Below are 144,179 nucleotides of genomic sequence, written 5' to 3' on the forward strand. Positions count from 1 at the left end.
GAGTTACCGAGGAAGCAAACACCTCTTGTTGCTGTCTCAAAAATGAGCAGAGGGAGCTGAAGTCCCCTCTGCACAGGGGAGACACCCACCAAGAGAGTACATCCATCACTGACAAAGGCATGGCCCCACAAACCTAACAGTTAGAAGTACTATGGAAGTTTGTATACAAGTGGGCCCAGGACAGGAACACATTATCCTGAGTTTGCAGTCCCGGTAGGATCATCGTGCTGATCAGGAACAGCAGAATTATTCGCAGTGGCTCCATTCTCAATCTGTGGTCGCCGATGGAAGACAAGTCAGGTCTTCAGTGGTTCCTCCGGGTTGGGATGGGCAGTCCAAAGTCCCTTTTCCTCTGCTGCTGTCTTGAACTGGGTATGGTGAATCTAGGGAGTAATACCTGCAACTTTAACTGCAGTGGGAGTGGTTAGTACAATTGTGTATGGCCCTTTCCAGGTGAGTCGGGACAGCATCTGTTGCTTCCAATCCTTTACCCATAGTAAATATCCTGCTGAGTATGGGTGTACAGTAGTGTCTAGAGAAAATGGAATTATTTTTTAACATAAAGGGTGATGTCACAGATCACCTTCCCCAACTGTTCCAGTTGCTATAATACCTCCATCACTTCTCTTTGTAATAAATTTCACTTTACTTCCCAAATAAGTGAGGGAGGCCTCCCGAACATTATCTCATGGGGGAATGCCGGGAGCCGGCATATTGCATATTGAGTGCATATTGCATATTGAGTGCAGCACTTTCCACAGCATCATCTTTCAGGATCTGAAATAGCTCAACTGGAATTCTATCACTGCCGGGAGCCAGCGTGAGGAATTCCGCCCATGACAAAGGTCATGAGGAAGGAGGCTCGGCATACGCAAAGGTGGGATCGAGCCTCAGGAGTCCCCCTGGAAATTCTCGAGCATCTACCCCGAAAACCAGAGTCTGCCTACTTTCTGCTTTGTGCTTTCACCTACACCTCTGACTTTACGGGGAGCTGTCCCCCACTACCTCTCTCTGAAAAGAGAGTTAGCTTACAGCTCCAGTTAATAATTCCTGGGTGTGACAGTGTTTCAACCTACAAACTCCTTTGGAAATCCTCTAGCCTGCCTGAATGGGTTTTTCCGGCCACATGTGATTGTTCAGAGCCTCCCAACTGTGAGAGGCAGGAGATGTTCTAAACTGCCTAAACACAGATTCCTTTGAGTAGTTAAAAGATTGATTAGAAATTGTATTGGTGAAGGGTTTTTCACTTGTTGGGCCAATGTTTCCTGCTAAGTCTCCATACTCCTTACCTACTGTGTCCTTGGCAGTGTATTGATTGATATAATGGGTGTATAGAAATCTAAAATGCAGCTTTGTCCAATGCTTTTTGGGAGGCTGGTGCCTGACTTTGGAATAATGACCTTTAGAGAAAGATAAGTTTCTTAAAATGTTAACAGGCCTCCTGGCCAGAAGATGATGTCTATCACCTGAACTTTTGCATATGATAAGTTTACAGGAAAAAAGCCTGGCTTGCTGCATGACTCTACCCCTTCCCCCATTATCCTCTATGCATAACTTAAGGTATAAAAACTACTTTGGAAAATAAAGTGCGGGCCTTGTTCACTGAAATTTGGTCTCCCCATGTCGTTCTTTCTTTCACCTTCTGGCTGAATTTTTGCTCTGAGGCGGGGAAGCTCGTCAAGCCTACTAATTTTGCCTGGGCTTCTAAGATCTGACCGGGGAGGCCTTAGTGTCTCCTCTCCTTCGGGAGAACGGGAGGACGCCTGCGGCCTTCGTAGGTGACGTTATACCCTGCTTTGGAATTTTATTCAGCCTCTTTTCTCCACTGAATTTCCTCACTGAGCTATCCTCATTCTATTACTCTTTAAATCTTTGATAAATATTTATAAATAAATAGGTCGCCGACGCCGTCCCCGCTTCGAATACCCTGGATCAGCCGGGGCTGGACCCCGGCAGGGGAATACCCGTGCAACCAGGGGGTCATCCTGATCCTCACTAACACTAATGACTGCACGTCCATCCTCGGGGGGGTGCCCGTTTCTTGCACCCATTTTGCCAAAGTCACCTTGATGGTCCAGTTCATTCTCAACCATTCTTGAGCTTTGTGGCCTATACGCTGTATGTAGTTTCCATTGAATATTTACTGCTTTGCAGACCAGTTAGAATAATTCAGCCACAAATGCGGGCCCATTATCTGATTCTATACTCAGAGGGAACCCAAACCTAGAAATAATGTCTCTCAGCAAGAATCGGGCCACTTCCTTCGCTTTTTCAGTCTTGGTGGGATAAGCTTCTACCCATCCGGTAAAAGTACATACCATCACCAGCAAATATTTGTATCCTTGGCATGGCTTTACCTCAGTGAAGGCCACTTCTAGATGTTTAAATGAAGCTGTCCCCTTTAATTGTATTCCAAGAAGCCCAGTCTCCTTGAGAGATGGGTTGTTCTTGGCACAGGTTAGGCGTCGGAGGCTTACATCTGCACACAAGGCTATTAGATATGGTATGACAAAATATGAAGCTAAAATCTCATTCAGTTCGTGCCCAGGTGTTGTTTTGTCCTTGTCTTAGACTGGGGCCGCTTGGGCGGTTGGTAGTCTAGACACCGCAGGTGTCACCGTAAGTTTGGTTGCTATATTGTTTGGGGAAGCTGCCTGTTTTGCCGCTCAGTTGGCCAGACAGTTCCCTTTCTTTTGAGGCGTGTCCAACCACTGGTGGCCCCTACAAGTGCATTACCGTCACTGCAGCAGGTTCCCACACTGCTTCCAACAGCAGCAGAATTTTATCTGTATTTTTTATCTCTTTGTCAGTTGCAGTTAATAGCCCCCTTTCCTTATATATGGAGAACAGCTGGTAGTAAAGAGCAGTGGAGCCAGGATGAATATGCCAGTCTGCAGTGCCACCTGGACTTTCCTAAGAGGTATCTGCAAACCCTTTCTCTCTTGAGGTTTCTTTGTAGACCTCAGATGCCTAGGAGTCCCTGTCGTGTAGGGGAGGAAGTGGGAGCTCCTCTTCCTCTGGATCATGATATATATTTTTTCAGTTTTTCTTGCCTGGGTTCTGCCTGAGCCAGCAAAATCTCGCTTTCTTTTTTTTTTAAGGTAACATACCCAGGCCCAGGGGAGTGGGTTTTGCACAATTAGCAGCCATGAGTCAATGTACAGAAACTGATCTGGGTGGCCTGGCTGCCTGGTTATCACAGAGTACACAGCCTGAACTTTGTCCAACTTTAGGGTTCCCTCTGAAGGTCATCCTACCCCAAGGATGGCCAGTCTATCCACAAAAGGTTTTAAGCTTGTTTGGGGTTAACTTTATGCCATAGTCTCCTCCAAAGCCCTTTCTGAAGTCTTTAATCATGCATTCAAAAATGGACGGCTTAGATTCTCCACCACTCATCCTGTTTTTACTTTCCTTTTATCACTTATGGCAAGTTCAACTTCTATTTCGTCGCTCCTTTGCCAGGCTCTTATATCCCAGCCACTGCCAATGTCTCCACTCAGAGAAACAAGACAACTGCCACTTTACCTCAGCTATGACTGGGGTGAAAAGAGCTTTACCTGCTAAGTCTTTCAATGATAATACCTCTCATGCTTTTCTTGCTCTCTCAGCTGCCAACCAGATCCAATCAATTAAGGCTTCCACGTACTCTTCTCTGCACAAGTCTGATTCTTCCAAAATCCAAGACGGTCTCATCACTGATGTAGGCAAACACATGTCCAAAGCCACAGTTCCCAATCTGGCCCCAAGCAATGCTCAGGAGGTCCCTGAGTCCTTAAGGAGAATGGGAGGGTGTCGCGGCAAAGGGGACAGTCCCTTGGAAACCAAAAGATACGTCGACAATCAGTACAGGCATGGTTAACAGAGTACCAGTTATTTCAATAAACAATTTCTCACTGAGCCTATGAAGACACAGCCACCATAGACTCATCCAGCCCCAAGAGGTTGATCAGGCCCCTTTTTCCACTATTACAGTGAGACCTACCTGCGCACTTCCCTTCCGTCGTCCACAGTCTTGTGAAGTCCACCTGGAAGGACGAGTCACTAAAACAAGAGCCAATCTGGAGGGGGAGGCACCTTCCTTTCCCAGAGGCTCTCGTCCCAGCAAGTTACAGGCAGAGGCTCAACGGGCCTGTCTCACCAAGGGCTTCCCAGCCAATGCACCAGAAATGTGGAAACTGCAGTCGCAAAACACACTTGAGTGTTGCAAAGGACACTCAAGACAGTGGAGTACAGTTTATTATGCCAGCGGGTCCAGGGGAAGCCGTTCCCAACAAGGACCCTGATGTTTCCAAGAGGCCCAGTTTTATACTCCCCACTACATGACTGATTACATGTTGGCAACCTCTTTGTTGTATATGGTTGAGTTTTGCAACAAGTAGGAGCTAGGAGAACAAACAATTAAGGTTAAAGGCAGGGAACAATGATTATACATCAAGGGGGGATATCTCCATGGTTAATCTAACAGGGGCAGCCTGACCTCAACTACAATCTCCGGTTGTCATCTGTGGGGGAGGGAAGTCTCCAGGAGACCTGGTTTTCACTAGCAACAGTTTCCTCACTCTTGGGCAGGGTTCAGGCCCAGTTCACATCCTGTCTTTAAGATGGATGACAGGCTTCAAGATGGAGTCTCTCCTGCTTTCCTCACACTGGCCCCAACATTCCCCCCTCTTGATGCTCATCTTGATGCATCACCCCAAAAGGTGAATCTCAAAAGCATTATGTTGAGTGAAAGAAGCCTATACTAAATAGGTGCATACTGTGTGGTTCCTTTTATATAAAGTTCTAGAACAGCAAAGACTGATGTATGGTAAAAAACAACAACAACAACAACAACAACTAATCAAAACAGCGGTCAGTTCTAAGGAGCAAGGAGAGGGATTGACAGGAAAGGGCAAAAAAGAACTTCTAGGGCAATTATTAGTCATCAGGAAAACACAAATGCAAGTTAGAACTACACTGAAAACTATGCAGAAGGACAGGTGTATAGATTGATGGAATAGAATTGAGAGTCCAGAAATAAACCCATATGTTTCTTTTTGTTGTTCATTTGTTTGGTCATGTCCAACTCTTTGCAACCCATGGACAGCACCTCGCCAGGCTTCCCTGTCCTTCATCATCTCCCGAAGCTTGCTCAAACTGATGTCCATCGAGTTGGTGATGCCATCCAACCAACTCATCCTCTGTCATCCCCTTCTCCTCTTGCCTTCAATCTCTCCCAGCATCAGGGTCTTTTCTAAGGAGTCAGTTCTTCACATCAGGTGGCCAAAATATTGGAGCTTCAGCTTCAGCATCAGTCTTTCCAGCGAATATTCAGGACTGGTTTCCTTTAGGATTGACTGGTTTGATCTCCTTGCAGTCCAAGGGACTCTCAAGAGTCTTCTCCAGCACTATAGTTTGAAAGCATCAATTCTTCAATGTTCAGCCTTCTTTATGGTCTAACTCTCACATCCATACATGACTACTGGAAAAACCATAGCTTTGACTAGACAGGCCTTTGTCGGTAAAGTAATGTCTCTGCTTTTAAATATGCTGTCTAGGTTTGCCATAGCTTTTCTTCCAAGGAGCAAGCATCTTTTAATTTCATGGCTGAAGTCACCATTTGAAGTGATTTTGAAGCCCCCCAAAATAGAGCCTCTCACTGATTCCATTGTTTCCCCACCTATTTGCCATGAAGTGATGGGACAAGTTGCCATGATCTTAGTTTTCTGAATGTTGACCTTTAAGCCAGCTTTTTTACTCTCCTCTTTCACTTTCATCAAGAGGCTCTTTAGTTCCTTTTGCTGTCTGCCATAAGGGTGGTGTTATCTGAGGTTATTTATATTTCTCCCGGCAATCTTGATTCCAGCTTGTGCTTCATCCAGCCCAACATTTCTCATGATGTAATCTGCATATAAGGTAAATAAGCAGGGTGACAATATACAGCCTTGACGTATTCCTTTCCCAATTTGGAACCAGTCCTCTGTTCCATGTCCGATTCTAACTGTTGCTTCTTGACCTGCATACACATTTCTCAGGAGGCAGGTCAGGTGGTCTGGTATTCCCATTTCTTTAAGAATTTTCCAGTTTGTTGTGACCCACACAGTCAAAGGCTTTAGCATATTCAGTGAAGTAGATGTAGATGTTTTTCTGGAATTCTCTTTGCCTTTTCTATAATCCAATGGATGTTGGAAATTTGATTTCTGGTTCCTTCATCTTTTCTAAAACCAGCTTGAACATCTGGAAGTTCTCAGTTCACAAACTGTTGAAGCCTCACTTGGAGAATTTTGAGCATTACTTTGCTAGCATGTGAGATGAGTGTAATTCTGCTGTAGTTTGAACATTCTTTGGCATTGCCTTTCTTTGGGATTGGAATGAAAACTAATTTGTGTTCAACTGTTTTTCCACAACAGGACCAAGATAGTTCAATGCCAAGAATAATTTTCAACAAATGATGCTTGGACATCTGAATATTCATATACAAAAGAATCACTCTGGACCCTTATCTCACACCATACACAAAAATTAAGTCAAAGTGGATTATAGACCTGTATGTAAGAGCTAAAGCTGCAAAACAGAAACAAAGGTGTAAATATTTATGACTTTGGATTAGGCAAGGGGATTTCTAGATATGACACGAAAACACAAGCCAAAAACAAAGAAAAATAAATTGGAATTAGTCAAAATTGCAAAAGAGTCAAACATGACTTACCAACTAAACAACAACAACAAATGAATATTCTTATAAAATTGTTTTTGTGGAGAACAGTGTTGACTCAGTAGCCCCAGGGTAAGGAAGTTCCTCACCAAGATGATGTAAAGTTCTGGTGCTGCTGATTCAGTGTGAAAGTGAGTGTGTTAGTCGCTCAGTCGTCTCTGACTCTTTGTGACTCCGTGGACTGTAGCTGATTCAGGGGCAGAGTTAAACCTAAGAATTACTCTTTGGAAATCTTTCACTACCAACTATCATGAATGATTAGTAAATCTTTTAAAAAAGACAAACTGATATTTACTGAGTACTTAGTATACAATAGGCACTGTGTTACATGTCTAATCTCCTTTTGTGCTTATTTCACATGCCAGCAAGATTATGCTCAAAATCCTTCAAGCTAGGCTTCAGCAGTACGTGAAACAAGACTTCCAAATGAACAAGTTGGACTTAGAAAAGGCAGAGGAACCAGATATCAAATTGCTAACATATGCTGGATCACAGAAAAAGCAAAGGAATTCCAAAAAATCATCTACTTCTGCTTTATTGACCTCGCTAAAGCCTTTGACTATGTGGATTACAACAAACTGTGGAATATCTTAAAAAGATGGGAATACCAGACCACATTACCTGCCTCCTGAGAATCCTGTATGCAGGTCAAGAAGAAACAGTTAGAACTGGACATGTAACAGTGGACTGGTTCAAAATTGAGAAAGGAGTATGACAAGGCTGTATATTATCACCTTGATTATTTAATTTATATGCAGAGTATATCATGCGAAATGCTGGGCTGGATGAAGCACAAGCTGGAATCAAGATTGCTTGGAGAAATGTCAGTAACCTCAGATATACAGATGATACCAATTTAATGGCAGAAAGTAAAAAACTAAAGAGCCTCTTGATGAAGGTGAAAGAGGAGAGTGAAAAAGCTGGATTAAAACTCAACATTCAGAAAACTAAGATCATGGCATCTGGTCCCATCACTTCATTGCAAATAGTAGGGAAACAATGGAAACAGTGTCAGATTTCATTTTATTGGGCTCCAAAATCAATGAGGATGGTGACTGCATCCATGAAAGTAAAAGGCACTTGTTTCTTGGAAGAAAACCTATGACAAACCTAGACGGCGTATTAAAAAGCAGAGACGTCACTTTGCCAACAAAGGTCTGTCTAGTCAAAGCTATGATTTTTCCAGTAGTTATATATGGATGTGAGAGTTGGGCCATAAAGAAGGCTGAGCATCGAAGAATTGATGCTTTCAAACTGTAGTGCTGGAGAAGACTCCCGAGAGTCCCTTGGACTGCAAGAATATCAAACCAGTCAATCCTAAAGGAAATCAGTCCTGACTATTCATTGGAAGGACTGATGCTGAAGTTGAAGCTCCAGTACTTTGGCCACCTGATGCAAAGAACTAACTCCTTAGAAAAGACCCTGATGCTGGGAAAGATTGAAGGCAAGAGGAGAAGGGGACAACAGAGGATGAGATGGTTGGATGGCATCACCGACTCAATGGACATGAGTTTAAGCAAACTCAGGGAGATAGTGAAGGACAAGAAAGCCTGTTGTGCTGCAGTCCATGGGGTTGCAAGGAGTCTGACACAACTTAGCAAGTGAACAACAACAAGGCTCCACCAGAATCCTAGAAGGAATGTAACAGTAATATTGCTTTTATTTTACAAATGGAATAAATAAAGCTCACAGAGATTAGTAGCTTGCCCATAGTCAGCCAGGTAAATATGTGATTATAAATGCCATAGTTAAAAGAAGTAAGTCTGTCTCATTTATCCTTGGGTTCCCGATGTCTAAGCACATATTGGATGAATGGCATCACTGACTCAATGGATATGAATCTGAGCTCTGGGAGGTGGTGAAGGACAGGGAAGCCTGGCATGCTCCAGTCCATGGAGTCCCAAAGAGTCCGACACAACCCAACGACTCAACTAAACAACAAGCACATATTGAGTACATAATTTTTATAATGATTATATAGATCATGCTAAATGATGGAAGACTTGACTGTCTAACCCTGGAGAACACACTAGTATCTACTCTACACCAACACTAAAAGCCCTATTTTTTTGAAGTTATCACTTTTAATGGAGCAATGAACAAAGCCACATTTAACTTGTTTGAAATACCACTTATTGCATATAACAAAGCCTTTTCACTTAGGCTTTCTTATTATCAGAAGCAAGGAATAGTTCAATTAAAAACACATACATGTGTACATATGTACAGGCACTCCCCAAAATATAACAGCTGCAGTAATTACTAACAGCCCTATTTTTAAGGTATGTTATAATTCAAAGCTTTGTTTTACTTTATAGATAGACACTATAGAGCTTTAGCTTTGACAAGCCAGTGAAATTTTTCTTTCAAAATTCTAAAATGCCAGCAGGACCCCTAAAATTAACTTACTAAAAATGAAACAAAAATGTAATTACTTGAAGGAGTCAATACTAATGATTCTACCAGCGGGGTAAACAATTATAGCAGAGGCATTTAAAAATACCCATACTAGTTAAGGTAACAGATACACCCTAAAATCTCTTAAGTCTCAAGTAAATAAATGTTCCCCCTTCACCATACAGCCTATGGAAGTCATCAGGTTATTGGGCTCTGTTCCACACGCTCAGTCATGGAGGTTCCTTAAAAAATTAAAAATAGAACTACCATATGATCCAGCAATCCCATTTCTGAAAGAATTGAAATCAGGATCTTAAATATCTTAGCACTTCTATGTTCATTGTAGCACTATTCACAATGGCAAAGATGTGAAAATAAATGTCCAGTGACAGATAAACGGATAAAGAAAATGTGATTGATATATACACACAAACACAATGGATGCTCCACCTTTAAAAAGAAAGAAATTCTGCAATATGCAATAAGATACATGAATCTTGAGGACATTATTTTAAGTGAAATCAGCCAATCATAGACAGATGACTGCATGATTCCACTTATAACAGGTATCAAAAATAGTCAAATTCATAAAATCAAAGAATGGAATTGTGAAGGGCTGGGGGGTGAGGGAAATGAGGACTTAGTTCAGTTCAGTTCAGTCGCTCAGTCGTGTCCGACTCTTTGCACTCCATGAATCGCAGAACGCCAGGCCTCCCTGTCCATCACCAACTCCCGGAGTTTACTCAAACTTATGTCCATAGAGTCAGTGATGCCATCCAGCCATCTCATCCTCCGTCATCCCCTTTTCCTCCTGCCCCCATTCCCTCCCAACATCAGAGCCTTTTCCAATGAGTCAACTCTTCACATGAGGTGGCCAAAGTACTGGAGTTTCAGCTTTAGCATCATTCATTACAAAGAACACCCAAGACTGATCTCCTTTAGAATGGACTGGTTGGATCTCCTTGCAGTCCAAGGGACTCTCAAGAGTCTTCTCCAACACCACAGTTCAAAAGCATCAATTCTTCGGCGCTCAGCTCTCTTCACAGTCCAAATCTCACATCCATACATGACCACAGGAAAAACCATAGCCTTGACTAGACGGACCTTTGTTGGCAAAGTAATGTCTCTGCTTTTGAATATGCTATCTAGGTTGGTCATAACTTTCCTTCCGAGGAGTAAGCATCTTTTACTTTCATGGCTGCAGTCACCATCTGCAGTGATTTTGGAGCCCACAAAAATAAAGTCTGACACTGTTTCCACTGTTTACCCATCTATTTCGCATGAAGTGATGGGACCGGATGCCATGATCTTCGTTTTCTGAATGTTGAGCTTTAAGCCAACTTTTTCACTCTCCTCTTTCACTTTCATCAAGAGGCTTTTGAGTTCCTCTTCACTTTCTGCCATAAGGGTGGTGTCATCTTCATATCTAAGGTTATTGATATTTCTCCCAGTAATCTTGATTCCAGCTTGTGCTTCTTCCAGCCCAGCATTTCTCATGATGTACTCTGCATAGAAGTTAAATAAGCAGGGTGACAGTATACAGCCTTGACATACTCCTTTTCCTATTTGGAACCAGTCTGTTGTTCCATGTCCAGTCCTAACTGTTGCTTCCTGACCTGCATATAGGTTTCTCAAGAGGCAGGTCAGGTGGTCTGGTATTCCCATCTCTTTCAGAATTTTCAACAGTTTACTGTGATCCACATGGTCAAAGGCTTTGGCATAGTCAATAAAGCAGAAATAAATGTTTTTCTGGAACTTTTTTGCTTTTTCCATGATCCAGCAGATGTTGGCATTTTGATCTCTGGTTCCTCTGCCTTTTCGAAATCCAGCTTGAACATCTGGAAGTTCACGGTTCATGTATTGCTGAAGCCTGGCTTGGAGAATTTTGAGCATTACTTTACTAGCATGTGAGATGAGTGCAATTGTGCAGTAGTTTGAGCATTCTTTGGCTTTGCCTTTCCTTGGGATTGGAATGAAAACTGACCTTTTCCAGTCCTGTGGCCATTGCTGAGTTTTCCAAATTTGCTGGCCTATTGAGTGCAGCATTTTCACAGCATCATCTTTCAGGATTTGAAATAGCTCAACTGGAATTCCATCACCTCCACTAGCTTTGTTCATAGTGATGCTTTCTAAGGCCCACTTGACTTCACATTCCAGGATGTCTGGCTCTAGGTGAGTGATCACACCATTGTGATTGTCCTGGTCGTGAAGATCTTTTTTGTACAGTTCTTCTGTGTATTCTTGCCACCTCTTCTTAATATCTTCTGCGTCTGTTAGGTCCATACCATTTCTGTCCTTTATCGAGCCCATATTTGCATGAAACGTTCCCTTGGTATCTTTAATTTTCTTGAAGAGATCTCTAGTCTTTCCCATTCTGTTGTTTTCCTCTATTTCTTTGCATTGATCGCTGAGGAAGGCTTTCTTATCTCTTCTTGCTATTCTTTGGAACTCTGCATTCAGATGCTTATATCTTTCCTTTTCTCCTTTGCTTTTCACTTCTCTTCTTTTCACAGCTATTTGTAAGGCCTCCTCAGACAGCCATTTTGCTTTTTTGCATTTATTTTCCATGGGGATAGTCTTGATCCCTGTCTCCTGTACAATGTCATGAACCCCAGCCCATAGTTCCTCAAGCACTCTATCTATCAGATCTAGTCCCTTAAATCTATTTCTCACTTCCACTGTATAATCATAAGGGATTTGATTTAGGTCATACCTGAATGGTCTAGTGGTTTTCCCTACTTTCTTCAATTTAAGTCTGAATTTGGCAATAAGGAGTTCATGATCTGAGCCACAGTCTGCTCCTGGTCTTGTTTTTGCTGACTGTATAGAGCTTCTCCATCTTTGGCTGCAAAGAATATGATCAACCTGATTTCGGTGTTGACCATCTGGTGATGTCCATGTATAGAGTCTTCTCTTGTGTTGTTGGAAGAGGGTGTTTGCTATGACTAGTGCATTCTCTTGGCAAAACTCTATTAGCCTTTGCCCTGCTTCATTCCGTGTTCCAAGGCCAAATTTGCCTGTTACTCCAGCTGTTTCTTGACATCCTACTTTTGCATTCCAGTCCCCTATAATGAAAAGGACATCTTTTTTTGGTGTTAGTTCTAAAAGGTCTTGTAGGTCTTCATAGAACCGTTCAACTTCAGCTTCTTCAGCGTTACTGGTTGGGGCATAGACTTGGATTACTGTGATATTGAATGGCTTGCCTTGGAAACAAACAGAGATCATTCTGTCATTTTTGAGATTGCATCCAAGTACTGCATTTCAGACTCTTTTGTTGACCATGAGGGCTACTCCATTTCTTCTAAGGGATTCCTGCCCGCAGTAGTAGATATAATGGTCATCTGAGTTAAATTCACCCATTCCAGTCCATTTTAGTTCGCTGATTGCTAGAATATCGACATTCACTCTTGCCATCTCCTGTTTGACCACTTCCAACTTGCCTTGATTCATGGACCTAACATTCCAGGTCCCTATGCAATATTGCTCTTTACAGCATTGGGCCTTGCTTCTATCACCAGTCACATCCACAGCTGGGTATTGTTTTTGCTTTGGCTCCATCCCTTCATTCTTTCTGGAGTTATTTCTCCACTGATCTCCAATAGCATATTGGGCACCTACTGACCTGGTGAGTTCCTCTTTCAGTATCCTATCATTTTGTCTTTTCATACTGTTCTTGGGGTTCTCAAGGCAAAAATACTGAAGTGGTTTGCCATTCCCTTCTCCAGTGGACCACATTCTGTCAGATCTCTCCACCATGACCCACCCGTCTTTGGTGGCCCCACAGGGCATGGCTTAGTTTCATTGAGTTTTTGGGTGTTAGTTCTAAAAGATTTGTCACACTAGGACAAGGCTGTGGGCCTAGTGTGATCAGACTGACTAGTTTTCTGTGATTATGGTTTCAGTGTGTCTGCCCTCTGATGCCCTCTTGCAACAGCTACCGTCTTACTTGGGTTTCTCTTACCCTGGACGTGGGGTATCTCCAGCTGCTCCAGCAAAGCGCAGCCGCTGCTCCTTACCTTGGACGAGGGGTATCTCCTCACAGCCGCCCCTCCTGACCTTGAACGTGGAGTAGCTCCTCTAGGCCCTCCTGCGCCCGCGCAGCCACCACTCCTTGGGCGTGGGGTAGCTCCTCCCGGAGGCCGCCCCTGGCCTCCGGTGGGGTGTAGCTCCTCCTGGCCGCCACCCCTGACCTCGGACGCAAAGTAGCGTCTGAGGACTTAATGAGGACTTTAGGGGCACAAAATTTCAGTTAAGCAAGAGGAATAAGTTCTAACCAACAGATCATTGGTTGAATAGCTCACGGATGTCTGACCCTTGGCAGAGAAGCCCTGAAAACAGAGTGGTGGGGTGCCTAAAATGTCTCAAAAAGACACCTCTCCTGCCACAGGACACCTGGTTGGAGGTTGCCAATGCAGACCAGTGCACAGATGCTGATGTGAAATGAAAATATCTCCTTCCATATCAATAAACAAGAAATGTCACAGCCATCAGCAATTTCTGGCCTCCAAACATGAATGAGGGCTCCAAAAACTGATTCAGAGGATGCGGCCACGGCCCACGGTGATTGCTGTGGAGCTGGGAGATGAAGCAAGGTGAGCAGGGAAACAGGACCGGACCAGATAGCTGAAGTGCATGAGAAAGGAATGAATTCAACGAGCCCAGAGGCTCGCATCTTCCCATACACAGAATGCTGAATTCCTTAACTTGATAACCTGATCTTTGATGTTTAGACCGCCTGCTCCCTTTGTTGCAAACTTGTATACAGCCTGAGTCCCCTCCTGCCTCCTTTGGAGCAGTTTTCTCAGAGCTACTGAGATGCTGTCTGCCTGACTCAGAGTCCTAAACATTCCCACCAAATAAAATAACTCTCTACTTTCAGGTTGTGACTGTATTTTTTAGTCCACACTGGGCTGAGGCATAGGTAGCCCGGGTGCTGCTCAGGGCTTGGGGAAGAGAAGGAACACCTGGCTCTTTGTTAGAAGACCCCACAGCAAGAGTTACGCTTGATAGAATAGCATCTTTGCAAAGAAAATATTGTTAAGCAGTTGATCTCTGATTTAAAAAAAAAAAAGCCCAATTAGTGAGCAAACTATGTCCATTAAAAGATGAACCATGGCCTTTACATCCTTGGGAACCAGGTTCCTCTAAAGTTGACCTTATCACACTGAAGCTGGGAGTGATGCCTTTATGGACTAAGGATTGTCAAAAGGATATGGCAACAAAGTACAAGACTGTCACATCCTAAAATATACTCCAAAGAAGAACCATAATGGGAAAATGGCAGCCCTAACTGTAGGAAGAAAAACTGTATCACATTTCTGTAAATCTACATCTATATTGGAAATTTACTGGAAGCTTGACTTGCTGCCAGTATGGAAAGTTAAAAACCTTTCATAATAACAGACAACACTGTCATTAAACCAGACATTCCTTGTTATGCTGCTCATTTTCTCCCAGACAGTATATGAATGTCACAACAAAAATCATATTGGTAAAGGCTTTTGAGGCATCATGAAAACATGGGGATTCAAAGGCCAGAATGGCAACCCACTCCAGTACACTTGCTTAGAAAATTCCACGGACAGAGGAGCCTGGTAGGCTACAGTCCACCGGATCACAAAGAGTCAGACATGACTGAGTGACTTCACTTCACTTCACTTCACTACTACTCATGGTCAAACAAAAATCCACAGAAGTCCTAGAACAATTTCAACCAGTGATGTTGCCAGAGTCAGCCTGGAACTAAAATGCCTGGACATATGGGAAGCACAGATAGGACAGCATATGGACTGAAAGCACAATATAAGCTATGTAAATGGCTCTTTCAGTTCAGTTCAGTTCAGTTCAGTCGCTCAGTCCTGTCCGACTCTTTGCAACCCCATGAATCGCAGCACGCCAGGCTGCTGTCCATCACCAACTCCCGGAGTTCACTGTACCTGGACATAAAAATTGCTCAGAGATGCTCAGAGATTCTAAACTGCTCACAGATAAAGATTACTATTAAAATTTATTACTCCCTATGTATTTTCCTCATGGAGATGAAGAGGAACAACCATAAGATTTGTAAGATAAAAACATGTGCCCACCTAGCACACCTGCTATTATATTTGCCTATCCTCACTGGACAGGTAGAACCTCACATGTTCTTTGAGTTTTGATGGGCCAGGACAATAAAATTAGCCAGGATTTATATTCTCTGTTCTCAAGCACAGCAATACCATACGTGTTATCTTTGTCAAAGGCATAAATATATTACTCATTCTCCAACTAAACTCTGTTAGAAAAATTACTACTTAAAGGATTTCAACCCTGAATATTCATTGTAAGGACTGATGCTGAAGCTAAAGCCCCAGTACTCTGGCTACCTGATGCGAAGAACCAACTCACTGAAAAAGACCCTAATGCTGGGAAAGATTGAGGACAGGAGGAGAAGGGGGCAACAGAGGATGAAATGGTTGGATGTCATCACTGACTCATTGGATATAAGTTTGAGAAAACTCAGGGAGATAGTGAAGTACAGGGAAGCCTGGCATGCTGCAGTCCACAGGGTCACAAAGAGTTAGACATGACTTAGTGACTGAACAACAACAAATCAGTTAAGTAGATTGGATATGCCAAATTTAGAGGAACTGGCAGTTTGCATACTAGCAAAATCTTTGTAATTTGAAGGATTCATTCTTTTTTTTACTGCATATTTCCCAAGTTATCTTAAAGTGTTTGTAAATTTAACTTCTTGTATTTAAAAGAAAAATGAGGGAGTGTGGTCAAGATGGTGGAGTAGGAGAACCCTGAGTTCACCTTCTTCCACAGGCACACCAAAATTATAACTACTTACAGAGAAACTATTAATGAGAAAGACCTGGGGACTAGTAGAAATGATCTCTTACAACTAAAGATATAAAGAAGGAACCACAATGAGAGGGTAGGAGGGGCAGAGACATGGTCTAGCCAGGATTCATAGCCCTGGGGTGGGTGACCCACAAATAGAAGACAGTTACAATTGCAGAGGCTCACCCCAAGGAACACAGGGTCTGAATCCCACATCAAGCTCCCCAGCCTGCGGGTTCTACACCAGGAAGAGGAGTCACCAGAATGTCTCATGCTGAAGGCCAATGGGGCTTACTTTCTGGAGACCCACAGGGTTGTTTGAAATAGAGTCCACTTTTAAAGGGAGAACACAAAAGCTCATATACACCAGAGCTCAGGACAGAAGTAGTAATTCAAAAGAAGCCTGGGTCAGTCCCACCAACTGCTATTGGAAAGCTTCCTGGAAAGATAGGAGGCAACTGGAGCTCACCCTGGGGACAGAGACGTTGGCAGCATCCACTCTGGGGAATCATCTACCACGAGGACATTGTGCTGCCAAGTGCCATTTTGGAATCCTCCCTCTAGCTTATTAGTACCAGGACTAGGCCCACCCACCAGCCTGTTGGCATCAGTACTGGATCAAACAACTACCAGGCAAAGATTCAGCCCCACTTATGAAGTGGAATACTACTCAGCCATAAAAAAGAATGAAATCTTGCCATTTTCAAAAATGTGGATGGACCTAGAAGATATTATGCTAAGTGAAATAAGTCACACAAGAGAAAGACAAATACTATATTATTTCATTTACATGTAGAATCTAAGAAACAAAACACATGAACAAACATAACCAAATAGAAACAGAGTTATAGACACAGAGAACAAAAGCGTGGTTGCCAGAGGGAAGGGGGTGGGCAGAAGATAGAAATAGGTGAGGGAGATTAGGAGGTACAGAGTTCTAGATGCAAAATAAATGACTCATGGCATGAAATGTACAGTGTGGAGAATATAATCAATAATTACATAATATTTTTGAATGGTGACAGACTGTAATTAGACTTATTGTGGTGATAATTTTGAAATGTATAGCAATATACAATCACTATGTTGTGTATAATAACAGGAACTAACCTAGTGTTGTAGGCCAATTTTACTTCAAAAGCAAACTCATGGAGAAAGAGATTAGAAATGTGATTACCAGAGGCAGGGTGGGAGGAGGGGGGATTGGATGAAGGCTGTCAAAAGGTACAAACTTCCAGTTATAAGATAAATAAGTACTAGGAATGAAATGTACCACATGAGAAACATAATTAACACTTGTATGTTATATATGAAAGTTGTTAAGATAGTAAATCCTGAGAGTTCTCATCATAAGAAAAAAATTTCTATTTCTTTAAACTATATGAGATAATGGATGTTTGCTAAGCTTACTGTGGTAATCATTTTATGATGTATGTGAGTCAAATAATTATGCCATACACCTTACATTTATACAATGCTATATGTCAATTTTATCTCAATAAAACTGGAACCAAAAAAATTAAAAACATGAGTCAGTTCTAGAAATCTGCTGTATGACTATTGTACCTGAAGTCAACAATAATATATCAAACACTTAAAAATTTGTTGGGATTCCCAGGTGGCTCAGTAGTAAAGAATCCTCCTACCGATATGGAGTTTGATCCCTGGGTTGGGAAGATCGCCTGGAAAAGGAAATGACAACCCACTCCAGTATTCTTGCCCAAGAAATCCCATGGACACAGGAGCCTGGCAGGCTATAGTCCATAGGGTTGCAAAGAGTACGACACAACTGAGGGACTGAACATGCATGTGAAAATTTGTTAAGAGGGTAAATCTCATGTTAAGTGTTCTTTCCACAATAAAATAAAATACAAAAGTAATTGAATTGCCAAAGAATTCTAACTAATATCAGGGTTAGTCAAGACCCCAAGTCCAGAACTCTAAAGTGTGGGACAGATACCTTGCCACAATCATCAGATACTAGACTTGGGGATTTAAATTCCACACACTCTTGCTCAAAACTAAGCAGAAGAAGGAAATGGAACTATAAAAAGAAACATGAATCAGATTTTTGGTCAGCTCTATGGTGACATTAAGGCACAACAGTGGACCGATTCAATTCACAAACTTCCCTTTGGGAACAATACTAATGAGTAGAGAACCAGTGAATTTCCTCCCTACAAGTCAGTGTAATATCCTGACCCTTATACCTAACACAGTACAATCACACTTGGCCCTTTTCATAGCAAGAAAGGGAAAGGAAACACTCAGAATCACTTTAGTTTTGAATCTGCAGAACATTCCATACGTTCATATTCAATGCATGCTCCTTGAAAAAACAAACAGTACAACATGGTAAATCAACTATACTCCAATATAAAAATTAAAAAAAAAACAGTGGGACAACAGTATATAAAGTGTAGAATATTATAAAGTCTTTGCTCCCCACTTTGCTATGTATCCCTATACTTTGCTATCACTTTAATATGTACCTTCCCAGTGTGGTGTGCACACACACTCACGTGCACATGTATACACACAGTATTTGAAATAAATGGTGTTATCCTAACCACACCATTCTTCAATTTGTTTTCCTTACTTAAAATTTGTATACATGGACCTTAGTTTTTCTAATGACTGCCTAGTATTACATATGACTAAGTAATCACTCACTGAGGGAATACTTTTTATTTTATCTCCATTCTTGTTTCCATTTTTAAAATTTTTATTTAAAAGTAATGCACATTACTTGTTTTAGAAATTCAGACTGTGCAGAAAGTACCTAAAATGAGAAACAAAAATCTCCCACAACCAGCCCCACCACTCCCACTAATTAAACATTACTCAGAAGTTTAACTGTGGTGTTGGAGAAGACTCTTGAGAGTCCCTTGGACTGCAAGGAGATCCAACCAGTCCATTCTGAAGGCGATCAGCCCTGGGATTTCTTTGGAAGGAATGATGCTAAAGCTGAAACTCCAGTACTTTGGCCACCTCATGCGAAGAGCTGACTCATTGGAAAAGACTCTAATGCTGGGAGGGATTGGGGGCAAGAGGAGAAGGGGACGACAGAGGATGAGATGGCTGGATGGCATCACTGACTAGATGGATGTGAGTCTGAGTGAACTCCAGGAGTTGGTGATGGACAGGGAGGCCTGGCGTGCTGTGGTTCATGGGGTCGCAAAGATTCGGACACGACTGAGCTACTGATCTGATCTGATCTGATCTCAAAAACACTATATACACTTTCTTACATATCCACAATATTCTGGTTTGTATTTTTTAGTTTCCATAATTTAGGTTAATGAGAAATTAATGCTTTCTTAGGATGCCCTAAGAAAATCAAGTTTCTGAATCCGATGCACAGTGAACTCACTAAGGTAAAATGCCTTACGTAAATGTCTCTTCCAGCAGTCACCAGAACCCCTCTGTCTGAACGTGATTTTAATGAGTGGACTACAATAACCAGGGTCCCTCACCTCTAACATGCACAAGTCTATTCAGACTTGTGTACACATGCACAAACGATGCACACACACACATGACCAAGGGGAAAATGAAGTGACCCCTTCTACACAGTATAGTAATTGGTCACTGTAGCAATACTGGTAGGCTATCAAGATAAGTAGGGATGCTACCTATACAGAGAGCACAAAATCTATGCTGGCTTGGAAAAGGGTAAATGAGAACATCAGAGAGCTAGGAAAGTACCGGCTTGTTGGGAAGGGAACTGAAAACCACAAGCCCCTACCAACAGAAGCAGTATTTCATTCCAGGATGAAGTTCTGCTGGTTCCACCTCATCCCTTCTATCCTGGTGTATAAGACTCTCATTAACCTCCCCTTGCCTTCCCTATCATAACCAGTAGCGTCCTCCGGACTCGTGGGTCCCTAGGGTAGAAACTTCATAGGAAGTCCTCTTTCCCATCCTTCCTCTCCATCTTCCTTACTTCCACACCTCCCCCACAAATGCCTCTTCCACTAACTCCCCAAAGTTTTAACTTTAAGAACACACTTGTTTGGCCTAAAGCATATTCAGCACATAGCACAGTGTGTCTCATTTACAACAAATTCACACGTTAGAATCCTAATGCCCACTGATGTGATGGTGTTAGAAGCTGGGGCCTTTGGACAGTGATTGGGTCATGAGAGTGGATAAACAGGATTAGTGCTCTCATAAAGGAGAGCCCGCTGAGCTTCCTAGCCTCTTCTATCATGTGAGAACACAGTGAGGAAGGGCCAGCTATGAACCAGAAAGAGGGTCCTCACCAGAACACAACCATGCTGTTGATGTTGGACTTTAAAGCCTCCAGAAATGTGAGAAAAACATTTCTGTTGTTTATATGCCATTTGATTCATGGTATTTTGTTATAATAGTCCAAACAGACTAAAATAACCTGCTAAGAAATATGGGTTGGGTAAATGGATGATGAGTGGTTTAAATGAAAGGGTAATACTTCAAGACCTATGTGAGTTTTGATGGAACTCTAATATGACATGGAAAGACCATTCACCAAAATGAGTAACCAGTTATAACAAGCAGCTAATCACCCAAAAGATTATAAAAGTGAGAATGTTACATACACACCTTCCCCACCACCATCACCAACCAGCAAGCATAGAAGGGAGAAAATGTCAGAATGGAAAGATGATGGGCACTTGGCTCAGACAAATTTTGACTCCACCATTCTCTAGTTGGGAGACTTATATGGACAGCAGTGCACCAGGCAACAGGCTGAGGTCTGCTGTGGGGCTGGTTCCTCTGTTCAACAAATGCTTTTCGAATACCTACTATGTGCCAGGCAGAGGACCAGGTACAGGAGACATAACGGTGAGCAAACAAAGGCAGTCCCCATTCTCATGGAGCAGAGAGTCTAAGAAGTCAGTTGGAGGCAGCTCTTAATCAAATAATGTCACTAATGAAAATAAAGTTACATAGTGAGACATTAGCACATGGAACAGATGGACTCATCTAGACTTGGAGTGCTATGAGTGCCATGGGGGAGAGTGGCTCCAGAGTCTATCTACGATTAATTAGGTAAAGGAATGGTGAGGAAAACCATTCCAAATAAGGCACCTGTGCTTACAAAGGCTGTGATCAAAGTCTCAAACAATGCAAGTTCAGTGTGGCTTCCTGTTAGAGTGCCTGAGCTAGGGGTGGAGGGGAGGGTGGAGACTCAGTCAGATTTCTATTCTGAAAAGACCAGTGCATTTTAACAGGACCCCTGGGAGGTTGGGGCAGCCACAAGCAGAGCACTCTGTGTGTTCTGGGACCCTGGCTGCACCCCATCTATATGAGGACAGGTAGGCTGCCTTAACAGAACATTGGGAAGCAGGGACTGATGGACCTAAGAGACTGAATCCTCCAGCTCTGCGCTAGGAAGAGGCTCACTGATATGTGTGCGTGATCAAGCAGAGGGAGAATGCAGTAAAATCCCTAACTTCTAACTAGCAATGGGTCTAGATTAGGGTCAGCAAACTACAACCCAAGAGCCAAATCCAGCCAGCACCTATTTCTGGGCAGCCCACAAGTTAAGAATAGTTTTCACATTTTTAAATGGCTGAAAAAAAATCAAAAGAAGATGAATATTTTGTACCAGGTGAAAATTACATGAAATTCACATTTCAGTGTCTATAAATAAAGTTTTATGGGAAAACAATCATGCTTACTTATTTACTATCGTCCATGGCTGCTTTCACAACACAGCAGCAGAGCCAATAACTGCCACCAACACTAGGGTAGTGCTGCAAGGCTAAAATTATTTACTATCTGGCCCCTTATAGAACAAGGTTGCCCGTTCTTGGGCTAGTCAGAAGAGCCTATAAATCTGAGCGTGTGGTCAGACAACTGACAAATGAGCTTTAGTGGGAACAAGTGCAAAGTAATGCACATTGGGATAAAAATATACAAACTATTTATAAAATGAAGACAAGGCTCTGAGCTATGAGGTCACAGCTCAGAACTAAGCACAATGGCAAAGACTGAAGGCAGCTAGAGTAACAGTGTGTGAATTTCCTGCCCCATACTATAAGAATCAGTACACAATGCATGGGGTTGGCTGTCTGATGACACCCCTGGGTAGAAGCCTGGGGAATGATTTCAGGACAACTAAGCTAAAATTCAACCTAGAAGAAAGGCTATATTATTTTGCACTTTCACTTAAAAGTTATATACAGACATAGATAATGACAGTCTGCATATAATCTCCAGAAGAAATTAGTGATAAAGATTTAGAATGTGTGGTATTACTACTAGGCTACTGGGGGATGGGTTATCATCAAGACTTTGTCTTGTTTAACTTTATAGCCCCAGTCCCTAGTTCAATGACTGGCATATGATAAGCGTTCAAACAATATTTGTTGAATAAAAGGAGAGAAGGAAGGAAGAAAAGGAAGATGAGAAGGAAGGAGGGAAGGAGAGGAAGAGAGGGAGGACGAAGGAGGGAAAGAAGGAGGGAAACTGGATAGAACCTATAGAATTTGAAGGCTGAACAGGAGTTGAACACCCTCCAAGAATGGGGAAGAACATCCCAGTGGGAAAACAGAAGAATAAGAGGCCAGGAGAGACAATGAGGCTTGGAAAATATATCACAATAAAACTCCCTGTCACCTTTGCTCTATCTCCAAGGTAACTTGGTTTCTCATACCATCGGCCCTGTGAAGGGGCCAGGGCCACAGGAGAGGTGTGTCCTCCAGGACAATTAAGGTATCAGCCACACAGTAATTTCCTCAGGCTCTCTGGGCAGTAGGGCATACACTGATTTCTTCAGCCTGATACTCAGAGGTAGTTCCCACACCTGCAAAGCTGATAGAATTGACCTGGGACCTTGGCGGCTCTAGCAGGGTCATTGGGGGCCCTACCTCGTGTGGCCGCCTCCCTCTTGGACACCTCTGACCTCTTCCATTTCAAGGTAACAGGATTCACGTCTGGAGAGTTCCCAGAGAACACCCAGCCCCATGTGCTGCAGGCCCAAAAGGAACAAGGTGCCTTTCTCAGGTAAGATACTCTACCTGCCTGACAAACACTCAGCCAGGGCTCCAGAATCCAAATGTTCAGGGTTCTGGAATCTATTCTCGCTGCGAGGGAAACTCATCCTAGTAATGTGAAAGTCCTAGGCCCTGGGAATCCCCTCTGTCCCAAGCCAACCAGGACAGTTGGTCACCTGCCAGATGGATTCCTCATTTAATACACTGGGCTGGTTGGGGAGGAAGAAATTTCCCTCTGTCCCTCTTGAATTCATGTGGCTGGACTTAAAATTGATTGAAAACAAGAAACAAATTTAAATTCATGCCCATGGAAGACCCATAGAATGAGACCAAAGAAGTAGCCAAAGTAGGCAGGCTTTATACTGTTTTCTCTTTGGCTACACTGGGTCTTTGTTGCTGTACCCAGGCTTTTTCTACCTGTGGTCGCTAAGCCATGTCCACCTCTTTGCAACCCCGTGGACTGAAACCCACCAGGTTCCTCTGTCCATGGGAATTCCCAGGCAAGAATTCTGGAGTGGACTGCCACTTTCTTCTGTAGGAGGATCTTCCCACCCAAGGATCAAACCTGGGTCTCCTGCGTGGCAGGCAGATTCTTTATTGCTGAGCCACCTAGGAAGCCCCTCTAATTGCAGCGGCAGGGGCTACTTTTCCTTGCTTTGTGCAGCCTTCTCCTTGCAGTAGCTTCTCTTGTTGGGGAGCACAGGCTCCAGGTGCACGTGCTTCAGGAGTTGCAGCACACAGGCTCGCGCTGTATATGGCTCATGAGCTCGAGAGTGTGGGCTCAGTAGCCGTGGCACACAGGCTTATCTGCCCCACAGCATGTGGGATCTTCCTGGACCAGGGATCAAAACCATGTCCCCTGCACTGGCAGGCAGATTCTTAATCATTGGACCACCACTGGAAGAACTGGTGCTGAAGCTGAAGCTTCAATACTTTGGGCACCTGATGCAAAGAACAGACTCATTGGAAATACATGATGCTTGGAAATACTGAGAGCAAGAGGAGAAGCGGGTGACAAAGGATGAGATGGTTGGATGGCATCACTGACTCAGTGGACATGTGTGTGTGTGTGTGTGTGTGTGTGTGCGGGTGTTAGTACCTTAGTCATGTCTGACTCTTTGCAACCCCATGGACTCTAGCCTGCCAGGCTCCTCTGTCCATGAAATTCTCCAAATAAGAATACTGGAGTGGGTTCCCATTTCCTTCTCCAGGGGATCTTCTTGAACCCACGTCTCCTGCACTGCAGGCAGATTCTTTACCATCCAAGTTTGACCAAACTCCAAGAGATACTGGAGGACTGGGAAGACTGGCATGCTGCAGTTCATGGGGTTACAAAGAGTTGGACACAACTTAGCAACCGAACAACAACAACAACCAGGGAAGTCCATACTTCATACTTTTTAGACAAACTTTTTTGTGAGGAATTGACAGGACAAAGAAACTTAGGTTCTGGGTGCCCAATTCATGAAGAATCAAAACAGAGTTTTGGCTTGGAGCAGTAAGCTAAAGAAGTAGTGAAGGTTTGTTTACCTAGACTTCTCAGTTCCAATTCCCTATCTTTGGTGATAAGGTGTCCTTGTACCTGCAGATGTAGGGAGTGTAAGTTTCACAAGAAGAGATTTATTTCCGGCTTTCAGGAAGACAGAAGGTTCCGAGTGCCTCTTCTTCAGTTGGCCATAACTTTGATTCAAAATAAATAATATGCCATCGAGGCATATTTTTGGGGTGGCCTACCCAACAGTCTTCTTGTTCCACTGTTCGCAGACCTCATGTGGGCCTGCTCCAGAGAAACTGCTGCCTCCCAGAATGTGCAGAGTGGCTCCTTCTGGATCAGGGAAGGGACAGCATGGGCCAGTTGGGTCACTGGGAACAGAAGAGATCAAGAGGCCAAGGAGGAGGGGTTCCCGAGGAACCTCAACTATTGGAAACTTGGATCTAGGACTCTCATTTTTTATCTGGTGTCTCTATGTGTTTCTGTGTAAACAATGAGGATGAAACAGTACTTGGTATCAGGGCAAACCTTCAACATTTACAATGTTTGAAGACAGGGAAGAACTTTCAGGAAGACTGCCTGAAACATTCTTTGTGAGTAAGCAGAATGTGAGTTATTAAAATATAAATAACAAAGAGGAATATATAACTTTGTTGGTCAGTATAAAACAGTTGTAATAATTACAGTAATTTATATCTAATGACCATGTAGCATAGTGATTATGAGGCATTACTGTGTCATGTAAATCATACACAAAGATCTTTGTGATTAGGGTACTAAATTCTGCTCAGTCATGTGTGCACTTGTGGCCAGCTTAAAACCATTAAAAGTAATTTAGGTTGACTTAGTCTGGTTTTTTTGCTTCAGGGAATACAGAGAGTGAAATAGTAGGTGAACTTGTTTCATTTGATTCAGCAAGGACCAATATAAAGATACTTTAAAAAAAATAAACACCATCTTTATTTGTAAAAGAATTCTGGAAAAAGTCAAAGCACTTTGTAGATTTTAATCTAATCAATCCTCACAATAACCCCAGGAGGGAGTTTTTACACAACAGCTTTCTTTGTTTAAAGCCACCAGTTGTCAGAGGCCACAAAAAAGTCCCTTTGTCTGCCATTGCTTCTTTGTCCCAGTTTAATTCATAAATGTTGTAACATTCTTTGAAATGAGTCTAGTATAAATACAAACTACTAGCATATTAATAATCTCTAGTCATTATGAGACATATTGACCTCCCTGGTAAGAATTTCTTACAAATGACTTTACACACTAGCTTAAAGACATAGAAATATTTGTTAGAAAGGAATTTAAAGTCATGGATGAACTCTCTATAACAAAAATATTTTCATCTATTAATTCCATGTATTTACAGTGTTTCTGCTCTGAGCACAATGTCAGCTACTAAGGGCACACAGAGCCTAGGAGAGAAATAAAGTAATTGTAACAGTGAAACATATGTGGTGGTGATCAAGAGGTCTAAGTGACTCAAAACATGTTTAATAAACCAAAAATGGAGTGTAGCAATCCTAAGAAGGATATCAGATGACCAGCATTCGCCTGTACCCTTGGTTTGCAATTTGATTTAGGTGGCGTGGTCTTTAATAGTTCTCACTAGCAAAGTAGGTTAAGTGGATGTTTTACATAAAATCTCATTGGATTCTTAGAGTGTCGCTATGAAACCGGTAGGACAAATTTTATTTTCCACTATTAACACACAAGAAAATGAGCTCAGCAATAGTACACTGCTAGAGATCACAGTAAATAGATGGCAAAATTAGAAGCTAAAACCAGGTTTTCCAAATTCCGCCCTCATCTTCAAGTTTCCCCAGCCCAGCCACAACCTCCAAACTCCAGGACTGATGCGCTTAGTTCTTTTTATATATATACTTTTTTTTTTAAGTTGATATGTTGTATTTTTATTTTTATTCAGTTCAAGAAATTTTTTTTTTTTTTTTTTTTTTGGCAGAGCAGCATGAAGGATCTTAGTTCCCCAACCAGGGATCAAACCTGAGCCTGCTTGCAGTGGAAGGGCAGAGTGGTGAGTCTCAACTACTGGACTAGAGGGAAATCCTATGCTTAGTTCTTAAATTACTGTCCCAGCTGGGACCTCCTATTCCCTTTCATTTCAGCCAGACATGATTAGAGAAATCCATAGGAATATTTAATTAAAAATTTTTTTAAAAAGACAGAAACAAAGATATGAAAACTACGAACTTGTTTGAAAGTAGGTTTGGCTCACAGGTTGGTGAAATGGTAGATGGTCTCTAGAGCCAGAAATCTCCTTTATCTCTTCCCTGGCCAAGAAGGCAACTGCCTGTCCTCAGGTAATCTATTTCTGGTATTTCTTCTCCCCTGGAGGAGAGGTTAAACTGAATCTCCAGCCACTGTGTTACTGAGTAATCCACGGAAAGACGAAAGCATTATCTTCACCAGAGTTGTGTATCACATCACTAACTCTTGTTCATACCCATCCAACAGCTTTCATCCCCTCCTAAAAAAGGTAAGGGAACATATTCCAAAAACATCCTATAGGAACTTCCTACAGCCACATACTCCAACAGACAAAAGAGTTCTCAGGATGGGGAATATGCAGCATTTGAACCTGTCAACTGAGTAGATGAAACACCTTTTCTACATTTCAATTAAAAAAAAAAAATTTTTTTCCCCTTCCATTCCCAAACAGGATTTCACAGGACAATGCAGAGGTCTCAAATTGTTGGCAAATCTTTAATATATGAAACAGAGATCTCTCCTAATATATCCCAAGAAGTCTAGATATTTTTCTGCAGATTATTCCATTTTTATGCAGAAAGAAACCAAGAGGGATAGTGTAGAGTGATAGTTAAGAGCTTGAGCTCTGAAACCAAACTGATCTGAAATTGAGTTCCTGCTCTGTTTGCAGCACGACTCTGGCCAAGTTACCTAATCTCCCTGAGATTCTATGTCTCCATCTACGTAAAAAATAGTAATCACTGGCATTGATAGAGTACTTACTATGTGCTAGGAACTAGGTATGCTAAGTTTTACATGCTGTATATACATTAATCCTTATTAAGGCCCTGTGAAGCAGGTATGATTATCACTTCCACTTCATAGGTAAGAAAATTGAAGCACAAAGAGGTTAAACAGTTCGCCAGAGATTATATGACTCTAAGTGGTGAAACCAGGATGCAAACACAAGCAGTCTGATTCCCACATCCATGCTTTGTATCACTAGTGATTGTATCCTAATGATGCTGTAAGTATTAAATGAACTCAGGTAAATCAAATCCCTTGCCTAGTGCCTGGCACATAAACAAGCCTTAAGTAAATGTTAGCTGTAGTATTATTTTTAGCACTGTCATTTGTTCCAAGAGATATCTGGGCCAGAAAACAGGTTTTGACATAGGATATTTTGCATCTATTCCAGTTAACTGCCCTGAGATATGTGTCCTGAAATCGAATTGACCGGTCTCTGCTATTACCTAAACCATCTGTATGTTATAGGTTACCTGGTTGAGAGATAGGCTAAATGGTTGACAACTTTTTCCATTTGCCCAGGCAAAGTATTAAAAAGTATTAAGTCTCATATAAAAGAATGGCATACTGATCAAGAGCTAGAATACTTGCAGGAAGCACTCCGCTCATAAACGGGTTATGTTTCAAAAGCTGATTATCTATTGTTATAAATTCTGAATATGTAGATATAAGGTTGAAAATGGTAGTTACCTTTCAAGACTAGTCACAGAAATCTATTTATTTAGCCCCCTTTAAAATTCAATGATAGAAATCATGCCACTAACTCAAGGCAGGCCTAGGAACAAGAGTTCATGTGATAAAAGAATAAGAAAGGTGTCTTTTCTGGAACAGAGGAAGGTTGATATCGACTATATTAGTCATCTATTGCTGTGTAACAACTTATCCCAAAACTTACCATATTTTAGCTTTTCCCAACAAAGTTTACTGTAAATATCAAAAACAAACAAAACACATGCTCTTGCCTCATCTTGTTTTTAAAAACGTCTATCTCCATTCCTTAATGGAATCTCATTTGCAAAATTTTTATTAAAGAGTGATCACATTCCTGAAATACTTTATTCATTTGTTATTTCTCATTAGTAGGATTTCAGGCAATATAACAAACTAAAAGTACTAACAACAAATAAACTACTCCCAATCTGGATGGATGAATATTAGAATTAAGGAAGCAACCTTCAGGAAAATTTCTTCCTTCTGTTGATAATGACCGAGGTCCCCTGGTTATTAAATACTCTGGGTCTAGGGAACTAGGGGATCACTAATCCAGTTTTCCTAACCTGACTCCCATGACTGCAGTTCTGTAGGAATATTGTGGCCATTCAAAGGTGAGTTGCAACTGAGACATGCAAGATTCTAAAGTGTCATCTGGATCTTCAGAGGAAAATGATGTTTATATGACTTTTTATTGTATTTTCTATAACTTAAAATGTGATAATTTATATAGATTGTTGTTAAAATATATTTATAAACACTGGATTAATGGGAGTTTGCACTAGTCTCCTAACACTGCTGTTGTTTTAATCTTATTTGAGTCTGAAACCCATTTGAGAATACGATGAGGGCTAACAGACTTACTCAAGAAAATACATATATCCACAAAATTTTGCATGTAGTTTTAAGGCCTCCAAATCCCCTAAGACTCACCTGGAGAATCGCCAGAGAAGCAGAAGGTGGGGCTTACTGTCATTTCATTTTGTCATTAAAATTAGATCTAAATTAGAAGCTACTACTAAAAACTTAATTCTTTTTAAACCTTGTTGTTAAATAGAATCAACAGCCAGTACAGATACTTTTACAGTAAGTTTGCTACTTACAAACAAATTCCATTCTGCGAGCATGTTTGCAAGTCCAATTTGTTCCCATTAGCCTAGGTACCCAACTAACACAATGGGCTCTATAGTTCAGTTCAGTTGCTCAGTCGTGTCCGACTCTTTGCAACCCCATGAACCACAGCACGCCAGGCCTCCCTGTCCATCACCAACTCCCAGAGTTCACTCAGACTCATGTCCATCCAGTCAGTGATGCCATCCAGCCATCTCATCCTCTGTCGTCCCCTTCTCCTCCTGCCCCCAATCCCTCCCAGCATCAGAGACTTTTCCAATGAGTCAACTCTTCACATGAGGTGGCCAAAGTACTGGAGTTTCAGCTTTAGCATCATTCCTTCCAAAGAACACCCAGGGCTGATCTCCTTCAGAATGGACTGGTTGGATCTCCTTGCAGTCCAAGGGACTCTCAAGAGTCTTCTCCAACACCACAGTTCAAAAGCATCAATTCTTTGGTGCTCAGCCTTCTTCACAGTCCAACTCTCACATCCATACATGACCACAGGAAAAACCATAGCCTTGACTAGACGAACCTTTGTTGGCAAAGTAATGTCTCTGCTTTTGAATATACTATCTAGGTTGGTCATAACTTTCCTTCCAAGGAGTAAGTGTCTTTCAATTTCATGGCTGCAGTCACCATCTGCAGTGATTTTGGAGCCCACAAAAATAAAGTCTGACACTATTTCCACTGTTTCCCCATCTATTTCCCATGAAGTGATGGGACCAGATGCCATGATCTTCGTTTTCTGAATGTTGAGCTTTAAGCCAACTTTTTCACTCTCCACTTTCACTTTCATCAAGAGGCCTTTTAGTTCCTCTTCACTTTCTGCCATAAGGGTGGTGTCATCTGCATATCTAAGGTTATTGATATTTCTCCCGGCAATCTTGATTCCAGCTTGTGTTTCTTCCAGTCCAGCGTTTCTCATGATGTACTCTTCATATAAGTTAAATAAGCAGGGTGACAATATACAGCCTTGACATACTCCTTTTCCTATCTGGAACCAGTCTGTTGTTCCATGTCCAGTTCTAACTGTTGCTTCCTGACCTGCATACAGGTTTCTCAAGAGGCAGGTCAGGTGGTCTGGTATTCCCATCTCTTTCAGAATTTTCCACAGTTGATTGTGATCCACACAGTCAAAGGCTTTGGCATAGTCAATAAAGCAGAAATAGATGTGTTTCTGGAACTCTCTTGTTTTTTCCATGATCCAGCAGATGTTGGCAGTTTGATCTCTGGTTCCTCTGTCTTTTCTAAAACCAGCTTGAACATCAGGAAGTTCACGGTTCACATATTGCTGAAGCTTGGCTTGGATAATTTTGAGCATTACTTTACTAGCATGTGAGATGAGTGCAATTGTGCGGTAGTTTGAGCATTCTTTGGCATTGCCTTTCTTTGGGATTGGAATGAAAACTGGCCTTTTCCAGTCCTGTGGCCACTGCTGAGTTTTCCAAATTTGCTGGCATATGGAGTGCATCACTTTCACAGCATCATCTTTCAGGATTTGAAGTAGCTCAACTGGAATGCCATCACCTCCACTAGCTTTGTTCGTAGTGATGCTTTCTAAGGCCCACTTGACTTCACATTCCAGGATGTCTGGCTCTAGGTCAGTGATCACACCATCGTGATTATCTGGGTTGAAGATCTTTTTTGTACAGTTCTTCTGTGTATTCTTGCCACCTCTTAATATCTTCTGCTTCTGCTATAGTACTGTACTGTAATAGGTTTATAATACTTCATAATACTTGTTACACAAATAATGCATAAAAACAAACACAAAAATAAACATTTTTAATCTTATAGTACCTTGAAAAGTACAGTGGTACAGTACAACAGCTGGCATACAGGGGTTGGCACTGAGTGAACAGGCAAGAAGAGTTACTGACTGGAGGGAGAGGAGGTGGGAGCTGATGGTGCTGAAGGATTGTCAGCAACAGGAGATGGAGGGCAAACTGCAATTTCACTCACACCTGACATTAATGGCACAGGTTCCGATTCCTTGCTGGATTCAAGTCTATCTACATTCTTGAAAAAAAAAAAAATGATCTAGTGATGTCTGGGTAGTACTATATACCAGCTACATCACTGCTGCTTTTAAACCTGCTTCCTGACATCCTGAGCTTAAAGTAAAGATACTGTAGCACTATACTCTATATAGTATCATACAGTAAAGTACACAAAAGCACAACCACTTGTAGAGCATGCACATATATGATAATGTATGCCAGACACGTGAACTAACCTATGTGATTAGACGGTGGGAAAGCATGGAAAGCATGTTCGCATCTTTGAAAGTTCACATCTTTGACCGGTCATAACCTGAAGGTTGGTATGTAGGGGACTTACCGTACTATATATAGTTCCTGTGCTTGGGTTTAGACCATACTGTAAATACCTTGGCGGCAAAAGGAACCTGATAGGGAGCACGCAGATAACACGTATTTGCTGAAAAACAACAGTAAATACAAAGCAGGACACTGAACTGCTTGCGACCACAAGCCTTGCCCTCTCCGAGCTGATCTGACTGTGCAGCAAATTTTGCCAACCTGCCAGAGAGGTAGCAACTCTAATGGCAGAAAAGCTGCTCAATTTAGCAAGAAAGGGTTACATTCTCCTATCGCCAAGCATCCGAAACCCAGATCTCAATCAAAGATTCTCTAGGCCGTCCTTCAGCGGAGCGAACTCCCGGCAGCAACGCCCAACCTCGGGTGGGCGGGACCGTAGAAATCTACTCACTAAATCCGAGGACTCCGGCTCTCTCCGACCCGGCCTCCCAGCCTCGGGAAGTGGAGAGCCGGTTGAGAGGCGGGGGGACGTGGCGCGCGCCCCTGCCCTGCCCCGCCCCTCGTGTGCGCCTCTGCCGGGCGCGCCAGGCCTGCGTGTCCTCGCGCCCACCCCTCCCTGGCGCGGCTCGTCCGCGGCCGCTCCAGCGCACGCGCGCGGCTTCGCGCAGGGCGGGGAGAGGCGGCGGCCGTGGGCGCCCGGCCCCGAACCTGTCAGACTCGGGAAGCCGGCCTGGAGCGGCGGCGCTGCAGGCTCGAGGACCGCCCCGCTCCTTCGCGGCCCCGGGCCGAGATGCGCGAGTCGGCCCCGCGGAGCCGGCCGGGGGCGGGGAGATGAGCGGCGGCCCGGCAGCGGCACCCCAGGTAGAGCGCTGCCCTCTTTCGGAGCCCCGGCGCCCCCCGCCGCCCCGGGCTTCGGAACTTGTGGGCTCTGTCGGGCCGCCTTTAATTTATAATGTGTTTCGTTTCCCACAGAATGAGGAGGGACGCGCCGCAGTGCCACTGGGAACTGGCTTTCGAGTGAAGTAGGAGTCTCCGGCCGTCCGCCTGCACCCAGCCGCTCGGCGCCGCGGCCGCTCAGCCAGTGCTATGGCCGGATCCGGCGCGTGGAAGCGCCTCAAATCAATGCTGAGGAAGGATGATGCGCCGCTGTTCTTAAATGACACCAGCGCCTTTGACTTCTCGGACGAGGTGGGCGACGAGGGGCTTTCTCGGTTTAACAAACTTCGAGTTGTGGTGGCCGACGATGGTTCCGAAGCCCCGGAAAGGCCTGCTAACGGGGCGCACTCGGCCCTCCAGGCCGACGATGACTCCTTGCTGGACCAGGACTTACCTTTGACCAACAGTCAGCTGAGTTTGAAGGCGGACCCCTGTGACAACTGCAGCAAGCGGAGAGAGTTGTTGAAGCAGAGAAAGGTGAAAACCAGATTGACCATTGCTGCCGTTCTTTACTTGCTTTTCATGATTGGAGAGCTTGTAGGTGAGTTGTGTTGCCAACTCACTTTCCACTTACCTTGCCTACTGCTTTGGGGTTTAAACTTGCTTTTTAGGAAGCTTGTTATTTATCGAGATACTGATCTGGTGATGTGCCGAGGCCTCACAAACTGCAGATCAGCCTAGGTACAACATAAACTTCCAAAGATAACTTTGACATTTTTTCTAGTTCTCTGAACACCATGTCATCTACTGTAAAGTTAAGGACATTATCTTCATTATATATCATGAAACTTCCTGTTTCAGAAAAAAAAATCTGATAAAACACTAGGTTAATTTTTGCAGCGTTTAAAATAGCAAATGATTCTAAAATTACTTAGAAAAATAACATTTTACAGTGTGAAGGGACCTTACTGAACACCTGCTCCACCTTTTTTAAGAGATCTGAGGGCACAGAGGTTAAATAGATTATGAGGACACTTAAGTAAGTGAAGATCTGCCGTCCCATTGTCTTGATTTTTTTTCCCTCTGCCATTGAATTTAGTGGTTGTTTACTATTTCCTTTTGTATTTGTATCCAGGAAATTTGCATAGCTAAATACTACTAACTAACCTCAAAGTTTTTCATTTTAAGGAGGATCTGAAAGCCAGACGTCTTCCCCAGATTTTATGATTTTGGCTTTTTCACTTTTTAATTATTCAAGTAATGCAGTTTTACTATAAAATACATTCTCCATTTAGAGATTAATTTGAGTCACAGTAGTATAACTGCTAACTTCTCTAAGAGATAATTGATGAAGTTACATTAAAGAAAGGAGATTATTCTCTTGTGTTCTCCTTTTTTATATTTTGCCACGCCCTGGGGCTTCTGGGATCTTAGTTCCTGGACCAGGGACTCAACTTCTCAGGTAGTCTGAACCACTGGACTGCCAGGAAATTCCCTCCTGTGTTCTCTTAATGAAGAACCATGATGAGAACAGAGAAAGCCATCTGGATTTAAGATGCTGGCTGGAGGTTATGTGCAGAAAAATTATGTACGTTTCCTAAGTCGTTTCATACCACTCCTCCCCAGTGCTCACTTCAGCCGTGCTAACCTTCTTTCTCCCTTTGACTCAGAAAGCTCTTTTCCTGCCCATAACACCTTCAAACTGACTGGCCCCTCTACATCAGTGGCTTTCAAACTTTTTTGATCTCACTGTAGTAAGATACACGCTTAACATAGTAACCTATGTAGGCATGCATGCATACATATGTAAGTATGTTCAGACACATACACATATGTATAAATATATGTATAACTAAAACAAAAGTTGCACATCATGTGATGTGTTCTACTGTTTGTTCAATTATGGTCCAGCCCATAATTGATTTCATGGTCTAGGAATGGGTCACAGCCCGCAATTTGAAAAACACAGCTTTATATGGACTGCCTTTTCCCAAAACATTCTTGGATGACTTCTTGTCATTATGTCTCATCTCAGAAGATACCTCTTAGAAACCTTTCTGACTGCCTATAGGTCTTTTCTCCCCTGTTCCTTCCCCCACTTTAAAAGCCCTCAGACTATCTTGCTTGTATATTCACTTGTTTAGTATCAGCATCCACTGAAATATAAGCTCAGTTACCAGCACACAGCACAATGACTAGCAAAGAGTATACATTCAATAAATTTTTGTTTAATTAATAATTACTGTTTGAGAATTATAAATGTTTACACTGTAAAGAAAGGAGTAGAAGCTGAGATCAGATAAGGTATGCTCTCAGCAGACTGATGCCCAAATTCACATGAACAGGGAGTCATTCAGTTAATATTGAATATTTGAAGTTAAATCACATTTAATCACAATTTCCCCCTTAAAATTAGAGTTTACACCTATAAAAATTACTAGGATATAATTGCCCTGACATTTTTTAAGTCTCTTACTTGGTAAATGATGTTTTGTGAAAGGTACAATAAGCATTTCTTTTCAAATACTAACTTGATTTTCAAGTATGAAAATCTTGTCAAACACTGTAGAGATGCTAGTACTTAGAATAGACGTTAACAATATTATTCAGAATGTTCCATAGAATTAAATGGTAAACAGTAGAGCATTTATTGCAATATGTCAAAAGCATTTATTTAGAAATAAAACATCTTATATGTGAACCGTGAACTTCCTGATGTTCAAGCTGGTTTTAGAAAAGACAGAGGAACCAGAGATCAAATTGCCAACATCCACTGGATCATGGAAAAAACAAGAGAGTTCCAGAAAAACATCTATTTCTGCTTTATTGACTATGCCAAAGCCTTTGACTGTGTGGATCACAATCAACTGTGGAAAATTCTGAAAGAGATGGGAATACCAGACCACCTGACCTGCCTCTTGAGAAATCTGTATGCAGGTCAGGAAGCAATAGTTAGAACTGGACATGGAACAACTGACTGGTTCCAAATAGGAAAAGGAGTATGTCAAGGCTGTATATTGTCACCCTGTTTATTTAACTTATATGCAGAGTACATCATGAGAAACGCTGGACTGGAAGAAACACAAGCTGGAATCAAGATTGCCAGGAGAAATATCAATAACCTCAGATATGCAGATGACACCACCCTTATGGCAGAAAGTGAAGAGGAACTAAAAGGCCTCTTGATGAAAGTGAAAGAGGAGAGTGAAAAAGTTGGCTTAAAGCTCAACTTTCAGAAAACAAAGATCATGGCATCCGGTCCCATCACTTCATGGGAAATAGATGGGGAAACAGTGGAAACAGTGTCAGACTTTATTTTTTGGGCTCCAAAATCACTGCAGATGGTGACTGCAGCCATGAAATTAAAAGACGCTTACTCCTTGGAAGGAAAGTTATGACCAACCTAGATAGTATATTCAAAAGCAGAGACATTACTTTGCCAACAAAGGTTCGTCTAGTCAAGGCTATGGTTTTTCCTGTGGTCATGGATGTGAGATTTGGACTGTGAAGAAGGCTGGGCACCGAAGAATTGATGCTTTTGAACTGTGGTGTTGGAGAAGACTCTTGCGAGTCCCTTGGACTGCAAGGAGATCCAACCAGTCCATTCTGAAGGAGATCAGCCCTGGGATTTCTTTGGAAGGAATGATGCTAAAGCTGAAACTCCAGTACTTTGGCCACCTCATGCAAAGAGTTGACTCATTGGAAAAGTCTCTGATGCTGGGAGGGATTGGGGACAGGAGGAGAAGGGGACAACAGAGGATGAGATGGCTGGATGGCATCATTGACTCAATGGACGTGAGTCTGAGTGAACTCCGGGAGTTGGTGATGGACAGGGAGGCCTGACGTGCTGCGATTCATGGGGTTGCAAAGAGACACGACTGAGCGACTGAACTGAAGTGAACTGATGTAGGAAGTATGGAGTAATTTTTAAAATGAAATAATTTAAAAATCTGAAAGAGGATACTTGATTTTGAATCTTGGGTTTGCTCTGAGACGTTCTTTCCATTCAGAAATGGAAAGGTCAGTTCTTTCCATTCAGGAAGTATTTCTTGGTATATTTACTGTGTATCAGGCAGTGTGCTGTGGTGTTCCAGATATACAATGGAGAACAAAACTATTATGATCCCTACTATCTAAAATACTTAATCTAATGTTTGGAGGACATTATGTCCTTATGTCCTTTCTTTCCATTCAGAAAGGTCAGTTCTTTCCATTCAGCAAGTATTTCTTGGTATACTTACTGTGTACCAGGCAGTGTGCTGCGGTGTTCCAGATACACAATGGAGAACAAAACTATTATGATCTCTACTATCTAAAACACTTAATCTAATGTTTGGAGGGCATTATGTCCTCCTGTAATGGAGAACACAGATGTTAAACATGCAAGTAAATTTAAAATGCAAGTGGTTTTAAGTACTGTGAAGAAAAAGAACAAGATACTATAGGACATAGTAATCAATAGGACATGGTTTATATATGAACCAGATACAGTTAAACCAAAAAAAGAATATTAGGAGTTATTTAAGAAAAGGGAATGGAGGAGGACTTTTTTCCAAGCAAAGAGAACAGCAAATTCAAAAGTCCTAAAACCATCAGTTCTTTAAGAGGACCTAAAAAGAAGACCAGTTGGCCAGAATATAGTAAGCAGGAAAGAAGTAGGGGGCCCAGATCAAGTAGGTCCTGACAGACCATTTTAAATGAGTCTATTCTTTAATTCTAAGTACAGTGGGGAGCCAGTGATGGCTTTTGAGTAGAGACTGACATGATGGGATTTACTTTTTAAAAAGATAACTCTGACTCTTATATGGAGAGTGGATTGGCTGGTACAAGAGCAGAAGCAAATATATTTCACAGAAGTCCCAATAGGAAGTGATTATGACTTGAAATAGAGTGGATGGAGAAAAATACACTGATTGAGAAACATTCTAGAGGTAACTTTGGCAAAATGGCTAATGAGTTGAATGTGAAAGTTGATGGGAGAGCAATATCAGGAATGATTCTGAAATTTCGTACCTCACCTGCTTAGTGTATGTAAATGTGTATCATTTATGAAGCAGGGAAGGGAGAAAATACAGAACAGGATTTAAGCATGGGCTCAAGGGTTGTTTTAGACATGTTAAGTATTACATGTATGTGAAATAGGCATGTAAAAATGTCTAGTGACCTATTATGTGTAAGTCTGTCATACAGAAGGGAGGTCAAGGTAGATGCCATAGGAATAGAAAAAATTATCTAGAGAGCCCAAGTCTTGAGTAACTACAACTTTAGAAGTCGGGCAGAAGGCAAACAAGTATCCCAGAACTGAAGAAAAGAGTATTTCAAATTGGAAATAAATAAGTTAAAGCTGCTGAGAGGCCCAATAAGATGAGAACTAAAATATCCTTTGGATTTAGTAACAGTTACTGACTGCTCTAACAGCTGCATGGGAATGAAAAAGATATATGTATACACACACACACACACACACACACACACACACACATACATATATCCACATACATATATGGAATATATATATATTATCTCCACACTGCTGCTGCTGCTGCTAAGTTGCTTCAGTCGTGTCCGACTCTGTGTGACCCCATAGACGGCAGCCCACCAGGCTCCCCTGTCCCTGGGATTCTCCAGGCAAGAATACTAGAGTGGGTTGCCATTTCCTTCTCCAATGCATGAAGGTGAAAAGTGAAAGTGAAGTAGCTCAGTCCTGTCTGACTCCGAGCGACCCCATGGACTGAAGCCTACTGGGCTCCTCCGTCCACGGAATTTTCCAGGCAAGAGTACTGGAGTGGGGTGCCATCGCCTTCTCTGTATCTCCACACAGATGGGGAAAACTGGAAAGGAGACAATAGCAACACAAACTAGAAAGGAATCATGTAAAGATGTAACTGTATTAATAGGCCCATGAAAGCCAATTCCTAAACAAGCAGTGGGGAAAACCAAGACCCAATCCAGTTTACGCTAGTGCATCAGAAACACCTAGATAACTTGTTAAAACACAAATTGCTGGACCAGAGTTCCTAATTAAGTAGTTCCGGGGTAGAATTTTCTAAGAAGTTCCCAGGAGATGCTGATGCTGCTGATCCTGAGTACTACAATTGAGAACTGCACTAGAGAATACTAAGCAGGACTAGAATTGGTTGTATCAGGTACCCCTCTAAGTGGGTAAAGAGGAAGGCTAAAATAAGGAAAGTTTATGAAAACTTGTTTAAGAGCTAGTCAGATATAATAGTGTAATAATGGAATAAGTATCCATAGAGATAAAATGAGATCATGAATCTATGAAACAGGAATAGGCTATTCTTAAAAAGAAATTCAGAGTAGAAAAATATATTTTGAATAATAAAAACATTAAAATATTTTTTAACTCCAAACAAATTAGCAGATGAATTAAGATAGTCTCCTACAGAATAGAGCAGAGAGATAGAAGATCATGGGAGAAGAAAGGCAAGAAAACTAGTATATGAGTTCAAGTTCCAAATAATAGGGGTTTGGGGAATAGAGAAAGCATAAGAAAGAAATTATCAGCAACATAGTTTAAGAAATTTCCCTAGAACCAACGGATATATAATTACAGACAGAGTCAATAAAAGCCCAAATTGGATGAAAATAATACCACACCAAGGTACGTCATTGTAAAATTTCAGAAGACTTATTTATTGCTTCAGGCAACTGGTGTGTTAACAACTGTCTCTGATTGTTTTCCACAGACATTCACTGTGGTTTGCACCAGGGCCAAGTTCCAAGTCAAATCAAATAAAAAGAACCTTGCAAGTATAGTCTCTGAGGGAATCACCAGACAGGTCAAATAATGACAATTTCCTGGCAGTGGGGCTTTTAATGACCTCTAAGTCCATCCAGGATGTCCCTGGTAGCTCAGATGGTAAAGAATCTGCCTGCAATGCAGGAGACCCGGGTTCAATCCCCAGGAGAAGAAAATAGCAACCCACTCCAGTATTCTTTCCTGGAGAATCCCATGGACAGAGGAGCCTGGCTGGCTACAGTTCATAGAGTCACAAAGGATCAGACACAACTGAGTGACTAACACTTTCACTTTCAACTCCATCCTATTCCTTACAGTGGCTGCCAGGCTGAGGTTTTCACTGTGGTTACTGCTTGTTAGTTTCCAAGGCTACCATGGAATTGAAGAGGGAGAGATTGGGTATAAAGCAAGTTAAAATGCCACAGAGCTACTGAGCTTCTTATCAAGGTTGAGCCTGTTTCCTTGAATAAATGCTACCTGTATCAGCCTTTGTTTAATTAATGTGCATAGTTTTCAGAAAGCTGGTTTGGACCATTTTTGCCCATGTTCTGTGCCTTGTATGGAGGAGATGATTTTCAGAGGTCCTTACTCTGCTTTCTTTGCTGGTGATCGCCACATGTGGCTCTTTAGGCTGACTAAATTAAATTCAATCCCTTGGTTGCTCTAGCCATATTTCAAATGCTCAAAAGCCACATGTGACTTGCGGCTACTCCACTGGCCAGCACTGATAAAATATTTCCATCATCTCAGTTTTATTGGACAGTGTGGCTTTAAGGTATTATCCTCGTTTTATAGATGAGTAAATTGAAGCTCAAAAATGAGTAAGTAACTTGCTCAAAGTCTCTGAAATTTCAAAGTCCTGGAAGCCTGGCATGTTGCAGTCCATGGGGTTGCAAAGAGTTGGACACGACTCAGCAACTGAACTAAACTGTTGCTATTAACCACCAAGCTGTATTTTCTCTCAGTGATTTTCAGCTTTTTCATGTCAAGGAAAACATAAAAAAAATGGTATTTGTATAGACAACACTGGGATAAATGGATGTGTCTACAAGACCATCAGCCCCACTTCTGCTGCTTGTGGCTCTGCACACCCATCCTAGGAACAGGGGAATCAACAGCTCAGCACATTTATGTGTCACAACATCCTGATCATGAAGTTCTGCAGTACACCATAACAGGAGTCCTCATAGTGCGGTTCCAAAACCAGAAGCATCACTGACGACCTGGGAACATGTTAGAAATGTAAATTCTCAGGCCTCATCCACATCTACTGAATTAGAAATTCTGGGAGTGGGGTCAAGACGTCCATAGTTTAACAAACCTTCCAGGTGATTGTGATATACATACAAGCTTGAATACTCTGTATAATAAAAATTTATTCTCTGAATGGTGATAGGAAAATTGGTTGACCATAATGGAACGAAATAAAAATAATAAATAGTGTACATGTATTATGTGTGTGTGTGTGTATATATATACACACACACACACACATATATGTAATAAATATAAATTTATATATACAGACAGATATACACACCCAAATATATGAAATATATACATTATTATTTACTGGAAAACCAGTACAAAAAAATTGTATTCTAAATGCCATCTTTTATCCCTCTATTAGGAGACACTGCTATTTATATCTAAGAGAATCAGTTATTTTTTATCTTTTGTTTTGAACTATTGAATATCTTATGAATTTCTTTAGTTTATGTTCAGGCCCTCCCAAATTAGTGAATACCTTTTGTTCAGCTTTATTATAATATTTAGATATGGTGGTTATTAAATTCACTAACAGTACTTAGCAGTAAAGAATATGACCCAGGTTTGATCCCTGGGTCATGAAGATCGCCTGAAGCAGGGCATGGGAACCCACCCTAGGACTCTTGCCAAGAGAATCCCATGGACAAAGAAGCCTGGCAGGCTGCAGTCGATAGGGTCACAGAGTTGGAATCAACTGAAGCAACTAAGCGGCAGCAGCAGAATTAGTAGGTTGAGTAAAAGCTGAAGTGCTAAAACATAAAACTTCTCTTGTGTTAGCCCCCCTTTAGTGCCTCTTAACTTTTTTAAGGTCATTGATTCCTCAGAGAATCTGTTTCTAGAAATGGACAGTCTCACCAGAAAAAAATATATGCATAGTTAATGTTTTACATAAAATTTCAGGATACTTTGACTTAATTGCAATAGGATAATTATTTAGTTAACTTTAGTTGTAAGTTCATGTTTTGTGGAATATTGTTTATTTGGGGTTTGATTGCTTATGTTTGTTATTTTAATTAACTTATTCCTTCTTTCTTGTCACCCTTACTCTAAGGTGGATACATTGCAAATAGCCTAGCAATCATGACAGATGCACTTCATATGTTAACTGACCTAAGTGCCATCATATTGACCCTGCTTGCTTTGTGGCTGTCTTCAAAATCACCAACCAAAAGGTTCACTTTTGGATTTCATCGCTTGGGTAAGTAATTGGGCATTTCTGTATTTATAAAATTTATAGTAAAATCACAATGAACTGTATAACCTTTGATTAACTAAAGTCTTTCTGGTGATAGCCTGTTAGAACAAAGCAAATGAAAATAGACAAATAGGAACATCTCCAAATGCATTATGTGTTATGCATTGGCTTAGGAAATAAAGCTATTCGGATATATATCTTTAGATATATATCTTCCAGGGTACATTCAGATATATATCTTCCAGGGTACATTCAGATATATATCTTCCAGGGTACTAAATAGCTTACACATGTAAAATTACATGGGAATCAGGTACTTCACTGGCATCCCAGTGGTTAGAACTCTGTGCTTCCACTGCAGGGGGCACAGGTTTGATCCCTGGTCAGGGAACTAAGATCCTGCATGCCATGGCACAGCCAAAAGGAAAAAATTATATGATGATCATTAATCTTCAAATGTTGTTCCCTGTGTCCTGAAAATGTTAACAGAAAAAAAAGTTTACCTTCAGTTTACTGAACCAAGTAGAACTATATGTATATAATTCATCAGTGAGTGTTAACTTCTTTCTTTCACCTCAGGCTTTCCAATCAAAGCTACTGTAGTCCAGGTTTGGGGCACTACTGTAATTTTTATAACATACTGTATGGCTGACCTTCACTGTGGCCATTAACTATAAATACAACAAAGATTCTCTGCTTGACCAAATCTCCTGAATCATCTCCCAAGCCCATCTGTGTTCTTCCTTGTAAAATCTAGTTTTATGCCAAGCCAATTTAACAGAAACCCCATTCTCAATATTTGGTGGGTCATCCCCAGGTGATATCTCATCACCCTGGCTTGTTCTCAACAAGACTTCCTATACCAATCTCAGTGACTTCCCCCAGTCTTTAATAAAGTCTTCTTTACTATGTTTTAACAAGTGTCATTGAATGTTTTTCTTTAACAATGCACACATATTTTATTTTCCTATTTTGAATAAATATTAATATTCAATTAAAAGAGGTTAAAATCATACATTGTTATCCACACAACTCTTCTTGCTTGTTTTTTAAAATTTTTACTTATTTTTAAAATACATGTAGAACAGTCACTTGACTTAGGATATGAAGTGCCATATGACCAATTTTTACGTTTGCTTAGAACCTAAAAATTGACATTTAAGTAGCTTCAGCAAAACTGGTCTTAAAGAACTAGAATTAACATCTTTTGTAGAGACATTGACACTTTGGGCTAATATATTAATCAGTATCTCCCCTTCTTTGTTACTTTTTAGCCTAATCTTAATATGTAGATCTCATAATTTAATAATTGAGTCTTCTGGTGTAAAACCTGACATTGTACATGAATGGCTGTATTCCAAGTAGCTATCCAGCTCATAACTTCGGGAAATTATCTGGCATCCCCATATCTCAGCATCCTCAGCTGCTGTACAAGAGAGGTAAAGCCCTGAATGAGGTCTTTCTGTAATTTGTTAAGCCAATGCATAACACATAATGCATTTGGATGTGTTCCTAAAAAAACTCCCACTGCTAACTGACACATTATACATCCATTTGTTTACTAATTGCCTTGGGGTTTGTAAACAGCTTCAAAATTATTCTCAAACTTTAATCTTTTTGTGATGTAAACTCTTGCAATTTAAAATCAGAACTCAAACACAGCATCATGGAATGGGGATTTTTATTTTCTAAACAGAGTATATTCATTTTAGATTGTAGATCCCTTGGAATTCTAATGAAAACAGTGGAATTCTCCCCTAGAAACATGCAGTAACATAGAAGGTTCTACAAATGAGAAACTAAGAACACATAATCAGGGAAATTCTATTAAATGTCAAAGAAGTATTATTTATTTATTTGGCCGTAGATTACAAGCACTATGGAAAGATGAAAGAAAAAAAAACTGGCTCTATTGTATTTCTGTATATTTCTATAGAAAGTCATATTTTTCCCTTTCCTTAAAAGTACTAGTTCAAGATGGTGGACTAGAAATCAGCATTTGAGACAGGAAATACATTTCAATAGGAAATACAGAGTACCAAAACAACAAAGAAAAGCAAATGGTTGGGTAACCAATAAACAGGAAATTTCTGGAAGTCAGAAAGTAGATTGGAGTGGGTTGAAGAAAGAAATAAGCCAAGGAACAGCAGCCTAGAGTACATTTGGGCAGAAACTGGATCAGCCTAATGGAACTCCAAAGAAGACTCAGGGACAGAAATGGCAGAAGTGAGAAAGAGGGCTTAAAACAAGATTAATTGAATGGCTATAAATGGGAAACTGCTCCTACTAGTCAGTCCACTATGTCCCTACCTTCTTCCCATCCCCACCTCCCCTCAGGCAGTCTGCATTTTTCTCCGTGTGAACACCAAATAGTTCTTCCAGAAAGAAACTGAGCCAAATGTTTGGAGAAAGCTGAGACTTTAGTGTGAATGTTGATGCTCCAAAATAAATCTTTTTCATCCTAGAACTCAGGGTTCTGCAGCCTTAGAGTTTGGTTCCCCACATACTCACGCTAAAGTAATACATTTGTCTTAGTCTGCCCTGCTCTTTACCCCTTATTCATACCTATTTTAAATAGTTATGTGTTATCCTTCCAGCATTTACTTTTTTGCATAGTCCTGTCCTTCTACCCTAAATGTGAACAGACAACCAAGAATCTTTTAGGAAATGAGAAAAACCAGCAGCATGAAAGAAAGTTAAAAAAAAAAAAGAAAACTAACAAAAATTTGTCCTACCTGAAAAAAGGTGACTTAAGAAACAGAGGAAAATGTTTTAAATTACTTATTAATATACTCAGTATAGTAAAACAGTAAAATATTTTGAAAAAAACATGTAGAAAAAGCTCTTTGAAATTGAAATATTACAAAAAATTAAAACAAAATTTTTTTTCAATAGGACTAGAAAATATAATCAAGAAAATCCTCCAGAAAGACAAATGTCATATGCTAATATTTATATATGAGATCTAAAATATGATACAAATCAACCCATCTGTGAAACAAACAGACTCACAGATATAGAGAACAGATTTGTAGTTGCCAAAGGGGATGGGGGTGGGGGTGGGGGTGGGTAGGGGAGGGACAGAATGGGAGTTTGGGATTAGCAAAGGCAAACTTTTATATAATAGGATGAATAAACAAGATTCTACTCTATAGCACAGGGAACAATACTCAATATCCTATGAGAAACTATACTAGAAAAGAATATGAAAAAGAATATATATAATTGAGTCACTTTGCTCTGCAGAAGAAATTTACAAACATTGTAAATCAACTACAATAAAAATTTTAAACAATAGTAAAAAAGAAAAAAGTCTCCCAGAATACAGAACAAAAATAAATAAAAATGGGAAGAAAAAATTTAAAACTATAAAAGAATGATCTGGAAAGTCTGAAGTATACTATTAAAAACCTCAGAAGAAGAGACTTAAAAAATAAAAAGGAGTGACTGCTTCAGGATTATAGGGTTTCTTTTTGGGGCTGATGAGCATATTCTGGAATTAATGGTACTTGTTGCACAACCTGTGCATATACGAAAACCCACTGAATTGTCCACTTCAAAATTGTTAAAGTGGTAAATTTTGTTATTTGAATTTTATCTAAATTTTTTAAGTCGTCTAAAAAATAGAAGGAAGAGAATTGTTGTGATACAGATAGGTGAGTATTTTCCAGAGCTAAGAAGGGAATCACACCCTCACACTAGAAGGGCCCTTGAGATCTTTTTCTTCTTTGTATTCCAAAATCTTACAAGGATATATATAGATAAAAACTTATTTCACTTATTCTGCTCTTTGAAGTAATGAAAGAAAAACTTACAATGATCTGAGGAGGATTAAAAAGGCAACAAAGGTATGTAGAGCTAAACAAAGCTATAAACTGAAGCAGTGGCTGTCCTCATGTGCTATAAAATTCCACAGCTTCACAAGTAATCTAAGTTCTCTAGGGGAGGGTATGTTTACCTTGGACGCATTTAGAGAGTGTGCCTCTTAATGACCTCCCAACTACCAAGACTTGGGGATTCAGGTCCTAAAGAATGTTTCGGAAGGAATTCCCCCTAAGAAACTTCTGGTTGGTTACTGTGCTATTGAATTTTGTTTTGCTTTGATGGCATGGGTTGGATGGCATGGATAGGAGTTGGATTTTTCTTTGTTGATTTACTTTGTATATATGTAAAACTGTCACAGAAGTCAAAAATTAATTTTTAAAAGAAAAAATTTACTCAGAGAAGCCTGCTTTCATCCTGTCCCCTCCAACCCATCCTTCTGCCCTACTCCTAATTAGCAACCATTTTAATTACTTTCTGTCTGACCTTCCAGCATTTCCTTTTGAAAGTATAAGAAAAAAAAATATGTATGTATGTTCATATGCTGCTCCCCGCAACCCTTTCCTATGCAAAGGCAGCATACTAGAGGTGTATGTCTATGGATAAGAGTTAGATATTAGTAGTATCATACCCTAAATTTATTTTCTTTTTGTCTTCTCATAACACTTTATACATGTCTAGTAGCATTTATCACATTTTTATAGATATTTTTATGAGACAGTGTCTCCTTCTAGACCATGAATTAAGTAGGGACAAGAACATAAAATACGGAAGTCTATGGCTCTGGCACTAATAACTGCTGTATAAGGTATCATTAATCAGATTGTTACATAGTCAAAGCTGAGTAAATATGGATATGAAAACTGAAACAGATAATCTAGTGATCCTTAAATCATTTGTTTTTCAAGTTAAACCGACTTCCAAACTGAGAGTAGAATTTTTTAAATTTTGGGATAAAACTGTTTGGGACTTGAAAGCATTTGTCTATAATTCTGAATCGGTTTATACTCACAAACTTTAAAAATTTATTTGGTCAGTAACAGAGCTGAGTTGTGTAGCCTGGCTTATAGGTCCTTCAGACTAATTAAGAAACTAGTCAGAAGGGAATTTCTTCTCCTTATCTTAGTCAGGGGCTGATCCCACGTCTGAGATCTGCTCTTTCACTAGCTGTATGACCTTTAGGAGAATGACCTGACTTAACTATGGGTTTCTACTGTAAAATAGGGATGATAGTACTTTTATTGCAGAATTGTAAAAAAAATAAAAAGACATAGTTAAGGTAGTATAAGTTCCTAACATGATACCTGGCACAGAGTAAATTCTCACTAAAAGTTAGTGTCGCCTTCTTTTCCTTCCTTCTTCTATCTGCCAGTTTATCATCTTATCCAGAGTTTTCTTATCTCTCAAAATGTTTCATGTTTCAAAACCACCTGCCTCCCCCCCACCCCAATCAAAATTCTTATTTTCTTAGCAAAACTATCTCAGCCAGGTAGTAGGAGAAAAGTAACATGATTCACCCTCATGATTAACAATTTTTAAAGATGTGCTTTATAACTTGGGTCTTGAGTAACATTTGGGGCAGTATAACAAAGTTTCTTTTAGCAAAAATCGTTCTCTCAGTCAAGGCCAGAGAGGTAGTTTCTGATCTGAGGGGTAAGCCCAACTGGCTGTTGCAGGAGTCAGTTCCATTCTGTTGGTGCTTTCTTTCCTTCATGTGAACTCACAGATTGTATAAAATCATTCAGGTTTTTCTTTTCCTTTTTTTTCTTTCTTTCTTACATTTCAGTGAGTTACAATGGCAGGTCTTTTGTGAGAAGATATGTGAGTTATTTTTAAATGCCTGGATTTATTTGACTGTGGGTATGTCATCTTATTCTGGATGTTAATAAAACTTAGAACTTCATGAAGTCACACTGTGACCCACATTATGTCTCAGGGGACATGCTATTCCAAAGGCAGGGGAGGGGGGAGCTTTCTGCTTTTATCCTTCTCTGTGGATTATGAGTGTAGTTGACTTTATTTATTTGGCTTTTCTTCCAGTTCTTGGGCTGAAGAGCCTGCAAGAATTAGATAAAGATAGTGACCATGTGAAAGGACTGTAATAAGCAGAGTTGTCTGTATTTGAAATGAAAAGCAAGATTAACTTTGGTAACGCAGGTCTCAGCCTAGGTTAGCTGGGAAGTGACAGTGCAGGGGTCTTTTGTAGCCGTGTGTCATTCTACTGAGCAGAGACCGTGCAGATCTCACTAGATGATGGTTGTCCTGAGGTAGGTATATGCTTATAATGCTAATTCTACATAGTTTGTTATTTTTCCCCTGATAGTTACTAAAGGAACAGAAAGTATTCAGCTAAAAAAATTTCTTCCCCCATACATGCAGCCAAAAAAAAAAACAAACAAACGTCTCTTCTCCCTGGTGATTCAACAACTTCCTCCCACCCTTGACAAGAGTTATGCCTATTTGTCATGTTCACACCTTAAGCGTTAATTCGCATCACATGAACATATATAGGAAAAGTATAGGTACATGCTAGAAATGGGAGTTTTTACAGAGACAGGTATAAAACATCAGTCAATACTGGATAGCCAAAAGCCGACTCGAGAGCACTGGGCACCGTGGGTGTGGGGAAGAGGGAGTGGTACGAAGGCAGAAAACAGGAGGTGATTTAGAGTCGGAAGTGAGAGGATCACAGACTTTGCAGTTTAGCTTTTAGTATCCTACTGGCAACTGTGGGCCCCTGAAATCCTATGTGATGTCTTTGTCCTGAGTTCATCTTCACCTGTGGATGAGATGAAATAAAAATACTAGTTTGGAAGTCCTAGGCAAATCCAGTACAGCCCACTGCTTTTCCTTCTTTTTCCTTCCTATCTGCTTTTAGAAGAATGTAGAAAAGAAAAATAGCATAAAAGGAAATGGAAGAGACTATATCTCCACTCTCCTTCCCTATTCTTTTTTATAGGCCTCTGAAACCTGAACTTTAAATGTTTGCTATTTAAGTTTGAGTCAATAGAGAGACAATGTGTATGCCTGAAGGGAAGTAGACATTGGCATCATAGCAAAGATAACGGTTATGACAGGCCAGAACATCTGGGCAGCACTCATAAAAAAGCAAATATGCTTGGGTTGAGTGTGGTTTACATAGTTGAAGTAGATTGTTACTCATTCACTGAATAGGTGCTCAAAAGTTCCTGTTGAATGAGTAATATTATAGGGTGGGGAAATAGACAGTAAATATATACACAAGCACAACATAATCATAAATTGTATTAAATGCTGTAAAGAGAAAGAATAATGTAGTATGATGGAGAATAACAGAGGATGTCAGAAAAGGACTCTATTTTTAAATACATATGAATCTTGAAAACCTCTAGTTTTGGCAATTTATTTGCATGTGCTCTCAGTTACCCAGTTGTATCCAACTCTTTTGAGACTCCATGGACTGCAACCCACAAGGCTCCTCTGTTCATGGAATTTTCCAAGCAAGAATACTGGAGTGGGTTGCCATTTTCCTACTCCAGGGGATCTTCCTGACCCAGGGATCAAACCTGCATCTCTTGCATCTCCTGCATTGGCAGATGGGTTCTTTACCACTGTACCACCTGGGAAACCCTTTGGCAATTTACAGATGTGTTAAAATGTACAATAAACATTTTTAATTTATTATAGTACTATCAAAACTTGATAATCATCTGTGTTTTGTTCCATTTAATTTTTGCTCTTACTATTTATTAGCTTTTCGAATCAAAACTTTATCCTCTCTATGTGAAATTTAGGGTATATTTTGGTCTTTGTTAGATCATTGATCATAATAAGCATTTGTATTTCAGCTGAATGAAATGACCCAAGTGTTACAGAACACATATTCGTTCATCTTACTCCATCCTCCAATACTACCATTCAGCCAAATAGACACACATACACACAAATACACACAAATACAATTATTTGTGTGTAGAATAAAGTAGCAAATTATGTTAGAACTACTATAAAATAGGTTTTCTAGAATTTCCATAAAAATCTCTTTCAAGAGTTTACTTATGCTAAATTTCCATTTTGTCAAGTTTATCTAAGACAGATAGGATAGTAACTTTCACAGAAACTAGGGTTTCAATTGTGAAAGTTCCTGAGTCTCCTTTAGAAAATGAAAAATCCATATGTTGTATACTCCTTTCATCGTGAAAAACTTTAATGTATGTTATGTGACCAAATACCAACCCAGGGCAACAGGGCAAGAATGAGAAGATTGGAGCAAGTCATAATTTGGTTGTTGATTGAAAGCTTCCTTCTCTCTCAAATGGGGGAGAAAACAATATCTTGCCTGCATTTATCTGCATTCCATCATATTTAAAATACTACGAAAAATTTTTAAACAATAATTAGGTCTATTCATGATATTTCACCAAAGTTTAATTTATTCACAGTGAAAGAACTTTTTGTTCGTTTATCAGAATGATCATACATCTACTATTAGAAATTTTAGTTATATATGTTCCTGTGCCTTATACTTCTCAATTATAAATTTCAGCCCTAAAAATATACTCAAAATTTAGTTTCTTTTTTGATCAGTGCTCTGTTTAGAAAACATTTTGACAGATCATTAGAATAAAAAAATAACAGATGAATTCTTTGCTTTTCACCAGGGAAACTAAATATGAGGCACATTCCTATTAATTACTGAATAAGCCACATTTTGGTAACAGTATCCTAATATGTCATTTTGGGAATTTCTAGGAATCAGCTGAATTCCATTACTCTTAACTATGGGCAGGCATTAGGGTCCTTTGTGCTACTCATGTGGGTGAAAATTGTGTGGTGGAAAACTGAGTTTTCGGCTGCAAGGGCCTCGGGCCTTCTCAGGGTGGGAATCCTCCTTGTCAAGAATGTTATGCTTTAGTTTGACTTTCATTTTACTTTATTTTGAATATGGTTCTACCTTGTCTGAAAGTTCACAAAAAGATAATTCTCAGTGTTTAGGAAAATGATCACGGAGATTTGGGTGTTGCCACATTTTAACTTGCTTGCAAGCTCTCTCGCTCTTTCTCCAGATGACAGTATGTCTGAAATATTGCATGGGACATACTTACATGCAAAAATTGGTTGTTTATCTGAAATGCAGATTTAACTGGGCATCCAGTATTTTATCTGGAAGACCTCCTAGGGTCACAATATATCTTATCATCCAAAAGACAAAGACACTTTTGAGAGTGAAATGGGACACTGTTAGTAATTATGACAGGATAACAGGCATAAGTTGGGGCTATCTGGGAAAACAGGAAAGTATGGCCAACCTAATTACAAGGTGTTTTGAAAGAATTTTTAATTACTGGTTTTAGATCTTCATAAGCAATCACATCTCTATGTCATTAACTTGTATAACTGTTAATCTTTACAAAATGTACTGCTTTATAATTTCATATTAAAAATTTGATTTAGGTACCCTTAAAACTATGATGTCCTAACTGTTAGCTAGCTTCAATCTGGACACATGATTAAAGTTTTTTTTTTTTTTCTGGAAGAGTTTGAGAAGGATTGGTATTTTTTAAATACCAATATTAAAGAGAATTAAAGTTCTATTTCTTCATGAGTCAAATGAGGAGCCAACCACTAGTACCTGAGATTTTACAGTTCAAAATTTGTTATTTATTCTTTCTTTAAATTATTTATATATGTATATTTTGCCATCAGTGGTTATAACTTAACAAAAAATTCTATGTGTTTTCAATCTTATATTTGGCTTAATTCTTTCCTTTTAACCTATTCTTATTTGTCGGGATTTAGTAAATAACTTATTGTTCATATTTAGCTTAACCCTCTTAATTGTATATATATACCCTTTTATTTTTCCTTACTCAGACTAACTAACTTCATTCTACAGATCCATCCATAAATACATGAGTACATACTACATGCCAGCCTTTCTGCTGAGTGCTACAGTAAATGTGACCTGGAATGGAAAGTAGCCATATCCTTAAGGGGCTTAGAGCCTAGACTTGATATAGTAGTCTCTCCCTATCTTTGTGTATTTCAGTTGGTTTTCTCTCTATCTTTCTTATTGCTGTGTCTCCTTTAAAGTATAATATAATTAGTATGTCAGGAATAGGTGAATCATAGTTTTAAATAGGAGTTGTTATGTTTTTTGTCTTATTCTAACATCTGTTGATTCACAGAATTTTAGAGTTTTGGCTACATTAATGAGATGTCTTTGGAGAAACAGCTTATTTTACTGCTAGTTTTCTGTGTTGCAATTTATGAGGTGGAATAAAAATGTATCAAAGTCCAATATACTGGAACTGCCTGGGACCTTTGAGCAATGAGTTGACCCAGATAACAATTTTCCAGGTTGTTTTAACTTATAACACTTAAAGGTTTAATATTTGATTTCTTAAGAAAAATGTTATATATTTTCTTTCTGTTATTGTTCTGAGTGTCAACACTAGTTTTATATAATAATTATTTTTAAATGTACTTTACATTGTACTATATTAATAATTTTAAGATATAAAATTTTTTCTACTTCTTACTCACATGGTGTAAAGCATATATAGTGGAACATTATCCATGTCTCCTAGCCATCCATTTCCTTCACAATCTGTTTTTATCAGTATTTTGTATATTCTTCCAGAGTTTGCATGTACAGATCATTATTTATATATTCTCTTTCTTTTGGCACAAATGCTAACATATCATATATACTGTTGTGTACTTTTCTTTTTTCACATAGATGATTCCTTATTAAAACATTAAGAGCTCAATGCTTTTTTCAGATTCATAATATTCCATGCTACAAGGCTCCTACTAATCACTTCTTTTATTGTTTTCACTTGTTTGCTATTATATGTAATATTTGATAAATAGATTCTTAACATACCTCATTTTGTATATGTGCAGCTCAGCTGGCGTGTGTATATCATTCCTGGAAGAGGAATTCCTAAGTCAAAGTGCATTCATGCATACTTACATGCCTTTAAAGATGGGTTTGTTTTTCTTTAGTCTAAAGACAAATGTGTTTATAGTAAAAACTTAAAATTTTTCAAGTGTTACAAAAAAGAATAAAGTGAAAAATAAATTCTCCAAGCACTCACTCTCACTTCCCAGGTATAACATTTTCTTGTCAATCTATTCTTGTGATTATCAATTTGCCTGATTTTTTTGCTTTTTATTTATTTGGTTAAATATTTATTTGTTTGGCTGAGTCAAGTCTTTGTTGCTACATGCAGAATCTTTCACTGTGGCACACAAACTCTCTAGTTGTGGTGCATGGGCTCAGTAGTTGTGGCGCGTGAGCTAAGTAGTTGTGTGTGGAGTTAGTTGCTCCAAGGCATGTGAGATCTTAGTTCCCCATCCAGAGATGGAATCCGTGTCCCCCTGGATTGCAAGGTGGATTCTTAACCACTGGATCACCAGAGAAGTCCCTTTTTTTCCCCTTTTTTAAAAAATATAAATAAACCAACAAGGACCTACTGTATAGCACAGGGAACTGTGCTCAATATTTGTTATACTGGGGCTTCCCCAGTGGCTCAGTGGTAAAGGTCTGCCTGCAGTGCAGGAGACAGAGGTTCGATCTCTGGGTCGGGAAGATCCCTAGGAGGAGGGCATGGCAACCCAATCCAGTATTCTTGCCAGGAGAATCCCATAGACAGAGGAATCTGGCAGGTTATGGTCACAAAGAGTTAGACACAACTGAAGTGTTAGACACAACTAAAGTGACTGAGCATAAGAGAAGAAAATCTGAAGAATATATATATATACACACACCTGTACTGTACAACTGAAACTAACATGATATTGTAAATCAATTATACTTCAATTAAAAATACCTATATATATGATTATGGCTTCCCATTATGTATATACCATAATTTATCCATTAAGTTCCTTATTGGTGGGCATTTAAGATGTCTCTGGATCTTTTTTTATACTACAGGCTAAGCTACAGTAGAAAATTTTGTAGATGTCTTTGTATACATATGGATGTGTTTCTATTGGATAGACTTTTAGAATTAAGGAATATATGCATTTTAAAATTGTATTAGTTTTACTAACTGCTTTCCAAAAAGATAGCTTTATTTTATGCTTCTATCAGTATATCTTTGCTAACTGTGGCTGTTAAACTTTTTAACATTTGCCAACTTAGTAAGGGGCAAAAGGAATTATTTGAATTTCTTGTATTATGGTTGATTTTGATACCTGTTTCTTTTCTGTATATTACTATTTGTGTCCTTTACCCATTTTTCTTATGGGTTTTTTTTATTGATTTGTAAGTATATCATCTATGGAGAAATTAGTCTGTAATCAAGTATGTTACAAATTCTTTCTCAGTTTTTTTCATTTTGTTTGTAAATATATATAATTTGACCCTAAAGAGATGAGAAGGAGGTGGGGAGTGGTGGGAATGAATTAATAGAGGATCCAAAGCAAACAACAATTTTTTAAATAAGAAAAATGACATGACAAAAAAAATATAATCCCTTTATCTCCTTAGAGGGAAGAATATATAAATTAGAGGCTGTACAGTATTTAGTATGTATGAAGTATAATAACCATTCTACAAATATATTTTTTTTAATATTTTTCCTTCCAGAGGTTCTGTCAGCTATGATTAGTGTGCTGTTGGTGTATATACTAATGGGGTTCCTCCTCTATGAAGCTGTCCAAAGAACTATCCACATGAAATATGAAATAAATGGAGATATAATGCTCATTACTGCAGCTATTGGAGTTGCAGTTAATGTGATGTAAGCTGTATTTTTTTTTAATTTAATAAGCTTTATTTTTTAAAGCAGTTTTAGGTTCACTGCAAGCACTTCTCATATGTACTCTATCCCAACACATGCATAGCTTCCCCCATTATCGACATCCCCCACCAGAGTGGTACACTTATTAATACAAGCCATGAGCTGTACATTGACACATCATTACGGCACAGAATCCATAGTTCACATGAGGGTTCACTCTTAGTGTTAAACTCATTCTATGAGTTTGGACAAATTTATAATAACACTGTCTACCATTATAGTATCACCTCTGTATTGTGTTCACATTAATATTTTCAAGTACTGTGAATTTAGAGACTATTGTGTATGCATTCAATAATGTACAGTGATATTTTAATATATTTTGAAGTTTTATAGTACATTAATTTTTCTTCTAAATGATAATAAAATACTGTTGTGGAATTATAAGTTTCTTATGGGTTTGCTCAGGTATACTGAAGTTTGACTAACAATTTAAGTAGGACAAAGTTTTTAAAATAACTTTTATAGTATTTTTATTTTAATAAGTTTTTCTAACTACCAACTTTTTTCCTAAAAACTAAAAAATCTTTAATACTTACTTAATCACTTGGGCCAGGGTTCAGTAAACTTTTTCTGTAAAAGGACCAGATAATAAATATATTAGGCTTTGAGAGCCTCTTTTACATATACTCAGCTCTACTGCTATAGAACAGAAGCACCCACATTTAGTATGTAAACAAATGAGCATGGCTGTGTTCCAATAAAACTTTATTTGCAAAAGAAAAAGAAAAAAAATGTATAAAACAGGAAGTGAGCCAACTATGGTCTACAGACTCTGGTTTGCCAGTCCCTGTACTAATGGCCTCCATTCATACTTAGAATAAAATCAAAACATTTTACCATGGCCATTTTGTTAGATCTTATGTACCTCTCCAGCTCACCTCCTAGCATCTTGGTCACTTTATTCTAGCCACAGTGGCTGTTTTGCTTTTTAAAGCACATAGAGCACATCTTCATCTTAGGGCCTTTGCCCTGGTGGTCCTTCTGCCTAGAACACTCTTCCACCACCACTTGCTTCCTGACTTCATTCAAGTCTCTACTCAGAATCCTAGTGAGGCCTTTTCTCATCACTCCCCATCACTCTCCATCTCCTTGCCATGCTTTACTTTTTCTTCAAAGCATTCACATTGTCAACCAGTACATTATGTATTTATTTGTTAATTCTCTGCCCTCTCTCCTGGAACATAAGTTCCATGGGGATATGTCTGCCTTACCACTATTTTGACCCCAACACCTAGAACAGTACCTGATACATAACAGGTGCTCAAATATTAATTAAATGAATGAGTTTCATGTTGCCTCATTAGTGCCTGATTAGTAACAAATATTTTAATCAATAATATTAGAAAGAATAATAATCTTTTCTTTTATTCTTAACAGAATGGGGTTTCTGTTGAACCAATCTGGTCACCATCATGCCCATTCCCACTCCCTGCCCTCAAATTCTCCTACCACAGGTCCCAGATGTGGACACAACCAAGGGCAGGATAGCCTGGCAGTGAGAGCTGCATTTGTACATGCCTTGGGGGATCTGGTACAGAGTGTTGGTGTGCTAATAGCTGCATACATCATACGATTCAAGGTAACATAATCACTAATTCTTCGATTTTAAAATATTATTTAATTTCAACATTAAAAATGACTGGACTTCTCTGGCAGTCCAGCGGTTAAGACTCCATGCTTCTAATGTAGGGGGCATGGGTTTAATCCCTTTTTGGGGAACTAAGATTTGGAGAACTAAGCCGCTCTGCGGCTTGGCCAAAATAAAAAACAAAACTAAACTAAAGGTCACAACTATCTTTTATCAGTATGCTAGACACCAGTGCCAGTCCTATTCATTTTGCATTATGCAAACATACCTGAACTATCAGTATCACTTTTTTATTAGCACTAGTCAGAAGAGTATCACCTCAAGGAATAACTTATCTATTGGTTTTGGTGGTGCTTTCACTGAAAAACTTGGTTTTAAGCTTTGTCACTCAACTACTAGTACTGGAATATATACCGGAATGAAAATTCAGAGATCTGAGTTCTGGTGTTGGCTCTGGCTGTAATGCTTTGATCTTAAGCAAGTCCCCCAGCTCTAAACTTGAGTTCCCTCCACCTTAATAAGAGGGGCTTAGACCAGATGGATGGCTGCTGAAACTCCTTTCAATTCTGATAGTCTGTGGCTTATGACTGGGAGATTTAGAGGAGGCACAGAGGAAAACAGTTGAATAAATGGCTAAACTTCTGGAAATGGGTTTCACAAAGAACAGTAGACATTTCTCAACTGGCAATATCCAAGTTCTAAAGATATGCTCCAGTCCTGCTAAAGAAGGGACAGAGTATGCCTTGCTTTGCTTTTCAGACTTGTTTTATGTCTGTTTGTATTTAATCACACAATTTTGATTTGTCTCTTTTCAGCCAGAATACAGGATTGCTGATCCCATCTGTACATATGTGTTTTCATTACTTGTGGCTTTTACAACCTTTCGAATCATATGGGACACAGTAGTGATAATTCTAGAAGGTAAGCTCTCTGGTATCCCCATTGTGACTTTATTATTTCCCTAAATCAGATTGGGGCTGTTGGCGGGAAGGATTCTCTAGGGTAGGAGTCATGTCTTTCTTTTTACTAATACTTATTAGTCTATAAACCACCTTACATGAAAAAACATACAAGAGTCAATGCGCTCTCCCATCTATTACCCATTTGATCTTTATAATAGCCAAGAAAAGTAGGCAAGGCAGACATTATTATCCCCATTTACCAACAACAAAACTGTGGCACAGTCGGGTAACATAACTTCATTAAGGTCATGCTGCTAATAAACTGTGGAGCTAGGACAAGAATTCAGCTCATGATTCTTAATGTAGTTATGTTTAGTAATTCATGTATTAAGTCTGTAATTCCCATTTAACTTGCTATTCAATTTCCAACATTCCTGTCTGGCTGATAATAAGTATAAGCATGTAACCGTGAGTTCTCAAAAGTAGGTTTATCATCATTGTATGTTCCTTTTTCTTTTTGTCTATCCTAGCTTATTTATTAAAGTATTCTGATTTGGTTGACATTTCTTTTTGGTGAGCATTTTTTAAAGTATTTATTAACTTCTCATGTATATATATATATATGCATAGTTTATCTTAAAGTTTTAATGTAATTTAAAGTATTAATTTAAACTGAATTAGGTAAACCCATTTGGTTTCTTTTCTTAAAAAATGTCATATTAGTAATATATAACTTTTTTCTTAAAATAGCCTTTATTTATAAATGATCCATTCTGAATAGGTGTACCAAGCCATTTGAACGTAGACTATATCAAAGAAGCTTTGATGAAAATAGAAGATGTGCATTCAGTGGAAGATTTAAATATCTGGTCTCTCACTTCAGGAAAACCTACTGCCATAGTACACATACAGCTAAGTATGTTGCTGACAGTAAATGCTGGGGTTGGTGGACTTCTATCTTTAGAATTAAACAACTGTCCTTAGGAGTAAATAGGAAGACTTTTCTGCTGGAAAGATTTATTTTAAGGGAAGGGTGAAGCTCTTCAAAAGGTGAGTTGCAAGTCAATATAATGATAGCAGAGCGATCATTTTCTCTCTGATGAGATATTACAGAGAGATTTTTTGCCTTCAGATTAAAGGCATAAAGTATATTTATATGTTCTTTCTATATAGAAAAAGCTAGACTCTATGTTTTTATTTAAACATTTCACAGATTGATGCTTTTTATTTTTTATCAAAATAATACATGCTTATGGCTTTTTTAAAAAGACTACAAAAGATGAAAGACTTGTAATTGATGTCTAGTGTTCTTTCTCTATGCAAGAGTGCACTAGAGAAATTGGAATAATAAGAAGTCGTTCTGGCTTTGTGAACTGAAACACTTCTCTAACAGAATAGCTTCAAGAGGGTAGAACTCAAACTAATAAAAACATGTACACAGAATAGTATGATTGTTTTTTTGCCCTTTGTATTGTTCACTAATAATGTAACAGTGTGCAGTGAATAGTAATGATATTTTCTTGATATTGCAGTTCCTGGAAGTTCATCTAAATGGGAGGAAGTACAGTCCAAAGCAAAGCATTTATTATTGAACACGTTTGGCATGTATAAATGTACTATTCAGCTTCAGAGTTACAGGCAAGAAGTGAACAGAACTTGTGCAAACTGTCAGAGTTCCAGTTCCTAACTGTGTATATATGAGAGACTGCTGCCTTATTTATCCTGCAGTCACAGATGTGAGAGCAATAAATGCACACCTGAGTGAGAAATGGAATCCCTGACAGCTGTGTCACTATCAAGCACCGGTCTCTCAAAACAGACACTCCAGCCTGCCAGTGCTAGTTTCTGTTTAATGGTAAAATGAGACTTCACCATGCTTCTCATATGAAGATGTTTCTAAAACACTGTTTACAGAATGAGACATGACTCTACAGATACCTCACAGAAGACAATCCAAGACCGTACTTCACTAATTATGACAGTACATGTCTTAAAGAAAGCATCAAGAATTCAGTATTTGCATTTAAAAATCCTTTTTAAAGACCATTTTTATATCAAGCCAGTGCTGGAAAACTGATTTTTTTTTTAATTATGTAATCTTGAACCCAGCTTCTTGAATTTGACACCCAGCTCTCTTTTTACCAAAATTATTTCTCAAAGTACTACTAATTATCCAGAGAGTGGAATAAGCATGTATTCCTAGAGTTTCAGAAATGTTTTATTTCACAAATAAGTTTGAATCTTATTGTTATAATTTGTAATCAACTTTTTCCAGATAGTACAGGGTTTTGTATCTCAAAGTTAGCATTTTTAGTTATTTGTAATCTTATCAGAATCAAATATTTACCTGTTGTGGCCACTGATACTAAATTGTTTAGGAGATATTTTCTGCGTTATTCTGAATAGCAGAAGTGAATCATAAATTCAAATTATAATATGATACTTTGAAAAAAAAAATGGAGTGAGAATGGGGTGTGGGGTTTCAGATTTAAGTCTTCCTGAAATCACTTGTTCATGGAATTATTTTAAGAACAGCAAGAGACCACAGAAGGTAAACAATGACCCTCTGTCCTTTTAAAAACTGCCTTGCCTTTTGTACAGGAAGTTGCTTGGTACCTTCCTTCCTGCCTCCATGCCAGTTAACCTGTGGGAGCCCTTTCAGGGTAGAACTCTGGGCAACTAAGTTTCAGTGTGCCCTCCACCTCTCCTGTAGACCAACCACCTTCCTCCAGGAATAATTTCGGATCAATGACACGGGTTAGGGATTCTCCACGGACTCCAGAAATCCTAGGGTATAACTTTGAAGTTTTTCCAATAATAATATCATAACAGAAATGCCCAGAGGGATTGGGGGAAGATATTACTCTGAGAAGACAAAATTTTCAAGGGTTTTTGACCTTGTGTGTTCTTATGTTTTGAAGCAGGGGAATGGGGATGGACATTAAATCTGTTGTGGGGAGGCTAAGCATAAAAGTTTTCAGAGCAGAGGCAACTAATTGGTAACAATTGTGTTAAAGAGGCAGCTGTGAATATTCATGTTTCATTTTGCAACTGTTGGTTTTGAGATTATCTTTATGCATGTTAGAAATCCATTTTCAAGAAGAACAGTTTCTTATACCAAGAACAGATACGGTCCTTTGACTCCTCAGAATCAGAGTAGAGCAGCAGTGTACCAAGCAAGTTGTGAACTGAAATCCTAGATGGGCATGCAGATGACTCCTGATATAAATGAACAGGACACACGCTTTATCTTTCTGCCAAATACCTCACTATGTAATAAACCTAAGATAAAACCTGGATTTACCCCAAAAAAGGGTTGATGAGGATTAATGGTTCGTAATAAAACCTCGTGTTTGTTAAATATTAACTTTATGAGATTCTTACTGTGAATCTATTTAAAATAATGATTTGAATTTTTCAAAAATTTCAGTAGCACATAAGCTGTTGAAATCAAAATAAATATAAAATTAAAATACAGAGGGCAAGTAAGAATAAATGGGAGGCATTTCAGTGGACATTTGGGCACTTGTAGACTTTGAGCACTTAACAAGAGAAGGAAAAAGAATATGCATTAATTATGCTAATAGATTTCCCCGTATTTGCAAATTGTTCCTCATAGCTACCCAGCTTGTTTCTTATAAATTTTCCTTTATCTTAAATAGCTATATCTGACTTTTCATAAATAACCCATTCCTTGGAAAGTTACTTGATGAAACAGTCTGAAATACATTTGAGGATTGAAAGGATCCTTTTGTAAAACGCAGAAAGACCAAAAACTTTTATAAATCTTATAGTGTTCTCCTTAAAATGAGAAACACATGAAGTTTTCCTATGCTTTGCTTTTTGTAGCAAGAACTATAGACTTTGTACTGGTACTTCACTGGGAGTGTAAGATTTGAGGATTGATAGATTTAACTTGTAACTTATAAGACCCACAGAGAAGGATGTGAACTTAGCAGATATGACCAGGAATTGCACAGTTGGTCTGTCCTTCCCCCGCCTAGTTACAGCCCCTAGTTATACTCCTCAGCCAGCTCTCAAAAAGGGCTGCCCATTGTCCAGCAAAGGCAGTGGCTGTTTGTATAAACACCTAGCATTATTAATTTTGCATAAGGAAAACAGATCACAACATAAAAACTGGGCAGTTCTTCAGTGAGGTGTATTTTGGTTATCATTTGCAAATAATCGGAGTTACTTATGTGTATAACCTGTGTTTCACAGCTCTGACCAGATGCAGCATTTTGACTTTTATGGCCTATTGTTTCATTAATGACCATGCTGCTTTAGAAATATAACATGGGGAATATAGTTGCATAAAGCATATTTCAGAGGGCTTTGAAATGCAGAACCAGAAGCGACGGAATTCCTCCATACATTTTCCATTAGCTATTCCCTGTGTAATGTGAGCCTGGATTTTCACAACTTGCAGCTCCCATCAGTATTGTTTGCCAAATCACTAGATTTCTTATTTTACTGTTTTCCACTTCGGGTGCTTCATTCCCATTTTCTAAGACTAGTTTCCTGCTCTTAGGAGTCTCAGTGTTCTGGTTCTACCTCTTGAGCTCAGGTGTCCTCACTGAGTGTTTGTCTTCAGTAGAATTTTCCCAGAATAGACACAGGCAGGATCAGATATGTGAGCTTCCCTTTCATTTTAATATGAGGAAAAACCATCCTTCAGAGACAAAGCCCCACTTATAAGTGTGTTTCTGGGTAAGATAGAACCTTTGTTTAAGCTGCTGATTGTTCCTGATCCAAATTTCTCTGCACACCGAGCTTTATGGTAAGTGTGGTAGAACTAGATGCACTGCACAATCACAAGCCAGGATCACTGCTAAGATTCAAATAACCACTCTTACCACAGAGAAGCATTCACTTCTGAAACAAGCACAATTAGCTAAATGTGTTTTCTTCAGTTGGTTCAACAAAATAAGGTGTTGTTATATAGAATTTGAGCCCCTTTGGAATAAGGTTTTAGATACTTTTGCTGTTGCCTCTGCCTTACATATAGTAAATTTAAAGTTACAGAATGTGTTCACAAGACTAGTTCATCGAGTTCAGTTTGTCTTTGAATCAAGCTTCACTTAGGAGCCAGTTGGGTATTATTAGTCACAAATGCAGAGTGACACTTTGAAGGATGCTCTGTTGAGGGGAGGCCAGCTTGATCCCCAAATTGTTGATTATGCCTAATGGCTCTCTAACCACGATATCATTTGCAAACCCTAGCTACAGATCTGTCCTGTGAATCCCACCAGACGGGGCTTCACATTTATGTTACAGATCGCTAGCCAGGGATATTGCTTGTGATGCCAGTAGAAGCACAGATTGTAGAGAAGAACCATCGTGGGAAGTCCTCAGTGTTAAATTGTGTGTGTGCCCCTCTGTTACACATTCCAGCCAGCCAGTCGTTGAATTCTCACTTTCAAAAGATTTAACCCATTCTTCTAGTCATATTGTGATGACCAACAATCATTTTCTAATTTTTGGTAAGATTGGAAAACACTTGAGAAGACTTTCCCAGTTAAACCTATGACAGTGTCAATTTAAATGTTGCAATTAAGTATATTCTGAAATAACTGCAACAAAATTGAAATGTGCCAGTATGTCAGCTTTGCACCTGAAAGATAATGTATATTTGGAAAGCTATGCTTCTCTAAATAAATACATGTTAATAAGTAAGCCATATCACACTTTAAGAAATTGTATATACTTTCCCATATATGCTTTCAGAAACCAGGTATTTTGTATAATGATTGATTTTAGAAAGATTTTGAAGCTGGAGTCTGTCCATGTAATTTAAAATCAAACTATAGTATATGTATATGTACTGAATTTGCAATCTTCAAATTGTAATTTCCTATACATTTATTAAAGTATTGTTTTGCCATGTGGTTTATTAAAAAAATGAAAGTGTATACAGTGCCTTAAATTTCTATGTATTTAAAATTGAATAAATAATCATAATAGGCCTCAAAATGTAATCTTCATAGAGAAAAAAGCATTGGAAAACAGATTTTAAGCTATCTAGTTTTAGAATCTCCAATTTAATGGCCTCTTAGATGTTTAAGAAATAAACCTGAAGAAAATCTTCCAGAGAGGATAAAAGAGAGATTGAAATAACCTTTATCGTTTTATATCCGTCACTTCTTAAAAAATTTTTTTTGGCCATGCTACGTGCAGGATATTAGTTCCCCAACCAGGGATGAACCTGGACCCCTGCAGTGGGAGTGGGGTGCCCTAACCACTGGACCTCCAGGGAATTCCCATATGAGCCCCTTTTGATGTCCCTGCAGCCCAGCAACAATGGCAGAAAGGAAAGAAAGAAGCTGCTGTGGGAGTGAGTTTGGTGAGGCCCATCGGAAAGTGTGAGCTTAGTGCCCCAAGGACCTCCAACCATTTCAGACCAGGGCTCAGACACCATACCTCACCAGCCCATCTGCCACAATCTGTTTGTATGGCCCAAGTTGCTGAGGGTGGTTTTCTCATTTTTTAACGTTAAAAAATCATAATAATATTTCATGATGTGAAAATTACATAAGGTAAATTTCAGCGTCTGTAAATAAAGTTACTTGAACACAGCCACACTCATTCAACCACATCTGCACTCATGCTACAGTGGCAGAATTGAGTAGTCATAACAAATATATTTACTGCTTGTCCCTTCATAGAAAAAGTTTGCTGGCCTCTGGTGTGCTCTTTTGTACCATTTCAGGACCATAACAGCATAAATGGATGCAGCAAGCTCTCAACAGAGCCCGCTTGGAAGTTCCTGTGATTGGTTGATCTGACAGCTAATTGAGTCACCAAAAGGTCTTCTCCTCCCTTTATCATTTTTCTTTTCTTTATCCCCCTTGGAGTCTGGGGCCAAAATATAGAGAAAGGGTAGCAAGATTTCAATTACCATATGTTCTACATAATGTTCAGCAGCAAAGCCATTTTCTACAGCACCATGATCACCAGCACCATTTAAGAATACTTTTCAACATAAAGCTTATTCACCTGAATTTTTTAATTTTGCACATAAGTTATGACCAAAAAAAAATGAATGAAATAAAAATATATACATGTTGAATACCTTCCATAGTTGGTGCCAACTGGGAGTTCACAAACAAAAAGATAACATTTTATCTGCTAAGTAAATTGAAAATTGCTTATAAGGCTTTTAAAAGAGTATGTTCTTTAAAGTTTTTCAGGTACCCAGCTAATAAAAGACAACTATTTTTGAAAATAATAATACAGTTTTAGATATATCAGTAAGCACTTACATGTTACATACTCTGTGACATACTCTTTGGTCTATTTCTATTTTTTTGATGTTTTATTTTTGGGGTTCATGTCATATATTAATCCTAATTTGGGGTACCAATCTTATAAACTTGTTTATGCTAAACTTTCAGCCTTACTTAATATATTAGAATAATATTTTGGGGTTATATTTCAGTTCCAACTATAATCTACTATAATTGCTATAAGCTGTGAAATAAATGAAGCATATATAGAAAGTATGAAGCCTATGACTAAATATCTCTTCGTGAATCATGGAGATAAGATGTTTAAACCTAAAATTGTAAGGTTCAGTGAAGTATCACCAATGAGCTCATCATTTTCAAGCAGCATTCTGGTTTCAGGCTCTCATGTGACTTTTACAGGACATAAACTGTAAATTTGGCCTGTGGGTATTACCAAACATGAAGATGATACTTTGTAAGTTACCAAATAGCTTCCGTGTATCCTGTCCTGGACTTTTCAAAGACTTGTTCTGGTTTGACTTTTAAATTCCTATTGTCTGTGTTTCACTTCCCAGTTTTTGCACATTGGTTTGTGCGTTGTGGTGGTGGTGGGGTTTTTTGTTTTGTTTTTTAATACTTTTGTTCATTTTAACAAAATTCTGAAAGTATGGAGAAGATGTGTATGGGTGGATTTTTCTCCAAAATATATTGAGGTATTTCTTGTTAAGAGTATAGGGTTTTTTGTTGTTGTTGTTGTTTAAGTAGCTTTATTACTTTGCCAAGGAAAGGGGGAACACAGTAGGCTAGTTCCTCAACAACTGTGTTGCTGGAATAGCTGGGATTTTTTAAAATAGGAAACTTTTACAGACCTCATGAAGCAAGGCTAGCCTTAGAGCAAGACTGTTCCCTTGACTTTCCTAGGACTGAGGAAAGTCAGTCTGTCTGCACCTTCTCCTATCACCATTCCCCTATATCCTTTCCAGAAGAAACTTGCTAACAGCATAGAGGTAACAGGGATATATTTACCTCTGAACAGTGATTACATTGAATGTTTGGCCTCGAACTTCAAAACTGGGCTGAAGGTAAGAGTTTCCTGGACTTCCATTCACTAATCTATCATATTCAGCTGTGAAGGCTCCAAGGCAAATCCTAGTTCCAACAGGTTTTTTAATCAGTTACAGCTTGACCAAAGTTTCAGTATTTTCAGAACACAAGCATATTCCATCCTCTCTTTGCTTTTTTGTGTAAGAACATTTTCCAAAGCCCAGGTTATTATTTTTTTTAATCCCTAAGACAAAGTATTACAGAATGTAGAGTGTTTTAATCATTGATATGTATTTATGATCTTAGAAGCAGTCTTGAATTTAAGATTACATGGTACTGAAATCAGGACATCTCAAAAAGTTGATTCTATTGGTTGGAAATTTTCTCTTTTTCTAGAATAGGTTGAGACTCCTTCCAGATACTGATTTTATAATCATTCAACTAAATATTGCTCTTTGAAGGCCACCTTCATACCACTGAACATGTTATGGAATAGAGCATGAAACTCCTATGTATTTTTAAAATTAAAAAGGAAATTAAACTCTATTATGTTTTTGGAGAGCATGTTGGGTTATACTGTCACCCCTACAGATAGATCCCACTCCCACTAGAAATGGCTTGAAAAACTGTAGGATGAAATCTATCCTTTGGGTAAAAACACAAAATCCTTCCAATTAGTGACTGCTTACTGCCATCCTACCTCCCCTACATCAGCCAAACTACAGTCAGCTCTTGGTTGATGGGGGAAGTAATGATTGCTAACATGTACTGATCTATTACTGCCCTTCAGACACTGTACCATGCACTTTTTTATGTATTATTTAATCCTCATGATGGTCCTCTGAAGATAATTATAATCTTCATTTTGCAAGTGAAGAAACTGAGATCAGAAAAAATTAAGTGACTTGCCCAAAGTCCCATAGGTAGAGCAGTAATTCAGGAATAGAAATCACAGATGACTCCTGAATATAGTTATACACATGTAATACAAAAACATGTAAACATGTAATACAAAAGGGATGCATTATAAACTAATGCAGTTAAAATCACAACCAGGTTTTAGATAATAGGTGTATAAAAGTAAGAGAAGTATAATAGTTTAGGGAACATTCAACCTTATATAATTACTTGCATGATTAGCAAGAAAGCAGCCAAAAGTTTACCATTTGTTAATTGAGTTCCTGTGTTCTGAGGTACCAGGATGGCACTGAATCGGGTCCCAGCACATCCCCTTCCCTGGCCCTTCCTCTCCTTATTCCTCAGCCCTCAAGGCCATGACTGGGAAGGGCTGGGATCCAGGCCACAGGCCTTGGACGCCTCCTGGCCTGCAGCCAGCCACTGCTTTTAAGGTCAGGACACTGCATTTCCCAGCCCACAGTTGGTCTTGCTTGTGAGGCGGGAAGGGGAGGGAACTCCATATTACAGTCAGCATACCATGGCATCTATTGGTCACAGCAGCCCCCCCAAATCTTAATTTATGCATGGTTTGGGTGGGGGAGGAAGGGGTTAAATTAAGAAAGGGCTGTACCCACCAATCGGCCATCATCAAGACAGGATAGAGACAAAGAAACAGCTCAGAAATACTGCATAGAGAATGTGAACCCACAGGAAACAAAACAAAACACAAGCCTCTGGTAATTCATAGAAATTTTCAAGAAGAGAATGAACTTCCCACAAGTCATGGAATTATCAGCTAAAGTTGATCTCATCTTGCTTGGAAGTGGGTAAAATCTGGTGTTATCTGGGTTAGTTGCTGCTGCTGCTGCTAAGTCGCTTCAGTCGTGTCTGACTCTGTGCAACCCCATAGACTCGCCCATCCCTGGAATAGTTACTAGGTAGCTCCAAACCAAACAAATGCTCTCATTGTGAGCTCGCACAGAGGCAAAGTCTCTCAGACGGTTTAGGTTATCATCCTGGTTCTCCAGAAGAATGGGGGGAAATCACTGAACTTCTGTGCCTCAGTTTCTCCACCTGCAGAATGGGGACAATAAGTGTCTCTACTTAATGTGACTTTCACAAGAATTAAATGACCAACATAATCAAAGTCTTAAGAACACACAAAACTCGAATATCGGCTATCCTAATTACTGCAGGTTAATTTTTTCACAAATGCAGACTTGAAAAAAAAAGCTGAGCATTGCATCTTGCAAAGCCAGAACAAGACAGACTTTCTTATCCTCTGCTCCTTCGTCTCCTTTATCTGGAAGACCTTTTCCTCAAGTTGTTTACCTCACAAAAATCAACTCATCCTTTAAGACTCCTCAGGCATTATCTCTTTCAAGAAGCTTTCCTTGCCTTCCCTATTAGGAGCCCCTTCTCTGGGCTTCTTTGGTGGCTCAGACAATAAAGAATTCGCTTGCAATACAAGAGACCTGGGTTTGATCTCTGGGTCAGGAAGATCCCCTGACGAAGGAAATGGCAACCCACTCCAGTATTCTTGCCTGGAGAATTCCATGGACAGAGGAGGCTGGCAGGCTACAGTCCATTCGATCGCACAAAGTCAGACATGACTGAGCGACACACACACACACCTCTGTGCTCACCTCCCTCATTCTGTCACCATCACCCTGGAAAGCCACCACTGTCTGATTACCCACAAGCCCCCTGGGTGAGACCTAGGTCTGCTCTTTCAATTTCCAGCATTAGACACCGGAGGGCTGCATAAATGTTCCCCCAGGTGGAAATTATACCATCATCAAATATCAATTTATACCCGGAAACTTTTTTAAGGTGCCCTAAAAATCCTCACCGCCAATGTTTTAACCTCTTCTCTGTAATGTCACTGAAACCCACTCTTCTATAAAAATATTCCAGATCGGTCTTTGATACTTAGGATACGTGTAATTCTACTACAGCTATGCAAGTATTTATGGTTTTATCTTTTTAAGACTGCAACAGAAATTAGACACTTTTCTGAAACACCCAAGACAGTTATGTAATTAATTGCAACTAAACTGGTGCTCTTCGCGTGCAAAGAGTTGATTCATTGGAAAAGACTCTGATGCTGGGAGGGATTGGGGGCAGAAGGAGAAGGGGACGACAGAGGATGAGATGGCTGGATGGCATCACCGACTCAATGGATGTGAGTTTGAGTGAACTCCAGGAGTTGGTGATGGACAGGGAGGCCTGGCGTGCTGCGATTCATGGGGTTGCAAAGAGTCGGACACAACTGAGCAACTGAACTGAACTGAAACTGGTGCTAATAACCAGCAGTTTTTATCACTTATATAGCCTGATAATCTCTCTTGGAGTCCAATGCAGTGGTAGAACTGAGCTGGTTCCTGTCAATTCTAGTCTTCTTGATGACAGTTTGTTTTTATAAAAGACTTTTAAAAAGATGAATAAAGTGATTATTTTCTGCATAGGGGAACAGCTCAGGCTACTTTCAGAAAATCAATGAATTTTAAATCAGTAATCTTAGTGTTAAAGCATGTAACCAAGTATACAAAGTACACTGGATTAAAAGGCAAAAAAACCAGTTCTGGTTCCAGCTTTTCTATACATGCTTCATTTGACAAGTTACTTTGTTTTTCTATGCCTCAGTCTGGCTATCTGAATAATAATAATAGGGACTTCCCTGGCAGTTCAGTGTTTGGGACTCTGTGCTTCCACCACCAGGGGTGCAGGTTTGGTCCCTGGTCTGAGAACTAAGACGCTACATGGTATGGCCAAAAATAATGATAATAATAATAATTGTTATTATTATTTTTAAAACACTGATTGAGTGCTTAGGACTGTATATACCAGGCCTTGTTCTAAAAGGTTCAAGTATTTATTTTTTCTTAATCCATTTCATGTAGAGACATGCTCATTTTCATTTGGAGTAGTTAACTGTTCTAAAAGCTTTTCAGGTTTTTGAGAATCCTACCAAACAAACCTATGAGTTATTATAATCCCATTTTTATGGGTGAGGAAGGTAAGGCAGGGAGAAGTTGAGAAACTTGCCTAAGGTTAGCTAGTAACCTTGAGCTGGGACTCAAATGCAGGCGATCAGGCTCCAGTGTCCCCTCTCTTATCCTTTATGATGTGATCAGAGCTGTGACTGGCCACACGGGTTACCAAGTGCAATGTTATATGGTGCTCTCAGAGGGTCAGGAGGGCTTGGGCTGACTATCCTGGGCCACTGCAAGAACCCACCTGCGTGGGTAGGATGGACATGGGAGAACAGGGACCCAGCAGGACTGTGCCTGCTTCATCAGTGACTGTCCAACTGGATGGACAGGTTACCGTAACTCTGACCCCATGTCTCCCAGGACTGCCTGAGGCTCTCTAGCAGGTTTTGCAAATAAAGACCCCAAGGGGCTATGCTCTTCGTGCCTCTTCTCTCGTACACTTTGTGGGTGAGACACTAAGGAGAGACAGCGTGGTGCAGTGGAAAAGAGAGGGCTTCGATCCTGCCTGCAAGTCAGTTCAAATTCAGCTCTGTGAACTTAGGCCCAAGGTGGGGGCCTTAGTTCCTACAGAACTCAAGCCTATGTATCAGATTGGTACATGCAGCCCTTGAGGAGGAACCAGGACTCTGTTAAATTGCTGCACATTGTTTCTTGAAGGGCTTCTCAGGTGGCAAGTGGTAAAGAATCCATCTGCCAATGCAGGAGACATGGGTTGATCCCTGGGTCGGAAAGATCCCCTGGAGTAGGGAAATGGCAACCTGCTCCAGTACTCTTGCCTGGAAAATTCCATGGACAGAGGAACCTGGTGGGCTACAGTCCATGGAGTCGCAAAGAATCCGGCACGACTGAATAAGCACACATATTGTTTTTTTGACGGCTTTTCCTTTGTTTCTACATTCCCTTCTTCCCTAATTAGGAAGTCCTTGAGCCTGCCCTTTGAAACTCAAGAAGGTCTAGGAGGCTGAAGCCTTTTTCTACAAACAGGAAGGGGATCGGTGGCATGGAGGAGACTGTATCTGGGAGAGCTCCATAGGGTCCTGCTAGCTTTCAGTCTCCCCTTTTCTTTGAGACTCCCCAATCCTGAGGGGACAAATGTGGGACAAAAAAAGAGAATAAAGTTTTGGATGGAGAGGTTAATCATAAACTTGGCCAGGGTACTCGGTTTTAGGGGGACTCAGCTTCATATTATCTAGGAATATCATCTTAGTCATCTTTCGTGCCAGTAATTTGAACTCTTTTGTCTAGCTGAGTTCTCACTGGATCTGCAAGTTTGGGGTTTAAGATTTTATTTTTTTTAGAGAAGTTTTAGGTTTATGGCAAAATTGAGAGGAAGGTAAGAGATTCCCCATTTACTTTCTGCCCCTACATAGGCAGAGTCTCCCCCACTTTCAACATCCCCTCACCTCAGAAAATAGCCTCTTACCAACTTTCATGCATTGGAGAAGGAAATGGCAACCCATTCCAGTGTTCTTGCCTGGAGAATCCCATGGACGGAGAAGCCTGGTAGGCTGCAGTCCACGGGGACGCACAGAGTCAGACACAACTGAAGCGACTTAGCAGCGGCAGCTTTGAAGGGACTACTTCAAAGAGTTAGGGGAAGAGCCAGTATATATGTGAATTTTCTGGCTGGGAAATACATGTATCCAGCACACATTTTGGTAAAAGATGACTGCTAATCACAAAGAACAAACATCTCCTGTTAATGATTTTTGTGCTTTTCTATGTATGCGAAGGTGCAAGAATATGGAATCATTGAGATTCTTCCTTAGATATGCATCTTAACTATTAGGGACTGGTGTGTCCAGAGTACAGAATGTGTCACCCTGTTTTTCCATCCTGAATGTCCCTCAGGGCATTCCGTCAGTGAGTGATGACTTAACCCACATGACCAGATTGCGACTGATGCTTTGTTCTTTCTGTTTGTTGTCGTTGTTCAGTCACTAAGTCGTGTCTGACTCTCTGCGACCCCATGGACTGCAGCATGCCAGGCTTCTCTGTCCTTCACTGTCTCCTGGAGTTTGCTCAAACTCATGTCCATTTAGTTACCGATTAACCTATATTCCTAATTTCCCTGGTGGTCCAGTGGTTAAGAATCTGCCTTCCAATGCAGAGAATGCGGGTTCCATCCCTGGTCCAGTAACTAAGATCCCACATGCTGCAGGGCAACCAGGCCTGTACGTGCCACAACTAGAGAAGGCTACTCACTACATCAAAGAGCTTGCACACCAAAAAGGAAGACGCAGTGCAGCAAAAAAACAGAACAAAACAAAACAAAAATCCAACGACAATAAAAAAACACCTATATTGACACATCATTATCACCCAAAGTCCATACTTTAGGGTTCACTCTTGATGTACATTCTGTGGGTTTTGACAAATTTATAGTGGCACGTATTCACCATTAATCTGTGTTCCACCTATTCATCCTTCCTCTGACCCAACTCTAGACAAACACTGATTTTTTTTTTTTTACTGTCTCCATTGTTTTGATGTTTCCAGAATGTCATATGGTTGGAATCACATAGTACGTAACCTTTTCAAGTTGGCTTCTGTCACTTGGTGATATGCATTTAACTTTCCTCCATATCTTCTTATGACTTGATAGCTCCTTTCTTTTTAGTTCTGAATAATGTGCCATTGTCTGGATGTACCACAGTTTATCCATTCACCTACTCAAGGACATCGCGATTGCTTCCAAGTTTTGACAGTTATGAATAAAACCGCTATACACATCCAAGGGCAGGTTTTTTGTTTGAACACAGTTTTCAGCTCCTTTGGTTAGATTCTAAGGATTGTGATTTGCTGGATTATATGGTAAGAGTGAAAAGTATTAGTTGCTCAGCTGTGTTCAACTCTTTGGGACCCCATGGACTGTAGCCCACAAGGCTGTCCTGTCCATAGAATTCTCCAGGCAAAACTACTGGAATGGGTAGCCATTCCCTTCTCCAGGGGATCTTCCCAACCCAGGGATCAAGCCCAGTCTCCTGCATTATAGGCTGATTTTTTGTTGTTGTTGTTTTACCAAGAATAGATTGTAAGTTTTTACTCTGTTGACAAACCCATCCTGGGAACTCACCTCCTTCAGTCTGTGTGTATTCCCTCCTGGTTCTCCTTTCACTTCTCTGCTGCTTCCTCTGGCTTCCTTACTTTCTCCTTAAATATTCCTTACGTGCAAAGTGGCTTGCACATAGTAAGCACTCAGTAACTATCAATTTTCTGCTCTGACTCCAAATACTCCTGCTCCAGCCAGGGCCAGCCCTCCCGGTGGCTGAATGGGCTGAGGAGGCTCCAGAGACATTATACCCTCTGCTCTCATGCTTCTTCTGAGAGATGCCCAGCTCTTGCTGGCAGATTCCTAGGGAAACTGCAGCTCAAGGGCACCATTTCATCTTAGCAACAATTAAAGTTGGGAAAAGTGAAAGTTCTTGTCCCTTTTAGGATACAGCTAGTTCCTTATTTTCATTGGAAAAGACCTGGTGCTGGGTAAGACTGAAGGCAGAAGAAAAAGAGGGCAACAGAGGATGACATGGTTGGATGGCATCACCAATTCAATGGACATGAACTTGGGCAAACTCCGGGAGATCGTGAGGGACAGGGAAGCCTGGTGTGCTGCAGTCCATGAGGTCACAAAGAGTCGGACACGACTTGGCGACTGAATAACAATTCCTTCATTATCAACACACAGTTCAGAAATATAAACCAATGAAACAAACAACTCTGCCACAAATCCCCCAATTATGTGGTGCTGGGTAAGACTGAAGGCAGAAGAAAAAGAGGGCAACAGAGGATGACATGGTTGGATGGCATCACCAATTCAATGGACATGAACTTGGGCAAACTCCGGGAGATCGTGAGGGACAGGGAAGCCTGGTGTGCTGCAGTCCATGAGGTCACAAAGAGTCGGACATGACTTGGCGACTGAATAACAATTCCTTCATTATCAACACACAGTTCAGAAATATAAACCAATGAAACAAACAACTCTGCCACAAATCCCCCAATTATGGAAAATGTATATTCAATGAGTAGAAGACAACAAAACCACACAAAGAAGAATCACATTTAACAAATTCTGCTAAGGAATATGGATGAGTCTGTTAGGAAAAAAATGAAAGCTGATTCATGTCTTTCACATCATGCTTCAAAAATTCCAGATCAGGATATTCTGTGGCATCATGTAAAAGATTAATGGGTGATATAAAAACTTTTTGCTCAAATGCGTTAGAGAAAATTTGTCTACTGTGTCCTTCACCTAGAAATACACAATATACATTTGGCTCTTTGTTCACTAGTGCCTCATAGTTGGTGCTCAATAAATACTCTGTTCAATGAATAAACTACCATATTTATGATCTGATAAGTACTGTAATAAAGGAAGTTGTTTAGTTTTTGTCTAATTCATTGTTCTCCAATATTCTTTGACCATGGAACCCCTTCAGAAAATGCATTAACATTAAAAGAGATAAGAGGAAACTGATTTGGGAAACACTACTTAGAAGAAATACACATTTACCTTAATTTAGGAAGAAATATATGTATGTTAGGTAGTCAGACATGAGCGGGTCCACGCCCTATCCTGAACTGAGTCATCTTTCTCTCCTCCACCTGGACTCTGGTGATGAGAACATGCCAAAGACCTTCTTTCCTGTGGCCAAGGACCACTGCTAGGCATATCATGACCAGGCAAGAAAAAACCAACACACATTGGCACACAAGCACCAAGACCTAAAAGGTGACTCTAAGTAATCTGGGCTTCATTGCGCTGTATTTGTAATAAATTAGCACTGCAGTTTTGGACCCCGCCCCCCCCCCCAACGGGTTTCCCCAGTGTTTCTCCTATAACACTAGGAGAAAAGTTATATAACCTAAAGCTAACTAACTTGTCAGTCAAATGACACTGGGAGGCACCGCCACTCGTAACACGCCCAGCCCTACCCCACGCGGGGCTGCTTCTGGTTTCCAGACAGCCGGAGCTCATCCTTTCTTGAGAGGGTACTTTCCCTTTTCCTTAAAACTCTTGCTACTCAAAATGTGGAAACAACATAACTGTCCATAAATAGATGAAAGAATAAAGCAAGTGTAGCATATACATACAACAGACTGCCATTCAGCCTTTAAAAAGAAGGAAATTCTGCCATACACGACAACATGGATAAACCTGAAGGCAATTATGCTAAGTGAAATAAGCCAGCCACAGAAAGACAAATACATGATGCCACCTATATGAACTACGGAAAATAGCCAAATCCATAGAAATAAACAGAATTGTGGCTTTCAGAAGTTGAGGAAAGGGGTAAATGGAGTGTTGATAATCAACAGTTGAAAATTTTCAGTTATGCAAGATGGATAATCTGTAGAGATCTGCTGAACAATATTGTGCCTATGGATCATGATATTGTATTTTAAACTTAAAATTTTATTAAGTGTTCTTAAGTTCTTATGTTAAATGTTAAGTGTTCTAACCATAATAAGTAATTAAAAAAAAAACAAAACCCATCTTGCTAGCACCTTGATCTTGAACTACTGGCCTCCAAAATTCTGAGAAAATGAATTTGGTGTTTAAGTCAAACAAGTAAATAAACAAACAAACCTTTTATTACTTAAAACTCCTCTATGTCCCTGAACTGAATCCTTTCCCTTGAGAAAACAATAATCAAGAAAACCACCATTCCTCTGGTGACATATATATTATTACCATTAAAGTACTTTTTTAAAAAATAGATGAAAAAATGGAAAGGTATAACCACAGGGGCAGTCCAGTGTATTACAAATAAAATAATAAAAATTAAGATGGAAAAAAGTAACCATGAGAACTAGAGAAATTGTGATAATTGTGACAGATACAAATTTGCTAATAAAATATATAAAGATCGAATACAGATCCACAGAGAAAACAAACTCCTAAATAGGCAGAGAAAACACTGACCAGCCAGAGGGAATTATTATTAAGCATTTTAAGGGAAAATGTTTAGTTTCACTAATAACTAAGGAAATGTAAATTAGTCCACTTCCATACCATTTTGCCAATGTTAAATCCACAAACTCTTAAAACCCTGTTTTAGAAACACACACTTTGGAGTATTCTTGAGTTGCTATAGGTTAATACAGTCTTTCTGGAGGACAGTCTGACAGTTTATAAAACAAAACATTAAAATAGCCATACCCTTTGACCAAATTATTCTACTTGTGAAAATTTCCCCTATGGAAATACGTCAAGAGTCAAAAAAAAAAACACACACCCAAACAAAATGTTTGCCTAGGGCAAGAATCTGAGAGAAGACAGAGAAGCAGACCCCCTAGTGGGAAGAATCTGAATTACCTGGAACCTTTTTTGCAGCCAACACCTGTCTTCTCTTTTCCTGAGTTCCTGATAACTTCCTTCCACACTTTTGCCTATATTATTCTGGTTAGGAATCCCACTCTACCTTTCCACCTTTAACTATTTTTATTTTTTAATTTTATAAATGAAGGGTTAAATTATTAACACTTAGTTAAACAGTGTTATTTTTTAAAGTTCTCAAATCAAAGATAAATGATCACAATGTGAACACACCCATATGACCACCAGGTCAAGAAATAAAACATGATCAGCTCCAGCCCAGTCCTGACCTCTGCCTCCATCCTCCACACCATCATCCTGACATCCAACACTGTAAAATGACTTGCCTTTTTGACTTATACAATCATTATGACATAGTAGGCATTGTTTTATGTCCAATTGCTTTCAATATTACATTTGTAAAATTCACCTATGCTGTTGCTATGTGGCTGCACTTTGTTTGCTTTTGTTTGTTTTGCTGTTAGATATTTCACTGCATTAATATACTGCTTATATATATTTCTTATATATATTATAAAATTATAATATTTCTTTTTATCTAGCCTATTGTTTGTTTATGGACATTTGAATTGTTTCCACTTCTTGGCTATTACCAGTTATGCCATTCAGTTCAGTTCAGTCGCTCAGTCATGTCCGACTCTTTGCAACTCCATGGACGGCAGCACACCAGGCTTCCCTGTCCATCACCAACTCCCAGAGCTTGCTCAAACTCATGTCCATCAAGTCGCTGATGCCATCCAACCATCTCATCCTCTGTCATCCCCTTCTCCCACCTTCAATCTTTCCCAGCATCAGGGACTTTTCAAATGAGTCAGTTCTTCGCAGCAGGTGGTCAAAGTATTGGAGTTTCAGCTTTAGCATCAGTCCTTCCAATGAATATTCAGGACTGATTTCCTTTAGGATGGAGTGGTTGGATCTCCTTGCAGTCCAAGTGACTCTCAAGAGTCTTCTCCAACACCACTGTTCAAAAGCATCAGTTCTTCGGTGCTCAGCTTTGTTTATAGTCCAACTCTCACGTCTATACATGACTACTGGAAAAACCATAGCTTTGACTAGACCAGACCTTTGTTGGCAAAGTAATGTCTCTGCTTTTTAATATGCTGTCTTATGCAGTCATAGCTTTTCTTCCAAGGAGCAAGCGTCTTTTAATTTCATGGCTGCAGTCACCATCTGCAGTGATTTTGGAGATCCCCCTAAAATAAAGTCTCTGTTTCCATTGTTTCCCCATCTATTTCCCATGAAGTGATGGGACCAGATGCCATGATCTTCATTTTTGCATGTTGAGCTTTAAGCCAACTTTTTCACTCTCCTCTTTCACTTTCATCAAAAGGCTCTTTAGCTCTTCTTCGCTTTCTGCCATAAGGGTGGTGTCATCTGTGTATCTGAGGTTATTGATATTTCTCCCTGCAATCTTGATTCCAGCTTTGCTTCATTCATGCTGTTAACAATGTGTATGCATCTTAGAGTACATGGGCATATATTTTTGTTGTATATACCAAGGAGTCAGGTTGCTATGTTACAGATTAAGCCATTTGTTCAACTTTTTTTTAGATAACACAGAACAACTCCCTGCAGCAGTGTATTTGAATACCCATAACCCCACATTTTTGCCAACTTGGCACTGACAGTCTTTTATTGTTAATTTTAACCATTCTGGAGGGTAAATGGTGACACTTAACTGTGGTTTCAATTTGCAGTTCCCTATGGTTTTTCCGGTAGTCATGTGTGGATGTGAGAGTTGGACTGTGAAGAAGGCTGAGCACCGAAGAATTGATACTTTTGAACTGTGGTGTTGGAGAAGACTCGTCAGAGTCCCTTGGACTGCAAGGAGATCCAACCAGTCCATTCTGAAGGAGATCAGCCCTGGGTGTTCTTTGGAAGGAATGATGCTAAAGCTGAAACTCCAGTACTTTGGCCACCTCATGCGAAGAGTTGACTCATTGGAAAAGTCTCTGATGCTGGGAGGGATTGGGGGCAGGAGGAGAAGGGGACGACAGAGGATGAGATGCCTGGATGGCATCACCGACTCGATGGACGTGAGTTTGAGTGAACTCCGGGCGCTGGTGATGGACAGGGAGGCCTGGCGTGCTGCGATTCATGGGGTCGCAAAGAGTTGGACACGACTGAGCGACTGAACTGAACTGAACTGAACTGATACAACTTAAAGTCAAAGTCCTCCCCCTGGTGGATAAAATCTGAATTACTTGGAAGGTTGCTTTTTGTTGTTTTTGTTGGTTTTTTGGTCTGAGGCCCTCCGTGTCACGTGTCTTCCTCCCCCAGGAGTCTCCAAGAATGAAAAGTCGACCATCTATCGTAAGTTCATCATGCATTGGATATCTTCTTTTATGAAGTACCCCTTTATGTCTCATGCATTTTTCTGAGCTCATTTTTCTATTGAGGTTTTTTTATATTAACTTGTTATCTGAATATGTTGATGCACACCCACTTTCCATTTTAAGCTTTTTAAATCAACTCATATTCAACACAACATTGTAAATCAACTGTACTTCACTTAAAAATCAACTCGTTTTCACCTACGCAAGAGGCTCAATGCAAGTTCAACTTTGTCATACTTAGGTTTATGTTACCAGTAGATGGCGCCATAATCTTGCTCCTGCGCCTTCCTCTGGCTGTGCCTGAATTTCAGCTAAATTTCCGCAAATATTGCAAGTAAGCAATGTTAAACAATGAGAAATCAAAACTTTAAGCCATCATACAGCTAGATGGAATACAGCTAGAACTGCTTTTTTTTTTTTTTTTGGAGGGAGGGCGGAAAACAACACATTACTGTTTTTTGTCCCAAATAAAGGAATAAAAAGGTCTTTACCCCAAGGCACGAAACACAGGTGAGGCTGTCCTGAGGCGGGCAAATCCATGGAAACACCCTCTGGGAGTAACCTGGAATCCAAAGAAAATGCGTAATTACCTCACCTAGCATTCAGACACTGTTTCACTGTTTACAAAAGGCAGGTACACCCTGGCACAAGGTCTGAAAGCAGAGAGAAACAGGAGTTTGGTCTCTGTTCCTGCCTCCCTCTGCCCTCCCTTCTGCCTCCACTCAGGGTGCAGCCTTCCCTGAGCTGCGCCCCCACTTAGAGTTAGACAGACCTTTCCATCCTCCTGCCTCCTCCCCAGCCCCACTCCCCACTGAACAAAGGAAGGAATGAATGTATAAGTGACAAAGTCCTGGCCTTCCTGTGCTTAAATATCAGAGCACACAAACCCCACACTCATAGGAAGACCCCATGAGAGAATGTGGAAATGCTCCAAATAGAGGTGCAGTTCTAAAAGTGAGCTTGAGGGGGCGGTGCGATGGGTTGGCTTGTGATGGGATGTGATTATAAGCAAGAAGACACCTTTAGTTATTAATACTTACGCAAAGCCATAAACCAGGGCCCGAGGCACATATAGAATGTGGTGACAAGGTGACCCCTTTTATCTAGCCTTCACAATGGTCAGGCAAGAACACAGGAACATCAAGTCAGAGATTCAGCTATTTCCTGGAGTAGCCAAGACAAGCTTTCTACTATGTTAGGTCACCACCTCTGAGTCCCCAAGATCTAGTGCAAAGACTGGCACATTTAGAACAGGTCAAATTGGCTCATTGGTGCTTTCCATTCTCGATGTTCAGAAATGCCCACAGGTTGAGCTGCATGCCTGAAGTCATCTCCATCCCACGTCCGTTCAGACCTAGCACGACCTGCTTTGCAGCCCACTGGTATAAAGAGAAGCTTAGAAAGAGAGGCTTTGTCCTCTTCTGGTTTTTCATTGTGGGTAATTGGGCAAGCCTGCTTTCTGAGCAGTTATTTCACACTGTTTAGGGTAGAGGAAATTGCACCACTCAGACTTCCTCATTCTGGAGGCTACTCGGGTAGGTGTCCGGAGGCTGGGGCGTGGGTGGGCGCAGAGCCCACAGGCCCAGGCCAGAAAAGTCCATGTCTACAGGTGGGAGGGGTGCCCAGGGCCCAGCTTTGCTCCTCCTGGGTTGTGGAGGCTTGCTACCTGTCACCTGCCACCCACACAGCCTGGGCAGGGAGAGGCTGCAGGTGAGAATGCACTATAGTTTGGGGCTTGGAGTCTCCACTTCTCCTCTTGGCCCATATGGCACCCAGTGGTTGGCTGAAGCCAGTCTGTACTGCTTGCAAGATCTAATTGTTAAGTTTTAAGGAATTCTGCAAAGCTGTTGTTTTGGTTTTTGCAAAGTAGTTGTTAAACAGCCATCATATTAACAATTATAAAATCTTATAAGAGAATATTATATTTTTAAAAAGCAACAAATACTCAAAACTTCCCAATTATTTGACTAAATTTTGTAATTATATTTGCTTTTGCGGCTGTCTACACCTGTTGTGTCTGCTTGCTAGAAATATTATGTGACAGTGCATTGCTTCCCATCTGTCCCCAGTTCTGCATTCAGTAATATCTTGTTGGTAGCTTGAAATTGATGGTGGTGGGAATATTTACACCATGGGAATCAAGAAATGCAACCAATCAGGGCTTTCTGCCCCAAGTGCCACTTATTCGTCGACAGGTGCACCATTGCACCTGGCCCACATTTGGGGGACCTGGATGTGCAGTGGCTGGGAGGGCGGCCAGCCCTGTGTTTCCCCCCACTGCTGCCAGTGCTGGGCCTTTGCTCAGGCAGATGAGGAGGGAAGAAAGGGGAGGATGTAGAGAAAAGCTGGGAAACACCCTTGGTTCCCCCCAGGACATTGCAGCAGGGAGCCTGGCTCACTAGGGAGTGGGCAGAACTATTTGGAAAAGCCAGGAACATGAAAAAGGTGACAAGCAGAAATGAAATCAGTTGAGTGACTGAGTGGAGGAAAGTATAATGTCCAGAAGACAGGTCTTGCGAAGACAGAAGGCAATCACAGAAAGTGGCACTGTGACCACAAAAGGGAGGTGAGCCAAGAACACACAGAAGTTGAGGAGTTGGGCTTCACCAGAGGCTCTGCAGGGCCAGTTCCTGACAGGGCTGTTATGATGGGCTCATAATGAAGAGCCCGAAAGAGAGAGGAAGTCACCACGCACAGTCCTGAGGCAGGAGCTCCTGGTGCTTCTCCATCCCTCCCTGACTCCCTGACTCACTCCTCCGCTCCTACTCGAAAGTTCTCCTCTCCAGGGAATTCCAGACACTTCCCCACATTCTGTCATACACTCACCCTGAAAGCTTCCAGAATCTTCTATTGCTGGAGACACCCCAGTCTTGAGCTGGATGTCCCATAGACACCCAAATGCCTCACCTAGACCTCCAAACCTGCTGCTTCGCACCTCAGCCTCCCATCTCAGAGAGATACCAAACCTGGAAGGCCTCATCAGTCCAGCAACGGTCACAGCTCTGAGGAGCCCGCTCTATCTCCCCACCCCTCTCCTCCTCCTCCATCCCACTTCCCAGAGCTCTGACACTGCTTCTCAAACATAAATGGCCTTTTCCTTCATGTTCCCCATGTTTTGAAAGTTGCCTATGACATTGCATGCATTAAACATCACCACCTTACCCTTAAAGTTGCATTTGCAACTTCCAATCAGAATTTCACCCATTAAACCCACAGAGCCGTTACCACATGTGTGCTGGGCACAGGGATGCGAGGCGAACAGGCCTGGCCCTGGCCCTCCAGGGCTCATGGCCTACCGAGGGAGATCACACAAACAGATACTAAATCAAACAGTGCTCCTAGGTAAGGACAATGTGTCTGCCACCTGGCTGGACTCTGTCTCCAGCCATTCTCCAGACTAAAGCCAAAAAGGGACTCCTGGAACACAAAGCTGACCGAGTCATTCCCTTATTTAAAACTTTCATTGTTGTTGAGTATTTAAACCTTTAGTGGCTCCCTACTGTCCTAAGGATAACATTCACACTCTAGTTAGCTTGGCTTCTCAGCCCTTTCTGACCAAACCCACATTAACAGGAGAATTCTCATTTACTTGGTCAATTAACACCAATCCTAACTGAATACTTACTGTGTGCCAGTCATTGTACTGAACACCAGGATCCTGAGGAACCATAAAATGTATACCATTTCCTCTCCTGGAGCTTGTAACCTACCAGGGCAGATACTGACAGATACTTGTACAAATGATTATCAGTGTGATGAGTTCAGAAAAAGGAACATTTCCTCCTCACTTCCCTGCTTGGCCACGATTCCTGATGGTGCCCATCTGCTGGTCCTGCCTAGGTCGGCCCCTTCCCTGAGATGCCCTCTCTCCTTCATTGGCCAGATCTCTGTTAAGCCCCAGGTCTCAGGTCAAGGTTTCCTCCCGAGAGTCTTCCCTGAACCCCCCTTGTGGTCCTGTGGTGGCCTACAGCGCTGTGGGGACGCTGAGTACAGGGCTGTCTCCCTCAGGCCCAACACACAGCTCCTGAGAATGACGGCTAGGTCTTCTATATCCACATCTGGGAAGATGTGCATTTTTAATTTAAAAATTATTTACATCGACTTCACATATTTATGAAAGCTGGAGCTGAGTGCTAATAAAGGAAACAGAAATTATTTTTAAAACAAGGATGCTTTTGAAGACCAGAGCTTTCAGGTAACTGAGTGAGTGCGGAGGGCCTAGAGGAGCTATCCCACGTTGAAGGTCAGGAAGGGCGGCGGTGAGGAGATACCCCTCGTCCAAGGTAAGGATCAGTGGATGTGTTTTGCTGGAGCAGCCGTGAAGAGATACCCCACGCCCAAGGTAAGAGAAACCCAAGTAAGACGGTAGGTGTTGCAAGAGGGCATCAGAGGGCAGACACACTGAAACCATACTCACAGAAAACTAGTCAATCTAATCACACTAGGACCACAGCCTTGTCTAACTCAATGAAACTAAGCCATGCCCGTGGGGCAACCCAAGATGGGCGGGTCATGGTGGAGAGATCTGACAGAATGTGATCCACTGGAGAAGGGAATGGCAAACCACTTCAGTATTCTTGCCTTGAGAACCCCATGAACAGTACGAAAAGGCAAAATGATAGGATACTGAAAGAAGAACTCCCCAGGTTCCATAGGTGCCCAATATGCTACTGGAGATCAGTGGAGAAATACTCCAGAAAGAATGAAGGGATGGAGCCAAAGCAAAAAGAATACCCAGCTGTGGATGCGACTGGTAATAGAAGCAAGGTCCGATGCTATAAAGAGCAATACTGCATAGGAACCTGGACTGTCAGGTCCATGAATCACAGTAAATTGGAAGTGGTCAAACAAGAGATGGCAAGAGTGAATGTTGACATTCTAGGAATCAGCAAACTAAAATGGACTGGAATGGGTGAACTTAACTCAGATGACCATTATATCTACTACTGCGGGCAGGAATCCCTCAGAAGAAATGGAGTAGCCATTATGGTCAACAAAAGAGTCCGAAATGCAGTACTTGGATGCAATTTCAAAAATGACAGAATGCTCTCTGTTTGTTTCCAAGGCAAACCATTCAATATCACAGTAATCACAGTCTATGCCCCAACCAGTAACGCTAAAGAAGCTGAAGTTGAACGGTTCTTTGAAGACCTACAAGACCTTTTAGAACTAACACACAAAAAAGATGTCCTTGTCATTATAGGGGACTGGAATGTAAAAGTAGGAAGTCAAGAAACAGCTGGAGTAACAGGCAAATTTGGCCTTGGAATATGGAATGAAGCAGAGCAAAGACTAACAGTTTTGCCAAGAAAATGCACTGGTCATAACAAACACCCTCTTCCAACAACACAAGAGAAGACTCTATACATGGACATCACCAGATGGTCAACACCAAAATCAGATTGATCATATTCTTTGCAGCCAAAGATGGAGAAGCTCTATACAGTCAGCAAAAACAAGACCAGGAGCTGACTGTGGCTCAGACCATGAACTCCTTATTGCCAAATTCAGACTTAAATTGAAGAAGGTAGGGAAAACCACTAGACCATTCAGGTACGACCTAAATCAAATCCCTTATGATTATACAGTGAAAGTGATAAATACATTTAAGGGCCTAGACCTGATAGATAGAGTGCCTGATGAACTATGGAATGAGGTTCATGACATTGTACAGGAGACAGAGATCAAGACCATCCTCATGGAAAAGAAATGCAAAAAAGCAAAATGGCTGTCTGGGGAGGCCTTACAAATAGCTGTGAAAAGAGAAGTGAAAAGCAAAGGAGAAAAGGAAAGATATAAGCATCTGAATGCAGAGTTCCAAAGAATAGCAAGAAAAGATAAGAAAGCCTTCCTCAGGGATCAATGCAAAGAAATAGAGAAAAACAACAGAATGGGAAAGACTAGAGATCTCTTCAAGAAAATTAGAGATACCAAGGGAACATTTCATGCAAAGATGGGCTCGATAAAGGACAGAAATGGTATGGACCTAACAGAAGCAGAAGATATCAAGAAGAGATGGCAAGAATACACAGAAGAACTGTACAAAAGAGATCTTCACAACCCAGATAATCACGATGGTGTGATCACTGACCTAGAGCCAGACATCCTGGAATGTGAAGTCAAGTGGGCCTTAGAAAGCATCACTACGAACAAAGCTAGTGGAGGTGATGGCATTCCAGTTGAGCTATTTCAAATCCTGAAAGATGATGCTGTGAAAGTGCTACACTCAATATGCCAGCAAATTTGGAAAACTCAGCAGTGGCCACAGGACTGGAAAAGGCCAGTTTTCATTCCAATCCCAAAGAAAGGCAATGCCAAAGAATGCTCAAACTACCACACAATTGCACTCATCTCACACGCTAGTAAAGTAATGCTCAAAATTCTCCAAGCCAGGCTTCAGCAATATGTGAACCGTGAACTTCCAGATGTTCAAGCTGGTTTTAGAAAAGGCAGAGGAACCAGAGATCAAATTGCCAACATCCGCTGGATCATGGAAAAAGCAAGAGAGTTCCAGAAAAACATTTATTTCTGCTTTATTGACTATGCCAAAGCTTTTGACTGTGTGGATCACAATAAACTGTGGAAAATTCTGAGAGATGGGAATACCAGACCACCTGACCTGCCTCTTGAGAAACCTGTATGCAAGTCAGGAAGCCACAGTTACAACTGGACATGGAACAACAGACTAGTTCCAAATAGGAAAAGGAGTACATCAAGGCTGTATATTGTCACCCTGCTTTTTAACTTATATGCAGAGTACATCATGAGAAACACTGGGCTGGAAGAAACACAAGCTTGAATCGAGATTGCCGGGAGAAATATCAATAACCTCAGATATGCAGATGACACCACCCTTATGGCAGAAAGTGAAGAGGAACTCAAAAGCCTCTTGATGAAAGTGAAAGTGGAGAGTGAAAAAGTGGGCTTAAAGCTCAACATTCAGAAAACGAAGATCATGGCATCCGGTCCCATCACTTCATGGCAAATAGATGGGTAAACAGTGGAAACAGTGTCAGACGTTATTTTTCTGGGCTCCAAAATCACTGCAGATGGTGACTGCAGCCATGAAATTAAAAGACGCTTACTCCTTGGAAGGAAAGTTATGACCAACCTAGACAGCATATTGAAAAGCAGAGACATGACTTTGCCAACAAAGGTTCGTCTAGTCAAGGCTATGGTTTTTCCTGTGGTCATGTATGGATGTGAGAGTTGGACTGTGAAGAAGGCTGAGCACTGAAGAATTGATGCTTTTGAACTGTGGTGTTGGAGAAGACTCTTGAGAGTCCCTTGGACTGCAAGGAAATCCAACCAGTCCATTCTGAAGATCAGCCCTGGGTGTTCTTTGGAAGGAATGATGGTAAAGCTGAAACTCCAGTACTTTGGCCACCTCATGCGAAGAGTTGACTCATTGGAAAAGACTCTGATGCTGGGAGGGATTGGGGGCAAGAGGAGAAGGGGACGACAGAGGATGAGATGGCTGGATGGCATCACTGACTCGATGGACGTGAGTCTGGGTGAACTCCGGGAGTTGGTGATGGACAGGGAGGCCTGGCGTGCTGCGATTCATGGGGTCGCAAAGAGTCGGACACGACTGAGCGACTGAACTGAACTGAAAGAGGGGGTGGGCGGCGGAAGAGGTGGGGCTGCCTGGTGGGAGTGTCTGGGGGATGACGAGCGCCGGCGGTCTGGCTGGCTCTCGGGGTGTCTCCATCCTTTCTGCTGGCTCTCCGCCCAGAGGCCCCTGCTGACTTCCTGCCGTCACCCACCACCCTGCCTGCGGGGGCCCGGTGTCTGCCCCTGGACTTAGCTCCTGTGGGCTCCTCATTGCCCCCAGGAGGTGGGGCGGGGAGAAGGACCCCGGGAAAGGAGGGTGAACCCCTAGGGACGGGAGCAGCTGGCCCCTCCTGCGTCCCAGCGCTGTTCCTGGCGCAGCCCGGCCGAGCCGGCTGGTCTCTCATCTGCCGGGTCTGAAGGTGGACCTCCGCTCGCACCTCCGAGGTCCCGCGTCAGCCTGGGCCCGGCTGCGGGCAGGTCCCGGAGCAGCCGAGGTCCGGCAGGGAGGCGAGCCTTGGAAAGCCGCCCGTCCCCCTAGAAGAGGCTTTGTCCTGCCGTAAAGTCCCCCACCTCCGGCAGCCTGTGCGGAGTCCCACGCTCCTCCCTTGGAATCGGGGTTGGGAGATGGCGTGGCCCGCCTCCTTCACTTCAAAGCCGAGGAAGCTGCTGTCCTGAGAGGGAATTCAGCGCCCACGGTACCACAGCCGGCGAAGTAATCGTGCTTTACAACAAAAAAGGCAGTCTCCTGGGCCTCCCTCCGCCCGGGGCCCTTGGCTAACCCCTACCCCCAGCCCACCTGTTTAGGGTAGGCTGCCCCAGCTCTTCCAGTTGGTTTGAACCCCAAAGTCAAGCCTCCAGTAAATGAAACTCAACGGAAAATATGGCCACCCCCGCCTGCACCTTCCTCCACACCCATCTCATTCATCTGCCCCTCTGACAGCAGGAAGCGGGGACAAAGCTTGACCCAACCTGACAGGCTCTCCCGGGCGGGGACCAGGAGGAAAGGCTTCTCAGTGACTCCGGGCAGGGCTCACCCGGGCGAGGAGTGGCTGCCTTAATGCCTTAAGGAAGGAAACCAAACACAGGCGTGCCCTGTTTGCCTTCCCGGCCCACAGACATGACGGGGCTCTCTGTCCTTACAGGATAAAGCCCCAGCCTCTTAGCCCAGCCCCCAAGCCTTTCCCAGTTGGGCTTCAACCTGACTGCCCAGCCTCATCTCCCACCATGTGGACCCCATGCTCCTTCCTGCCTTGTCACACCATCCTCGAACATGGCGCGACACCCTCCAGGCCTCTCTGGCTTTGTCGGTGCCGTTCCCTCTGCCTCCAACACCCTTCTCTGCTTCTCCACCTGACAAGCTCCTTCCCATTGTTATGACCCACCTCAGCCAATGCAGGAGACTGGGGGTTCCATCCCTGGGTCAGGAGGATCCCCTGGAAGGGGAAATAGCAACCCACTCTCCTATTCTTGCTCGGAAATTGCCAGGGACAGAAGAGCCTGACGGACTACAGCCCATGGGGTCGTAAAGAGTCGACAGGACTGAGCATGCACGTGCACGGGCACGTGCGCTCTCACGTGCGCACCGCGGAGCAACTCGGCCCCTGGGCTACCACTGAGCCTGCGCTCTAGAGCCCAAGAGCCGCAACTATTGAGCCCATGAGTTAGGACCCCTGAAGCCCAAGCACCTGGGGCTGGTGGCAGTGAGAAGCCCTCACACCACAACTGTGAGCTCCTGCTCACAGCAACTAGAGCAAAACCCACACAGCAACCAAGACCCTGCACAGCCAAAACTAATAATAAATAAAAAAAACTTGAAGAAAAAAAAAAAAACCCTCAAAAGTCATCTCCCATTCTCTGTGTGAATACTTCCTTCCTCCTCTTCTCCTCCTCTACCTCCCCCTCCTCCTCACCCTCCTCTTGTTCCTCCTCCTGCACCTCGTCCTCGTCCTCTTGCCTGGGGTGCTTCTGTACTAACTTTATAGATGATAAAATGTGAGGTCATGAAGCTGTGTCCCTGCCAGACTCAACTCCTCAGTGACAGCAATTGTGTCTTTATCTTCAAATAGAGCCCAGCACATAGCGGAACTCAAAAAGGCAATAATTTGCTAAACAGAATCAGTATATGGACTCTGGATTTACTCCAGAACTAAATTAGGAAACAAGTCTTAGCACTGCACAAGGATGGCCTTCCAACTCCTTTATTTAACTTGTATTTATTGAGTATAGCGATGTGCAAAGCACTGTATAGACAAAGTATTGGGCTCTCCAAGCTGGGCAGATGCAGGTTTCACATTTTGGAGGTACAGACAAGACAGAGTATGACTTATAAGGAAATAGGAGGGAGTGACCAGCACTATTATAAGCAGATTGTCACATCTAATCCCACAAAGTAGACACTTACATTATTATTCTCATTTTAACAGATGAGGAGATTGAGGCTTCAAACTCAGAGAGAATTGTGAAGGCACAACTAATAAGTAGTGGGGGCAGGATGTGAACCTAGGCTGCCCCCAGGCCCCACACACCCAAACACAGAGATTTGGTTTAAGGGTTTTATTTTCCTAAGTAGTGACCCTCAACACCGTGTGCACACAGCAAACACCTGGAGAACTTTAAAAAGCGCAGGTAACCCACTTTGGTCCCGCCCCAGAGATTCTGATGTACCTGGTCTTGGATGCAGCCGGGGCTGAGAACTCCGGCTCTAGATGGGGGAGTCTGGTGTCAGGTGTGAAACGTGAGACCCGCCTGCAGCTGCAGTGCTCCCTGGTTGTGTCAGATTCCTGTCTGCGGAGACTGGGAGCTTTCCTGTCCCCTTGGGAGGGGGGCCCAGTGTGGCCAGGGCTGGCGCTTCCTCCCTCACATTCTGTGTCTTACCAGCTATGACCTTCCTGTGGCCTTGGAGTTGCCAAAGACACCTTACTGGGGAAATTCCATGGCTTCCGTGTGAGGGGGCATGAGTTCTCCAGGATGCCAGCCAGCTTTCGGTATGAGTGAGCCAAGAGCCGTGGGTCACAGTGAAGGTAGCTGATGTGAGCACCCTGGGTGGGCGGCTTGTGGGCGGCCGACCTGACACCAGCAGAAGGGACTGGAAAAAAACACCACACACCTCACAGCTTCCCCAGAGGCAGGCTCTGTGGGACACAGGCAGCGAAGTGGAGAGAGGGCTCCTGACTCTACTGTCTGCCTGCTGTCCTCGGCAACTGCTGGACCCCAGGCATTAGCAGACCCTGAGGGACAATAAGGATCCCCAGAACCAGTGGAGCCAAGAGCGTGGCTGCAGCCAGCAAGGCTGGCTTTCCCCTTTTCTGGCCCAGGCAGTGACTCAGGGACAAGGATGGAGAGCAGACAGTGACCTCAGCTCCCTTGCCCACTGGGTAGCATGACCTTGCCCCAGAGAGCTGTCCAGAGTACAGAGAGCCTGGGGCCGATGGGAGGGAGGTTGGCAGTATGGCCCGTGTGTTTGGAGTGGGCAGGACCCTCCCCTCACTGGCCAGGTTCTTCACCGAAGTGTTGTGAGCATCATGTCATTGAATCCTCACCGCAGCACTTGGGCCATTCCTTCCCAGCTTTTCAGATGCAGAGAGCTTGGGGCTCTCGGAACCTCGAGCACAGGTTGGTCTGTGTGTGGGGGTCCAGGGTGAGCAGACTTAATGGGCCATCCGTGAGATCTCCCCCATGTCCAACTTCCTATGCCTCTAATTCTAAATCTAGGTGGTTCATGGACTGTCTGACTATGCAAGGCTCCCACGTAGTATGGCGACGTCTGTTTCTCTAACCGTGAGAGCTAGGATGTGCTCTTGATTACCCCCAACCATGACCAGGTATGAAACAGCTTCCTTCACAGGAAGAACAACAGGATAAGACACCAGAGCAGCCACAGCAGAAGGTGGGCCTTACCCCCAGTCTGTGCTTCTTTTCTTTTCTTTTTTTGGCCATGTGGCAAGTAGTATCTTTGTTCCCCAATCAGGGATTAAACTTGCACCCCCCGCACTGGAAGTGTGGCATCTTAACCACTGGACCACCAGGGAAGTTCCACCTGTGCCCCTGTTATCTGTACCTTCATATAAGCCCTCTCACCGTATCACCTAGCATGGCACATGGCAGGTAGCAGATGCCCCTTAAGTGTTTTCTGGATGATTCAACCGTGATGAATCCTTTTGCAAAGACTCGTGCCATAATTGAACTTTGGCATACATTTAAGTATTCATTTACCCAACAAATAGATATGACGAGTGCCCACAACACACCAGGCTTACACCAGTGGCTTAGTGATCCAATGACAAGTGGAAAATAGGTCCCCATGGCACTCCAGATTTGTGGGGGAAGAAATTAGTTTCCCAAATGCACATAAAATGAGTCTGTGAAAAAGTTATTAAAGGAAAGGGTCACAGGACTGTGGAAGTGCGGGCAAGAGGATCTCAGCAAAGGCTCCTTTGAGGAAGAGATCTGCACATGGATCCAGCCACCCACCGACCCGTCCATCATGGACCATGTTCTGAGCATGCTGAACAAGGTGCCACCACCCGCTGACTGTGTGGGTCATTTCCCCAAAGGTCCTTCAGAGTAAGAGGAAACCCACATCTCCTGGCTCACCCAACAACACACTTAAGTTTTAGGTGTAAGTTTTCCAGTCAAGAGGAAAAAGAATTTTTGTGTGTGTGCAAAGCAGCTGAAACTGAAACTGACCTCACCAAGGGCGTCCCAGTTTTGTTTTTGGTCAAGGGAATGAGCCAACTCTCCAGGAACCGCAGGGACACTCCCATATTGCCCAACACTGCAGGGCAATGCAACCTACCCCCCAGTCCCCTGCCTCTGCCAGCACCTTCCCCTCCTCAGCGCCAGCTCCTCCATAGTCAGAGGTCTGCAGGGAACCACCCCAGATGGAACCTTCCCCAGGGTCTGCTCAGGGCGAGGTCAAGGGCAGGCCTGAAGGAGTGACCCTCAGATCAATTGGACGAGACACTGACCAAACAGTCTACAATCAGGAGATGCGGGGTGACTGAGGCTCTGCCTCTGAACTGCCTGCACCCTTTCCAGGCCCTGAGCTCATAGCAATAATCCTAGTGACCCTGGACACATGCAGCTGCCCACACCCCAGCCCCTTCCTCGCTTTCTGCTCAGGTCCCCCCTCTCTCCTGATTGACTTCTTTCCATCTGTACTCCTTCAGTAACTTAGGGTGCAAGTGACACTATGATGTCCCTGACTTTCCTCCTGGCTGTCACTCGTGTTTCTTTAAGCTTCTGAGAGAGTCTGTCTGATACAATAAGCCTTTTTCAAGCCAGGGCTTCACAGGACCACAGATAAGGAGACAGAAAACCCTGCAGGTACTTGAAGATCTAATTTCAGCTCCTTCTCATCCTCTCTTCTTCCTGCTCATCAAACTGGTTTTCCTTTGGGATATACAGATGCCTACTACACCATCACAAAGTCTTCCAGATGCTGTGGCTTAGAACATAACCTCTGGGCTCAATTTCCCAAGGTTTGTCTGCCAAAGAAAAACCCTTTCTCTCCCAACTTGCCACAAATATGTGCCTACTGGCTTTGGGGCAGGCTATGGTGTCAGCTATGGATTTTGAAGCCTCCATGTTTCTATTTATTTGTTCTAGACCAGAGCTTCTCAAACTTAAGCCATGCAGGACCCTGAAGAGGCTGTGTACTGAACCCAGAATCCTGGGCCTCCCTGCCAGAGATGTAGATTCAGGAGGTATGGGTGTGGACCCAGGTGATGAGGCTGTGCTGGGTCTTCATTGCAATGTGCAGGCTTCTCTAGTTGTGGTGTGCAGGCTCAGAAGTTGTGGCTGGGGGAGGGGGAAGGACTTACTTGCCCCATTGCCTGGGAAATCTCATGGACAGAGAAGCCTGGCAGGCTACAGTCCATGGGGTAGCAAAAGAGTCAGACACAACGGAGCATAGCGCATAGCATAGCGTAGCACATGTGGGATCTTAGTTCCTTGCATGCATATTTAGTCACTCAGTCGCGTCCAACTCTGGAACCCCATAGACTTTAGCCCACCAGGCTTCTCTATCCACAGGATTCTCCGAGCAAGAACACTGGAGAGGATTGCCACTTCTTCCTCCAGGAAACCGCCCTGACCCAGGGATTGAACCTGTGTCTCCTGTATTACAGGCAAATTCTTTAACTGCTGAGCCACCGGAAGAAGCTTAGTTCCCTGACCAGGGACCAAACCTGAGTCAGGGAATGCGTCAGGGAATTGGTGAGGAAGGTGGATTCTTAACCTCTTGACTACCAGGGAAGTCCCAGAGTAGGACTGTTTTGCATCTCAGTCCTTACCCTGAAGCAAAAGGTGCTCTGACTGAACACTGGAGGGAAGAAGAGCAATGAGGAAATAGTGCAGAAATAAGATATCTCAGTGAAGACATTAGCCCATTGCACTGGCTTACCCTTGAGATGAATTCCCTTTTGCAAAGCAATGTTCTGAGAAGTTAGGAAACCCACCCAGATCACCCAGCTCTAGACTGGCAGAGCCTGGAGTCACATGCTGACCTGTCTGCTTGCTCCCTGCCCACTGTGCCTACCATGAAGCCAAATTCATGTCAAATTTGATTGTTACTGGTAGAATCACTGCCATCTGTCCTGACACAGGTGGTCAGTAATGTCATCTCTGCAGAGAAACAAAGATGTCAAAAAGGCATCTGCATCTAACCCCACGGACACCTTCTAGACCCACCACTCCTCAGGTTAGGGTGCTGGGGTCAGTGTGACTGAGCAGGCAGCCTGGACTGGGGGAGGCATTAGAACCCCAAATACTTAGGTCCCACCTCAGAACCACTAAAGCAGAAGCTTTGCATTGGGAGCACAGCAATCCATGTTTTGGGCTTCCCAGTTGGCTCAGTGGTAAAGAACCCACCTGCCAATGCAGGAGACCCAGGTTCGATCTCTATGTCAGGAAGATACCCTAGAGAAGAAATAGTAACGCACTCCAGTGTTCGTGGCAGGAGAATCCCCATGGACAGAGGAGCCTGGAGGGCTACAGTTCACGAGGTCGCAAAGAGTTAGATATGACTTATCGACTAAAACAACAGCAACAATCCATGTCTTAACATGCTTTACAGTAGAGTCTGGTGTTTGAGAACAGCTGTTTTTACTGAAAGAATGAGCCAGCTTCCTAGTGTGGTTTGGGAGGACTGGGTTTGGTGATATGGAAGGTTCCTTGCTCTCTGGGCAAGCTCTGACATACACCATAGAGGAGTTGGTGGAGAATACACTAATCCAGTTGTGAAGTCAACTGTGACTTCTCCTGCTTTGCCTGGTTACAGCCTTGTCCTGGAGAGGATTTATTTGCCGGGATAGTCTAGTTGCTATAGTAACTCTTGTACTCTCCCTGGGCCCTTCCTCTGTGGGTGGTAATGTTTACATTATTTAGATATCAGGGCAACCCAGTGTCCGAACTCTGCTTCCGGGTCTATCCACACCCGAGCCCAGGGAAGCCCACTTGTTATCATTGCAGGGACAGCCTGAACTACACCCGGGCCTGGCCCGGGTGGTCTTGTTGGTGTGTTTCTTACTATCTGCAATAACTTCCAATTTTCTATTTTCAGAAAAGAAAACAACCAAAATGTAATAGTATGTGGGGGCTGGGGGCTGACTACTACATACGATGGAAAAAGTTATGCCAACCTCTGTTATTTCTTGAGGTGAGAGAACAAGTAAATATAGAGCAGATTTTTTAAAAACATAATTCACATACCTTAAAACTCACCCTTTTAAAGTGTAAAGTTTGGTGGGTTTTAAAGTAAATTGTGCCACAAGAGAACTTTCTGGGGTGATAGAAATGTTCAATAGCTTGTTTTGCCTGATGGGCTTCCTTTGTGGCTCAGGTGGTAAAGAATCTGCCTGCAGTGTGGGAGACCTGGATTCAATCCCTGGGTTGGGAAGATCCCCTGGAGAAGGGAAAGGCTACCCACTCTAATATTCTGGCCTGGAGAATTCCATGGACTATATAGTCCGGGGTTGCAGAGAGTCGGATGCGACTGAGAGACTTTCACTTTCACTTGTTTTGCCTGATACTTCCATGGGTGCATATAATTTTCAAAACTCTTCTAACTGAACCATTATGTCCTGTTTATTTTATTCTGTCTAAACTATACTTCAATTTAAAAAGTAAACGGTGCGCTTTCCCAGTAAGTGGCCTGGAGGTGATCTCTGAAAATGGTTCATTATTCAATTGACCCAGAAAACCCCACAAAATTATGCAAACCAAGAAGTTCAAGTCTTTGTGCCCTGAAGGGTATGCTCATCCGGAAAGCCTCCAAGTATCTAAAGGATGTCTAAATGTAAAAATAAATAAATGATGCTACTTTCAAAAATCTGAAACAAAATTTGAGAAATGTCCAGTGGTTGACTCAATGAACTTGTCTCCAAAATGCAAGCAAACAGTCACATTTGCTTTATGACATGAACCCATTCCTTGTTAATGTTGGTAAGGAAAATTGAGATAAACATAGGCATTATAAAATAATCAGGTTAACTTGCCTGAGGCAATGTAGCCTGAACAAACACCCACGGAATAGAATGGTATCGACTTCATGATTACACACAGCTAAGTAAAGGAAAAATCACATGTATTACTTGGTGAAAATACAAAAAAGCAGAGTTTAATTTTTTAAATAGTATGCCCTCTCTCCAAATAAGCAATATTTTATTATATATGTATCATAAGTCACACCAGGTGAAAGAGCAATTTGTTTTTAGCATGTTAGCAAGAGTTATCAAATTGGGTTTTGGTTTTTTTTTCTTAATTGTATTCTAATTTTCATTTTAAAGCTAAGTAGTAAGCACACAGGCAAATGATGTAGTAAAACACTTCCAAAACCACCTTAGTTTTTAGGGAAAAACTACATAAATACCTGAAAGTAACTTTCTAAGCATGGAGAAAAGATATTATAAGGAATAATTACCAGGAAAACTAACTAGATTCCTAGTGTTCTCTTACATACATATATTCAACTTCACCTCCCTTCCTTATTCATACAAATTTTTTTTTTTTTTTTTTTTTTGCCATTCTGCATGGCTTGTGGGATGTGGGATCTTAGTTCCTTAACCAGGGATTGAACCCAGGCTCTCTGCAGTAAGAGCATGGAGTGGAGGACCGCCAAGGAACTCCACATACCATCATTTTTTAATGTAAGAATATACGTAGTGTGTTTGTGGAATACAGTGATTACTAAAATATAAGTAGGTTGCTAGTGACACTTTTAACATTACATACGTTGCTGTTGTTCAGTCTCTGAATTGTGTCCGACTCTTTGCAACCCCATGGACTGCAGCACACCAGGCTCCTCTGCCCTCTACTATCTCAGAATTTGCTCAAGTTCATGTCCATATATTATATATATATATATAATTACTTTTGCTATTATGTATTTTCTAGATGTGCACACACATGCAGAGGCTCTTATTTCTAGCTCGGTATCTGTGTAGGTAAGAGTAAAGGTGAGACGTGTTTATCTTTGGGTGTGTCTGTGCTCTGGCAAAGGTTTATAACTGGGGCGTTGTGAGCCAAAGGTGGACCAGTTACCAGAAGTCGACATGTGTGAATTTCAAACAGGCAATATTCTCACTCATGGAAGAATATAATTTTCAACACATTAAGAGCTTACTCTTTTACAGTAATAATCATTCTTTAGAAAGCAAAAAGGACCATGACATGATGCTAGAGGTAAAGAATCCGCCTGCCAATGCAGGAGATACAGGAGACTCAGGTTCAATCCCTGGGTTGGGAAGATCCCCTGGAGAAGGGAATGGCAACACTCCAGTATTCTTGCCTGGAGAATCTCATAAATAGAGGTGCCTGGTAGGCTGGTTGCAAAGAGTTGAACAAAACTGAGCAACTGAATAGACACACACACATACTGAGCAACTACTACATGTTAAGCACCAAATTAGGTATTTTTATCTCATATAATCTTCACAACTAACCCAAGCAGGCACAGATTAACCCAAGTTCATAGACCAGGAATCTGAGTTACAAAACATGGGTAGAAAAGTGGCAGAGTGTTCTGATTTCAGAGCCTGTAGTTTCATTCTCCAAAGTCTCAACTAAAATGTGAGAAAATTTCCCCAAGAAAATAATGTTGAGTGAGTACATAATTAGACTTCACTCGTTTTTTAGTGATATGGACTTTAACCTTTTTATTCAGAAAGCTTAATTCCATATTTTCTTTTTATGTAAGAGAGAATTATGGGTGTCTGTTTAAGGCTCAAGGCCATTAGCTGAAGGACTCTGGGCTTTGGTTTAATTGCAAACTGGAACCAACAAAGGAAGAGCATTCCTTCTTCTTTGGGCTCCATGATGTATCTACTGATTCTCCTTCCCCGTATTTCTCAGTCCTTGGGCATATGTGCTCAGTCACTTCAGTCATGTCTCTCTGCGGCCCTATGGATTGTAGCCCACCAGGCTCCTCTGTCCATGGGATTCTCCAGGTAAGAATACTTGAGTGCTTTGCCATGCCCTTCTTCAGGGAATCTTCTTAACCCAGGGATTGAACCCTCTTGCGTCTCCTGCATTGCAGACAGATTCTTTATCCACTGAGTCACCTGGGAAGCCCTCTCTCAGTCCTCACCAGGGACCAAATCCTCTTTCCAGCCCATGTCCTTCATGATGACACTCCTCTCTGTCTGTTCAGTCTTCATGAAAGAAAGTGAAAGTGAAGTCACTCAGTCGTGTCTGACTCTTTGCGACCCCATGGACTGTAGCCCACCAGGCTCCTCCATCTATGGTATTTTCTAGGCAAGAGTACTGGAGTGAGTTGCCATTTCCTTCTCCAGGGGATCTTCCCAACCCAGGAATCCCGCATTGCAGGCAGATGCTTTACCATCTGAGCCACCTATAACTGCCCTCTGAGGCAGTTTCATCCACACCCTGGCTTTTATCATTCTTGGAACTGTCTCCAACACACATCTCTGCAGTTCTTGAGAAATAATTTACCTAGATAGCTTACTGGGCTCTCCAATGAAAAATTCCAAAACCTAACTCATTCCTTATCTACCCCTCCCTTGAACATTCCATTTTATTTCCCTACTGTCTGCTCGGTCTTGGCACCACCACCCACCCAGCTACTGGGGTGAGAAATCCGAGAGCACTTTTGGACATCCCCCAGCCACGCCCAATAAGCCTTGAGGTCTTCCCCGCTTCAATCCCGCTCAAGTACATCTGCCTTTCTCCATTCCCGCTGCCATTTCCTTAGTTAGTCATGGCTCACCATCTGGACCCAGGACCACTGGCAGCAGCTGGTCTCTGGCCTCCAACCAAAGTTTCCTCCAGTGCACATCACAAACCTCTAGTTGGTAACAGTCAACATTCCCTTAAGTAAACTGTATGATGTCCATCCTCATCTCATATATATAATAAAAATCTTAATCTAGTTTCTTTGTGCTTGCAGATTAATAGCATAATATCCTATCCCACCTTACACTCCAATATTAAATTTCATGTACTAAACTACTCAAGTTTCTAAAGATATGCTATGTGAGCCCTCTGTGGCTTGGTAAATATGTGTCTCTACTTCAATTGCCTTTCTGAATTTTAATTACTGGTTTTTAAAGAAACTAGGTTTTCAGGGATCCTTGTTCTTCGGGAAGGTTTCCTTTGTACCATGTGCTCGTTTCTACCCTTGCTTTATTGTCATCACATTGCTTGGATTTGTTCTTAAGTGTGTCTCCTTTTCCTGCCAGATCCTTGAGGTCAGCACAACACCCACCAGACAGTGAAGGCCCAGTAACTGTGCAACTTCTTAAATATTTAGATCCCTTGAAAATGTCATTATGATGTCTCAAACTTTTAAATTTCAAAGCCCACAATCCAAGAGAATCTCATCCAGATCAAACTCTAGGGAAAGAAGTTCTATAAGCTCCTTGGGAGTCACCTCCATGACCACATAGCTGTCGGTGTTCAGTACAACAGCCTAACAACCAAATGCAACAAGTGAAGCTTGGATAGGACTCTGGACTAAAAAATACAGTTATGGCCCTGGTGCTGGGAGGGATTGGGGGCGGGAGGGGAGAGGGGTGGCAGAGGATGGGATGGTTGGATGGCATCGCCAACTCGGTGGCCATGGGTTTGAGTAAACTCCAGGAGTTGGTGATGGACGGGGAAGCCTGGTGTGCTGCGGTTCATGGGGTTGCAGAGAGTTGGACACGACTGAGCAACTGAACTGAACTGCATATATTAATTTTATGTACACAGTGTACCAATATATTCTCTCATGACTTGATAATTTTGTTAGGATTAGAAAGGACTTCACTCTAAGAAAATAATGAAGGAAAGATTCTTTCATTTTTTTTCTTCTAAAAAAAAACCATTAAAATTAGAGGAAATGGAAATGGGTCATATGTTAGGTGATAGTATTGAATTAATGTTAATTTTCTTCGGTTCAGTTCAGTTCAGTCGCTCAGTCATGTCCGACTCCTTGCGACCCCATGAACTGCAGCATGCCAGGCCTCCCTGTCCATCACCAACACCCAGAGTTTACCCAAACTCATGTCCATTGAGTTGGTGATGCCATCCAACCATCTCATCCTCTGTCATCCCCTTCTCCTCCTGCCCCCAATCCCTCCCAGCATCAGAGTCTTTTCCAATGAGTCAACTCTTCACATGAGGTGGCCAAAGTATTGGAGTTTCAGCTTCAGCATCAGTCCTTCCAACGACCACCCGGACTGATCTGCTTTAGAATGGACTGGTTGGATCTCCTTACAGTCCAAGGGACACTCAAGAGTCTTCTTCAACACCACAGTTCAAAAGCATAAATTCTTCGGCACTCAGCTTTCTTCACAGTCCAACTCTCACCTTCATACATGACCACTGGAAAAACCATAGCCTTGACCAGACAGACCTTTGTTGGCAAAGTCATGTCTCTGCTTTTGAATATGCTATCTAGGTTAGTCATAACTTTCCTTCCAAGGAGTAAGCGTCTTTTAATTTCATGGCTGCAGTCACCATCTGTAGTGATTTTGGAGCCCCAAAAAATAAAGTCTGACACTGTTTTCACTGTTTTCCCATCTATTTCCCATGAAGTGATGGGACCAGATGCCGTGACCTTAATTTTCTGAATGTTGGCTTTAAGCCAACTTTTTCACTCTCTTCTTTCACTTTCATCAAGAGGCTTTTGAGTTCCTCTTCACTTTCTGCCATAAGGGTGGTGTCATCTGCATATCTGAGGTTATTGATATTTCTCCCGGCAATCTTGATTCCAGCTTGTGCTTCTTCCAGCCCAGCGTTTCTCATGATGTAGGACTGATAATAGTGTAACAATGGCTAGAATATCCTTACTCTTAGGCATAAATAGCTTTACCTTGTAACTTAGTTTCAGAGTTCATTTTAAAAGAGCACAGTATGCAGAAAGATAGAGCAAATGTGGGAAAATGTCAACTGATAAAAAGTGTGAGTGTTCTTTGTACTAGTTTTTCAACTTCTCTGCATATTTGAAAATTTTTCAAAATAAAACATTTGGGGAAAATGATGAGAATACTATCAAAAATAAAATCAATAAATCTTTTGAAATGTACATTTCAATATTGCTGTTGGCCTTTTCCCCTCCCAAACCCACTGCATGGTACTTTCCGCCACCTTGTTCATCTTGTAAAGCCACTGCATTTCAATCATTCTTGTGTTTTAAAGTTGAAAGGCACAGTCCCCCCTCCCAAACACTACAATTTGCTCTAATTGGCCAACCATCACAAGGGTGTTCGTTTTTATTTGCCTCTACAGTGCTGCAATGCTCTTCAGAAGCTTAAGCAAATAAAATTATACTTCATAATTGGTACATGTAATTACTTGAGATCAACAATCAGAGATTTTTATCTGGGAAAATTTGAGGTGATAAGGAAGTAGCAGAAGTTGCAAAAGTAGTCTTGCTTTAATCCTTTCAGAATTGCCAAGTCTCTAGTAAGATCTAGCTAATTTTTATTGCCCTGAAGGTGGTTAGAATTTAGCCCTTCTCTTAAATTTCTATTATGTTCAGATGGAAATTAAGAAAAAGGGACTTATGATTTTTATGAGTCAATGAACCTGGGTATATACCCAAGAGAAATGAAAATATATGGCTACACAAAATCTTGCACATGGCTGTTCACAGCAGCATTCTTCGTAACAGCCAAAAGGTAGGAACAACCCAAATGTCTGTCAGCTGATGAATAAGCAAAATGCAGCATATCTACACAATGGAATATCAACCATAAAAGGACCAAAGTACTGAGTCATGGTACAACACAGAGGGATCCTGAAAACATTATGCTGTTAAGAGTTAAGCACCAAGGTCACATAAGGCATGATCCTATTTATCTGAAGTGCAGAGAATAGGCAAATCCATAGGGACAAAGATTAGTGTTTGCCTGAGGTTGGGGACAGAGGGATCAGAAGTAGGTTCTTTTGGGGTGATGAAGATGTTCTGGAATTAGGTGCTGGAAATGTAAAACTTCATGAATTTACTAAAAAACCACCAAATTGTGAACTTTAAATACCATGCTCTGTGAATTATATCTCAATTTTTTAAAAAAGTTAATGAAAAGCTATTTTCTATTTGGTCTCTTTTTCAGGAACAGTCAAAGGGGAGCGCCAAGGGGCATGCTGGATTTGATTGCATCTTTGATCTCCCTGGACCACTGGCCAGAGTGAAGAGAAGCCCCAAACTTGTGGGGTGCTCTCCATCCTCCCCTCCCCACATGAGCACCACCGTTAAGCCTTGGCATTTGGAGGGCCAGTCTCACATACGCAGCATTTCCACCACCGCCAGAATCCCAGTACTTCCTCCAAGACGAATCCCAAAATCTCATACTCCATCTCGTCTGCACTTTCCTCATTGTACTTGCCATCTTTTAGTCCTCTCCCTCCAAAATTTGGTTTTGTTCATTGATTTATCTCGGCTGCACTAGAACAGTGCGTGGCTAACAGCAGATATTCAACAGATCTCTGGTGAATGAATGAATTTGGAAAAATCACACAGAAATTTGCACGGGGTGTTATTTTAAAAAGATGAAGCTCCATGAAGGTACCCAGTGGGCCTAGTGGTTAGGATTCAGAGCTTTCACTGGAGGCCCAGGATCAATCCCTGATGGGAGAATGATCCCACATGATGTGTGACATGACCAAAATACAAAAAAATAAGTAAAGAAAAACAAAGACGAGGAAGATCTTTTAAAAATTAAAAATAAATAAAATTTAAAAGTGAATCTCCATGCTTCAAAATGTGTTTATCTCCCATAAAAAATTCTTTCCCCTCCATTTAAATATGTACCTGATCTTTAAGAAATCTTGCACAAATTATATTTTATTATAGACAATCAAATTTAACATATCTTTATAGGAAAACATTTAGGCACTATAAACACAAAAATTTCAATGCACAAAACAACACAGAATCTTATTTTGGGACTATGTGGTTATGCTGTGCTACCTTTATAATTCCTTATCCAGAGTCCAAAAACGTAGGCAGGCCCTAAAAATGTAGCAGAAGCATTTCCGCACACTGGTATCCATAATCTAGCCTGTGCAGAAGTGTTTCCACTAGATTCATAGAGTACTCTTTGGAAGAAAAAGGCGAGGACTGGTCACCTGGTTGCCCTTCGGACCTTCTGCAACTCTTCAATGGGCTTCCATTCTTGGTTGATTGTTACAAGCTTTAAAAAGTAAATAAAACAAAATTAAAATGTTTTGTTAGGATCTGTCCATCCTCAGGTCCCCTTTTCAGATCTGTACATAGTTCCCTCTGGAAAAAGTATCACCATAACATTTGCAGCCAAAGAATCACCTCTTCCCATCTCTAATTAAAACAGTAACATGTACTGGTTCTATCCCTCTAAATAAAGTCTTTGGGTTCCTGAGTGTTACAGGATTAGAGAGAAAGATTATGTACATTTACCCATTTTCATTTAACAGGTTCTAGATTTTTTTATTTCCTATGATTTTATGTGAACTATAAAGTTCAAAAAGTGTATCTGTTCTGTGTGAGTGGCTATATAATGTTCCTAGCACAGAGCTAGCACTTAAAATTTCCTCACTGTATTTACTCAACAAAGGTACAAATGATCCAAGTTACACAATAAGGGGAATGACGGAGAGCTGAGGACAAGTCTTGACTTCCAAAGAACTCACATTCAGAGATTCTCATTTATTCGCACAAGTTTTCTATTCCCCCAGGAACAGGGAGATGTAGGTAGCTTTAAAGATCCTAGACGCCCTTCTCTAAGTCAAGCTGTGTCATTAGAATGCTTTGTTTAAACACAAACACACACACACGTAACTTTTTGGAGACAATTTAAGTCATGTTCATTCCAACAGACTACATGTTTACTTCCAAAATATTTAAAATGTAAAAAAATCTTTTCAATAGTCTTAAAAATCTACGCATTTGGATGAGTGGATATTAGCTAATTTTGCTTACAGAGACTGCCACTGCTGTTTTTAGGAGTTCCTGTTATTTATCACAATAGACCTTATATTAACTTTTGATAAACAGTGGATAAAATTGAGATTATGCATAAACAGACTCATAGATTTCAAAAACAAAATTATGGTTACCAAAGGGGAAAGAGGGGGAAAGGGCTAAAACAGGAGTCTGGGACTGACATATATACACTTCTTTATATAAAATAGATAACAACAAGGACCTATGTATGGCACAGGAAGTTCTACTCAGTATTCTGTAATAACCTATATGGGAAAAGAATTGGAAAAAGAATGGATATATGTATGTGTATGTATGTATTTATATAACTTAATTACTTTGCTGTACACCTGAAACTATTGTAATAGAACATTGGAAATCAACTATGCTCCAACATAAAATAAAAATTAAGTTAAAAAAGGAGATGATGTATCACAATAATGATAAAAGTTAATTATCTGAGTGCTTACTATGGGCCAGACACCATGCTAAAGGGCTTTATCTACTTTATCTTCTTTAAGCCTCTAACCTCTGAGGCAGGGCCTAATATTACTGTGCCCATTTTATAGATTCTGAGAACCTCAGAGAGACCAAGTTGTCTAAAATCACCTGTGAATAACAGAGCAAGGATGTGAACTAGATCTCCACAATCCTACAGCACTCTCTCTTAACACTACACTAAATGGCACCCTAAACATGAAAGGTATTACATCTGTTCTGCAGACAAAGGTGCTAAGGTTTGGGCTAAGTATAAATCATATTTTAATGTAGCAATACCTTTGTAGGTACAGTAGGATCCACATTTTCCCAAGGTTCTGGATTTCTTTTTCGATCAAGGCTAAAAGAAAAAGAAAGCTGATTAAACATTAAAGTGCATTTAAACCAACTCTGATATTGGGTTTATACTACTCTAGGGACAGACTCAGAGTGCATACTTAGGCATTCATCGCTAACTGAAATTGATGGAATAGTTCTTTAAAAAGCTTCACAGTTTGGCTCACACATTAAGGATCAATTCCTCTGCAGGGTAAAAGGTCTGTAGTGCCTTTACGGGGCTAGACTGGAAAATGTTCTCATAAGCTGAGAGCAATCAGAGTGGAAGTGCCAGGCTAAGAGCAAGCAAATTAAGCTCTTGCCCCAGTTTCTGGGAGGGGCAGAAGGGCTCAGCTTGAACCCTGTAGGTGGTAAACTGCCAGAACCTCCCATTACTGCCTATGGAGCTCTGCACCGGGCCAAGATGAGTTTGCAAGTTTTTCTGTTCCTTATATTCCAGGACGGAGAAGGCAATGGCACCCCACTCCAGTACTCTTGCCTGGAAAATCCCATGGACGGAGGAGCCTGGGAGGCTGCAGTCCATGGGGTCGCTAAGAGTAGGTGACTGAGCGACTTCACTTTCACTTTTCATTTTCATGCATTGGAGATGGCAATGGCAACCCACTCCAGTGTTCTTGCCTGGAGAATCCTAGGGATGGGGGAGCCTGGTGGGCTGCCATCTATGGGGTGGCACAGAGTCGGACACGACTGAAGTGACTCAGCAGCAGCAGCAGTATATTCCAGGATACATGGTATTTTACCTTATATCCAGGGCTGAAATTAGGTTTATTGTAGACAACTGAATCAGTCAACTTTACCACATTAGGAAAGACCTTTCTAGTAAACTGACATTTTAAAACGTCATTAAAATGATGATTTAAGATTGATAATATATATCTCAAAAGACTATCCAAGAACTTTACATTTCAAAATGTATGTTTAAAAAAAAACAACTTTATTTTGCTGCAGGAGAAGAGGAGGATGAAAGGTTGAAATGGATGAAAGGATATTTAGATACAAGAAACAAACTTATTCCATCAATATCATCATTTAATAGCCTTCTGAAACCTGGATGCTTTCTGGCCCTGACTCCCAATTCACAATTCGACATTCTTATTCTCTGGGAAAAACCAGGAAACTGATACCATGCATTTCATAAACTGAAGGTCAACCTAACACTACTAAAAACGTTTCAATAAATGATGAATGCTTACTTACATCACATCGGATTTTCGAAGGGAATACATAGCAAATGACGAAGCTCCAGCCGCTGCCACGGTCATGAAAAACACCAAAGGAATAAGCTAACAGAGAATAAAATATTCTGATGTTTCAATGCGAAACACTTCAAATAGAATAGCTCTATATCATTTTATATTTTCTCCAAATCGGCACCATCTGTTCATTTTTAAAAGTTAATCTTTTTAGTCACAATTTTCAATTGCTTTAAAAACTTACTTCCTTCTTTTTCATCAGGAGTTGGAAAAAGCCCATGATGACTTAAGAGTAGAATCCAAATCTATAGCGGGGGAAAAATCCAAGATATTGATCAAAAGTCAGCTATTAGGACTCAACCTGGTAGGCGCCAAACCGGCTAACGTATCCCAAAGCCAGCCTGGAGCCAGATGATCAGCGCCTTCAACCGAGGGAGGCTCACCTGGGGGATCCAGAGGGACCTCACGAGCGGACGATGCCAACGCCCAGAACCGAATCCTGACCTCAACCCCCGCGGCTTATATACCAACCCCGCCCGCTCCGGAAGGCCGGCCGGAGCGTTCTGGTCACGCGGGACGCGCGGGGGCCGTGCGGGGCTTGACTCGCTTTCCCTGCCGGGTGCCCGGTAACTGGGCGCCCCCTGCAGGACTCCGTGCCCTCAGTCGCCGAGCAGCCGGATGCGAGCGCCCCCTGCCGCCCGCCACGGTTCTCAACCTCCACTCGGAGGTAGCCGAGGCTGACCGTTAGCGCCCCTGCAACTGAGAACCAGGAGAGCTCGGATAGCCAAAACTGGTGAAAAGCAGCCCCTCTAAAAGGAGATCCGGAAAAGGAGCCGCAGAAACGGGGGTCCCATGGGAGGCTCCTTGGTGCAGGCAAGTAAATTAGAATTAATCCAAGTCACATTAAAAGCTCCAAAAATGGGATGTGGCACACATGTAAACTGTAACGTTCCTTTCAGAATAATTCCTCATTGTCTTGATTTTTTAACCATTAAAAAAAAAATCGGGATGTGAGGGAGAAGAAACAAAAAGAATCAACTGGAGAGATTTCCAAGAGAAGATTTCTTAGACGACCCTGGAGGCTGGCTTTGTCTTGTCCGGTTTTAACTCACCCCTAAGCTAGCAGACAAGCCTTGCACGAAACATGCAGGCGGCTGCAGAATCACGGGAATAATAATTAAATCAGAATCTGTGTGCCAGACGCTGTACAACAATCTTTTCGACATTTTCGCAAGTTTTTTAGGCTCAGAGATGGTCTAGTCATATAGCCAGTAAGTGGTGGAGATGCAATCAGAGCCCAGTTCTGTCTGACAATATCACTGTTGTTTCTGCACCCCACTCTTAGCAACTGAAATTAAGACAAGAGTGCAAGCTCAGTTATTTAAAAAGTTATTTTAAAAAAATTATTTTAAAACTGTTTGAAGTTCAAGCTATATATAAGTTAATGTAAAATCGAAAACAGTGTTCTCTGATGGGCCAGATCCAGCTCTGTTACCCGGTTTTAGTTCTAGTCATGGACTTTGCATTCAAACTGACCTGAGTTCAGGTCAGTGGGCCACCCCTGCCACACTTTATTAGCTGACTGACTTCAAGGAAACTGCTGAGGCTTTATGACTCTTATAAAATGGGGAAAAACCTAGCTCAGCAGGGAATTGTAAAAAATGGTAGACTGTATGCCAAGAATATAGCATTCTGTTTTGCCTGAGGTAGGCATTCAATCAATAGTAATTGTTATTTGCAAATAATTGTTTTATATATGGCAGAACATAAATATAACTTCTAACCCAGTTACTACCACCTAATTCTTCCTGTGTAACCCAAATTGTAACTAGAGACGCGTGTTGATTACTTCAAAGAAAATTCAAACTTTTTCGTCATTTGTATTCACAACAAACTATGGAAAATTCTTAAAGAGATGGGAATACCAGACCACCTGACCTGCCTCCTGAGAAATCTGTATGCATGTCAAGAAGCAAGTTAGAACTGGACATGCAACAACAGACTGGTTCCAAATCAGGAAAGGAGTACATCAAGGCTGTATATTGTCACCCTGCCTACTTAACTGACACAGAGTACATCAAGCAAAATGCCAGGCTGGATGAAGCACAAGTGGGAATCAAGATTGCCAGCAGAAATATCAATAACCTCAGATATGCAGATGACACCACCCCTATGGCAGAAAGTGAAGAACTAAAGAGCCTCTTGATGAAAGTGAAAGAGGACAGTGAAAAAGTTGGCTTAAAACTCAACATTCAGAAAAAGAAGCTCATGCCAGCCATCCAGTCCCATCACTTAATGGCAAATAGATGGGGAAACAATCGAAACCATGAGACTTTCTTTTTTTTTTTTTGGTTCCAAAATCATTGCAGCTGGTGACCGCAGCCATGAAATTAAAAGACACTTGCTCCTTGGAAGAAAAGCTATGACCAACCTAGACAGCACATTAAAAAGCAGAGACATCGCTTTACCAACAAAGGTCCATCTAGTCAAAGCTATGGTTTTACCAGTAGTAATATATGGATCTGAGAGTTGGACTATGAAGAAAGCTGGACGCTAGAAGTTGATGCTTTTGAACTGTGGTGTTGGAGAAGACTCTTGAGAGTCCCTTGGACTGCAAGGAGATCCAACCAGTCCATCTGAAAAGAAATCAGTCCTGAATATTAATTGGAAGGACTGACGCTGGAGCTGAAACTCTAGTACTCTGGCCATCTGATGAGAATAACTGACTCCTTTGAAAAGACCCTGATGCTAGGAAAGATTGAAGGCAGGAGGAGAAGGGGACAACAGAGGATGAGATGGTTGGATGGCCTCACTGACTCGATAGACATGAGTTTGAACAAGCTCCAGGAATTGGTGATGAACAGGGAAGCCTGGTGTGCCGCAGTCCACGGGGTCACAAAGAGTCAGACACAACTAAGTGACTGAACTGAACAATTTGTATTGAACAGAATCAAAGAAGCCTTTTAATGCTCCTTCTGCAGAATTTCTAAAGCTTGTCAGAAGGTTCTAAGACAAGTCTCATTTTAATTAAAGATAAATTGTTTATAGGATGAAAGGAAGATAAAAAGGAAATCTTATAGGAATCTATCATGGCCCACAAGTTAAAATTAAAATGTGTAGCCCTTGGGAATTCCCTGGTGGCTCAAAGATTAAGCCTCTGAGATTCCACTGCTGGGAACCTGGGTTTGATCCTTGGTGGGGGAACTAGGATCCCACAAGCTGAATTAAACTCAGAGCCCTGCTTTGCCAAAGTCGTTGCTTTTCAAAATGCAGTTTTGTGTAATAGTAGCCTAGGCACTATTCTGGGAATGGGGCATGGTAAATCACATTTCTTCCAATTTACTTTCCATGGGTAAGTAATTTCCAAGTAATTCTTACATGATTTGATGCCAAAGACAGATGATTAATTCTGACTAAGGGGCTCTGAAAAATCTTACCAAAGGTGAGGATATTTATTTGAATATAAACAAACCGACTGTAAAAAGACATTTTGGGAGGAATTAGAGAAACTTAAATACAGACCAGAGATGAAATATTAAAGTATTGTTGATTTTCTCAGGTGTGATAATGGTATTATGGGCTTTTTTTAAAAGCACATTTTTAAAGAGATTAAGAAATATGATGTATGGGATTTACCGTAAAATACTTCAGTTAGAAAACAAATGAAGCAAATTTAGCAAAATACTATTTAATCTAGGTTATAGATATGTGGGAGTTTGTCATATTACTAAATGTTTGGAAATGTTTAGATTAAAATGTTTTAAAAATGTATAAATTGTATATAGTATTAAAAAATAAAATTCAACGGAGTCAATTTTAAGACCTAATTGACTTTATTCAATAGTCGATGAACTAGAAAGGTGTTCCAAGGGGTAGTACAAACAGAAAGCTTTTATAAAGACAGAAAGGTGGGGCAAAAAGGTATTAGCTGTAACCCAGACTTGCAGGGGCATGAAACCATAGCTACTTGATTCCCACTCTAGGAATCTAACTTAGATTTTAGTCAGCCCAGCTTGGGCTTTGTAAGAAAAATCGAATATTTTTTCATTGAACATCTTCATTATTCCTTCATGCCCATCCTTCAGTGGCTGCTGTTACCAGGGTTAGCAAATACGGATTTGCTAAATTTCATACGGTCTGTTGTTGCTCAGTTGCACCGTCGTGTCCGACTCTGCAACTCCAAGGACTACAGCAGGCCAGGCTTCCCTGTTCTTCACCATCTCCAGGAGGTTGCTCAAACTCATGTCTACTGAGTCAATGAAGCCATCCAACTATCTCATCCTTTTTTGCCCCCTTCTCCTCTGCCCTCAATCTTTCCCAGCACCAAGGTCTTTTCTAATGAGTTGGCTCTCTGCATCAGGTGGCCACAAGATTGGAGTTTTAGCTTCAGTATCAGTCCTTCCAATGAATATTCAGGATTGATTTCCTTTAGGATTGACTGGTTTGATCTCCTTACTGTCCAAGGGACTCTCAAGTGTCATCTCCAGCACCACAACTCAAAAGCATCAGTTCTTTGGTGCTCAGCCTTCTTTATGGTCCAACTCTCACATCCGTACGTACTGTTTAATGCTGTAATGTGGCTCAGAAAGGAGTTGAGTTTAATGTAATGCCGTTCAAGAAATAGAGGGAAAAAATAGAATGGGAAAGACTAGAGATCTCTTCAAGAAAATTAGATACCAAGGGAACATTTCATGCAAAGCAATAAAGGACAGAAATGGTATGGACCTAACAGAAGCAGAAGGTATTAAGAAGAGGTGGCAAGAATACACAGAGGAACTATACAAAAAAGATCTTTACAACCCAGACAATCACCATAGTGTGATCCCTCACCTAGAGCCAGACATCCTGGAATGCGAAGTGGGCCTTAGGAAGCATCACTAAAAACAAAGCTAGTGGAGGTGATGGAATTCCAGTTGAACTCTCTTTCAAGTCCTAAAAGATGATGCTGTGAAAATGCTGCACTCAAATATGCCAGCAAATTTGGAAACTCAGCAGTGGCCACAGGACTGGGAAAGGTCAGTTTTCATTTCAATCCCAAAGAAAGGCAATGCCAAAGAATGCTTAAATTACTGCACAGTTGCACTCATCTCACACACTAGTAAAGTAATGCTCAAAATTCTCCAAGCCAGGCTTCAACAGTCCATGAACTGTGAAATTCCAAATGTTCAAGCTGGATTTTGAAAAGGCAGAGGAACCAGAGATCAAATTGCCAACATGCCGTTGGATCACTGAAAAAGCAAGAGAGTTCCATAAAAACTTCTGCTTTATTGACTATGCCAAAGACTGTGACTATGTGGACCACAACAAACTCTATAAAATTCTTGAAGAGATGGGAATACCAGACCACCTGACCTGCCTCTTGAGAAATCTGTATGCAGCTCAGGAATCAACAGTTAGAACTGGACATGGAACAACAGACTGGTTCCAAATAGGGAAAGGAATATATCAAGGCTGTATATTGTCACTGTGCTTATTTAACTTATATGCAGAATACATCATGAGAAACGCTGGGCTGAATGAAGCACAGCTGGAATAAAGATTGCTGGGAGAAATATCAATAACCTCAGATATGCAGATGACACCATCCTTATGGCAGAAAGTGAAGAACTAAAGAGCCTCTTGATGAAAGTGAAAGAGGAGAGTGAAAAAGTTGGCTTAAAGCTCAACATTCAGAAAACTAAGATCATGGCATCTGGTCCCATCACTACATGGCAAATAGGTGGGGAAATGGTGGAAACAGACTTTATTTTGGGGGGCTCCAAAATCACTGCAGATGGTGAGTGTAGCCATGAAATTAAAAGACACTTGCTTCTTGGAAGAAAAGTTATAACCAACCTCAGTTCAGTTGCTCTGTCGTGTCCGACTCTTTGCGACCCCATGAATCGCAGCACGCCAGGTCTCCCTGTCCATCACCAACTCCCGGAGTTCACTCAGACTCACGTCCATCGAGTCAGTGATGCCATCCAGCCATCTCATCCTCTGGCGTCCCCTTCTCCTCCTGCCCCCAATCCCTCCCAGCATCAGAGTCTTTTCCAGTGAGTCAACTCTTCGCATGAGGTGGCCAAAGTACTGGAGTTTCAGCTTTAGCATCATTCCTTCCAAAGAAATCCCAGGGCTGATCTCCTTTAGAATGGACTGGTTGGATCTCCTTGCAGTCCAAGGGACTCTCAAGAGTCTTCTCCAACACCACAGTTCAAAAGCATCAATTCTTCAGTGCTCAGCCTTCTTCACAGTCCAACTCTCACATCCATACATGACCACAGGAAAAACCATAGCCTTGACTAGACGAACCTTTGTTGGCAAAGTAATGTCTCTGCTTTTGAATATGCTATCTAGACATTACTTTGCCAACAAAGGTCTGTCTAGTCAAGGCTATGGTTTTTTTAGGAGTCATGTATGGATATGAGAGTTGGAATATAAAGAAAGCTGCGAAAGAATTGATGCTTTTGAACTGTGGTGTTGGAGAAGACTCTTGAGAGTCCCTTGGACTGCAAGGAGATCCAACCAGTCCATCCTAAAGGAAATCAGTCCTGAATATTCATTGGAAGGACTGATGCTGAAGCTGAAACTCCAATACTTTGGCCAACTGATGCAAAGAACTGGTTCATTAGAAAAGACCCTGATGCTGGGAAAGATTGAAGGCAGGAGAAGGGGATGATAGAGGATGAGATGGTTGGATGGCATCACCGACTCAATGGACATGAGTTCGAGTAAATTCTGGGATTTGACCTTGGCCAGGGAAGCCTGGCCTGCTGAAGTCTACGGGGTTGCAAAGAGTCAGACACGACTGAGTGACTGAACTAAACTGTTCACACTTCCCAGGTACTTAGAAGCATAAGTGTTTTCTCACCGATTAAGAACACAGCTTTTGGAAGTTTCCCAGAGCAAACCTTCAATCACACTGAAACTGAGTCAAAGAACTCCTTAATCTGACTTCATCATTTATATCAGTGAGAGAAGAAACATGGATTTTGTCTTCAAGAATTTTGAAGCTTCCAGAAATGCTCTTGAGAAGTTATAAAAAGACAATTTCAAAGCAAAACTCAAGCTTCTAACCAAAGTGTGTGTACCAAATTTCTAGGCTGACCACTGGAAACTCCCTCTAGGAAAAAACAAAAAGGGCCCACAGCTAGAAGAGGTAAGGGGTTCAGGCTAGAGTGTCTTAGACCTAGAGATGGCAAATGCCTAATAGCTGCCTTGTCCTATAAAATCAACAACTGACACAACATGAACAAAAATAATTAGAATTCTAATAAAGTTTGTAGGTATTTTCCCTACTACTCTAAAGCATGTCACTTTGTTAGAATAATTATAATTTTTTTAAGTAATCTACTTTATCTATCCTAATATAGCAAAACAATGACATCAACATGTAATCAATGACAAATTAATAAATCACTTAACAGTTTTTTTCATGCTGAGTCTGAATTCTAGTGTACATTTTTACTTATGGTGCATTTTGATTTGGATGTTTCATTTTCATCAGAAACCTTTGACCTTCATTTTGTTGTTCAGTTGTTAAGTCATGTTCGACTCTTTTCAACCCCATAGACTGCAGCACGCCAGGCTTCCCTCTCCCTGTCCTCCCTATCTCCCAGTTTGCTCAAACTCATGTCCATTGAGTCAGTGATGCCATCCAACCATCTCATCCTCTGTCGCCCCCTTCTCCTCCTGCCTTCAATCTTTTCCAGCATCAGGACCTCTCCCAATGAGTCAGCTCTTTGCATCAGGTGGCCAAAGTATTGGAGCTTCAGCATCAGTCCTCCAAATGAATATTCAGTGTTGATTTCCTTTAGGACTTGTTTGATATTCTTGTATTTAAATTTTATAAAATTTATGGTTAAGGAAGTCAATTCACATACTCAAGTTATTCCAAAGATACTTAAATGTTTCCCAATAACTGGATTGAGTGTGTGGTGTTTAGTTGCTAAGTCGTTTCTGACTCTTTTTGACCGCCCCCACCCGCCACTGGACTGTAGCCCTACAGGCTCCTCTGTCCATGGGATTCTCCAGGCAAGAATACTAGAGTGGGTTGCCATTTCCTCCTCCATGAATTACATTTTATACCTATAAATAAGATAGGCCTTTTTCTTAATTGCTCAATTGCTTAGTAATAATCAATTGTAATTATAGTAATAATCAAAAGTAATTGCTCCTTAATTGCTTACCAATAATCCTGGCTGCAGTCAGAAATAGGAAACTTTTCCAATAACTGCTTCACATTTATGACTTTGTATAGTTCATGCACCATGCTCTGACTGTACATACACTTCTTTTGAAGCTCATCTGGTGCTTAATTTGATGCATGATTTGTCTGAGGTCCCCGCTCCCAGCTGCCCTCTCTATGCCATGTCTGGCTCCTTCACTCACACTCTTCTCTGTATGACACCTTGTGGGTGAAGACGCAGTAAGATACTTAGCAGATATTGTCAGGTGAGAAAAAAACAAGAGCTACATAGTACCATGCCTTTTGGTTTTAAAAAGTCCCTTACACATCTGTATGTGTATAAGGGACTAGAAAGTTAAATACCCAAGTGTCTTCTTCACGTTTATCTGTATTTTCTAGCATTATTACCTTTTTAATAAAGGAAAATAAAAGCTTACATATAATCTAGCTCCTTAAAAAATACTCAGAATTACAAAAGGAAAACTAACAGCTGTACTGTGGAGATGGGGACGATATCAGAAACAAGTGATCAAAACTGATGTCACCACTAATGTGCAGATGTCACGTGCCTCCAGCTGTGATCTGAGGACGTGACAGCAGGTATACTGCTGCACGACACGAATCCACCGTGACTCGCGGAAGACACACACACGGCAGCACTGACAGTTCCACACAGTGGTCTGGACTCTCCAAAAGTGTCAAGGGTGCTCAGAAAGGCTGAGGGGCTGTTTCAGATTAAGAGGCAGACAGGCTAAAGAGACACGACAACTAAGTGGAATGCGTGATCCTAGACTAGATCTTCTAATGGAAAAACAATCACTTTGGAACAATGGATGACATTCATTAATCAGTAGATTAAAATGCTGTTATCGATGTTAAATTTCTTGAATGGGATAACTGCATTGTGGTCATATAAGAAAATAACCTCATTTATACGAGATGTACAGTGGAGTATTAAAAGGATAAAGATGTGTGATGTATAAAATCTACTTCTAAATAGTTCATAAAAAATACTGTGGAGGGGAGGAGAAAGAGGGAGAGAGAGGAGATAAATGTGGCAAAATGGTAAAAACTGATGAATCTAGAGGAACTTCCAGTGGCCCAGTGGTTAAGAATCCGAGCTCCCCAGGTTCAATTCCTGGTCAGGGAACTAGATTCCACATGCCACAACTAAGACCTGGCACAGCCAAAAAAAAAAAAAAAATGGTGAATCTGAGTTAAAAGTATATGAGTGCCTTATTCTTTTAACTTTTCTGTATGAAATCTTAGCCTATCAGGCACAAGTTTTTTTATTTATAGGAAATAATACACACAAAGTTAAGTTGCAAATCATAGTGCATATTCACATTTCAATTAAGCCTTGAGCAGATATGTAAAATAATTTTTAAATATCTTCTAAGATAGAAAATTCTTTTTTCTGAAATAAGTTTTTATATAAAGTCAAATCCTTATGACTTAAGGACGGTTTTACAGTCTTAAGTGATTCTAGAAAGTGCTCTTGTTTCACTGTGGTCGCTTCCAGTCCATTTTCTTGCAGAGCCAGCAAGGCGGCCTATAAAAGACAAACAATAGGAAATAATAAATATGCTTCACTGTTGTTTTATGATATATGGTAATACTTTAAAATCTGAACATCAAAATCTCAGTCTCACTTCACAGAATTTCAATATTCCTGGCAATAAAAATATTAAGCTAAAAAGTTAAAGTGATTAAGTCTTCTCAGTGGACCAACTTTCCTTCTACATTACATTCTAGCCTTAAATGCGGGGGCGGGGGGCGGGGTGTCAGGGGGGTGGAGCAGAGTGCAGAACAACTATATTGGAGTATAGATGAGATCAACTATACTCCAATATAAAAAAAAAAAGAAAAAAACGGATGAGCGACTGTATTCCTGATCTCAGAGTAGGAGTTTTTAAACAGGACACAGCACTGATCATAAAGAAACAGAAAATGAACAAACCACGGTTATACACAGGCTTCCCTGGTGGCTCAAACGATAAAAAATCTGCCTGCAGTGCAGGAGACCAGGGTTCACTCCCTGGGTCAGGAAAATCCCCTGGAGAAAAGAATAACCCACTCCAGTATTCTTGCCTAGAGAATTCCATGGACAGAGGAGCCTGGCGGGCTACAGTCTATGGGATCGTAAAGAGTTGGACGTGACTGAACAATTAACAGTTTCACTGTTACACACAAAAGCACGAAAGAACTTCACAGACATAATCTTGAGTTAAAGAAGCAGACAGAAAAGCATACCATATGGTTCCATTAATATAAAGTGCAAAAGCAGCAAAAGTCATCTCCCCAGTGCTAGAAATCAGGACAGTGGTTCTTTTGTGATAGAGGGACGGGGAAGCCTGGTGGGCTGCCGTCTATGGGGTCGCACAGAGTCAGAAAAGCTTCTGGCATGCTGATGACATTCTTTCTTGACCCAAGTGGTAGTTATACAAGTGTGTTCACTGTATGTTAATTCAGTGGGCAGTATCCTCTCATTTTCACTAGTTTTTGCTAAGGAAAAACCTACAGTGGCTGACCTTTTTTCTGCCCTCAAGATAAAGTTTAGAGTGCCTTACAGGGACCTGTGTGAGCCGGCCACTGGCCATCCCTTCAATAATGTCATCCCCTCACCTCCAATCATCTTCACGTTTTATTCCCTGTGCCTCAAACACTCCCCTTCTCTCCCACAGACTGGCTAACTCCCTAATCATCCTTCCACTTGCAATGTACACACACCTTCTCTCAGAAAACCTTCTGTTATTTTCAAGTCTGGATTGTATTCTTCCTAGCACCCTAAACTTCCCCGACTCACTACATTTTTAAATTCAGTATCACCTCTCGGCACCACCCCCTGCCCCATCAACCCTTAAGCCCTAAAGAGAAGGTAAGGAACCAGAGCGGCTAGTTTCACCTCCCATGGTGCCTCCCTTTCAGTAAATACTGCCAAGTGAATGAAGAGCTGAATAAATGCAGAAATGTGTAAATTTTCTTCACTAATTCATTAACTTACTTCTTTGCAGAGGTTTCCAAGATCAGCTCCAGAGAAAAAACAGGTTTCTGCTGCTACCTTTTCTAAGGAAACATCAGGCCCCATTGGCATGTTTTTTGTACAGACTTTCAGAATAGAAAGCCTTCCCTGGAACAAAATAAAACATAATATGTTTAGAAGCTTAATGTTTGACATAATGTTATATTAAAACACATAGAATTTTCTATATTACAGAGAAAGTATATATATTTAAGAATTAAAAAATAAGAATCACTTTTTCTTAAGAGGTAAGAAAGTAAATGTGACATCAAGATAAATTTTTAATATTTTTATAATTTTTAAAAAGTAAAATAGATTAAAAAAATGTTTTCATCCCTTCAAAATCTGATAAAGAATGCATTTTCTGTGTCTTTCACCACTCACTGCCAGTGGCTCTGGATGTGAAGGACAAACGGTTTACTGATCCTTTGGCTGTGGATACATTATATAATCTCTGTAAGCTCAGATTTCTCCACTGTAAAATAAGGGTGCTCACCCAGATAATCACCAAAACGCTTTAACGCTTTAGGATTCTTCCCTTCTAGCTGCAAAATAATTTTGAGGAGACTCAAAATAAACTCAGTATTTTGAGTCTCTTCCACAAAGCTGAAATTACTACCATTTTTTAGGCTTATGTTTCTCTGAAAACAGGGCCAGAGTATCCAACAAAAGCAGATGAAAATGATAATTTATGATGAGCCATTAGATAAGGAAAAACACAGAATCCATATAGGACACATACCATGTACACTTACATCCAGTCAGGAACTCAACTCTGCCGTCTTCTTAGAGCTCAGACACTGATGTGTTATTAGGAATGCTCACACAGAGTAAATGTGCACAGTGATTACCTTTTCATCTGGAGGCGGAATATAAATAATCTTATCTAGTCTTCCAGGCCGTAACAAGGCATCATCTAACACATCAGGTCTATTTGTTGCTGCAACAACCATGACGTTGCTATTGAAAATTTCTTGAAACTCTAGCTGAGGAAATATATACAACATAAAGTAACATCAATAAGTTGTTAATTAGTAAATGTATTTTTTTTTTAATTACAAATCAGCAGGTCCATTTGTTTTTAAATAGGAGAATACTGTTCTCTTCAGACTAGAATGCTTACATTTCCTATCCAGACCACCTTTTCAGTATCAAGGCACCCTAGAAACAAATTATTAATCAAAGAGCTATACAACATGCACACGGTGAAGGGAGTGATCAACCCCAGTGGGGCATCTCTCAATGTGAGAACTGATGAAAAAAGCTCTACACCACAGCAGAGAATATCTATCTGCTGACCTGAATGCATCTGAGCCACAGCGAGTGATTACAACTTAAATGCATGACTTGAAAAGACAGAAGCATCTGACTAGCACATAGTATACCTAAGAAAAGTCTTGGCTCTCATGTTCTTGAGGAGGGAGATTTATTTTACCTCTTTTTTTGCTTTTTTCTTTACAGAGGCAAAAATATGACAACTAATATAAGTTGCGTATATATAAATCCAGGATGAAGATTTAAAAAAATGTATCTAAGAGCTGCCACAGCAAGGCCTTACACATGCTAAGCATTCAGAATTGTTGAACTTAATTTTCAGATCAGTTTTCCAGTAATGTGATCTCTCAAAGCAATGAGTTCCCTGTATCTGCAAGTATTTTAGCAGAGACTGGGTATACACCTGTCAGAGGCTATAGAAGGAATTCCTGCTTTATGAGAACTGATTAGAACACCTCATGGGTCCCTTCAAATTCTAGTGGCATATCTTCCTAAGGAGCTATAAGATTCTCTTTCTATGGAACAATTTAAGAAATGGGAAACAAGAAACACCAAGAAGAAACAAAAGCTTTGGAAGGAACAGGATCTCCAAAGGTCACTTTAACTGCATTAGAACCAAGGAAACCTCAACAAAACTGGAAGTTTTTAATTACTGATTATTGGAAATAATAGTCTGTTTTCTTTCATTTCACATAAAACACTAGTTTATGAGGATATAGAAATAAGAAACTCCCCTCTCCACTAGCAATATGCAGTTACATTTCTAATCTTAGGAAAAAATTCACATTCACACATATCTAAGATACTTTATTATAAAATTTGCCTTATCTTCCCAGCTAAATCATAATTTTACCAGCTCTGTAAAAATCCTAATAGTCAAACTGAAATTATATAAATCTATGAGATGAATCCAGCATAGGAAAAGATAGTATAGATGCAGTCTATTTATTGTTGGCCTGGATTTTTGGTGTATCCTGGCTAATAAATACCTCTTCATTTTTTTCCAGCTGCTTGCATTTACCATGTTGATCTGATTTACTTCCTCTTCTCTCTATAGTCTTCAATCCAACACCATCTAATTCATTTAGGAGAACAGAAAGAACACGATCTTGAACATTACATTCTGTTCTGCTGATTGATCGAGAGCCCAAGATTGAATCAATCTCATCCAAAAACACAATTGCTGGTGTATTTGCTCTTGCTTGTCGAAATACCTTTTGTTCAAAAGTGGAAATATTAAAAGGCTATACATCATGCCTTATTCATATGAATGAATGCTTTCTGCATTACTATTTATAATTTTTAAAATATAAAAAGAAAGATTCTAAATGTCTAAGAACTGGGGAATGAACAAATAAAATAAAGAACAGTATTATACAGGGGTTAAAAATCTGATTTTCAAAAAACATTTAATATTACTGAATTTTAAAAGTGGTAACACTAAGCTAAATCACAATAGAGATATATATGTATGTATATGTATATATATGTGAATGGATATATATATGGTGGTTTGGTGGTATAGTCACTCAATTGTGTCCGACTCTTGTGACCCCATGGACTGTATGTAGCCTGCCAGGCTCCTTTGTCCATGGGATTCTCCAAGCAAGAATACTAGAGTGGGTTGCCATTTCCTTCTCCAGGGGATCTTCCCGACCCAGGAACTGAACCCAGGTCTCCTGCATTGCAGGTAGATTCGTTACCGACTGAGCTATGAAGGAAGCCCGGATATATATATATATGTATATATATATGTGTGTGTATATATATATATATATAAAATGAGTGGATAGTACATAAATATAATGAGTGGATAGGTGTGTGTGTGTATATATATATATATATATATATCTATAATGAGTGGATATACATATATAATATAATATCTACTCACTCCCCTGCCTAAGGAAACAAAACGACAAAGAAAATTCACCCAAATGTTAACAGTAAGTAGAGAGACTGTGGAGGATTTCCTATTTATACTTTTCTATATTTTCTAAGTTTTCTACACACAAACAGGTATAACATTCTTAACAGGAACAATAGCCAGTTACATTTAAAAAAATAAGGTTTATCCTTAAGGCATGAAACAAAAATTCAAAAGTAAACTTAACTACATGAGGGAAAATAAACCAACCAACCTGAGACAAGATTTTCTCTGAATCTCCAACAAAAGGCGAGAAGAGATCAGCTCCGCTCACTGAAATGAAAGAGCAACAACAGCTCGTGGCCAGGGCCCTCACCAGTGTGGTTTTGGCGCACCCAGGGGGCCCATATAGGAGAACTCCCTTTGGTTGTGTCAGGCCCAGCCTAACAAATTCCCGAGGGAATTTCAGAGGCCATTCAATGCTCTAAAAGAACGCAAAAAGAGACAGGACACAAAAGGAGACAGTTGTTTTAGTATAATGTGGAAAAAAAAAAATTCAATAAATTCATTCAACAATCTTCAGCTACCTGCTATGAGCTGGATATGGGGTCCAATCTCCACACAGCAGCCAGTGAGCTTATGACATAAGTGAGGTCACATCACTTCCTGCTTAAAATCTTTCAATGACTTTTTGTCAGAATTACAATATTCAAATCCAAACTCCTAACTTATCACTGCTTACAAGGCCTAACATAACCCATCACCCGAACACCCCACAGTTTGTTCCCATCTCAGGGCCTTTACCTGCTAGCCTCTCTGCTTGAACACTCCCTTGCGATCTTTATTTGCTATTCTGCATCACTCAGGTCTCCACTCAACAGTCATTTCCTTGGAGAGGTATTCCCTAACCACTGTAGTTAAAACAGACCTTCCTCCTCCTAGGCACTCTATGCTACTATCCATTTTTTATTTTTGGAGCACTAACTCATTTGCTATCTGAAATTACTGTATTCCCTTGTTGAATTTGTCATTCTGCTCTTGCTGGAATGCAGGCAAAGTTCACCTCTAAATCCCCATCACCTAGAATGACACCTTCACAAAGTAGGCACTCATTAAATGTTAGCCGAATTATAAATAAATCCTCAACACCTCTGAGGTAGATGGTTTTGTTATCATAATTTCAGAGATGCAGAAACTCAGGCTTAAAAAGTAAAGTAACTTGCCCAGGCCTTATTACTTTATTGTGAGTGAGGTAGCAGAACTAAGACTAATCCCAGATAGTGTAGGTCAAGAGCATGAGTTCTTAACTACTGATACATTGCCTCTACAAAAAAAGACAAGATCCCCGTACTAGAAACTCCTATTGTAATCGGGGAGACAGGCTTAAAAACTACCAACCAGGCCAGAGTAGGGCATTCCGTGGACAAGGAACAAATATATACAGAGACACATCAAACCATCCATCTCCCAGTGGTAAGCAGAACAGAGTGGAGGACATGGGAGGCAAGGAGTGATGGAGCTGAAATGGAAGTAGGAGTCAGATCACACTGGGCCTTCACAGTTTTAGTCAACATATGAGGAAGCAGTATGGAGAATGAACTAGAAGGAAATGAAACCAGAGGGAAGGAAACCACTTAGCAGTGGTCAATGAGTGCAATGACTCAGACTACAAAAATAATAAGGCTGGATGTGTCACAGGCAGCAGAGATCATGTGTGTGGGATGGACTTGAAACATACAGTGTAAGTGTGCTTTATGCAGGGGGGAAGTCCAGAGGGGAAGGTACATGACATGCAACATGACATCCATTTAGAAGACAGGTCTCTGACTTAGGGGATGGGGCAACTGGCTGTCTTCACTGGGAGAGGGAATCCAGCTATAGAGATGGAATTGGTAAGTTGAACTCTGGACATGCCATGCTGAATCCGAGATCCCTGGAAGTTATTTAGTAGGCAGGGAGTTAAGTAGTTTTGATGGTCAAAAGAACTATCTGCACTGGATATAAAGATTTCTGAGTTAGCTGCTTTCAGGAGACAGCTGAAGCCTGGGACATGCTTCAGGAGATGAGAGATGAAGGACTCACTTAGAAAATGCAAAAAGAGGACTCTTGGGAGCTTGGAGAATTAACATTTAAAGTAAGGGAGAGGAGTGCTCAAAAAGGTAGGAAAGCCTAACATCTCAGAGCTAAAGGAAGACCGTGTGTCTCACAGGAAAGTATGGCTATTTTGTGAAGATTAAATGAGAGCATATAAAAAAATTAGAGCGTATTTAAATGTGCTTTAAGAAAATAGGAGATATCAAGGGAACATTTCATGTAAGGATGTGCACGATAAGGGATAGAAATGGTTAAGGACCTAACAGAAGCAGAATAGATGAAGAGGTGGCAAGAATACACAGAAGAACTGTACAAAAAAGTCTTAATGAACCAGATAACCAGGATGGTGTGGTCATTCATCTAGAGCTGGACATCCTAGAGTATGAAGTCAAGTGGGCCTTACAAAGCATTACTATAAACAAAGCTAGTGGCCGTGACGGAATTCCAGCTGAGCTATTTCAAGCCCTAAAAGACGATGCTGTTAAAATGCTGCACTCAAAGTGTCAGCAAATTTGGAAGACTCAGCAGTGGCCACAAGACTGGAAAAGGTCAATTTTCATTCCAATCCCAAAGAAGGGCAATGCCAAAGAACGTTCAAATTATCATACAATTGCATCATTTCACGTACTTGCAGGGTTATGCTCAAAATCCTTCAACCTAGACTTCAGTTGGCTAAAGTGACTAGACATACAAACTTGATTTCAAAGAGGCAGAAGAAATCAGAGATCAAATTGCTAACAGTTGTTGGATCATGGAGAAACCAAAGGAATTCCAGAAGAACATTTACTTCTGCTTCATTGACTATGCTAAAGCCTTTGATTGTGTGGATCACAACAAACTGTGGAAAATTCTGAAAGAGATGGGAATATGAGACCACCTAACCTGCCTCCTGAGAAATCTGTATGCAGGTCAAGAAGCAACAGTTATAACTGGACATGGAAAAACTGACTGGTTCAAAATTGGGAAAGGTGTACAAGACTATATATTGTCACTATGCTTATTTAACTTCTATGCAGAGTACATCATGTGAAATGCTGGGCTGGATGAAACCCAAGATGGAATCAAGACCACCGGGAGAGGGATACCCCTGACGTTCAGTGGTTAAGACTCCACACTCCCGAGGCAGGGGCCCTAGGTTCAATCCATGGTCAGGGAACTAGATCCCACATGCCACAATGAAGATGGAAGGTCCTGTATGATGCAACTAAGACCCAACACAGTCAAATACATACATACATACACACACACACACACACACACACACACATATATACATACACACATATAAATATGTATAAAGATTACTGGGAGAAATATCAACAACCTCAGATATGCAGATGATACCACTCTAAAGGCAAAAAGTCAAGAGGAACTAAAGAGCCTCTTGATGAGGGTGAAAGAGGAGAGTGAAAAAGCTGGTTTAGAACTCAACATTCAAAAAACTAAGATCATGGCATCTGGCCCCATCACTTCATGGCAAATAGGAAGGGAAAAAGTGGAAACAGTGGCAGATTTTATTTTCTTGGGCTTCCAAAATCACTGTGGACAATGACTGAGGCCATGACTTAAAAGACACTTGCTCCTGGAAAGGAAAGCTATGACAAACTTAGATATCTATTAAAAAGCAGAGATATCTCTCAGCTGACAAATGTCTGGATAGTCAAAGCTGTGGTTTTCCCCAACAGTTGTGTACAGATTTGAGAGTTGGACCATAAAGCTGAGTGTCAAAAAACGGGTGCTTTCAAATTGTGGTGCTGGAGAAGACTCTTCAGAGTCCCTTGGACTGGAAGAAGATCAAACCAGTCAATCCTAAAGGAAATCAACCCTGAATATTCACTGGAAGGACTGTTGCTAAAGCCGAAGCTTCAAGACTTTGGCCACCTGATGCAAACAACCGACTCACTAGAAGACCCTGATGCTGGGAAAGAGGGCGGGCAGGAGGAAAAGGGGGTGACAGAGGATGAGGTGGTTAGAGAGGAACATCGACTCAATGGACATGAATTTGAGCAAACTCTAGGGGATGGTGGAGGACACAGGAGCCTGGTGTGCTTGAATCTGTGGGGTCACAAAGAGTCAGAATTGACTTAATGACTTAGCAACAACAACAAAATGTGCCTATCCATGGATACAAGGATTCCAGGGTTCACTGTAGATACAGCTCCTAGTTAAGATAAATAAATTATAATGGATACTTACAAATTAGTCTTGTGTGTGCTCGATTTGAGAAACTACTTTCTTATGGCAGGATCACCCAAAGGGGAATTGGAAAAATTAATTTCTGGAACTGCAGTGCAGGTAAGAAAATCCGGTGAGCTGTGACCCTCAACAGCTACTGTGAGAATCAGTATCAAGTAACTACTCAGGCCAAAGTGACTGTTAATTATAAATTTGTGTTTTTACCAGTCTCGGGGTAAATTCAGGCCTATGAATGAAGAATTTGTATTTACACAGTCTATGATTTAAGAATCAATTTTACATGTTTAAATGTTAAAAAAAAAAAAAGAATATTCTGTGGTGTGAAAATTATGACTTCAGTGTCTATAAATAAAATCTCATCAGAACACAAATACTCATTACATATGATTGCTTTTGTGCTGTGATAGCAGAGTTGAATGACTGCAACAGAGATCATAAAACCTAAATTATTTACTCTCTGGTCCTCCACAGAAAGAGTTTACTGATCCTTCATCTAAATTAGAAACTCTTTGGAGCAAAAACTAAACAAAAAGGTGAAGAAACAAAGTATGAAAAATGGCATTTGAGGTCTGCAGAGTCCAGTTAAACAAGGACGGAAAAGCGATCATTAGATCCGGATGTTAGCTTTGCATTAGTAAAAGCATCCGTAAGTTTCAGTGCCACTTGTTTACACCACAAATGCATTACACTTAGACCATGATACTCTACTGGCTTAAGCAGAGTCTCTATCTCACCTGCTTTAATTTCAGTTTTACATCTTCAAGGCCACCAATTTGCTCCCAGCCAATAGGTTTGATGTCTGTCAGTCCAATGACACTTCGAAATGATGAGGGTTGGATCTTTTTAAAAGCTTCAAGGAAGTCAGTTTCATCAATCGTCGGATTGTCCTGGTTCTGAAGTAATCCACCCCAAAAAGCGAAATCAAACCAAAAATCAGGTGGGCCTTTTTTGTGGCACACAAACATGATTACTTTTTTATTGTGATCCTCATTTGAATTTATACATCTATTTTTTTGTCACTATAAAGAAATTTATAATACATGGTATGAAAAAGTTAAATGTCTCCCCAACTCCCACCAATCTTCATCCCCAGAGAATGTCAACAGTCTCCTGTGTATTCTTCCAGTATGTTTATGACATATGCATATCCTTTCAAAGAGAGACACAAATGGGACCATACCGTACACATTACTTTGTACTTTTTCATCTCTCAGGAATCTTTTCATGTCCACGAATACAATAATACCTCATTCTTTCTGACAACTGCATAATATTGCATGAGTATTTTAATGACACCCTTCTGTTGAACAGAGGTTTTCCAGTCTTTTGGTACTAAACACAAAGCTGCAACTGAATGTCTTTGTACACATGTTCAAGTATTTTATATAAGACTTTCCTCAAAATAGAATTACTGTGCTTAAGAGTATGCACACTTACAATTTTCACAGCTACTATTAAAATGTGCTCCAAGCTGTATCAATAATATGAAGCTGTTTTCCCCACACCTCTCTAACACTGGACATGACCAAACCTTAAATGTCTGCCATTGTGACAGAGGACATGGTGTTTACTATTGTGATAATTAAGTTTCTTGAATCAAGAGTGAGATAAAAGGAATAATGGAATTAGAAAATAAATTTTGCAACCATTACAGTAATGGCTATTTGAGGCAAGAATCATCAGTGGATGGCAATCTAGGGGAGAGAAAGTCTGACGCGGAACAGGATGCCTGCATTGTCTTAGAGGGTCTCCTCACAGATTTCTTATTAGTTGCAAGGGGGAAAATAACAACTCCAAAGCAGACAAACTGGACCAACACTTGACTAGTTGATCGCACCAGCCACCCACGAGAGGCACCTCCAGTGAGGAGCAGGTGGTCACGCTACGTCTCCACAAATGACATCCTCGGGAGGACACACTAACATTCAATGCAGTGTTCCTATCGGGCTTGCATAACCTGAACCTAACTAGGAGGAAACAGATACACCCAAACTGATAGATGCTCTATAACATCACTGACTTTAAATCTTTAAACATGTCAATGTCAAGATGTCGTGCACACACCCGAGAAAGTGCTATGGAAATGTTCAAAATTAAAGAAAACCAAGAACTAGACATAATACATTATCCTAGACTAAATTCTACACTGAAGGAAAAGGGTGCTACAAAACGAAACAGCCAGCAAAATCAGAATAGGGACTGTAGATCTGACAACATTTTGATCAGTGTTAAATTTCCTGAATATAATGAGATTATACATACTCGTTCATAGGAAATGGACACTAAAATATTAAGAGATAACAGGTTAAGATGCATGCAACCCATTTTCAAATGATTCAGAAAAAAAAAGAATGTGTACATGTATACAGTTGACCGTTGAACATCATGGAGGTTAATCCGCATTTAAGTAGAGGAAGCCCAACAAATCCGTTGTTCCCCACATCCGTGGGTTCAGCCAGTCCTGGATCGTGCACTACTTGCAGGATTTACTATCAAAAAATATCTATGTAGAAGTGAACTAGAGCAGTGCAAACCCATGTTGCTCAAAAATCAACTGTATATATACAGAGAGACAAAGAGATGAGAGAAAACAGAGGAGGATAAAGCTAATATGGCAAAATGCTAAAAACTTGTCAGTTTGGATAAAGGAATTAGCAGGAGTTCTCTACCTTCAACTCTCCTAGAAGTTTTGTTTAATTTTTAAAATTTTTTCCCTGAAGTTTTATTTCAAAATAAGTTTTTAAAAGAGAAAGAATCAAAAAAGACTAATCTTTAAAGAAAGTTGGGGATTTTTCATGTTTATTAGTCATTTGTAATCCTTTCACTGTCAACTACCAGTTCATCAGTTCATATTTTACTACACATTTTCTCTCAGATTGGTCTTATTGCTTTGTAAGACTTCTTACCATACTAAGGAAATTGGTCTTTTGTCATGGGCTGGAAGTATTTTTCCCAGTCTGTCTCGTGTCCTTGCCTTTGTTTATAGTATTGTTTTGCTTTTGAACTTGTCATCTTTTTTAAAAATAGTATTGTTTTGCCATTCTAAAATGCTCAAATCAGTCAACTATCTTCTTTTTGGCTATTAAAAATTCATATTTCTATTTGTAATATCTGTATTATATTTAAGTATTTACCCTTACATCAAATTCTGAATATTTAGTTGTCCCAAAATTCCCATTTTCAGTAACAAACTATTTTATCCCATTTATGTAAGATTAAATAAGTGAATATGTATATACAGAGCTATTCTTAACAGTGTTCCTAAAAATGTTAATAATTATAATCTCTGGGAGATGAGCTTCCAGACAATTTTTATCTTGTTTAATTTCTCACAAAGAATGTTATTAAATAATTTTTTTAAATAGCATCTTTTTTCTTTTTTTTTTACTAGCTAACAGTATCAGATATTGGGTAAATGAATACTAATACACTTTAGGTGAACACCAACTAACATTTGAAAATCCCATTTACACTTCCAGATCATTAGTGTGTATATATTACTCACTTGATTTTCATAACCCTTTCAGGCAGATAAAATCCTTTCCCTTCCATGTGTATATGTTTATGTGTTAAACTGTATTTCCAATGCTTTACTAGACATACTTGACAAAAAGCTGAACAAACTCTAATGTGTCCTCATCTGCCCTGTAATAGAGGCAGCAACAGCTCCTCAGCTGCCTGGAGATGGAAAAAGAAATAGATGGAACCAGTACCTGCCCAGATGCCTCCATCCATTCTTCCTTTTCGCCTTTCTTTTTTCCACTTCCCCTGGTTGTTCATGAACTCAGCCATCACCTGTGCTAACTATGCCTGGGCAGGCCCTCCTGAAGTAGCAGTGGGCTCCACCCTAGGACAATTGCAGCTGGCTGGACACCTAAGCCAAGGTGCTTTAGGTCAAACCTGGAACTTCAAAGCAGAGGGAATTCTAAATGTAAACCTCTGTTCCCACATCCTGTACTCTTGTCCTCCCTTCAAGAGGCATATATTCTCACATCTTCACACATGGGCCTTGTCATTAAATCTTTAAGCACTTCTGGTTCTAAACCCCAAAGATGAGGACTTAAAGTTCATGTAATTCCTTCCCTACCTTCAGTGTAAGAGTAAAAATAAAGGAAAAGAAGATGAGGAAGGATATAAATTAATTAGGTAAAAATGTTTTCAAAATCTAGGATAAATCATCCTTTTATGGTTTAAAAAAAAAAAAAACAAAAAAAAAACCCTCAAAATTAGGGGTAAGATCAAAGGACAATTTTAAGTGTTACAACAGAACCCCTAGCACAATGAAATTAATTTTTTTCTGGAGGAGTTTAGGGACTCAGGATGACTTATTACATACAAAGTGAACAGATTTTCCAATCTATAGTGTTGAAAACTACTATATTTAAGTTAATATCCCAACTATTTTTTCAAAAGGCACTCATGAATTAAGGATTTAAATGTCAAAGATGAATTTAAGTAAAATTCCAGGCACTTAATCTTCTCCAGAGTAAGAAAAGGTTCTTTTCCCTACAAGATGCATATTGATAACAAAGGGAAAAACAGTATCTTAACAATAGGGAATCTCAGAGATAACCACCTTATCTAAGATACCAAATCAGTAACAGGACAAAGATATATCATTTCTACCTAACAGACACAATGAGAAGAACACAGTATCATTTCTGGAATATTTCTGCCAAAAATGCAAAACCTGAATCAAATCATGAGAAAATATCAGTCAAACCTACACTGAGGAATATCCTACAGAACAACTGAACTGTACTCTTAAAAATAATTAAAGTCATAAAAGAAAGACTGAAGAAGTTTCTAGATTAAAGATTAAGAAACCATGACAACTAATAAATGCAATGTGTAATCCTGGATCAAAAAATATTTTTTTTTCTTTTTTCCTTTAAAAATTTTTGCTACAAAGGAAATTAATGGGACAAATGGTGAGATTTGGATAAGGTCTATATAGATTAAGTAAAAGTTGGTATTAATTTCTTCATCTTGATTATTGTTTGTACTATTGGTTAGTCTGATTTTAGGAAATAAACACTCAACTTTTCAAAGCTATGTGGGCATTTTGGCTGCATTTGAGAGTATAAGTATATATACATAAACATTCATACACATGAAGAGAGTATGATAAAGCAAAGGGGGTAAAACGTTACATTTGAAGAATCTGGGTGAAGAAAATGCAAAAATTCTTTGTCCTATTTGTGCAACTTTTCTCTAAGTCTGAAGTACATTCAAAATAAAACAAAAATTTTAAAGACACATGTTTGATCCTTCTGGGGTCACAGTGTCTTTTTCCTTATTGCACTGGGCTTTAGCACTAAAGAGTTAGTATGGGAGAATGGGGACATGCCCTCGGCCGACCTAGAGAAGTCAGCTCTCTGTCCCCACTTTCAGTCATACACTATTTATATATGGAATTCAGATGTAAAAATACATATAAGAAGCAGATGTCCAAGGTGTCAAAAGTTTTAAGAAAAGGTACTTACCACTTTTTTAAGTCCCCAAATTAACTTGTTACGTTAATAAAAAGGTTAACATAAGTCATAAACCAATACTTCTTACCTTCTCACTATGAAGCAGAGCCTGCATGGCAGCCTCCCTACAGAGTGCAGTCAGGTCTGCGCCAACATAGCCAACTGTCATTTCTGCAAGGAGGTTCAAATCAACTTGACCAGAGATAGGCATCTTTGAAGTAATCACTTGTAGAATTGCCTTTCTTTGTCTAAGAGTGGGAGTTCCAATGACAACCTATGTGCAAAGCAAGAAAAGAAAACATTTACAGCTTAAAAATATTTTTTTTATCCTCACAAATATGTATAATAATTTAGTGAACAAATCTGGAACTATTACTAGGTACTCTTAAGTATGTATCTTAGATTCTGATTATGAGAAAATCCTTACTTTCGAGAGTGAAAAAGCTGGCTTGAAACTCAACATTCAAAAAACTAAGATTATGGCATCCGGCCCCATCACTTCATGGCAGATAGAAGGGGAAAAAGTGCAAACGGTGACAGATTTTATTTTCTTGGGCTCCAAAATCACTGTGGACAGTGAATGCAGTCACAAAATTAAAGGATGCTTGCTCCTTGGAAAGAAAGCTATGACAAAAATCTAAATGGCAAATGAGAAAGCAGAGATATTACTTTGCCGACAAAGGTCCACATAGTCAAAGCTATATACAGTCAGCAAAAACAAGACCGGGAGCTGACTGTGGCTCAGATCATGAACTCCTTATTGCCAAATTCAGACTTAAATTGAAGAAAGTAGGGAAAACCACTAGACCATTCAGGTATGACCTAAATCAAATCCCTTATGATTATACAGTGGAAGTGAGAAATAGATTTAAGGGCCCAGATCTGATAGACAGAGTGCCTGAAGAACTATGGACTGAGGTTTGTGACACTGTACAGGAGACAGGGATCAAGACCATCCCCATGGAAAAGAAATGCAAAAAATGCAAAATGGCTCTCTGGGGAGGCCTTATAAATTGCTGTGAAAAGAAGAGAAGTGAAAAGCAAAGGAGAAAAGGAAAGATATAAACATCTGAATGCAGAGTTCCAAAGAATATCAAGGAGAGATAAGAAAGCCTTCCTCAGTGATCAATGCAAAGAAATAGAGGAAAACAACAGAATGGGAAAGACTAGAGATCTCTCAAGAAAATCAGAAACACCAAGGGAACATTTCATGCAAAGATGGGCTTGATAAAGGACAGAAATGGTATGGACCTAACAGAAACAGAAGATATCAAGAAGAGGTGGCAAGAATACACAGAAGAACTATACAAAAAAGATCTTCACGACCCAGATAATCACGATGGTATGATCACTCACCTAGAGCCAGACATCCGGGAATGCGAAGTCAAGTGGGCCTTAGAAAGCATCACTACGAACAAAGCTAGTGGAGGTGATGGAATTCCAGTGGAGCTATTCCAAATCCTGAAAGATGATGCTGTGAAAGTGCTGCACTCAATATGCCAGCAAATTTGGAAAATTCAGCAGTGGCCATAGGACTGGAAAAGGTCAGTTTTCATTCCAATCCCAAAGAAATGCAATGCCAAAGAATGCTCAAACTACTGCACAATTGCACTCATCTCACATACTAGTAAAGTAATGCTCAAAATTCTCCAAGCCAGGCATCAGCAATACGTGAACCGTGAACTACCAGATGTTCAAGCTGGTTTTAGAAAAGGCAGAGGAACCAGAGATCAAATTGCCAACATCCGCTGGATCATGGAAAAAGCAAGAGAGTTTCAGAAAAACTTCTATTTCTGCCTTATTGACTATGCCAAAGCCTTTGACTGTGTGGATCACAATAAACTGTGGAAAATTCTGAAAGAGATGGGAATACCAGACCACCTGACCTGCCTCTTGAGAAACCTGTATGCAGGTCAGGAAGCAAGTTAGAACTGGACATGGAACAACAAACTGGTTCCAAATAGGAAAAGGAGTACGTCAAGGCTGTATATTGTCCCCCTGCTTATTTAACTTATATGCAGAGTACATCATGAGAAACACTGGGCTGGAAGAAGCACAAGCTGGAATCAAGATTGCCGGGAGAAATATCAATAACCTCAAATATGCAGATGGCACCACCTTTATGGCAGAAAGTGAAGAGAAACTAAAAGCCTCTTGATGAAAGTGAAAGAGGAGAGTGAAAAAGTTGGCTTAAAGCTCAACATTCAGAAAATGAAGATCATGGCATCTGGTCCCATCACTTCATGGGGAATAGATGGGGAAACAATGGAAACAGTGTCAGACTTTACTTTTTTGGTCTCCAAAATCACTGCAGATGGTGACTGCAGCCATGAAATTGAAAGACGCTTACTCCTTGGAAGGAAAGTTATGACCAACCTAGATAGCATATTCAAAAGCAGAGATATTAATTTGCCAACAAAGGTCCATCTAGTCAAGCCTATGGTTTTTCCAGTGGTCATGTATGGATGTGAGAGTTGGACTGTGAAGAAAGCTGAGCACTGAAGAATTGATGCTTTTGAACTGTGGTGTTGGAGAAGACTCTTGAGAGTCCCTTGAACTGCAAGGAGATCCAACCAGTCCATTCTGGAGGAGATCAGCCCTGGGTGTTCTTTAGAAGGAAAGATGCTAAAGCTGAAACTCCAACACTTCAGCCACCTCATGCGAAGAGTTGACTCGTTGAAAAAGACTCTGATGCTGGGAGGGATTGGGGGCAGGAGGAGAAGGGGACGACAGAGGATGAGATGGCTGGATGGCATCACCAATTCGATGGACGTGAGTTTGAGTGATCCCCTGGATTTGGTGATATACAGGGCAGCCTGGTGTGCTGCAATTCATGGGGTCACAAAGAGTCAGACACGGCTGAGCGACTGAACTGAACTGAACTGATGGTTTTCCAGTAGTCATGTACAGAAGTGAGAGTTGGACCATATAAAGAAGGCTGAGTTTCTAAGAAATGATGCTTTCGAACTGTGGCGCTGAAGAAGACCCTTGAGAGTCAGTCCCCTGGACTGCAATGAGATCAAACCAATCAATTCTAAATGAAATCAACCCTGAATATTCACTGGAAGGACTGATGCTGACGCTGAAGCCCCAATAATTTGGCAACCTGATAAAAAGAGCTGACTCATTAGAAAAGAACCTGCTGCTGGGAAAGACTGGAGGCAAAAGGAGAAGGAAGTAAGAGAGGATGAGATGATTACTTAGCATCACTGACATGCTGCTGCTGCTGCTAAGTTGTTTCAGTTGTATCCGACTCTGTGCGACCCCATAGACGGCAGCCCACCAGGCTCCCCCGTCCCTGGGATTCTCCAGGCAAGAACATCTGAGTGGGTTGCCATTACCTTCTCCAATGCATTAAAGTGAAAAGTCAAAGTGAAGTCGTGAAGTCGTGTCCGACCCTCAGAGACCCCATGGACTGCTGCCTACCAGGCTCCTCCGTCCATGGGATTTTCCAGGCAAGAGTACTGGAGTGGAGTGCCATTGCCTTCTCCGATCACTGACATGAGTTTGAGCAAATTCCAGAAGACAGTGAAGGATAGGGTAGCCTGGTGTGCTGCAGTCCATGCAGTTGCAAAGAGTCAGACATGACTTAGTGACTGAACAACAGCAACAACTTCAGGAAGTTTTTATTTTGTTATTTTTGAGACCCTTATCACATTCTGCTGCTACTGCTGCTGCTAAGTTGCTTCAGTCGTGTCCGACTCTGTGCGACCCCATAGATGGCAGCCCACCAGGCTCCCCCGTCCCTGGGATTCTCCAGGCAAGAACACTGGAGTGGGTTATCACATTCTAGGTGCCAGTAAACCAGAAAGTCTATGTCCCTGCCCTTATGGAGCTTATTCAGCAGACAGGTATTAGATGGTGTGAAGAAGAAATCCACTCAAGTTCTAAACAGATTATGCTAAGGTCTGCAATTATCAGCTGTCTCTTTACAATTCTATCATAAAGTTCAAATATTACAACCACTATTCAAACTAACAGAAATCAAGAATCAATTTAGGCCTGAAGTTTATAAAATAATACTTGAATATCTGAATATTTTGAATATTCAATCTTCCTGGCAACTAAACAACTGTGGTACAGGATGCTGGCATTCAGACAAGGAATGCATAAATCTAGATAGAAGAGTTAACGTCTACTTTGCTTTAGTTCTTCCCAGCATTCTTTCTTATTTCAACACATTTGTTTCTTGATGCTATCCTTCTACTTTAGATTCTCATTCCAAATCCTAAGAGTTTAATAGCTTGTAGTAGTCCTTAAAAACTAACGCTATTGATAACAGTATTCATTCTCAGGGCCTGCACAACAATCCCAAACGGCCCCCTGGCTTCTCAGAGCAATTTGACTCTGGGAGGGAAAGGGTCCTGGCTCGCAAATCATTTGTAAACCAGAGAACGGGTTATCTAAATAAAAGCCCCACTCCAGTCTCCTTGACTTCCAAAGCTAAGTGGGAAACGCCTCGGGGCAGCCAACCAGGGCCAGATGAGGCCGGGTTCAGGGGCAATGAGCTAACTGGCTGAGCCTTTATTTACCTCTCGGTCGAACCTCCCAGGTCTGCGCAGCGCTGGGTCTAGAGCATCCGGCCGGTTGGTGGATCCCACAACCACCACCTCGCGGTCCTCACCGATGCCGTCCAGCAGCGTCAACACCTGGGCTACCACGCGGCTCTCGGGGGCTTGGTGTGGGCCGCCCCGCCGGGGACACAGGGCGTCCACCTCGTCCAAGAAAAGGAGGGTGGGACGGCGGCTGGCCAGCTCCCGGGCGCGCTGGAAGATCCGCCGCACATTTTCCTCCGTCTCCCCGGGCCGGGCGCCCTGCAGCGCTGGGGCGCTCACCGCCAGCAGCTCCGCGCCCGTCTCCCGGGCCACTGCCCGCACTAGCTGGGTCTTGCCCACTCCCGGGGGGCCGGCCAAGAGCACCCCGCGTGGCACTTCTAGCCCCAGCGAGGCCAAGGCGCGGGGGTAGCGGAGCGGCAGGCGGAGGAGCTCCCGCAGCGAGTCGGCCGCCTCCGAAAGGCCTCCCAGGGGCACCTCGGGCTGCGGCTCCTCTTCCGACGGAGGCACCTCGCTCAGACTGATGTGGGTGCGAGGGGTGACCAGCCCAGCCGGATTCGGGCTGGGCGCCCCGCTAACGATGTGCAGGGCGGCCACTGGACCCGGAGCGCCTGGAGGAGCGGCCACCACGTGGCCCTGAGAGACTGGACGGTTCCTCAGCAGCTCCTGCACCGCCTCCAGCACCGCGGCTGGACTCGGGGCACCGGACGCGCCCGCTTGCTCCCTCAACTCCGGCCACACCGCGAGGCGCCGAAGGGGCGGGCAGGGCACTAAGCGGAGTCGGTTCAGGTTAATAATCCCCCCAGACCCCGGCGCCCCCACTGCCGACCCCGGGCTCGTGCACTGCGGGTCCAGCTGCACAAAGCCGTCCGCTCCATCCCGCCGCGGCCAGGCGGTGCACAGGCAGGAGCCACCGTCAGGCAGCGAGATCTTCACCGCCGAGCCCAGGTGGGCGCCTAAGGCGCGGAGGGCGGTAGGGCCCAGACGACAGCGCTGGGTGCCTCGATCCCTAGTATCTACGGGTAGCAGCTTTAAGGGAGGTCCTTCCGGAAAGGAACCCGAGTCCGGAGCCATTTCTCACGAAAGACGCAACACCCAGGAAAATCGTGTAGGAATTCCACCGGGCCGGAAAGACCGGCACACCGTGGCCGGAAGCAAGTGATGCGCATGCGCCAGGGAAGCCGCTGATGTGGGTCTCCCGATAGGTGGAAAGGACCAATAGGAAGTTAGACTAAGTTAGACAATGATGGGACCGTCAAGCTAGTTTGCCACGGTGTTGGGTTTGGTAAAATCTTGCGGCCCTTTTTATAGCTTTGCAGACACTATGACTAACTTCTAGAGTCCATAGCACTTACTGACCTCTGCTGTCTGTTTCCAGCTCCTAGGTTGGAACAACCTAAAAGGAACCAGGAAACTATACTGAGAGGAGATCCTGAGATGGGGAAAAAACCAATTAAACCCTGTTTTCTTCTTTCTCTTAATCCTAGTGCTTTCTATTCTCTTTGAAGAACAAAGACTGTAAATTCAGACTTGTCAAGAACAGCTTTGTAATTTCTAAAAATTTTTATTGGAGTACAGTTGCTTTATAATGTTTCTACTCTACAGCAAAGTGAATCATATATCCTCTTTTTTGGATTTCCTTCCCACTTAGGTCACCACAGAGCATTTAGTAGAGTTCCCTATACAGTATGGTCTCATTAGTTATCTATTTTATATATAACATGAATAGTGTATATATGGCAATCCCAATCTCCCAATTCCTGCCACAACCTTTCCCTCTTGGTATCCACACAGCTGTTCTCTACGTCTCTGTCTTTACTCTTGCTTTGTCTGAGGAAACCATACAAATAGCTGTGAAAAGAAGAGAAGCAAAAATAAAAGGAGAAAAGGAATGATCAGATCAGATCAATCGCTCAGTCGTGTCTGACTCTTTGCGACCCCATGAATCGCAGCAAGCCAGGCCTCCCTGTCCATCACCAACTCCCGGAGTTCACCCAGACTCACGTCCATCGAGTCAGTGATGCCATTTAGCCATCTCATCCTCTGTTGTCCCCTTCTCCTCTTTCCCCCAATCCCTCCCAGCATCAGAGTCTTTTCCAATGAGTCAACTCTTCGCATGAGGTGGCCAAAGTACTGGAGTTTCAGCTTTAGCATCATTCCTTCCAAAGAAATCCCAGGGCTGATCTTCAGAATGGACTGGCTGCATTTTCTTGCAGTCCAAGGGACTCTCAAGAGTCTTCTGCAACACTACAGTTCAAAAGCATCAATTCTTCATCGCTCAGCCTTCTTCACACTCCAACTCTCACATCCATACATGACCACAGAAAAACCATAGCCTTGACTAGACGAAACTTTGTTGGCAAAGTAATGTCTCTGCTTTTGAATATGCTATCTAGGTTGATCATAACTTTCCTTCCAAGGAGCAAGCGTCTTTCAATTTCATGGCTGCAGTCACCATCTGCAGTGATTTTGGAGCCCACAAAAATAAAGTCTGCCACTGTTTCCACTGTTTCCCCATCTATTTGCAATGAAGTGATGGGACCAGATGCCATGATCTTCTTTTTCTGAATGTTGAGCTTTAAGCCAACTTTTTCACTCTCCTCTTTCACTTTCATCAAGAGGCTTTTTAGTTCCTCTTTACTTTCTGCCATAAAGGTGGTGTCATCTGCATATCTGAGGTTATTGATATTTCTCCTGGCAATCTTGATTACAGCCTGTGCTTCTTCCAGCCCAGGGTTTCTCATGATGTAATCTGCATATAGGTTAAATAAGCAGGGTGACAATATACAGCCTTGATGTACTCCTTTTCCTATTTGGAACCAGTCTGTTGTTCCATGTCCAGTTCTAACTGTTGCTTCCTGACCTGCATACAAATTTCTCAAGAGACAGATCAGGTGGTCTGGTATTCCCATCTCTTGAAGAATTTTCCACAGTTTATTGTGATCCACACGGTCAAAGACTTCGGCATAGTCAATAAGGCAGAAATAGAAGTTTTTCTGAAACTCTCTTGCTTTTTCCATGATCCAGCGGATGTTGGCAATTTGATCTCTGGTTCCTCTGCCTTTTCTAAAACCAGCTTGAACATCAAGAAATTCACAGTTCACATATTGCTCAAGCCTGGCTTGGAGAATTTTGAGCATTACTTTACTAGCGTGTGAGATGAGTGCAATTGTGCAGTAGTTTGAGCATTCTTTGGCATTGCATTTCTTTGGAATTGGAATGAAAACTGACCTTTTCCAGTCCTGTGGCCACTGCTGAGTTTTCCAATTTGCTGGCATATTGAGTGCAGCACTTCACAGCATCATCTTTCAGGATTTGAAATAGCTCAACTGGAATGCCATCACCTCCACTAGCTTTGTTCGAAGTGATGCTTTCTAAGGCCCACTTGACTTCACATTCCAGGATGTCTGGCTCTAGGTCAGTGATCATACCATCGTGATTATCTGGGTCGTGAAGATCTTTTTTGTATAGTTCTTCTGTGTATTCTTGCCACCTCTTCTTGATATCTTCTGCTTCTGTTAGGTCCATACCATTTCTGTCCTTTATCAAGCCCATCTTTGCATGAAATGTTCCTTTGGTATCTCTGATTTTCTTGAGAGATCTCTAGTCTTTCCCATTCTGTTGTTTTCCTCTATTTCTTTGCATTGATCACTGAGGAAGGCTTTCTTATCTCTCCTTGATATTCTTTGGAACTCTGCATTCAGATGTTTATATCTTTCCTTTTCTCCTTTGCTTTTCACTTCTCTTCTTTTCACAGCTATTTGTAAGGCCTCCCCAGACAGCCATTTTGCTTTTTTGCATTTCTTTTCCATGGGGATGGTCTTGATCCCTGTCTCCTGTACAATGTCAAGAACCTCAGTCCATAGTTCATCAGGCACTCTGTCTATCAGATCTAGGCCCTTAAATCTATTTCTCACTTCCACTGTATAATCATAAGGGATTTGATTTAGGTCATACCTGAATGGTCTAGTGGTTTTCCCCACTTTCTTCAATTTAAGTCTGAATTTGGCAATAAGGAGTTCATGGTCTGAGCCACAGTCAGCTCCTGGTCTTGTTTTGGCTGACTGTATAGAGCTTCTCCATCTTTGGCTGCAAAGAATATAATCAATCTGATTTTGGTGTTGACCATCTGGTGATGTCCATGTATAGAGTCTTCTCTTGTGTTGTTGGAAGAGGGTGTTTGTTATGACCAGTGCATTTTCTTGGCATAACTCTATTAGTCTTTGCCCTGCTTCATTCTGTATTCCAAGGCCAAATTTGCCTGTTACTCCAAGTGTTTCTTGACTTCCTACTTTTGCATTCCAGTCCCCTATAATGAAAAAGGACATCTTCTTTGGGTGTTAGTTCTAAAAGGTCTTGTAGGTCTTCAAAGAGCCGTTCAACTTCAGCTTCTTCAGCGTTACTGGTTGGGGCATAGACTGTGATTACTGTGATATTGAATGGTTTGCCTTGGAAACGAACAGAGATCATTCTGTCGTTTTTGAGATTGCATCCAAGTACTGCATTTCGGACTCTCGTTGACCATGATGGCTACTCCATTTCTTCTGAGGGATTCCTGCCCACACTAGTAGATATAATGGTCATCTGCGTTAAATTCACCCATTCCAGTCCATTTTAGTTCGCTGATTCCTAGAATGTCAACATTCACTCTTGCCATCTCTTGTTTGACCACTTCCAATTTGCCTTGATTCATGGACCTGACATTCCAAGTTCCTATGCAATATTGCTCTTTACAGCATCGGACCTTGCTTCTATCACCTGTCACATCCACAGCTGGGTATTCTTTTTGCTTTGGCTCCATCCCTTCATTCTTTTAGAGTTATTTCTCCACTGATCTCCAGTATACCCATTTAAATGCAGAGTTCCAAAGAAGACCAAGGAGAGATAAGAAAGCCTTCCTCAGTGATCAGTGCAAAAAAAAATAGAGGAAAACAATAGAATAGGAAAGACTAGAGATCTCTTCAGGAAAATTAAAGATACCAAGGGAACATTTCATGCAAAGATGGGCTCGATAAAGGACAGAAATGGTATGGACCTAACAGAAACAGAAGATATTAAGAAGAGGTGGCAAGAATACACAGAAGAACTATACAAAAAAGATCTTCACAACCCAGATAATCATGATGGTGTGATCATTCACCCAGAGCCAGACATCCTGGAATGTAAAGTCAAGTGGGCCTTAGGAAGTACCACTATGAACAAAGCTAGTGGAGCTGATGGAATTCCAGTTGAGCTATTTCAAATCCTAAAAGATGATGCTGTGAAAGTGCTGCACTCAATATGCCAGCTAATTTGGAAAACTCAGCAGTGGCCACAGGACTGGAAAAGGTCAGTTTTCATTCCAATCCCAAAGAAAGGCAATGCCAAAGAATGCTCAAACTACTGCACAGTTGCACTCATCTCACACGCTAGTAAAGTAATGCTCAAAATTCTCCAAACCAGGCTTCAATAGTACATGAACCATGAACTTCCAGATGTTCAAGCTGATTTAGAAAAGGCAGAGGAAGCAGAGATCAAATTGCCAACATCTGACGGATCCTAGAAAAAGCAAGAGAGTTCCAGAAAAACATCTATTTCTGCCTTATTGACTATGCCAAAGTCTTTGACTGTGTGGATCACAATAAACTGTGGAAAATTCTGAAAGAGATGGGAATACCAGACCACCTGACCTGCCTCTTGAGAAACCTATATGCAGGTCAAGAAGCAACAGTTAGAACTGGACATGGAACAACAGACTAGTTCCAAATAGGAAAAGGAATACGTCAAGTATTCCTTGTATATGTACATGTATATTGTTGCCCTGCTTACTTAAGTTCTATGCAGAGTACATCATGAGAAACACTGGGCTGGAAGAAGCACAAGCTGGAATTAAGATTGCTGGGAGAAATATCAGTAACCTCAGATATGCAGATGACACCACCCTTATGGCAGAAAGTGAAGAGAAACTAAAAAGCCTCTTGATGAAAGTGAAAGAGGAGAGTGAAAAAGTTGGCTTAATGCTCAACATTCAGAAGACGAAGATCATGGCATCCAGCCCCATCACTTTATGGGAAATAGATGGAGAAACAGTGGAAACAGTGGCAGACTTTATTTTTGGGGGGCTCCAAAATCACTGCAGATGGTGACTGCAGCCATGAAATTAAAAGACACTTGCTCCTTGGGAGAAATGTTATGACCAATCTAGACAATATATAAAAAAGCAGAGACATTACTTTGCCAACAAAGATCCATCTTGTCAAGGCTATGGTTTTTCTAGTAGTCATGTATGGATGTGAGAGTTGGACTATAAAGAAAGCTGAGCACCAAAGAATTGATGCTTTTGAACTATGATGTTGTAGAAGACCCTTGGGAGAAAAGTTATGACCAACTGAGATAACATATTAAAAAGTAGAGACGTTACTTTGCCAACAAATGTCCACCTAGTCAAGGCTATGGTTTTTCTAGTAGTCATGTATGGATGTGAGAATTGGACTAAAGAAAGCTGAGCGCAGAAGAATTGATGCTTTTGAACTATGGTGTTGGAGAAGAATTTTGAACTATGGTGTTGGACTGCAAGGAGATAAAACCAGTAAATCCTAATGGAAATCAGTCCTGAATACTCATTGGAAGAACTGATGCTGAAGCTGAAACTCCAATACTTTGGCCACCTGATTGGAAGAGCTGAATCACTTGAAAAGACCCTGATGTTAGGAAAGATTGAAGGTGGGAGGAGAAGGGGACGACAAAGGATGAGATGGTTGGATGGCATCACTGACTCAATAGACATGAGTTTGGGTAAACTCCGGGAGTTGGTGATGGACAGGGAGGCCTGGTGTGCTGCAGTCCATGGGGTTGCAAAGCGTCAGACACAACTGAGCAACTGACCTGAACTGATACCATGTTTCTAGATTCCACATATATGAGTTAATAATGATATTCACTCTTCTATGACTTTCTTCACTCTGTGAGACAGTCTCTAAATCCATCCACATTTCTACAAATGGCCCAATTTCATTTCTTTTTATGACCAGGGAATATCTCATTGTATATATGTACCACACCTTCTTTATCCACTTCTCTATTGATGAACTTTTAGTTGCTTCTGTGTCGACTATTGTAAACAGTTCTGCATTGAACATTGGGGTGCATGTGTCTTTTTGAATTATGGTTTTCTCTGGGTATACACCCAGTAATGGAATTGCTGGGTTATACCTATTTTTAGTTTTTTAAGGAACCTCCATACTATTCTCCATAGTGACTATATCAATTTCCGTTTTCTCCACACCCTCTCCAGAATTTATTGTTTGTGGATTTTTTGATGATAGCCATTCTGATCAGTGTGAGGTGATACCTCATTGAAGTTTTGATGTGCATTTCTCTGGTAATTAGTAATGTTGAGCATCTTTTTATGTATTTGTTGACCATCTCTGTGTCTCCTTTGACAAGTATCTATTCAGGTCTTTTACCCATTTTTTTACTGGATTTTTTTACATTGAGCTATATGAGCTGTTTGTATGTTTTAGAAATTAATCCTTTGTCAGTAGCTTCATTTGCTATTATTTTATCCCATTCTGAGGGCTGTTTGTCAGATTTATGGTTTCCTTTGCTGTGCAAAAGCTTTTAAGTTTAATTATGTCCTATTTGTTTTTGCTTTCATTCTCATTACTCTAGGAGGTCAGTCAAAAAAGATTTTGCTGTAATTTATGTCAAAGAGTGTTCTGCCTATGTTTTCATCTAAGAATTTTATAGTGTCTGGTCTTACATGTAGGTTTTTAATCCATTCTGAGTTTATTTTTGTATATGGTGTTAGCGAATGTTCTAATTTCATTTTTTTACATGTAGCTGTCCAGTTTTCCCAGCACCACTTATTGAAGAGGCTGTCTTTTCTCCATTGTATATTCTTGCCGCCTTTGTCATAAATTAGGTGTCCATTGGTGCATGGATTCATCTCTGGGCTTTCTATCCTGAAGAACAGCTTTGTATTTTCTGAAATAAAAAGCCATTGTATTTTGAAGTAACATGGGTGAACTTAGGCAAATATATGATATCACTTACATGTGGAATCTTAATAAAGGATAAAAATGAACTTATTTACAAAACAGAAATAGACTTGCAGACATAGCAAATTTATGGTTACCAAAGGTGAAAGGGATGGGAGAAGATAACCTAGGAGATTGGGATTAACATAATATACACACTACTACACTACTATATACAAAATAGATAACGAACAAGAACCTGCTGAATAGCACAGGGAACTCTGCTCAATATTCTGTAATAACCTATATGGGGAAAAAATCTGAAGAAAGAAATGGATATATGTACATATGTAACTCACTCACTTTGCTGTGCACCTAAACCTAATACAACATTGTAAGTCGACTGTATTCCAATACATATTTTTTTAAGGCAGTGTTTTTACCTCTGAAGGTGTGAACAAATGCCCATTAATTTATTCAATCGTGATAGCTGTACCTCACAGAGGTTCCCTTATTCTGGTTCCAAAAAGCTTTGGAAATCCAAAAAAGGGAAAGAAGACTTAATGAGGACATGATAACACTCTTAAGTATGTAAAGGGCTGTCATATTAAAGAGTTGGCAGATTTATGTGTATCTATAATGCAGAACTGGCAGGAAGGGAAACACAGAAGTCTTCCTCCTCATGCGGTCGTGTAGAAGAAGTAGGAGACTTTTTAAAGACATAGCCAAAGGGCATAACCAAAGCCAACGCAGGGAAACAAAGTTATATCACTCTTAGAATTTTCTGAATTTGGTTTAATACAGATGTAGAGGCTGCAATATTAGGAATATGATATGAAAGAAACTATGTATTTCTTTGGGTTAGTCTAAAGGTTGACTTTATACAAGGCCAAGCTAGAATTGTCTGACCCTGTAGGATCCACATACCTAGAAAATATCCACTTCTCTCTATGCCTAAAAAGTTGAGTTCTCACCTTAGTTTGCAAACAAAAGCATACAGGAACCCTGTTCCTCGACCTTCAGCTCTTACCCACACATCAGAAGAACTAAAACTGGCTTTTCCAGTTAGCCTGTGATATCCACTGTGTTCCTTTTTAGATCAGACCATTTGCAACCCTATTATCCCCACTACCTCAATAGTTGAAATTATACCATTCAACAAAATAGTTTATTTTTGTGAGAAACCATTTTAGTAAGAGTTGGGTGGTTCTTTTGCTTATTTGCTTTTATTGATTTATTTGGCTGCACCGGCCTAAGTGCGGCACTGGTGAAGATCTCCAGTCTTCCCTGGGGCAGGCAGGACACTTGCTGCAGCATGCGGGCTCTTAGTTGTGGCATGCAGGATCTAGTTTCCTGACCAGGGATGGAGATGGAACCTGGGTCCCTTGCACTGGGATTGTGGAGTCTTGGACACTGGACCACCAGGGAATTCCCTGCTTATTTGCTTTTAATATGATCCCAAATTTGGTGGATTCAATCAACTGAAGCATACCAATTACAGCACCAATGTCGAACCACTAGAGGGAGTCTAGAACCAAAGAGGCCCTAAGATTTGAGTTTGACGTGTTCTCAACTGTGGCTTCTAGGTTTTCCCAAGATTCGCACCCAGGTGTATGAAACAGTCTGTCGTCTATTTAGTTACTTATTTTCACATAATTTCTACATGGCTCAGGCCATGTCGATTCATTTTCTATACTGTTCACATTATCCTTGGTACTGAATACTTAATTTGTCCGTTAAAATGAAGGTCACTGTTTCCGTCCCACATCCCCAAATGTGTGGGAGTGATTATGAATGCTTAGGCATTTTTTTCTTTGGGAAACTCCTTTCCATGTTTATCTGCTACTCCCAGACCTTCAAACTTTTTTGACTTCAAACATACGCAATATGTTTCATTGCCATGAAAACAGTGATCTGCTTTGGTGCCATTGGGATGGATTCTAGGCAAACATACTACCTCCAGACAATTCCGAATTCATCAATTCTTCTTTTGGCTTTCCTCAACATGTAACCTGAACCCCGTTTAGTTCATGGCTTCATTATGCCTTGAATGAGCTAGTTGTTTTCCTATCTGTCTTCCCTCTACTCCCTTCTTAAAAGTTATTCTAAGAATTGACACTGTGTGTTATCTTTAATCTTTCATTCTATCTTTTCCCAACAGGGCCTAACTAGTTGCTTTGTGATCTTTAGCAATCCATTTAATCTTTCTGAGCCTGATTCTAATGGACTATTGTGAGGATTAAGTGAGATACTATTCTTTTTGAAATTGAAGTATAGTTGACTTACAATAGTTTTGGTGTACAACATAGTGGCTCAATATTTTTATAGGTTATACTGCATAAGATACTATTATATTAATTATAATGATTATTGAGTACCTTATAAGGATATTATGAGATAATATAAAAATTTTTCTTTGAAAAGTAGAAAGCTCTACTGGTATGTAATATAAGACTCTACTGAACAGTGATGGTTATATTTAGAGAATGCCAGGCACAGTTCTAAGTGCTTTACATGTATGATCTCATTTAATCGCCTCAGTGACGTTGGAAGGTTGGAATTACTATTTCTAATTTACAGATGAAGGAACTGAGGCACAGAAAGGCCAAGTGACTTCCCCAAGGTCATACAGTTTGCAAGTGGCAGAGCTAGGATTCGAAACTAGGTGGTCTGGCTGGCTCCAGAATTCCCACACCGAACCACTACATTATGTTATGCTTCAATCAAATTTCGGTTGACCAACTAGGTTCACTAGTTACGTAACAGTTATGTGATCTTAGGCTAAGCTTAAAATTCTAAACCTGATTTTCATCATTTGTAAATGGGATAAAAGTAATTCCTATCCCATAGATTTATTTACTCAACAAATATCTATTAAACTCCTACTGTTTGCTACATGCTGGGCATACTGCAATATCATGTGGCTTATATTCACATAAAACACCTGGCATATTGCCAGGCACACCGAAAGTGGTCAATGTTAATTATTGTCTTAATTTATAATAAGCCAATAACTTCTATGACACATTTCCTGTTACTCAGCCAGAGATTATGTTCTATCGTCACCATATAGACCATTTCTATGGGTCTTCCCTAACTCTATGTGAAATATTTTTGTGGCACTGTTCCATAGGGTATTGCTTTGCTATCATAGCAAAAACAAACAACATAAGATGCAGCAATACAAGTACCTCCCAGAGTTAAGCAAAGAAAATGCTTTAAATGGCTACTTTCTGATACAAAATTAAGGCCGGTGAAGTGAAGTGAATTAAGGCCGATGAAGTGACGTGAAAGTCACAAAGTGAAAGTCGATCAGCCGTGTAGTGAAGTGAAGTGAAAGTTGCTCAGTCGTGTCCGACTCTTTGAGACCCCATGGACTATACAGTCCATGGAATTCTCCAGGCAAGAATACTGGAGTGGGTAGCCTTTCCCTTCTCCAGGGGATCTTCACAACCCAGGGATTGAACCCAGGTCTCCTGCATTTCATGCAGATTCTTTACCAGCTGAGCCACAAGGGAAGTGCAAGTCTGGGTGAAGCATGCAAAATATGCTTACTATTATTACCAACAAACATGATGTACAGGTGGTAGATGTGAAGCTATGAGGATGATCAAACGTAATGCTTTCAAGAAATGTACAATAAGGTCATCTTGGGAAAGAAAATAACCCCACATTACATCTCCGGTGCATATAAAGAGCCCAGCAACACTTCTGAGCGTCCAGATAGGAGATGGCCTGCTGAGCTCTGCTGTGCTCTCTGGCACTGTGCTCATGTGCTCTAATGGACTGTCCTGGGCTTGCCTTACCTGCATTCTGTGGGAGTCAGCGGTATTTGCTAGATTGGGTAAGAGATTTTACCTCCCTAGATTGCTGATAATCAAATGAGGTATGTATGAAATCACTTTGAAATATTACCCACACACATGCAGAGAGTGAAAAACTATGTACAAGAGTATTGTAGTCACATCCAGAGAATAATCAATGTAGGAAGCAGACATGGAAAGTACTACTATCTTCCCCATTTCT

The 144,179-nt window shown here is 41.0% G+C and overlaps 3 protein-coding genes, 1 long non-coding RNA gene and 1 pseudogene across 8 annotated transcripts; 2 read left to right on the plus strand and 3 right to left on the minus strand.

Annotated features, from left to right (window-relative positions):
* Positions 1-13,673: 13,673 nt before the first annotated feature.
* LOC129622114 (39S ribosomal protein L3, mitochondrial-like) lies at positions 13,674-32,541 on the plus strand (annotated as a pseudogene).
* On the plus strand, positions 32,087-62,644 carry SLC30A4 (solute carrier family 30 member 4). The gene is made up of 8 exons (XM_055538065.1): positions 32,087-32,376; positions 32,488-32,992; positions 41,472-41,618; positions 54,019-54,172; positions 55,613-55,814; positions 56,639-56,744; positions 57,507-57,641; positions 58,258-62,644. Exons 2-8 carry the CDS (start codon positions 32,602-32,604, stop codon positions 58,410-58,412), a joined length of 1,290 nt encoding a protein of 429 aa, XP_055394040.1. The 5' UTR covers positions 32,087-32,376; positions 32,488-32,601; the 3' UTR covers positions 58,413-62,644.
* Positions 47,359-86,860, minus strand: LOC129621521 (uncharacterized). 2 transcript variants are annotated; one of them, XR_008699414.1, is made up of 5 exons: positions 86,501-86,860; positions 78,056-78,126; positions 54,772-54,805; positions 48,159-48,216; positions 47,359-47,494 (listed from the first exon to the last, which is right to left on the minus strand). It is a non-coding gene; the product is annotated as an uncharacterized LOC129621521 (long non-coding RNA). The 2 variants fall into 2 exon arrangements; XR_008699415.1 differs by having other exon boundaries at positions 47,365-47,494; positions 48,132-48,216.
* A 13,528-nt stretch (positions 86,861-100,388) lies between these two features.
* C10H15orf48 (chromosome 10 C15orf48 homolog) lies at positions 100,389-104,163 on the minus strand. Its single transcript, XM_055536404.1, has 5 exons — positions 103,991-104,163; positions 103,792-103,852; positions 103,552-103,637; positions 102,298-102,358; positions 100,389-100,753 (listed from the first exon to the last, which is right to left on the minus strand). Exons 2-5 carry the CDS (start codon positions 103,825-103,827, stop codon positions 100,685-100,687), a joined length of 252 nt encoding a protein of 83 aa, XP_055392379.1. The 5' UTR covers positions 103,828-103,852; positions 103,991-104,163; the 3' UTR covers positions 100,389-100,684.
* An 8,824-nt stretch (positions 104,164-112,987) lies between these two features.
* On the minus strand, positions 112,988-133,333 carry AFG2B (AFG2 AAA ATPase homolog B). Of its 4 annotated transcripts, none has more exons than XM_055538066.1 (8): positions 132,175-133,333; positions 127,731-127,916; positions 122,903-123,061; positions 118,153-118,362; positions 117,001-117,225; positions 115,588-115,722; positions 114,719-114,844; positions 112,988-113,266 (listed from the first exon to the last, which is right to left on the minus strand). In XM_055538066.1, exons 1-8 carry the CDS (start codon positions 133,267-133,269, stop codon positions 113,099-113,101), a joined length of 2,304 nt encoding a protein of 767 aa, XP_055394041.1. In that variant the 5' UTR covers positions 133,270-133,333; the 3' UTR covers positions 112,988-113,098. The 4 variants fall into 4 exon arrangements, 1 of the variants encoding a protein (XP_055394041.1); XR_008699416.1 differs by having other exon boundaries at positions 113,255-113,266; positions 115,479-115,722; XR_008699418.1 differs by lacking the exon at positions 112,988-113,266 and having other exon boundaries at positions 114,720-114,844; positions 117,033-117,225.
* Positions 133,334-144,179: the final 10,846 nt, after the last annotated feature.

Source organism: Bubalus kerabau, chromosome 10 (genome assembly GCF_029407905.1).
Source record: "Bubalus kerabau isolate K-KA32 ecotype Philippines breed swamp buffalo chromosome 10, PCC_UOA_SB_1v2, whole genome shotgun sequence".
In the NCBI taxonomy this organism is placed as follows: domain Eukaryota; kingdom Metazoa; phylum Chordata; class Mammalia; order Artiodactyla; family Bovidae; genus Bubalus; species Bubalus kerabau.

Coding starts and splice junctions, on each gene's coding strand:
- SLC30A4 (XM_055538065.1), top strand. CDS start 32,602: ATGGCCGGATCCGGCGCGTGGAAGCGCCTCAAATCAATGCTGAGGAAG. Junction 32,993..41,471: donor CATGATTGGAGAGCTTGTAG/GTGAGTTGTGTT, acceptor CCTTACTCTAAG/GTGGATACATTGCAAATAGC. Junction 41,619..54,018: donor TTTTGGATTTCATCGCTTGG/GTAAGTAATTGG, acceptor TTTTCCTTCCAG/AGGTTCTGTCAGCTATGATT.
- C10H15orf48 (XM_055536404.1), bottom strand. CDS start 103,827: ATGGGCTTTTTCCAACTCCTGATGAAAAAGAAGGAA. Junction 102,359..103,551: donor CTTCGAAAATCCGATGTGAT/GTAAGTAAGCAT, acceptor TTTTTCTTTTAG/CCTTGATCGAAAAAGAAATC. Junction 100,754..102,297: donor ATCCTACTGTACCTACAAAG/GTATTGCTACAT, acceptor TACTTTTTAAAG/CTTGTAACAATCAACCAAGA.
- AFG2B (XM_055538066.1), bottom strand. CDS start 133,269: ATGGCTCCGGACTCGGGTTCCTTTCCGGAAGGACCTCCCTTAAAGCTG. Junction 127,917..132,174: donor CTGGGAGGTTCGACCGAGAG/GTAAATAAAGGC, acceptor CTTTGCACATAG/GTTGTCATTGGAACTCCCAC. Junction 115,723..117,000: donor AGCTGGAAAAAAATGAAGAG/GTATTTATTAGC, acceptor ATATTTCCTCAG/CTAGAGTTTCAAGAAATTTT.